The 110,000-nt window shown below is 38.7% G+C and overlaps 4 protein-coding genes and 2 pseudogenes across 6 annotated transcripts; all 6 read left to right on the top strand.

Moving 5' to 3' along the window:
* The first annotated feature begins 2,681 nt into the window (after positions 1 to 2,681).
* LOC145496051 (uncharacterized) lies at positions 2,682 to 7,589 on the top strand (annotated as a pseudogene). Its single transcript, XR_014050512.1, has 2 exons — positions 2,682 to 4,609; positions 5,957 to 7,589. The product of XR_014050512.1 is annotated as an uncharacterized LOC145496051 (transcript).
* An 11,170-nt stretch (positions 7,590 to 18,759) lies between these two features.
* LOC145495979 (uncharacterized) lies at positions 18,760 to 66,373 on the top strand. 2 transcript variants are annotated; one of them, XM_081475576.1, is made up of 17 exons: positions 18,760 to 18,911; positions 22,645 to 22,994; positions 23,525 to 23,689; positions 23,911 to 24,024; positions 24,483 to 24,605; positions 24,850 to 24,946; positions 25,487 to 25,705; positions 25,984 to 26,360; positions 26,508 to 26,675; positions 27,104 to 27,214; positions 27,319 to 27,435; positions 27,725 to 27,815; positions 28,141 to 28,521; positions 28,925 to 29,050; positions 29,581 to 29,706; positions 30,179 to 30,535; positions 65,187 to 66,373. In XM_081475576.1, exons 1-17 carry the CDS (start codon positions 18,842 to 18,844, stop codon positions 65,831 to 65,833), a joined length of 3,639 nt encoding a protein of 1,212 aa, XP_081331702.1. In that variant the 5' UTR covers positions 18,760 to 18,841; the 3' UTR covers positions 65,834 to 66,373. The 2 variants fall into 2 exon arrangements, with proteins under 2 accessions (XP_081331702.1, XP_081331701.1); XM_081475575.1 differs by lacking the exon at positions 65,187 to 66,373 and adding an exon at positions 31,442 to 32,201.
* On the top strand, positions 52,977 to 60,748 carry LOC145495610 (uncharacterized). The gene is made up of 10 exons (XM_081475239.1): positions 52,977 to 53,073; positions 56,237 to 56,467; positions 57,081 to 57,223; positions 57,381 to 57,494; positions 57,898 to 58,020; positions 58,265 to 58,361; positions 59,092 to 59,310; positions 59,581 to 59,957; positions 60,106 to 60,273; positions 60,596 to 60,748. The coding sequence occupies exons 1-10, from the start codon at positions 52,977 to 52,979 to the stop codon at positions 60,746 to 60,748; spliced, it is 1,722 nt and encodes a 573-aa protein (XP_081331365.1).
* LOC145495609 (uncharacterized) lies at positions 60,803 to 64,625 on the top strand (the record flags this gene model as incomplete). Its single annotated transcript, XM_081475237.1, has 6 exons — positions 60,803 to 60,931; positions 61,223 to 61,313; positions 61,742 to 62,122; positions 62,519 to 62,644; positions 63,609 to 63,734; positions 64,234 to 64,625. Coding segments are annotated over 6 exons (1,245 nt in total), but the record flags the coding sequence as incomplete, so codon positions are not given.
* A 4,405-nt stretch (positions 66,374 to 70,778) lies between the features above and the next one.
* LOC145495976 (uncharacterized) lies at positions 70,779 to 107,952 on the top strand. The gene is made up of 20 exons (XM_081475574.1): positions 70,779 to 70,875; positions 77,481 to 77,836; positions 78,756 to 78,920; positions 81,263 to 81,373; positions 81,754 to 81,879; positions 82,235 to 82,331; positions 82,810 to 83,028; positions 84,026 to 84,402; positions 84,681 to 84,848; positions 85,116 to 85,226; positions 85,582 to 85,698; positions 86,335 to 86,425; positions 86,636 to 87,010; positions 88,236 to 88,358; positions 88,844 to 88,966; positions 93,852 to 93,974; positions 98,646 to 98,768; positions 99,566 to 99,688; positions 102,020 to 102,370; positions 107,150 to 107,952. Exons 1-20 carry the CDS (start codon positions 70,806 to 70,808, stop codon positions 107,479 to 107,481), a joined length of 3,681 nt encoding a protein of 1,226 aa, XP_081331700.1. The 5' UTR covers positions 70,779 to 70,805; the 3' UTR covers positions 107,482 to 107,952.
* LOC145495608 (uncharacterized) lies at positions 89,068 to 89,817 on the top strand (annotated as a pseudogene).
* Positions 107,953 to 110,000: the final 2,048 nt, after the last annotated feature.

Raw genomic sequence — 110,000 nt, 5'->3', positions numbered from 1 at the left:
TGAACGCTGTCACGCGACAACATTTCCAAGATTCAACTCTCCTTAGCAGATGGTAATTTCGAGCTATTTTCTTTTTCTGCCTATCTTTCATCTTCCTTTTTCTTTTAATTCTATATTCTTCTATTTAGGATGGATTTGAGCGCCTAGCGAGGTTTAAAGTGGCGTTTACCACGCTATCCACGGCCGTATTGGCAACAGAGAAGTGTTCCGCCGAAGGAGCAGGATAACGGTAAACACGGTAACTTTGAACGCTTTGTACAAGGTCAATATACTTTGGCCGAAAAATGTTTTTCCAGAAACGTGATGTATATCCCTCCAATGTCTGATTCATCACTGTGATTACTTTCAACAGCGTTGGACTTTTGAGAAATAATTATTTTAAAATCAGCTCCAACGCTCCATCTAATTTAGTATGCAATATTTGAAACTTTATTTTTTATTCGCTTCGGCAGTTTTTCGATGTTTATCGAATGATATTGCATTAAAAGGTCTTTTTCTTCATCACTGTGTAGTTCTCTTATTATTTTGCGTTGCGATAGTGATTTCTGAACCGTTTTTTGCGGGGGCTTATTTTCGGCCTGATTTTGCTGCTATCAGACGGAAAAAGTTTGCGGCTCGATATTTTTGGTTTAAAGCGAAACGGAAACAAAAGAAATTCATTTTTAAATAGTATTCGGTAACCACTATTTGAGAGATAAAAATCGGCCGATTTTATTTTTTAGCCGGAAATCATCGGTCGTTTCTTAGGCGCAGGGCCTCTTAAACCTGAAAATGAAACGCGTATTGCAAAGACTACAAACACTTGCTTCTACTTGTAGCTTGCTATCTGTAAGAAATTTTATAGTAGCTAAGGGTTCTGATAACCTCGGGAGGGTCTAGAAATCGGCAAGTCCTGAGTAGTGACGTGAATTTTACGCACGTGACGATACACAGTGTACAGGTGTTTATCCTCCATGAAAACATCCACGCAACGCGTATGGCAACATTATGCGCAAACCTGGGGGTACCCCGCAATGATGGCCTAGACGGGGAGGCCTCGCCTGAAAGGGGTTCCTTTTTCAGGTTTCTGGTATACAAAAGGGTAGGGATTTCAAAAGTTGAGGTATATGATAGGGTCAGGAAATCTGTCTTTTAGTTATTTTAAGGGGTCCTTAGTTAAAATATTTTGAACAGACGTACCTTATGACCGTATCATTTCCTTTATTAGGCGCTACAAGAAAAATGACAAGACGACTTCTTTTTTCAACAATTCTTTCATAATGCGACCCAGTTATGAAGGTGTGTGAAAGGGACACCTTTTTTCAATGAAAGGTATACAAAAGGGACTACCTTTTCCGCCAAAATGGTAAACAAAAGGGTAAGGGGTTAAACCTCGGGGCGAAGCCTCCCCATACAGAACTTCGCAGAATATCCTCTCCCCTCCAACAGGTGTGCATACAAGTGAGTACCATGTTACATGGATTATTAGCTAAAATGATTATTACCATATTTTTCCTTCGACTGAATACCTTTTTCATTTTACATTTTCTTTATGATTCCAAAGAGTCTGACCAAACTAATACAACGAGAGCAATATAAGAATGCATGATTCGTACAGAATTGAATTAAAATATACTTTAAACAAAAGAAAAACTCAAATAAAGATTGTTGTGCAACTGCTATCAAACAACAACAACAACTTAAGCTTACTTATTGAAGAAGAAAGGCGGCCCTACGGGTTACGCCTTATTCATATTTTATAATATTTTTAAATATTTTTTTACTTAAAAGTAATCAGTAGTTTTAATAACAGAAATCAATTCACATAAGTTTTTAGTGTACGTGTTGCAAAGTTCTTTTGAATGAAACCGACTTCTAACCAATTTCCGCGAATAACACCTTTTCCTTTTAATTAGAGTGTTATTAGGAGATATTTGGTATAAGCTAAAATTGTCCATCTGAAATCTTCACTTCAGAAGTAATTTAAGGTCTGCTCTCTTTTTACATCGAAGAAAATATAACTCCATATTAAGAACAGAACATACCTACAATCGATAACCATAAATTATTTCAGAAAAATCGTCAGGTAAAATGTATTATAGTATTTCACCTGCCAGAACAGTACGGCTAAATCGAGATAAGCATCCAGGTTAAAATAACACTTCGCTTTGAGGTAATCTTATTCTAAGCACATGCAAATTTTTAACTGTTTACAGAGTTTTTCCACCAAGAGTTTCCAGCAACAGTTTTTTCCAAAAAACATTCAATTTTTGTTCTTTAACAATATACTTGTAAAATTTTGAGTTTTTAAACCCGCGTCGCGCAAAAAGTATTCAATACATCGGGTTAAAAGAGCAGAAATAGTGCATAGCCTTCGGTTGCAAACATCTCTCCTCAGCGACCAGTTTTCCAAAATACCAAAAGTTTCCAAGTCAAATCACTATTTTTGGAACCTCTTGTAAGCGACCACCTCTCATAAGCGACCGCGACAACTTTTAGAGCTTAAAGCTTGAAATTTTCTTTTGCGTGTAACCTCCCGTAAGCGACCACTTGAGAGTTAATAGAGCGGAAATTGGATAACAAGGCGTCGTAGTTTACAAGAAGTGAACCGTGATACTCTGAATAAATACCTTTGGAAAGCTTAAATACTTTTGTGGCTACTAAAAGTTTTTATATGGGTCTGAATAGGCACTGACGCATGGGGTAAGTCTATAGTTACCATATACTTAGCATATGGCAACTGTAGAGGCTTTTCACCCAGAATCTTATATGGTCTAAGCTCTCGTCCTTAAGCGATCACACTCCGTGAGCGACCTCCTAGACTTGAAATTTGGGGTGGTCGCTTACGGAAGGATCGACTGCAGTTATTTTTCCGATTTCAGAACTTCTGCTGCCGTGAAGTAGAACAGACATGGTTGTCAAACAACTGCTCAACATTACCATTCTCCTCGTCTTTTGCCCAATGTTCTGTGGAGCAACCGCTCTGCAGTGCAGCCAAGCGGAATCTTCCATATATGGCATGAAGCTAAAGGGACACGTCATCAAAACGATCAAAAGGATATCGCTGGGTGGTTTGTGCTTACAGGAATGTTATCGTGAGGTCAGGTGTCAAAGTTACAATTACCTTATTTCCCGAGCAACGTGTGAATTAAACGACCGCACCAAGGAGGCCAAACCTGAAGATTTTGTTCCTGATTCTGGAAGATATTATTTTAGACGAAACATGAATAGAGGCAAGTTTGTATAACAAAACAGCACAAAAATAGATAGAAATAATTGCCTGGTCACCAAATCGGGGTCTGCTTAATGTAGGTTTTACTTTCAGAGCAAAAAACGTACTGCGCAGCTTTCTGCGCTACCGTACTTGCGGGCTTATGCAACCAATATGCATGGGGTGCAAAGGCGGAGAGAATGGCGGACTAAAATCAGGGACCGCGATTATGTCGCTCGGTTGATTTTTTTACGCTTCAGCATTGCACTGTTAAGGAAACAAGACTTCCCCTGCCTGCTTAGAGGCTCTCTTGCTTATATATGAAGTGTTTCGCTTATATGGATGCAATATGCAAAGAGGGTTTGTGAAAAATGTTCTCGCACCGAATTTTCCTGTACGTCGTGGGGAAATAGTGTTCGGAAACCTTCCTAATGCTAATTTTTTAGTCCGAAAAAATTTGATTCTCCGCGGAATAATTATAACAGCTATCCATTTGTGACGAGAAAATGTTGGAAAAATTGGGAAAGAACCTAAAGTTCGTAAAACGATGAGAAGTCAGACTAATCCAAGGCTGATACAACGTCGTATATTCAATACAATATTTCGGCCAGCCAGACTAGCCTTCTTCAGGTTTAGATGTTACTAAATTATACAATCGGGGATGTCGTAACGCATATTTCCAAACTAATGGAGCGGCAGAAACGACGAACAAAACAAACCAACTAAAGTAAAGATAAAACGGGTGTACATAGGTTACAACTTTTACGATTCATCGCGTCTATTCAAAATGTGAGGCTTCAGTGTCCCTGTTAAATCTATTTAACAACAACAACAACTTTTATTATGACTCGCATATTTGCAATTTTACAGAAATATATACACATTAAGTTAAAAAAGCTTGACAATAGCAACAGCGCGAACCCACAGGTAGCCTGGGCTAATCAAGGCGGGCCACATCTATATTTATATTAGACCATTAATTAACTGTTAACAGACTGACTTTTCTGATGGAATCACGTGAGGAGTGGATAAGTTCAAGCGGGATTAGTTGCATGTCAGTATAACACTGACTAGGATGAGAAAGAAAATGTTCGGCAACAGTGCTGGCTTTGGATTTAATGTTAGTTTTGTCGACAGAGCGTCTAGGTTCGTACCCTTTTCCGTTTATTTGATCGGCAATATTTCCGCTATTTTTCAGACCTGGAGCCTGGCGCGCAGCCAAAACTGACGCATACTTATTACGTTTTTCCGCTCTGAAGTTTTCGCTCTATATCTTTTTGTGCTCCAGTACCCCTCGGTTCCATTCCTGAACTGCCCGCTGAAACTTGCAAAGAAATCAAGGCCAGTGAAGGAGGACAAGCGGTCAGCGGCAAATACTGGCTGAATCCCAAGGGGTCAATGGGCTCGAACACGTTTCCGGTAAGCTTTTAATTTAGTTGTCTGTCTCTTCTTTTTTAACCCTGTGTTGTACAATTTCAAAACCCTTCCCTCGCGATCGTCCACATATTAAATAGACTAGAAAAACACATAAAGAGTTAATTTCGACTCTTTCTTCATTACCTATAAGTTTGAGTGTCAAAGCAGTAATTGGTAAACTTTGAGATGTTATCAATATTTTCGGGGAGTATTTTGGTGTACCAATTGTTTGCTCGCATGACCAGTCTTTTCTATAGCAGCTATGATTTCAAATGGTATTTGAGTGAAAAAGTAAACTTAATTTTCTGGCTAGTTGAACCTTTGGTGTGACAACAAAACTGGCATCTGATTAACAATGAAATGAAACGGTCTTTACACCTCGTATAAGTTCGATTACCAAAGCATAAATACTTTTGAAGACGAATAGCCCTATTTCCCCCCCCCCCCCCCCCCCCGCTCCCGCGGTTCTCCTCAGGTTCTCAGGAACAAAAGAAAAGCCCAGGCTTAGTGGGGTTAATGAAAATACTTTGTAAAACAGCCTCCATTTGGAGCGAAAATATGCACGGATATTTGTCAGTGAACATTATCTGTTCCGAGAAGCGAACAGTTATCCAAGAGCGTAGCCCGAGGAAAACTGCGAGCTTTGAGGGACAGATAATATCCAAGACAAATATCCGAGCATATTTTCGCGCCAAGTAGAGGCTATTGTGTTCATTATCCTTCAAATATTTTTCGCAACACGCGCATTTTTGAAAATTGGGCAGTATCACTCACATGTTCCCCAGTTCCAGCTAAGAAATATTTGGTCACGTGACGTGTTTAGACCAATCGCGCGAGCGAAAATATTCCATGGATTATAATCAAATTTATTCGCATCAGCCTTGGGCTGTCACTTATTTTCACACTCTCGGTTGACTATATATCTTTTGGGTTTTTTCGCAACAAGAAGATGATATGTTCTAAGTCAGTGACACAGTCACAGGCGGAAAAAAAAAAGTGTTCTCCAGGTTAGAGTCAAACCTGACATGTTCCGGTTTCTAATTCAGATGCTCCACTACTGAGCAAAGGAGACTTTTGGGCGCTATGGCCATTACACTATCATAGAGAAAAGTCTTAAGAAAAGTTCTCCTGAGCTTTAACATTGTGTTGGGTGGAGCAGGGAGAAACAGCAATGCATTTTGAAAATGATAGCATTGCTTTTTCAAACCCATAACACAGATAATTTATGGCATTGCATAAGTGTCCCAAGGACTTTTGTCCATCACTGCAATTTCCAGCGACAAACATGTGCTGCAAGCTACAAATTACTGTAAGACTCGGCATTTTATTACTGACGTTATTTCGCATCAGGTGTATTGCGACATGACATCAGACAACCAGAGTTGGACCCTCATCGCTCGGTTCTCAAACAATGATACTAAACACTGGATGAATGACACTGGTTACTGGTGATATGACAGGGTTGAAGCTGCTGGAAAAACCGCTGATCCATCGAATAACAGTGACATGATATCGCCAGCATTTTGGCTGGTCAGCGGCAACGAATTCAAGATCACACGCAGTGACGACTCTCAGCACACTCCCTTGCTGCAAACCACGGGTAACTGTCTGAGTAGGCAGACATTCCGATCTGAAGTCACAAGCTATGGTGACTTCAGGAATGGCGCAGTTTGGACCAGTGACCGGTGTCTGGGGAATTGCACAATACTATATGGAGGACATGGCCTATCGACGAACGGGTTCCAGCAGTCGGGATGCAGCGGAGAGATACAAAGCTCTCAAGCGATCGGCTTCTGGTGTGACTGGGACGCTGGAGATGGTGCAGTACTCATGATTGGTGGAGGAGGAGCCAGCTGTGCACGTGCTGATCACGGGATTGGGATAACTGAAACTAATTCAGCTTCTTTTGTCGATCTCGCAGACACCCAAACAGAATACGACTTTGGCAGTGACGCTCGAACAACCACTCCGCAATCCAACACTTACTCCTTAAATCTGTGGATACGTTAGTCAGTTTCATCATCATCTCCTCTCGACACGCAAGTTGGAGCTTAAGGCTATCACGTTCTCAAACCAACAATAGGGAGTTTAAGAAAACCACAACGGCAACGGCAACGTCGCTAAACAAAAGATTCAATGAGCAGTACGGGTTGTGCGCGTGCGTTATAATTCTTGGTACATTTCTTTGCCCTCCTCTGCAAAACAATAATGTGCAATAGCCAAATTCTGCCTTGTCTGGAGACCGTCAACCCCGACGGCTAATTTTTTAAATGGCAGTTTCGAATTGAACGCTGTTTTCCATAATTAGTTTCGAGATAGTTTTGACAAAGATAAACAAAGTGAATGACTTCAGAGTAACTCGATATTCGTACGTAGAATATAAACTCCTTTTTCAATCGAAATTGTTCTCGGCGTCGCCATCGTGGTTTCTTAAACTTCAGACTCTCTTCTCCGCTCCGCCGCCATGGCTGCCTTCCATTTCTTCCTCTTTGCCTTATTTCTCTCTTTCTCCACAGTCTTTCTCCAAGTGGTCTTCGGTCTCCCGCTGGCCCTTGGACCTCCTAGTGTCCACCCCAATGCTGTGACACGGTTCATAACACCCTCTCTCTTGTGCGAGTCGTGTTAGCCAGTTTAGTGAAATTTATTTACCAAACAAGATCCATCATATAGCGACTTTAAGGGTGCTCCATTCGGAAGGCCATGATGGGGTGCTGTAATCTTAATGATCTATTAAATTTTCAGAGATTTGTCAGCTATCGGTTAAAAATCTCATCTAATTCCTCAGCTATCAGCAAATTGTGCAGTTCTGAGACCATTTCACAGCTGACAGTTAAAACTGGCCCTATCCAGACCCTCTGCTCCAGACCCCCTGTTCCAGACCCCCTGTTCCAGACACTATGTTTAAGATCCCCTGTTCCAGACCCCCTGTTTCTTACACTCTGTTCCAGACCCCCTGTCCAGACTCTGATTGGATTTGACGGAGTGGATTTATTATGAGATTTAAAGTTTGGATCTTGAACGAATCCCACTGTTTTGAAGACCAATTTATGTCTTCATAAATTCTAGTCAATGGGACAGCCGTGAGAATTACGTATGGATTGCGTGACATGCGGTAACATAGGGTAGGGTTTCACAAGCCAAAGTTCAATTCTGATCGTGTACGTCCATAGTGCAATCTGCAGGCTGAACCAATCAGACTGGTTTTATTTCACTTTCAATCAACTTCTATTGCATTAAACATAGGCCTTGTGTTTATTCATTCCATTGCTCTAGGAGACAAACATTATCTTGCCTGCTTTAGTTTGCTTTGTTCTAGTACAATTATTTTTCCACCCTCCCCCTCCCTATGTCATAAGCATGTAATGCACTATAGTACACACACAATATACTTTACTTCTTATCCAGACTTATGATACATGATGTTACATATAAGATGTATTGACTATAAAAATGTTATATAGAAGATGATATACAAGTTAAATTGAGATACATGATATATATAAGATGCTACAGTAAACAGCCAACGCTATTCAGACTTGCTGTATATTTGCATGATAGACACTTAATGAATAGAGTAGCCCTGTCTACTTTCATAGATTAGGTATATACCTGTATTATATACCTGTATTATGGAGTTAAGATTCAGTTCCACTCGTGTTTTATGAGTGGTAAAACACGAGTGGAAGGAAGGAAGGAAGAGAAGGAAGAAGGTTCCACCCTCCCCCTCCCTATGTCATAAGCATGTAATGCACTATAGTACACACACAATATACTTTACTTCTTATCCAGACTTATGATACATGATGTTACATATAAGATGTATTGACTATAAAAATGTTATATAGAAGATGATATACAAGTTAAATTGAGATACATGATATATATAAGATGCTACAGTAAACAGCCAACGCTATTCAGACTTGCTGTATATTTGCATGGTAGACACTTAATGAATAGAGTAGCCCTGTCTACTTTCAGAGATTAGGTATATACCTGTATTATATACCTGTATTATGGAGTTAAGATTCAGTTCCACTCGTGTTTTATCGCATATTTTCTTGAAATGAATTGTTAACGAATCCTCGGTTTGGCCTGTGGTTCAACATATTGTTACTCTCTAGTGTCTCACAATGTCATTGCGCTCTTATATAAGTTGTTACAGTTTGCAGTTATGTTATGTTCCGGTTTAACTTCAGCAGTTTCCCTGTACCCAAGACGCGTAACGAACCGATTAGCTATGCCTACTATTGAGATCTACTCAATTGGACTCTAGAGTAAATCTTAGGTGTAGATCTTTCCTGCGTCCTGTAATCCTGAATTGATATAGAGAAATAAACTTTGGGTTGGGATGAAGTGCTCCCATACAGGTCACTCTTTGCCCGATAGACTTAAGGAATGGATTGGTTGCCATGGTAACTATGAATCTAAACTCCTTTACCTGACTAAGGACCTCTTTCAGGGTATTGCGATCTGCAGCCTTGAGGAGGATTAAGGACCTCTTTTAGGGTATTGTGACCTGCAGCCCTGGAGAGGATTAAGGACCTCTGTTAGGGTATTGTTGCCGGCAGCCCTAAAGAGGAGTAAGGAACTCTTTCAGGGTATTGTGATCTGCAGCCCTCGAGAGGAGGAGGACCCCTCTTAGGGGATTGTGACCTGCACCCTTAGAGAAAAAAGGGGGTGAGGGGGGGTTTTGAGGCTCCCATCTTACCAAACTAGACTAGTATTCTGTTAGTGACACTGGCCTGTTGGAGTACTTCATTGCCAAACCCTTTCCCCGCATTTATTGCTGTCTGTGTTTTTGTTTCTCATGGGTTGGGAGCATTAAAGAGTGGAAACAAAGAATGTGATTTTGTTAAATTTCTTTCTTCAATAATGGGAGGAACCTTCACAGATTATAACTATTTTTATGCTTTGATTGACAGTCACAAATGCGCAACACACGCCTGTGTAGAAAACAATGCTAAATCTCCACTTACACTGTTTTTTTTTTAAATAAGAATACTATTTTTGCGCCCGAGGCCGAATATTCTTATTTTTCTGCAGAATTTGGGCTGAAAATATTCTTTTGAATAGCGTGACATTTCTGCTTTCGAATGCATTTGGTGTCTGGACGATGTTGAAGTAATTTTGGAGCCGGGCTGCAAGCATAACGTCTTACAGAAATGTTTTTAGCATCGAACATACGGCTAGTGCTGTTTTCGTTGCTCTTTGGCCAGTTTTGTCATTTAGAGAATGAAAGAATTTTATACGGTTTAGTGGAAAAAAAAAAAAAACAAAACAAAAAAAAAACAACAACAACAACAACAACAAAGAAACATATAATCGTATTGTCTTCACAAATTTTTGACCCGCAAATTATGTCCTTTTCAAAATCTCAGCCTTGGGTTTATCCTTACAATAGTCTTAAAATTTCGCAAATTTCAGCCCCGATATTCTTGTAAAACATATTCTTATAAAAAAAGAAAGAGTGTATGTAGTTTTGGCGGCAAATAGCACAATGACACAACACAAATTAAGGGTCTTGTAATTGGTTAGCAAATGTACATTAGAATGCCTTTACATAGTACAAACTGACATCTGCAAACGCTACATTCTTAGTCCCTCACTCTCCTCAGCTACCGGCATGAAGTGAATGGATTTTTGTGCGAGGTAGAGATTTAAAACTCCACGTCAAAGTAATAAACACTCTTTACTACATATTTAAACTTGACAAAATGCCACTGGGTGGGACATTCGTTTGAAATGTGAAGTCCATATTCAATCTTTCGAGGTCTGCTCCCAGGCAGTGTTGCAATATTGGGCGAATAGTGCTAGGGACAGGGACAAAAAAGATAACGTTGATGTTCAAGGTTCTCTAAGTTTTTTTTTTTTTTTTTTTTTAATTTTATTGTTATCCTTGTTATTCGCTAACTATATCAGTGAGATCAGGATAAGCATAGCTTGGGTCGTTTTGGTAGTTTCCCCTTTAGGCTAAATGAATTATATGCTTGTGTTTTAATTGTTTTAAGTAACTCGAGTTACCTTTAAGTGCAGAAGTTTATTATTTCCATGTGATCTCGTCGCTTACTTGTAGTCTGGGCTTGGCTTGCACGCAATCCTCTTCCTCTACTGTGATTATAAGTTAGTGGGATAGGAACGTTAGCTAACGCATCAAGTAACGGCTGAATAGGAGACTTAGTTAAGGACGGGCCATTATATTATTTCATTTATTTTTTTTATTTATTGATTTATTATTTTTTTTTGAGGGCGTGGGGGGCGGGGGGAGGAGGCAGTGCTTTTTACTACCCTTATTTTGACTTTTGATGTTTGAAAATTCTTGCACATTCAAGCTCTTTTCCCACCAAGAAAATTCCTGCACAACCTAAAAAATATTTCATGCCCAGGAAAATTGCCTAAATCCCCGCCTCTAAAAACAATGGTCCGTCCCTGACCTAAGATGATTTTTTATAATTTCGCCGTTTTTTTTTCCTCGTGTAGCAGAGATGCATGATGTTAATATATAAGCAATATTTGGTAAATTTACATGTAATTGAAATGCTGTAAATGAAAGGAACTTAATGCTGGGGGTAACCCTGCGATGGACTAGCATCCCATCCAGGGGGGAGTAGAAGTACTCCTGGTCGCTTCATGCTATGCAAACCAGGATAAGCGCTGGCCTGATGGGCCACTTGGCTGGTATGCAGACTTTATCTACCACTCCAACATGCAATGAGCGCCTTTTGAACCACAGGCTCTTGAGCCTAAGCTGTTCACACGCACATTAACAATAATCTATTTTTTGTTTATTTCGGTCTATTAGTTTTGGTTTTCACTGATAAATTTAACTGATAAAAAGAATCAGTTATTGTCAAATTCTAAAGCTAAATTACTTTACTTAATTATAGGGTGCACTTTGAAAGACATATTTTTTTTTTAAAGATAGACCTTCTTTTGCTCGATCCTCGGTGAACGGGGGAATGGCTACACATTTGCACCGAAGAAATTGCTGAGTTGATTTTTCCGAAAAACGCATCAAAGGAGATATTTCTTCCACGTAAAATAGTTCCAAATACGGACCAGCAGGAGTTTTTAGACAGAATTATCACCAAGTTAGCAATTAAAGCAAGCTTAAGAAATTTATTTTCGAGCCTTGTGGCCCACCGGGCCTGCACTTATCTCCAGTTTCCATAACCTGAAGTGACTAGGTGTATTTCTATACTGCCCACTGGATGGCGCGCTTCCCTTCTCCTCCTCCCTCCCCCACCATCCCAAGATTTCATCAGCCGGTTCCCATTTATACTCCTGGGTAGAGAGAGCATTGGGAGTAAAGTCCAAGAACACGTACAACACGTGATCCTAGTCAGGGCCGAACCCAGAACATTAACCATCAGGCTGCTTCCAAGAGAGCAGTATTACGTGCGTTGCTCACTGAAGTCCGAACCTATTTTAACTTTGAATGTCACTATTCAAATCAAAACTTTATTTAGGGTGACACGTAATAGTAAATCAACTAATAAGTTTGTGGCCCTCTTAAATGTACTAAAAGTTAAAAATCTACTATAAACAATAATCAAAGATTATCACTTAAATATCGCAATCTAAAAATTATTATTTAAAAAAGGAGTAAAAATCTAAAAATCTATTCAAACTGAGTTTAGAATGTAACGCAACCAGGACGCAAGCAATGCCAAAGCTTGGAGGAAGTCGCCACTCAGACTTAAACCGAATCACAAGGAGTGACCCCAGTTTATTGGAGAATAACAAATAAAAGCCCTTCTCCACGCCAGGAAGGGTGGGAAATTTTAAAGTTAAATTGTTACACACATGTGTACTCTCGTGCAAGTTTGTATCGGAATGTAACGATCGTTTTTAACAGTTCGAAATATGAAAAAGACATTCAATGAGAACAACTCACGTGGACTCTTCTGTGCACTACTTATATGTTTTCCTGACATTTAGAGGCCGTTTCAAAGCGATTCCAGCGAGTTTTAGTATAACTATTTCGCTCTCTTTGTTCCAGCGAATTTATTTACCGAACATAATCAAATCCCGTCCATTGAATTGTGCTTCCACTCTTCAACGGAAAACTACGAACTGGGCTGCCAAATTGTCGTGAATTCTTTGGTAATAAGTTTCATCTTCTTATGACATTATCATGGCAATAGCTGCTCTGTTGATCTAGATGCATTTATTTATCTTAATTCGTCGGTGCAATGATTTTCTTCTACATGTACCAGCCAGGGTATACATTATTTTCTTTAGCAAAAAGTAAATAGATATCAATTTTAAATTCCTGAAAACAGTTGTTTCCCGTAACCCAAATAACTGTTAACCGCTTAGTGACCCTCTGAATAACCTATTTCTTCATGCCAAGGCAAATCACTTAAAATGGCATTTCTTTCTATACAAACAATCAAAAACAATTCTTTAACCGTTTGATTTTTTGTATACTGATTTAGTCGTTCTGTGTCACTTGTATATAAGTTCTCAACATTGTAGTGCACATGTACACTGCATGCAACGTGTATGGTGTGTCTGAGTCAAAATATCGGCGGCAAGACTTGGCTAGCTGTTATATTTCACTTATCCTACAAAAACTAGAAAAACAATGGAAAAGCTGCAAGTTAAAACCGGTTTTACTACCTTTTGTTCTTTATAAGAGCCGAGTATTTTGTTCTGAGACAGGGTTAATCTTGAACAATTAACTTATTTGACCTGACCAGAATTCTTAAAATCACGTTAGTAGGCGTCTCCTTAATTTTGTAAGGCATCCACTGAAGACGGAAATAGTCCCATTATTCTGGAATAGCTTTGACGAGAAGGCTTCTGATTAGCTCAGAAACAGACACAGAAGATGAAATCAGCTTCTGATAGCGAACACTGTGAGTTTAGGCTTGAAAACATTCTCACAGGGTTAACCAAGGGTTGTGGGAAGTAATAGTGGAGGGGGATGGGCGGGGGCGGAGGGGTCAAGGGCATGCTATGTATTGAATCGAACTACCCATCGAAAGGATGAATATATCAAAAAAGAAACCTTCCTTGTATGCATATTTATTTTCCCAATTCGTGCAAAAGCCATTCGGTTAAAAGAAATCCAAACATATTCTTTGCGCCAGCATTAAAAGAGAAGCAAAATGAAATAAACATATTTCAGCTTTAAGATACCGTATATCGCAATTAACCCCCGCATCCCTGTATACACCCACTATAGCTGAGACCCCAGGCACTCAAAAAGTAGACGATTTGAACTTCTGAGAGGCTTCAGAAGATCCGCCTCCAGCTTAAAGTTTGTCCATCGCCGAGGGATCACATTCTTACCACAAAATCAAAAAATTGTATAGAGAAGTTTGCCACGAACGAACAAACAAAGAAACAAAAAAATTTCTCAGGAATCGAATCGAGGGAAGATCCATCTATTATTCGGTTTGATCAGTTTAAAATGCCTGACATTTTCATCTGTCTTTTTCATTTTTTATCAATTACAATTGATTTAAAGATTATTGGTGACTATTTACTTTGTCAAGAGTCCATTGTCTTTTTGCGCCTGACTTACGCTGAAACAGCTGAAACGCTTTTTATTTCCAAAAATACGCTCTGACACCAGACTATAAACAAAATCTTAAATAATGTAAAATAAAACCCCTCGTCCAACAACAATATTCTTGACGAAAGAAACTTAAAATGAAACAGCCTAAGAAAATTTAAACTTTGGTCTGTTTCTTCTTCAGTTAGAAACTTCAAGTTCCCTTGCGCCATATGCCAAGTACTCTTGTTTCGCTGATTTTTATGATGAAACAATTAATTTAGTCATCAAATCTTCGGTCCTTTTCCCTTAGAGCAAAATTGGGAAAGGCTGCAGATTTGACGTTTCAAAATAAGGAGACTCCCCTTTCATTTTTGGTCCTTATTGCAATCAGAAGCAATTTATTTTATGAGTGAGCTTTTGCACCGAAATCCGGGGCTTACCTGTAAACCATAACGAAACGATGTAGCAAGTACTGGAAATATGACTCGACATAAAGAAACGAAATATACATATTTTACTGGAAAGTTACCGCATATAGAAGATCCTAGACTTAGGACACAGTACAATGCTATGAAGTAGCAGATGAGAACTTCTGACAACTTTCAGAAGATCCTCTCTTAGCTCAAATTTGCTAAAAGGATACTAGAACGATAAGTCACAAATTTTGCCAACAGATGGCACCTCCTTGACTGAATATCTTTTGAATTTGAAGTTGAAGACTTCAACTCATAACACATGACGATACTCCGTAAAAAAAAAAAAAAAAACAAGCATGCTTCGGTGATCCTGAACCATCTTGATGGCCAGTTCACAGGTTAATTTACTCAAGACTCTGGAGATCATTTCGATTTTCGTGAGACACGGAATGACTTTGATTTGAGGTCATCTACCCTGTCGTGCTGAGTAACATGCCAGATTTAAATCACTTGTCAGCACAAAAGGAAAATAAGCATGAGGCTGATCATGAGTTGATGCACATCCTCGCGCTAAAGTGACATCAGTCGCATTTCTTTGATCACCTGCCAGCTATTGTACATCCTGGAGCACTTGGTGCATGACCACTTTATACTGCGCGACACGCTTTCGAGTGGATTGCATGGCTCTTGCTTCAGTAAAGGAATGAAACCCGCTAACGCTTCCCTCAAATCAAACCTTTGCCTCAATCAAAGGAATTTTAAGCTGTGACTTTGATATCCATGTTTTATTTTTTATTACGAGTGAAATTCAGCTGATCTAAGTTTTTATTTTATTTTACACCATTTTATTTTACACCATTGTACACCATTTACTTTTCACCTCTCTCAGTTCTTCTCCGTAACAGCGGAATAAGGAACATGTAAAATAAACCGGTTTAGTGAGACAGTATTTTGTTTAAGTTTAGTGAGAAATCTGAAAAACATAGTGGAGATTATGCAAAGACTGCACTATGGGCCCACAGTTCCAGCCAGAATTACAGCGTATAGACATCAATACTCTCTGAGATCTTTATCTTTAAAGGCAAAGGTTAAGAAAATGTAGTCATGAGGCGAAAAAATGAAGGACTGTCCTCTCATTTCTCTTGTGCAATCCAGCTAATGAGCCTTTTGTACCTATGAGAAAAAAAATAAAAAAATCGATACATTTATTGAAAGTCATCGTGAAAAACTGATTTAAAATTGAATTAAAAGCAGCCACTAGTTATTATTGTATTTATATGGAGCGTTTTTACATCACGTCACGCAAGCCATATTGGTGTTCCAAAGCAATGAAACGGCGGAAAGGTTGGTTAATGTACCAAAGCAATTGCGGGGGAGTTGAACTCTTTTCTTGTGCAAAATCTTCTTTTGTTCTAACAGATTTGCATGGTTGCTGGTCTCGTGAGTGAAAACGCTTTATACATGTTGCTAAGCTTACATCAACAACCATAAGGGACAAGTTGGCGCAGTGGTGAGAGCGCTCGCCTCCCACCAATGTGGCCCGGGTTCGATTCCTGCGCCGTGCCATATGTGGGTTGAATTTGTTTTTGGTTTCCACCTTGCTCCGATAATTTTTCTCCGGGTACTCCGGTTTTCCTCCCTCCACAAAAACCGACATCTCCAAATTCCGGTTCCATCAGGATCAAAAACCCGCATGAAAACCAGCAAAGGCCGCTGTGGCTTCCCCTCTGAATATTGTAATTTATTATTTATTTATTTATTTATTTATTTATTGATTGATTTATTGATTTATTGATTTATTTATTTTATTTATGTATTTATTTATTTATCTAAGCGTTATAATCAACGCCTGCATCCTCGCCATGTTTACAGTTGTGCTTTTCCCAGCCATTCTGCCGGACAACATTCGAGTAGCGAGGCTTCTTCTCCTTGACAGTGAACGTTGTTCATGCAGATGGCTAGGATGTAATCCATGACCCTACGCCGCTCCGTGCAGGGCAGAGGATGCGCTGAAAGCGCAGAGTTGACGACACACCACATTTGCATCATTTGTATCCCTCTCATCATCACACTCTGTTTCCCATTGTCCGTTCGAATAAACTTCATCGCGGACATATTCCTGGGGTGGAGGACTCTCACCATATAAAAAGGACGAGGTGCTCCTCGCACCTTTTTGGGATTAAAAATGTTTTTCGGGACTTCTTAGATTTCTTAGCCTTAAAAGATCCACAGCGGGAACTTTTGCTGTACTTTTCAGAGTACTGAACCGAAAAAATATGATGGGAAGTAATGTGTTATTTTAGAATTGGTATTTCACTTATCCCACCAAAGACTAGAAAAACAGTGGAAAAGCTGCAAGTTTAAACCGGTTCTATTACCTTTTGTCCTTTATAAGAGCCGAGTATTTTGTTCTGAGACAGGTTTTATCTTGGACACTTAACTTATTGACCTGATCAGAATTAACAGATCACGTTAGTAGGCACTCCTTGATTCCGTAATGCATCCACCAAAGACGGAAATAGTCCCATTATTCTGGAATAGCTTTGACGAGAAGGCTTTTGATTAGCTCAGAAACAGACACAAAATTAAATCAGCTTGTGATAACAAACATTGTGAGTTTAAGCTGGAAGACATTCCCACAGGGTTAACCAAGGGTTTGGGGAAGTAATAGTGGAGGGGGATATGAGGGGCGGAGAGGTCAAGGGTGTGCGATGTTCTGAATCAAATTACCCGTCAGCACGAAAAAAAAAAAAGCAAACTCTGTATGAATAAATTGTTCCCAAATATGTTCAGTAGTTGTTTGGAGAAAAGAAATCTAAACTTTTTACCAGCATTAAAATAGTTGTAAAACGAACTAAACATATTTCAGCGTTAAAGATACCGTATACTGCAATTAACCCCCACATCCCTCTATATCTAATATGTCTAAAATCCAGGGTGACCCTGTCCCTGGAATCAAGAAGAGCAGACACTCAAAAGGCAGGTTTAAACTTCTGAGAATTTGCAGAAGATCCGCCTCCAGCTTAAAACTCGTCCAACCCTATACGGATCACTTTCTTATAGCCAAATTAAAAAATATACATATAGCAGTTTATTTGCCACAAAGGAATGAACTGGAAAAGAAACCAAACAGTTTCTCAAGAATCAAATCAAGGAGAGCTCATCTGATATTCACGCTCAATTCGAAATGTCTCTGTTTTGATCTTCCTTTTCTTATTTTTCGTCTATGAAATTTGATTTAACATTATCAGTTACTATTTACTTTGCAAATAGAGTCTGTTGTCTTTGTCTTTGTAAATAGAGTTTATTGTCTTTGTGGGCACGACTTACGCTGAAACAGCTGAAACTCTTTTCATTTCCAAAAATACGCTCTGACACCAGATTGTCAACACAGTCTTAAGTAATGTAATATAAAACACTTCGTCCAACAATAATATTCTTGACGAAAGAAACCTAAAATGAAACAGCCTAAGAAATTTAAACTTTGGTCTGTGTCGTCTTCAGTTGGAAACTTCAAGTTCTCTTTCTTCAAATGCCAAGTACTCTTGCTTGGCTGACGTTTTTGATGAAACAATTGATTTAGAAATCAAACCTTTAGCCGCTTTCGTTTGGAACGAAATTGGGGAGAGCTACAGACTCTACATTTCAAAATAATGAAGACTCGCTTCTCATTTTTGGTTCTTATCGCACGCAGATGAGATTTATGAGTGAGCTTTTGCACCGAAATGCGGGGCTTTCCTGTCAACCAGAAAGAAACGAAATATAAGACTTTATCGCAAAGTTACCGCATATCCATGCGCTGAGAAGATCCTAGACTTAAGGACACAATACAGTGCTATGAGGTAGCAGATGAGACCGTCTGACGACTTTCAGAAGATCCTCCCCTGGCTCAAATTCGTACATTTCACATGGATCACATTTTCATAACGGAATTAAAGAAGATATGGCAGTTTCCACCAAAATTTAAACACACCACATATGCATGCTCAGCCCTTTTTGTCTGTATGTTTTTAATTTTTCTTTTCAATTTTCGTCGATCAGTCGAAATTAATTTAAAGATTACCTGTGACTATTTATTTTGTCAAGAATCTATTGTAATTCTCGGTCAGGCTTAAACTCAAAACAGCTGAGACACGTTTAATATTTTAAAAAAAAAAAAAAAATGACACCTGTAATTCTATATCTGGCTGTATTCTCTCCAATCACATAACTGTCTTTCACGTGATCTTGAGGTGGTGTGTCTTTCTAAAAGAGTGGTACCGTGTGGCAGTCCTCCTTTATCTAGAACGAGTTACCCCTTTAGAAACTCAAGTCATGGCATTTACAGCGAAAGAAGGCGCGCTTCTGTTGGTTTGTTGCTGTTTGGCGTTTTCAGGCGTTAAAGGTATTTTAGTATTACGTATTTTAGTATTTTGCTCGTTTGTACTGTTATAACCTCGCGTTCATTTATCAGCGATCCAGTGCTATGGGATTGCAGATTGCAGACGCTACTAAAAAAATATTAAAAACACATTGAAGACAATGAGTTTCAGAACTTTGCTTTTTCATCTCTGGATTTTTTTTTTTCATATTACACGTTTTACAGGTCTGTAACAATATCGTGAAAACATTTCAAACCGAACTGATTAAAGTGCAGGGTCATCCAAAACCACAGGTTAAATTCGTGCTCACAGTTGCCTCGCAAGAGATTGAATGATTGGAAAAAGATAGGAGCATAAATTAAGTGAAAAATTAAGTTTGCAGCCAGGGTTACTCTTGAAAAAAGTCTACAGAAGAAATTTGTATCAAAGTCTGTGTCTAAATGGGCTTTTCAACCCAAGTTCGCCTTACTCAGACCAACCTAGAACCTTGGGGATGTAGGTCGCTACCATCTGAACTAACTCAGGTTATCCAGGGACAACGACTTGTGTATGATCTCTGTCAGCTATTTTCACTTTTTACGAGTATATTCTGGACTAGCATTTGAACCATTCGAAATAATCAAGTAAAAATGACGCCACCCGGCGGAAAGCCATTAGAGAGCTTCAAATACAAACATTCGAGATGCATTTATAATACTAGACAAATGATTTAATGTGCTTGTATTTGCGTAAACCTAACTGGCATTTAAAAATCAACAGTCACTTCTGTTGCAAGGTAAATGAGACTGAACCACACCCCAGTTTTACCTCGGTGTTTCTTGGTTTGCGTCAAATCGTCATCAACCCGCTCGCCAAAGTTCTTATAATTTGTCAAAAGTAGACGTCGCTAATAATTACTGCAATAGTATACGTTGGCAAAGAAAATATTGCCATATATTCTGGCCTCGCCTGAACCTGACCTATTTGGTTGGATTTTTGCAAAGCACTTATCTTTATTCCTTTTCGCACGCAAGAAGTACGCCTAGTTTAGCCTTTAGTTCCAGATGCTGCTACCTCAGAAACACTTTTAACCTTTTGCATTGGCTAAATCATACTCGGAGGCAAACATCTGATGAAAGGAAAAGTAACAAATGAAACGGAATGAAAAATGATGTTGCGGAAATTCCTTTGTTTTAAGACATTGGGGAAACCCGAGATAATCCCGAGATAATTGCTGTAAATTTTGCATCTGTAAGAATGCCGTCTTTGGGTTAAGAGCACATTTTAGTGAGTGTTTTACCCAGCTACGCAGTTCTTCTGGATTTCAGAAACATGTAAATTGAAAATTCTCTCTCCGCGACTCGTAACTCTTGCTTCAACCAGAATGACTGTTGGCAAAACAATGCAATTCCAGTTGGAAGCATTGGCACAAGTGTGCTTTAAAATGAAAGGAAAGAAAAAGTCTTCCATCCCTTTAGCTGAGGGAGACGGATTAGTTTACTTCTTTTGTTCTGAGATATCGAGGGCACCCGAGGTTATTTATGTCGAGAAAATCACGCGGTAACCAGATATTGTTGTAGCTTTAACAAGAAGTAGTACTAGTGAACTGAAATTCTGGTTTGTTTTAGCAATTTCCACACTAATCAGTGACATTAAGACTTGAAACTCGCCGCTAGAGACTAAAACGTAATTTAAAAAGAGTCTCAAGCCCTAAGTCCGTGTGAAACAGATTGGCAAACTTCTTTTGTTCTCGGGAATTTTAAAGGTTACCGAGGTTATTTCGGCCAAATTGATATTTGCAAGGATAATGCTTTGAAGCTTAACACAAGTACAATTATTGCGGTGTTCAGAAAGACTATCAGCGCACGTCTTGGAAAGGAGAAAACTGCTATTTAATTAATTTACTGAACTCGCACAATTCAACTATATATATTGAAAATAATCGGAAATTAACCAAATCGTGTAAGAATTTGGTATGGCAGCAGATTTCAAAACAAATTCCTATGTAGGATTGTCAGCAGAATCTACAAAATATTGTGGCATGTTTTTTCAGACAGAACACACCCCCAGAGTCGTCGGACCCCAACTGAATTTTTACCGAACCGAGAGTGTTTCATAACAACAAAACTTGTGTGCATGGTTTATTGAGTTCTATGGCAAATATGTTGACAAATGTTTTTAATTGAACTTGGTTTTGTAGAGTGTCTGACTTCCAAATTCCAGTTGCACTTGCATTTGAGAGCCACACCTACTGCTCGGTCGCGAAAAGATCGTGCGTCAAAAATTTGGAATACAAAGTAGAGTCAAGAACGATTCTGAATAATTCCTCAGTTTCGGATAGGGTGCCATCAATCAGAAATATCTTGACTACCGCGTATTCATTTCACATAAAACCTTATATTCCATTGAATTAACCCTTCCAAATGTTGGATGAACGCGAGGGCCTTATTGCCAACGTAAATACTTTATCTTGCACAGTTATAGAACTCTCACGATAATAATGTTATGGCTAAGTAACCTCAAGTACCTTCGAGTCGCTGAAGTTAACGGTGAGTCCAACGAGAAGCGAATATTTGATTTAGTAATCAAACCTCGAGTCCTTTTTATTTTGAATGGAAATTGGGGAAAACAAGGCACCTCTTTGTTTTTAAAACCAGAAAGTCTCTATTTTTGCTCTCGACACATTGAGATGCGATTTGTTTGGTGAGTGAAGGAGGAGCTTGATAAACCATAAAGAAAAGCGCTAAAAAGGGAAGCTTTGCCAGATAAAGGTGAGTTTTACACCGATTGAGCTTATGCGTTCTCAGGATCATGATTTAGTTTAAGTCAAGAGGAACAATTTTCCAAGCCACTCGATTGCAAACAAGTTTTCATTATTCTCCGCATCTTTCCTTAGAAGTAAGTCATTTGGTAAATGAAGTCATTTGTTGCTAAAAGGATACTAGAACGATAAGTCACAAATTTTGCCAAGAGAGGGGAACCTCCTTGACTGAATATCTTTTGAATTTGAAGCTGAAGACGTCAACTCACAACACATGACGACACTCCGTAAAAAAACAAGCATGGTTCGGGTGATCCTAAACCATCTTAATAACCAGTTCACAAGTAAATTTACTTAGCACGCTGGGGATCATTTCGATTTTCGTGAGACACGGAATGACTTTGATCTGAGGTCATCTACCCTGTCGCACTGTGTAACATGCCAGATTTAAATCACTTGTCAGCACAAAAGGAAAATAAGCATGAGACTGATCATGAGTTGATGCACGTCCTCGCACTAAAGTGACATCAGTCGCATTTCTTTGATCACCTGGCAGCTATTGTACATCCTGGAGCACTTGGTGCATGACCACGTTATACTGTGCGACACGCTTTCGAGTGGATTGCATGGCTTTAGCTATAATAGAGGAATAAAACCCGCTAACGCTTCCCTTAAATCAAACCTCTTCCTCAATCAAAAGAATTTTAAGCTGTGACTTTGATATCATGTTTTTTTTGTTACGAGTGAAATTCAGCTGATCTAAGTTTTTATTTTATTTTACTTGCTGTTTTGAATCTTGGACTACTTCGGATGTTGACCATTCGGATCAGAATTATTTTTGAGCAGTTTATGGAAATATTTTGACACTCCCGAAGTAGCGCAACTTTTCTGCGAATCAAACGCATTTTGAAGTTTGAACTTTTAATCTCCACAATGAAGATCAGTCTAATTTCATCATAAATGATTTCTCATTGGTTTGAGTGATTAAACCCGGTTTATTTAAACTGTTTTCTCAGGTGCCCAGTGGGGTAAAGTTCATATTCCACAGAAGGGAAACAGTGGCCTCTATTGCGAAGATGTGTCTTTCAGCAAGAGTTTCACCAAAGGATCACCTGTGCGAGTGTACATCTCAGCCAATCACGGAGAAATTCCGTCGAAAGTCCACGATACGTCTTTTATTTGGGTGGAAGACGTGACAACAAGCGGATTCAAGGCCTGTCTGGTGCTCGGTGGCCAAGGTAACGGAGGTAACACCAGCATCGATTGGTTTGCTTTCCAAGGTTCCCAATCAGGAGTTTACGATGGATCGGCTAGTTTTAGCTTATTTACCACTGGAACGCAATGCAAAAAAGTGAAATTTCCCAAGGTAAGATTAAAAAAGAAAAGAAAAGAAAAAAAAAAAAACTTGGCTGCTTCGTAATTTATTAATGCACAGGAAAAGTAAAAAAAAAAACAAAGAGTTGTTTTCGCCTGGCTGCATGTATCCAAACTAAAATTAACGGGTTACCAAAGTTTTAAAGGCCGCATCGGTTTGGGCAAAATAGAATACCTTAGCTCTCTTGTTTTTATTGGACTTCGACGCATTTGTGATATTGGAACCAGTCATCATTTTTTTACATCGTATTGTCAAGTTTTCTCTGGCATCGAAGACATGCTTAACACGAATATCCCAAACTAGGACAGTGGGAGCAATTTCCTAACAGGTTCCTTGTTACAGGTGCAATTGTGAATTTTGCCAATAACAGTTCGGCTAAATATTTCTGGCAATTCATTTCCATTCCCTGCAGGATTACTACTTATACTTTGTTCAGTGATCATGAAGCTGTTTCCAGGAGAGGAAGTGCTAATTGGTTTTCATATTGTATTTAGAAGCATACTTTTTCGTTTCACCATTAGGCCTTTTCGACGATTCCTACAGTTCAGGTCACTGTCCAACATGGAACCAAAAAGCAAAAGCAGGATGCCATGCATGTTTGGATGGAAAATGTTACCATCAACCAGTTCGAGGTTTGCTTGCGAGAATCAAGGGCATTAGATGGCGGGCACAACAAAATTGTAGTGGTAAGTGATGAATTCATGAAAATGATTTCATTACTAATGTTTAAACAAAGGAAAGGGTGATTACAGACATCTAAAGTACCCAGCCTTAGATATCTACCTTTGCTCTCACTTATTGAATAGACACTTGCCCGTTAAGACCCATTTGATTTGATTTTTCATCTAATCATATACGAGAAATGATTTTAAAGTTATTGAGGTCTTTATTTTATTTAATCCTTCAGAACTGGTTGGCGTACGAGAATTATTCATCCTCGTGGGAAGCTAAAGAGTCACATAAGCTAGTATTTCTCAAGAGTGAGGTACCAGCTGCAGAAAATAATTATGCTTTGTGCATGGTAAGTATATTTTGTTTAATATCAATAACTTTGGAGTTCATGTTGAACATCAGAGTGAGACAACAAAGCTATAAAAAGGCGACAATCAAGGGCATTGTATGATTATTACAAGTTGATCACATTACAGATAATGATAACTACTGATTATCGTTTACGAGGGAGATAAAATTATAGTTCCAAGTAAACACAATATATACAGGCTTCACTACTGGAAAGATCTTCAATGTTTCAGAAACCTAAACGTGAATTTATGGCACCAGTTTCTGTCGCGAATGGCGGAGCACAATCGCTTTATGTTTGTAGTGAGTTGTCCATTTCATTTCCATATGCTTTTAATAATGAATACAACAGCAAGCCGTATTTACATGGCCATAAATCTTTAACATTCTGAAGCATCGGGGTATATATCAGGCAGAATCAGAGCGTATCTTGATGTTAAATTTCAACTTCTTTTGTAGACTATCAAGTTTAAAGAGCCATTTTTTAAGCCGCCCGTGGTACTTGCAACAGTCCTCAATGGAAACAGTAACAATGCCAACATAGCTTGCTCTCACAAGGGTCCTTTGGCAAATTGGCTGGAGGTACAGTTTCTTCATACACTTAACAGAAACAGTAGAAAACAATTTTAACACATTTCACGGACAACTAGATTAACACCTCATTAATAATTTCAATTTTTACACAACATTGTCGATGGTTGCATGGTTTGTTCATAAATATTGATGGACTTTGAAATCTTATTTTCCCCCTCGCATATTGATATTTGTTCAAAGATCATTATGGCGTATCTACTGTATGTCTTAAAATTTTTTTGTTCTCTCGCAGGTAGTGAACAAAACCCACAGCCGAGTTTGCATCAAAGACAGCGCGGGATACAATGGCCAGAGAACAGATGTAATCGTCAACTTTCTAGTTATCGGAGGTAACTATGGAAACGTGCATCTTCCTTCTTGGTGGTAAAAGTGTTATTCTCTGAACCACCCTCAACCCGTGTTATTATCTGAACCACCCTTACCCAGTATTGTTATCCGAACCACCCTCACCCCATACCAACGTATGTTGATGTGTAGAAAATTAAAATAATACAGAGCACTGTTGCCACAGTACCACAACGTGTAATCTCTCCACTTACGTCAGAATACCTAACACTACTTTTGTCCATCCCTCCGTTAATCTATTCAGCATTTTCTTACATCAATATATTGGGTGTTTCTACAAGTCAACATTGATCAGTTTAACATTTCCCACCTGGCGAAAGGAACAAAAACACAGTTCTGTTCTGTTTTGATCCTGCTAATATATAGCTATAAAGGTTTTTTAAGGCACCAACAACAACAACAACAAGAAAAACAAACTGTGCATCCATTCACATATGTACTCATTCATGTAGTCAATCCTTTCCTAGTCTATGAAAGAACCGTAATCCCTTAAGCTAATTATTTTATTTCTTCTGTACTTTCAGACCTTGATCCATGTAGGGATATTATCTGCACATACCACAGTTTCTGCAAAGCCTACACTCCTACCGAGCATAAATGCATTTGTGAAGAAAATTGCCCGTCATACGAAGAGCAAGTATGCGGCTCTAACGGTCTCACTTTTGACAACCTGTGTTTGCTGCAAAAAGACATATGTAAACGACGTGCAAATTACACCAAGTACCATCCTGGAAGCTGCACAGGTAATGGGAAGTATTTAGTTTCTTTTCTTTTTGCTTTTTGTTTTGGAAGCTTGTTTAGTTCATGGAATGGTATAAGTATAAGTTTAGTATAAGAGGTGTGAAACTTTATTGTTTACTTGAACTATTGTTTACACAAATTAAGTGCAGTCTACAGTGGGAAGAATGGATAGGCAGAAGAACTGACTGCATGGTTAACAGGGAGACTCGAATTATAAATTGAATGTACACGTGGAAGCACATGTCGTATTTTTTTGCTATTCCGTTCTGTTCTCTCGTAGGTTTTCCAGTTCAGAGAGGAAGACACAATTTCAAAAACACTCCCTCTTGGGCAGAAGATCAGTGCGAAGTTATTAAATTTGATCCTTTTATATTTTATCCTCTGAAGAAGATATACGTGCAGCTCTCTGTGAACCATTTTAATTACTCTGATGCGAGCGTGGTGCACGAGGCCGCCACACCTTGGGTTGAAAGTGTTAACAGCACTCAGTTTACAGCCTGTGTTACTCGAGCTGGCAGGAATGACTACCCCTCAGATAGCTTTGCCACAATTGACTGGGTCGCCTACCAAGGTGCGCCCCCTGGAGGAATAGCAGGGGAAGAAATGTTCTCTAGATGGTGGACTGGAACTAGCTGTCAAACGGTCGCCTTTTCTAAGGTAACTGGCCTGTTTTGGTTGTTAGCTTTCTGAAACATATTGAAAACATTCAAACCCAGCATTTCCAACTCTTAAGTGATTTCCCAGTCCAAGAAGCCAATGTTCTAAGACTAGTCAACCTACTTTGTTTTCTTTTCTTTTTCTTAGGGAAAGTTTTCCAGGTCACCGACGGTATTAGTAACAGCTGAACACTACAGGTCAAGTCTAATGCACGATGCTACCAGTGTGTGGCTCGAAGACGTGTCAGCGAGTTCCTTTAAGATCTGTCTCCGGGAACTACAAAACTTTGCTGGAGTTCATGACGATATCTCAGTGGTATGTATTGTTAAATTTGGCATAATTCATTGTCATGTAATGCAATACTTTAACTTAGTCTGGTCTGGTCTTATCATTCATTCATTCATTCATTCATTCATTCATTCATTCATTCATTCAGTCAGTCAGTCAGTCAGTCAGTCAGTCATTCAGTCAGTCAGTCAGTCAGCAGTCAGTCAGTCAGTCAGTCGGTCATTCATTCATTCATTCATTCATTCATTCTTTCATTCATTCATTCATTCATTCGTACGTTCGTTTGTTCGTTCGTTCGTTCATTCATTCATTCGGTCGGTCGGTCGGTCAGTCAGTCAGTCAATCAATCATTGAGCACTAACACTACCAAGAAACAGTACTGTATAAGCATCATTTAATATTTACTTCCACACGTGGTAACGCTTTTCCATTAATTTGTACTTGCATTGTTGCAGAACTGGTTGGCCTTCGAAAACCTTCATCGGCCATTGTTTAAAGAACACCAAGAGGTCGACTTTCCAAACGACGTTCCACCTTTAGAGAGGTACAACTACGCCTTTTGCAAGGTAAGCATTATATATTGGTTAAACTTGGAGTTGGGGAGGTAGGCGCGAGTGGCTTTCATTAAGGATTAATTAACTTTCTTTGCTCTTTTTGAAATGATAAACAGGATTTAAAGTTTGCTTGGACATACCCCAAGCCCCCGACAGTGCTGGTGACAGCCAAACATTCTACCAGTGGTGGAAACTCAGCCGCAGAGTGTAACGGAATCGTAAGCTGGATTGAGGTACAAAAAAGAACTGAATATGCCTAAGGGAAAAAAAAAATAAATTGGACATTTCCAAGATTATTGATAAGTACAATAACAAGTTTAATATTTCTCCAAGGTCCTGTGTCTGGGCAATAATCTGACTTAAATAACTAATAAAAACACCACCGGCAGACAGCGGCTTGGATGAAACATGCCCCTCCATTTTGTCAGTTTGCTTAGATAAGGGCATTACATAACTAACGGGCAATCATTTATAACAGCTCGTGTATCAGAATTCTTCTTGTTTGTTTCCTCTTTCTTCAAGTTTATCACCAAATCTGGATTTCGCATTTGTGCCAAAGAACTCTTTGTTAAACGCTTCGATCCCATCACAGTGTCATATGCAGTGGTATCAGGTAAGCGCCCATCTATTTCCTGCAGTTTAAAGTTCTGTGAGAATAATTTGCACCTGCAGGTGCTTAAATTGACGTATTTGAGGTGGTATGCAAAAATGTTAGTTTTACATAGATTGTTGTTTTGAAAACAACAATTGAAAAAAAGCAAGCAAATCCGGATTTTCAAAATTCGAAATATATAGCGACTCAATAACTCAATGCTGGACTGAATAAATGTACAGCGAAACAAACGAACATGAGCATGTGGTATTGGTGGAGTTCATTGATAAATGATGAATATATCAATGTATGAGCTAAATTTATCATGCATTTTGTTCTATAACAGACATTTGCGAAAAAGACTGGTTTTACTTTAGAGGATACTGCTACAGAAAAGTTGCTCCCTGCAGTTCATGGAGCCTCAGTCAGGGAACATGCGCTATTCAAGGAGCTAATCTTCCTAGTATCCACAGTCAAGAAGAAAATGTGTTTGTTCAAAGTTTACACGGCGGAGAAAAGTCTTGGTTGGGCCTGTCTGATATCAACACAGAAGGAAAGTTTGTGTGGACCGACGGAACAAATACTGACTTCCATCACTGGGCAAAATATCAACCAAACAACTTTGCCAATCAGGATTGCGTGCATACTCTGGGTTTTCTTAAAGGTCATGACTATGAATGGAATGATGTCAATTGCACGGACTGCCACAGATTTACTTGTAAGAAAGGTAAGTTTAAAAATACCTTTCTTGTTTTCTTGCAATTGTCTTCATTGTTTTCTCAGAAGGTGTGTGGTGATGCTGCAGCAACGTATGATGAGCCATCGGCATCTTGAAGCGTCCTTAAGGAGGAAACGGTTTGCTTCAAAATCGAGGATTGATTAGTGAGTTAACGTTTTTAATCGAGTCCATCAGATGAGATAATAGGTTGGAAGCAATGATTACTGCTGTGTACCCATTTAACCGGATTATCGCACGAAAGCCCAGACTGAACAACTTCTCATCATAAATGCCTGTTTCAACATTGCGCGTTTGTTTACAATAGTGATGATTTTTAACACTAAAAATAACCCCTTTTTCATCTCCACCATATAAAAGGAAATACGTATTAGTATTTTTCTTTTCATTACAGATTACGATGAATGCAAACTCTTCGGCTACAACTGTCCACAAGGTTCATCTTGTGTGAACAATGATGGTTCTTACACTTGTCTGTGTGATAGTGGATATCTGCAGAATGCAGCTGGCAATTGTTCGGGTTCGTACAGCTTTCCTTTAACATAAGAAAATACTTGTTTTGGACAGTTAAGTAGTGTAGAAATCACTTAACAAGCTGGGAAATTGTGTGATAAATAGCGTCAAGCCAAATTTAACAAATTAACTAGCAACCACTATCACAACTGATCTTCTTATCCCAACTAGGATTTGACTGGTGGCTGAAATAATTATGAACAATATAACAGTTTTCTTAGAAACAGAAATGCTGCAAAACCATGATGAAACTGACACTTGTTGTTTTTTTTTTTTACATTGTCTTCTCTTAGCGGGAAAACCACGCTTCTAAAATCCAATTCGATCTGAAAACATTTGACGAAGAGCTTCTCCGTGGGATGTGCCATTGCAAAATCCTATTTATTTTATTTATTTCAGTTATGAATTGACATCATATATATGGAAGTCGTTGGAATTCCTAATAAATAGAATCATTCATTTTCATTATAATTTGTAGCAAACGTATTATTTTAGCACAATGAAGAACTTTTTTTTAAAATTTCTCTATCGAAACAGATATAGACGAGTGTAAGTTGGGTCTTTATTCGTGCCACAAATTAGCCCAGTGTGTGAATATTCCTGGCTACTACGATTGCAGATGTAACGCAAGCTACGGAGGCGACGGCAAACAATATTGTGGCGGTGAGTGCCCAAAGCAGTTGTATTACATTGGTGAAATCATCGTTATCATCATCATCATCAACAAACAAACAAGCAAATTGAGGGGGATTATAAAATTGTAGATTAAAGTAAATGTATGTCCAAACAAAAAAAGGAAAATGTTTTGGCCAATTCTAATCGTTGTGTAATTGGAAACTCGCTGATTAGACCAAGCCGGGAACTCTTGTAATTTTCTCACCATGTGGACGATTTAAGAGAAAATGTGTTTAACCTTGAAGTTAAATGACGAGTTTATAGGTCTAGACAATGCAAAAATGCTATCTGAACTGTTCTAAGCCTTTTTTTTTATATGAATATCATAGATTGTGTTTTACTTTTAATCTTTGTGCATGCCGTACAAGCGATTGTATGTGTTTGTGAAACTATAAACAACGGATTTTGATAATAGTAACTGTTTGAAGTAAATTGTTCTTATTTGTCATTAATTTAACAGCACCCGTGGTGAACTCTACCAGCACCTGTCCAAATAAGACGGTTGAGTTAACTACAATAGATGGCATTATACAGTCAAATAAGCGTGGACAGTGGTACGAAAACAGTATGGATTGTCAGTGGAAAATAACTTCAAATGCATGGGTGGAACTTACATTCGATCGTTTTGACACCGAGTTATATGACGATTACCTAACTGTATATGATGGCACATCACTTTCCTCTCCGGAGATTGGAAAATTTAGTGGATCCAAGCGACCTCTTCCTGTCATCAGCTCATCAAAGAACCTTTACGTGAGGTTTACAACCGATGCCGCCCAAAATAAACAATACAAGGGCTTTCGTGCAAAATACCGAGGTAGGATGCGTTGCAATTTAATGGAAAAATATATATGTCTAAAACAACTAAGCACTTTTTATGATGACTAGTGTGCTGCGCCTATTTTTTCAATAATTATGACCGATAATTGGGTACGCGCATAAAAAGAAAAAAAAAAAAAAAAAAAGAAAAAAGAAAAAACACTCCTGTTTGAACGTTGGGACATTTTATTTGAGAACTCTTTCGTATTGTCTTAGAGAATAAAGGCTGTTGTCGATTTGGTACGCGAGACAAAATTAAGATTTGAGCTTACGTGTGTGTTTATTTTCATCACTTGAGCATTGCTGTACTCTGTTTGATACTGTTTGTGTACATCATTTACTTAGACCGGTTTTCATAAGGTTGTTAAAATTTGCCTTTCGCCCTACATCTCCACGCTAACATACATACATAAACATATTCAAGACTTTATTCAGGGGTTAAAAGAATAAAATATAAAAGACACCCTCAAAGGGAGTTTAAGGAGGCGGACCCTATGTAAAATACTCCCTAAAATAAAATATATATTAAAAGTTAATACTAAGACTCCATTGCAAATAATTTACAAATACAATTAACTGCTAAAAATCTAAAAAAATGGATTATAAAATAATTATGTAAAAACAATTTTAGGGCTTTCTCAAAAAGAGTTAGGTTGCCGGCCTCTACAAGTGATTGAAAATTAATTCGCGCTTTTTTTGTCAGCCCAGGCAGAGGTTAAACAAAAGCCAATAGTGAACTCGCTCGTATTTTACGGTGCCTTGAGTCATCTGGGTTCATTTGCTCCCATTTCTGATTGGTTGACCTAAATTTCGGTATAATATCTGACTGGCTAGAGTGAGTACTGTGGTTTTGGTTTAACGACACTCAATGGAAATCCGGTCTATTTTTGTCTTTTATGATTAGTCATTACAGGAGGATCTATCCGTTTAAACAACAGTTCACCAATACCGTCACCTGAGGGAAGAGTTGAAATCTTTTACGATGGTAAGTGGGGCACAATCTGCGATGACGCATGGGATATAAATGATGCTAACGTCTTCTGCAGGCAACTTGGCTTCGCTCGCGGCGCTCGACATGCATACAGCGGTGCCCACCATGGTCAAGGAGCTGATCCAATTTGGATGGATGACGTTGGATGCTCAGGGAGTGAGGCCCATATGCATGAATGCAGGCACCGTGGATGGGGCAGCGAAGACTGCACTCACAGCCAAGATGCCAGTGTGGAGTGCTCTTATGGATCTTCTGGCGTTCGTCTGGCGGACGGAGGTCTCCACTTTGGTCGTGTTGAAGTGTACGTCTACGGACAGTGGGGAACGGTGTGTGACAACGGCTGGGATATGAAAGAGGCGGACGTGGTTTGTCGTCAGTTGGGCTTTACCGGTGCAAGCTACCCTACTTACGACGCAGTATTTGGTCATACTTCTTCTGGCCGTATCTGGATGAATCATGTCCACTGTGGGGGAGGAGAGTCGTCGCTACTTAACTGTCCTCATGATGGATGGGGAAATAACCACTGCAACCATAAGGACGATGCAGGAGTGGTCTGTAGCATCTAGGTGACTTGGAACGAAGCGGAAACTTTCTTTTCATATTCCTTTCTTTTTTTTCATGGGAATTTTCAAAAATTAGAAAATTAGATTTCGTTATGAGTGATGAAATTATAATTTCGTCACACTTAACCTGAGATGGCTCAACTTGAATCGCTGATTAAACATTTTCAACTCTATGATTTACAGGATAGAGACACATAATTTGCGTTAATATATTGATGACTTTACTTTTGTTTTATATCACAATTATTGGCGATTCCTCAGTCGTTGACTCTGTAGATGGCTTGATAACAGTAAAAGACTATCCAATGAGATGGTGGAGTAGTGGATTTCCTACAGTTTCTACTTTCTAACAGGTTTTTCATGTTTTAACTCCTTTTTTTTGTTTTTGGAAAATAATGAGATTTATCCATTTTTAAAAGAACATGATAGGGAAATAAGCGAAGTAGGCGAAACTTTAAATTGAAAATTGCCCCCGGAAAACAAAACCGTGCCGTGAGAATATCCTAAAATTACAGATTGCTAATGTCAATATTTCGGGGATTTACCGTAATTCTTAGCTCTTGTTTGTATCGTTGTTTGTTTTTTCCGTCTGTTTTGTTTCTTTTTGTCGTCCTCGTTGTTGTTTTATTATCATTTTTAAGTTCGGGATAATCAACTACTGTCTGATCCCGTCAGTTTTGTCTTGTAAGAATAGGAACTTCCAAATAATATTGGCTAGACAGTGTTTCTTTCTTTCTTTTTTTTTTTTTAATTCCTACCGGAAATAATAAATAATAAAATAAGAAATACTTGTTATAACTAACTAATAATATCGCTACGATAGCTTCAGATAAATTATCTTAAGAAGCACTTAAGCTTAAAACCGTCAGACGGCTTGATTTCCATGTGCATTAATTATATTTGTTGATTTACGTATACCATTCAGTTTTTACCAAGCTTCTACTTACACTTAGCAATTAGGTATGTCATTAGTAGCTTTCCGCTAAATGGCCATAGTGAAATCAATATATCTTACGTTTCCCTTTTCAAAAGTTTAAAGCTACAGTAGCCTACATCACATATGCAACAATTTTTTGTTTATCACCGATTATGAAAGTAAAAGCCGTTGTTTCAAGGAATTGACTTCGCGTTGTACAAGTCAATGAAACAAATCCGGAGTAAAAGGGTTTCAAGGTTACCATGGCAACGACAAAGACGACATCGATCACTTGTAAGTGTCGTTCTGCGAACCAATCTTCCCAATTTCCCGAGATCTGTTTAGTCTGCTTAGCTGACTAAGAACTGCTTTCAGCTGAATATGTTAAGTCAGTAAACCCCTTACAGATGTGGTGCACGCATGATTTCACCAGGTTCGCATCAGCAGCACCACCAATAAATTTTGAAGAGAACAACTAAGAATGTAACCAACTTTCAGGGCTTTTGCTCGTTGCTGTTGCCGTTGAAGTTGCCATTCGGTGGCTTGCTTAATATCTTAATACCGTGTTAATACAACTAACTTGGGAATAACCGCTGTAAAAAAAGTAGTTACTTAGCCGTAAAGTAATAAAGAAAGCGGTTGGTGTGTTTATTATTTCTTGGTACGTGTCTTGTTTACTCGAACTCCTTACTGCAACAAATGAACCCGCAAGACCGAAAATTAAATACACCTTCGATTTTCTGCTTTAGCCTCGCGTTTCGTGCTTTGCTTTGCTAATCCCTTGTTTTGAGTGTCACACATGGCTGGCAGTTAACGAACACCAGTGTAGAAATAACTTTAATCTCAGTCGTTGTCGCAAACAGAGGATTGTCATCCTTTAGCGAAAAGTTTGATTTCGACCTCGCGGATTTAAAGTACTACTATTAAGTGAGTCAAAATGGCACACACTGAATGATAATCAGTAACAATTGACTTTATTTGATTGCTAAAAAGTGCGACTGACTCACAAAACAATCAATCAAATCCTTGAGTACGCGTGGCCCTTTTCACTTCAAACCGTGTCCGTTTGTCACTCCTGCGACGTTTCGCCGAAAAGACCCCTTCAAAGCCGATTGCCAATATTAAGAATTAATACGATTATCACAGTTTTATTTTCAGTAGTTGCTCATGCAACAATTCAGTCATTAAAAAAAAAAAAAAAAAAGAAGAAGAAGAAGAAGAAGACGAAGAAGAAGAAGAAGAAGAAGAAGAAGAGGAAGAAGAAGCACAACCTGGATACTCGCTGTAAGAAAATAATCACTTTACTCAAGACCACCAGAGGCTACTGTGACTATAAATTGCGGCTCTCTATAAATCTATGCCTGTTTTGTCCTATTAGATGAAGCATCATTTTGCCCGTGTCAAATTAAGCTGATCTGTCTGAGCGGTTAAAAAACAAGCTACAAGGTCAAACATGCTTCCATTCCGATTGTCCTATGTCAGAACAACGTAGCAAAATAGATCTAACCGATTTTCCAAAAACATGCCCGCTATTTTGGTGCAGTCTTTAACACGGTTTTCATAAATTCAGACATATATTGGCACAGAATGTCCTAAACTGCTCAGGGAATTACCTAGTTTGACTCTAAATGGTTTGGAAAGATCGACAGAAATTAGACACGCTCGTTTTTCGACCTTTCTGGGTCATGCAGTCTTGTTCCCTTGAAATGTATGTCTGGATTTATGAAAACGGTGTTAAAGACTGAATCAAGTGTTTTTTGATTTATTTCTTTTTCTCATTTTTTTTTTTCTGCTTTCGTTATGACAGCAGCTTGCAAATCTTACTTAGCATGAATTGTAGAAACTTCTTGCCGCATGTTTCATTTATTTAGGTATTTTTTTCATTATTTATCGACCACCCCCCCCCCCCCCCCAAACCCCTTTTCAATTTGCGTGAAGTTTAGCCCAGGCTACACTCGTCTGAATTCAGTTCGCGCGGTGACTCTGACAAGGAGCGACCGATTAGCGTTCTGTATTTGCTGTCTAAAGGAAGTCTGCCCGAGGACATCACTAAGTCCAATGAAGGCCCAAGTCTAACGATTTGCTAGTAAGCGTCGTCCATTATCGTATGTGAGGCGGGCCTGAGGAGATGTGTAAACTGTACGGGTCACATTTAGTCCCGTAACAGTAGGCCGTTTGCCCTGTGGCGATAATGTTGTGCTTGCTTTAGACAGCAAAAATCTTCAGCCCCATCGATTTAGGGCTTAGACGTTCAATGGACTAGACATTTCTAGCTGCTGTTGGCGTCATTTGCTCTGAGCTTTGATGTAGCTACAGAAAAAAAAAAAGTCTGTTGAAATCTGGATGTGCCATTCCGCGCTCGACAAAATTGAAGTACATCCGAGACATTGCTATTTGCGAGCAAAACATGGCCACGAGGAGATAGAAGAACATGAGTTCAAACGCTGATCGTGAGTAGAATTTCCTTGTTTTATCAATTTTAGGCGTTCTCGGCTTAGCTAACAATCAGAATTGTCTGTGATTCGCTAGCGCGGAAGAAATTTATTTGCGTGGCTTCCGCGCGATAATCGACGTAGCGACATGTTGAGTGTTCGCTTACTGCTAACTATGGCCTAGTTTGTTTGCAGTTCGATCGATTCTCGATGTAGGAAGCTCTTGTTCAGTCCATTTAGGACGATGCAGGCCCTTAGAAAGCGATAGATTAGCTCTCCGCCGCGGTTTTGATATCTGTACGTTCATGTTGATCTAGACTCCAATTTCATGTTGAAAGCACTCTTAATTAAATTGTACAATTAATGATTCAACGAAAAGACGGTGAATTTAGTCTTCCTGGCCTCAAAAGGCATACAGGAGAGTTATTTGCTGTTATTTGAGCTACGATAAGCCTCGTGGAAAGCTAGCTCTAGGACAGAATTGTATCAAGGTTATCAGTGACAAGTTTGGCTATGTTTTTGCGAATCCGGTCAAATATTGAAATGAAACGTCACGTAACGGCTACGTTTTGGCTGAAATATAGAGGTAAATAACCGATTCCACTGCTTACCATGCTCTTGTTAGCATGATTGGCTAATTTAACCCACAGTAAAGACATAGTGAAGTCATTTAGGTGAAATCGCAGAGGTTAAGCCTCTCTAAATTAGTGCCGCCGCGGCGAATCAAATGATCAATTTAAGCTCTAATTTAGCTTTGTTTGGCTCGTTCGACTCATTTGCAGCGACTTCAAAGGCTTGTATAGGCATGGTATGGACTCTATTAAGAGTACACGAGGTAGATAGCACTCTCGGTACGACATGGCCATATTTATGTACATTTATTATAATCAATTATTATATGGCTTTGGCTTGTGGCCGATATAACGGGCGCTCTGATTGGCTAAGAGCGAGATCTGAGCGGTCATTATGTAGCCGTAATGCCCACGGGTCGATTACGGATTATGCAAATTAGGAAGAGCCCGGTTCTGAAAATTCAAGCGCATTGAAACGATGAAAGCCTATTAAAAACGGTGAAAGAAAGTAAATTTAATTCCGATTAGCTAAAAGTTTAGAGATTTTTCCTTTATAAAATTTATATAGAAGTCGTTTTTGACTTATCAGCCGGTAACCTTGCCGGGCACTAGTGAAAAACAATCAAAGTTTGCCGAAATCGCTCAGGGAAAAACACCATCGGCAGATCTGCTATGCATCCTGAGCAGAACACCACGAAGAAACTTATAAGTTATCATCTTAGTCACAACAATTACCGAAGTATTGAACTCCGTCGTCACAGTTCTCATCAAATAGATTCCCTCGCTTTAACACAAGCAAGTGTAAATCAGCTTCCAGGATCATCAGATGTACGCAATCGGGCGGTTTCTGTCGGTAGCAGTGTTTCTGATAACTGCAGGAAGTTTTAGACATTCAGAAGGCTTGAAAAGTTCATCTGTAAATCCCAGAATGAAGAAGGCGAAGATATGTTGTCGAAAGCGAATATGAAGATCGAGTTATTCTGAGCAGTGCATTCTGTAGCATTAGTATTTTCTTTCACCGAAAGACCTTTTGTTTCGACTATTTTGAAGCACTTTCTGTCTTTTCTTATGCGTTGACGTTTCGCCACTAAAGTCGGAAAAACTCCCCCATCAAGTTGTGGCACCACGATACTAAAATACCTTTTTGAGGCTGGGACAATCATTTTTCCCGTAAAAAAATGCGTACTTGTAACGGAAGACGTAATACAGTGGTGAAGTTCACTAACTGCATAGTTTTGCCCTGGGTTTGAGACGATGAACGAAACGGTAAACGCGCGCATCGCCGGATGTAAATTGACGACTTCCACTCAAATAATATTTTTCTTTTCTTTAATTCATAAGCCATATAATAAACAACTTAATAACCTCGACTGTTCGGTCGTTACGGGAAAATCTCAAACCTCGGCCTACCGTATTGACCTCACTATCGCTCGGTCAATACGGCAAGGCCTCAGTTTGAGATTTTCCCGTAACGACCTCACTCTCGGTTATTAAGTAGTTAGTAATTTCTTGCCCCCGGGAAAGCCCCCATAAATATCACAGGAGTGGTCGTCGTCAGAAATTTCGATGAAGAACCCCAATAATCGCGTTTTGCGTGCGTAAGCTCAATCGATTAATCTCTAGAAATTGGAAACAGACAGCAACTACAACTGCAACAAAAGCGAAAGCAACAACAGAAGCAGAAACAGGAACAGCAACCTCAACAACCAAAACAATAAGAACAACAGCAACAATAGTGACAAGAAGAACAACCACAAGGGCAACAGCAACAAACAAGACAACTGAAGAAAATTCTCAAGAGATTTTTTTTTTTTCATCGTCAGTTTTAAATTTTAACATTATGTTCGGCACAATCTATAAACGAACCTAACAAGTACATTAACAATAACAATAAAACAACAACAGCAACAACAAAAACAACAACAACAAAGCATCTCAAACGACAACAACAAGCAAAGAACAACAACAAAATAAACTCTTTTATATCCAACTAAACTACACTGCACCCCACAAAGATGTCTGATTCCCTTTTAAAAAATGTTTCTCCTGAAATATTTTTTGTAGGTTAAAGCAGCTTTTACACGGACTTACAACAAGGAAAGTTACAAGACACCTTACGCCATTCGCGCTGCAGCGAAGAAAGGAAGGAGAGGCAGGGTGGGCAGAGGACAGCCAGATGATGGTGAATCTTCTACATACCGATGTGCTTGATCTCAGAAACCCCGAGTCAAACTAACAAATAGAGACCGTTTTGTCTTGACAACAAAGTGATAAACGGCTAAGTTGCACTTTGCAGGCATCAGTGAGTTTCTCTGACAGAACATAACTAAGAACTAAACGCTGGTAAAGGAAAAAAGACAAACGCATTCATTATAAAAAGTTTGTGTCACAGTAGTTAAACAAAATGAGAATAATTCTGAAGTAACATGTGCATCAGCACAGTTATTATTTTGGATATTTATCTGCTGTTGTGTTCGTTTTGGTATGGGAACTGGGTGTGGTGGCTAATACGGAAATGAGCTACACTAAAAAAAGGTCTTGCCAATAACAAATGACCCTCACTCGCTCATCTTCTTTGTCCCAGCTTGGAGGTACATGTAAGGGCATAAAAAACCAACAAATTAATACGGGTGATAACCACCCTAACTGCCCACAAATCAGTAAGAGAAATTTTTGACACCAAAACATAAATAATGGGTAATCTACAGGTGTTTCCACCAAAGGAACAAAACAAAAAATATTTAGAATTGCTGCCACAGAAAACTTTGTCACCAGCAAAACATTAAGAGTAATTTTTGATGCCTAAAAATAAATGCGGGTAACCTATCTCCGCCAAAGTATCAAAATGGGTAATCTTACCGCCAAACTCTCAATAATGGTAATCTTTATTCCCAAACAATCAATAATCATAATCTTAACTACCAACAAATGGTAGCCTTTACCAACAACAGATCCATAAGTGTAATCTTCAAAATCAGCAAATAAATAATGGTAATCTTCACCACCAAAACGTAAATAAAGGTACTCTTAACCACCAACCAATCAATAAGGGTAATCTTTACCATCAACCGATCAATAAGGGTAATCTTTACCACCAACCGATCAATAAGAGTGCTCTTTACCACCAACTGATCAATAAGGGTAACCTTTACCACCGACTGATCGTAAAGGGTAATCATAACCACCAGCCGATCAATAAGGGTAATCTTTATGACCAACCTACCAATAAGGGTAATATTTACCACCAACCGATCAATAAGAGTAATCTTTACCAGCAAGAGACCAATAAGGGTAATTTTTACTACCAACAGATCAATAAAGGTCATCTTTACAACCAACAGATCAATAAGGGTAATCTTTACCATTGACTGATGAAGAAGGGTAATCTTTACCACCGACCGATCAATAAGGGTAATATTTACCACCAACCTATCTATAAGGGTAATATTTACCACCTACCGATCGATAAGGGTAACCTTTTCCAGTAACAGATCAATAAGGGTCATCTTTATCACCAGCTGATCAGTAAGGGTAATCCTTACCACTAACAGATCAATAAGGGTAATCTTTACCACCGACCGATGAATAAGGATAATCTTTACCACCAAGAGATCAATTAGGGTAATCTCTACCACCAAGACATCAATAAAGATAATCTTTACCGCCGAATGATTAATAAGGGTAATCTTTACCACCGACCTATCAATAAGGGTAATTTTTACCAGCAACCGATGTGGAAGGGTAATCTTTACCAGCAAGCGATCTATAAGGGTAATCTTTCTCAGCAACTGATCAATAAGGGTAATTTTTATCAGCAACCGATCTATAAGGGTAATCTTTACCAGAAACCGATCAATAAGGGTACTCTTTAGCACCAACCGATCAATAAAGGTAATCTTTAACAGCAAACGATCAATAAGGGTAATCTCTTCAGTAAATGGATAGCTGACTGCGAATATTACGAAAACTTGATAATATAAGATAAGTCATATTCTGTCTTTCTATTACACGAAAAAAACTAAACTTCAGACCGTCCAAGTTAAGCTTCTTCACAGAAAAATTGCAAGGAATGATTATCTCTATAAAATAGGCATCTCTTTAACAGACGTATACTTTCTGTCAACAAAACACAGAAAGCCTGATCCATCTCTTCTGGGACTGTGAAGTCGTTCAAACCTTCTGGCAAAACATCCAACATTGGTTGATACAGCATCAGATAAAGCCACAGAACTTTTCTTTGACCCTACCAACCTGCCTGGGACTAGTTGATAGTACAGAGGATATACTTCTACACCATGCACTTCTAATTGGGAGATATCACATTTATTCATGGAAAATAAAGAAAATTCTCCCGAATTTACAAGTATTTTCACATACTTTCCTTAAGTGCCTAGAAATCGAAAAATGTTATGCTTGGAAGACAAATACTGTTAAGAGGGACAAATTGAAATGGAATCTATTCAAATGAACTGTGACTTCAATACACCCTTTTTAGCAGCTCCCCTTTTGCTAGTCAATTTTCTTTCTGAATTTAATCTTTATTTTTCCAAAACCTTACACCAGGACTAGCGGCCTCCTTTGTAGTTTTTGTCCTTTTTTTCTTTTCCCTTTTCTCTGTTGTTTCTTATCTTGTACGCGCTTTTTATAATGAGGATGCTTCCCCAATTATAGACATAACATTTCAAATCAACTAAAAACAAACTCATTAAGTAGTTAAGAAATATAGGGAAGTGTGCACTAGTATTATGTAGTAACGTGTGGTACTTAGTAGGAAAAAAAAAAAAACAATGGTAATAAATAGTATTATCTTTTGGTAGAAATATAAGCAACGTGAAATTATGAACGTTTTTTTTTTAGGCAAAGCGAAGGCGTTATTGTAAAAACTATAAAAGGGATTACTCCTGCCTAAATAATATCATATACAATAGGGGGAGGGGAAAAAGTACCGGAATGTAAGTGGTGTAAGCATAACCAAGTAAGCAGTAGATAAATATTGTACTGTAACTGCGGTGTAAGCACTGTAAAGTAAGGAATGTAACACAATTGTATGAAGGATGTTTCGTGTAACTATTACATGTGTAGGGAATGTAAGCATTGTATTGTAAGTATTTTGCATTGTAGGTTTTTCTTTTCGGCCGGGGGTGGGGGGGGGGGGTCTGGTAGTGTGGAAATAAATTTTAAAAAAAAATCTTTACCATCAGCCGATCAATAAGGCTATCCTTTACCACCAACTGATCAGTAAGGGTAATCTTTACCTCCGACCGATCAATAAGCGTACTCTTTACCACCAACCGATCTTAAGGGTAATCTTTATTACCAACCAAACAGTAAGGGTAATCTTCACCACCAACCGATAAATAACGATAATCTTTACCACTCACCGATCAATAGGGGTAATCTCTACCACCAACCGATCTTAAGGGTAATCTTTACCAACAACTGATCAGTAAGGGTAATCTTTACCACCATTTTCCGAGCTGATACCAGTTTATTTTTGTTGAATTTAATTTGTGAAAATTTAATTTTACATATTTTTCATATAATTATTATACTTTTTCGATGTTGCGGGATGTTACGGAATATTCCATGTTCCTGGTTTTATCGACTCCGTAGGCAAGTGACATTTGAGCCAACTATTGTAAAAGAGAAAGGGCTAATTGATTTAAGTTGTCTACACATGTATCAGTTATTACAGTCAACGCGCTTCGAAATGTATTTACTTGTGATACTTCACTTTGACTCTGCCCTAGGGGAGAGGGGGGGGGGGGGGCGGATGTTGCTCCCTTATATCGGCTATATAGGTATGTCCAGCGTCAGACACAACGGGGACATGTTTTTAAGACACTTTAGTCAGAAGTAGAGTATCGATTTTGGTCATTTGGTCTCAAACTAGGTATGGTTTTTGCACTCTAGTCTTGAATTAGGTATGTTTCTAAGAGGAAGCTACTTGTTTCATCAATATCGATAAGACCAGCAAATAAAGCCATTCACAATACCTTTAACATGATTCTGAACTACAGAACTACGGCAGGTCTGAAACAGGGTATTAATTTAGGGGTCAGGCCATGAATAGGTTAGAAAAATCGCAGACTTTGGTCTTAAATGGGGTAAGTGCTTTGGGAAGCGGGCCGCACAGCCCCGCCAAATTTTTCAGAAATTCAAAGTATTAAGTGTGAGGCTAAATAAAGCTAATAGGCCAAAGCATTTGACGCATAATTTTTCCATTTCTGTGCCGGGTAGTCCTTGATTCGCATGGATGCGGCACTCTACGTTTCGTTGTCAGTGACGCAGTATATTTTTCTTTTCAAAAAGGACGCCTCATGTGTGACGACAGTTGTGCAATTATACCTCCACTTTCGCTTGAATATTATGAAGCTAAAATATCGGTGTTTTCATGGAAACCAGCTCTTGAAATGCCGCGGTATGTCGAAATACAGATTTTCTTATTTTTAAAAGCGCGCTCTACTGAAGAAGTAAAGGTACTGGAATTGTGGCGGAAACTTCGAGAAATACAACTTAATCTGGAAAATGTCGACACCTACAATATGAAGAAAAACCTCATAAAAAGCCATATTGTGCCTATTTTGCAATATGCCCACGTTAATTAAATTACAATATGATGAATTAGTTACTTTCCACAATATATCGTACCTGTAGTATCGTCCAAACGCACCAAGTGCGTGTTCTTTTCCCGTAAACAGCCACAGAATAGGGGCGGGATTGTTATTCCTGACAAGTGTTCTGATTGACCAAAATAATGTCGCCGTAGTTGTGATCTTTATCACGTTTAAATCAAGCACGGAAACAGATATCTTCGTTTTTCTAGAATACATCGTTTCAGTAAGACTTAGGAACATTTAAGTCGCCAATCATTTCTACCTGCATGACACTTTAATTTCCTTTTCTTTCCGTGTCACGAAATAAAATTTAGTTTCAAGAAGTTATTTTTGCTGAACATGTTTACCTTGTGAATTACAAGCGTTTACCCTGATAACATTCATACTCAGTATGTCAATAAATCACTCTGAAACGAAAAACAGTACCGTTTCTTTGTTGAACTAAACAAAACTAACTGCTTCCATCGGTTTAAAATAACCCATTGGTTAAAAAAAATAAATATATTTCTTTTTCACTATCACTATCAAGTCCAGTTCGCAGTTTTCTTGTCTAAGATAATACCGAGAAACGAGAGTTTCACTGAAATGTTGCAAATGACACATTTTGTTTTTGGCTGAAATTTTGCCGCCGTATTTACATTACCAATTACGAACTTTACTCTGATTGGATATTACAAACCACTATGTAAATAGTTCACCCCTGAACTGAAAACAATACCTTTTCGCTTCTGAGAAAACGAAACAAAACGCTAGGTACAGTGGAACCTCGATATAACGAAGGGCCAAGAGACTGGCAAAATATATTGGTAGTAGAAAACGAGTTACTTTATAGACCCTAATCATAAATGGCTGCCAATTTAAAATTCTTTTGTATGTATTTAAATTAGTCCAACTAGCCTCGTTTAAAAGTAAAAATTCTTTTGAATTATCAACTCAAAAACGAGGTTAGTTGGGCTAATTTTAATACTTACAAAATAATTTTTAATTGGGAGCCATTTATGAATAGGTTCTATTCGATTTCAGCATTTGTACGTGGCATAAAATGAAATTCAAGGCAATAAAGCTTTAGGTAAACGACTTACGTAAAAACCTACCTCTTGCCGTTCAAAACGCGAGTCAAAAAGCTCAATCCTGACTTCTGGATCCGGTCACGTGACCCCTAGCGGTTCACCGCTCGCGGGAAACGTGGATCTAAAGTCTCTTATGTCTTCGGACAAATATTCGAGCACATCTTTGCGCCAAACAGAGGCTATTCTTTGTATATGCAAATGGTCCTGCCTATATAACATGACGTGTGCAGTTGCATTTTTTTTCTTCGAGTCTAACTGTGAGTTTGTTAAAATTTCTGGCAGTCAAGGGTAGAAACTAGCCAGGAACTTCCAAAATTGTCCCTTCGCATTGACCTTCGAGCCAGAAAGCCAGCAAGCAAAGTGTAACTGAACTCGGATGAAATAACGCGCGTGATTAGTACCAGTACAGGCATAAATGAGATAAGACTGGCCCATCATACCCCTTTTGACAGCACGGTGTGTTTTTCAAACATTGCTTGGTAGGGAAAATTCAGAGAAACTTTCAAAAGATATTCCGACAAGTATTATTTATAAGGAATTACCTTAAACAGTTTGCATTATTTTAGCATCCAAGCGATGAAGCACTTTATTTCCTCAATTGCGCACACTTATAACTCGACACCTAGTATTTAATATTCTGCTACACGTATGTAGCTGTATAATATTATTAATGACATCTATAACAAAATTCTCGATCGTGATTGGTTCTTCGCGCGCCTATTTGTCATGTAATCGGCGCGCGATCACGTGGGTGTCCAATTACAGGTATCAAATTTGAACCTCGTGTTGTCCAATTCAGGGAGTAATCGTGCTCATAATTTCAAATCGGCCTCGCTCTTCGCCCTCGTCCGATTTTGACATTACTCGCGCGATTACTCCCTGGATTGTACTCCACTCGGTCAAATTGCTATTACTTATAATCCTTCACGTGTTTTCACTCGCGCGCGATTTGTCTAAATCCGTCTCGTTATCGAATACTCTCCAACTAAAACTGAGGAATCTCCCACTGATATTCACCAATTTTCAAAACCGCGCGCGTTGTGAAAATATTTGAAGGAAAATAAAGACAATAGCCTCCACTTGACTTTGAAAATATGCTCGGATACTTGTCCTTGGACGTCATTATCTTTTTCTCCCAGCTCACAGTTTTCCTTGAGCTACACTCTCGGAAAACTGTTCGCTTCTCGGAACCGGAACAGACAATGTCCGCGGAAAAGTTTCCTAGCATATTTTGGCGCCAGATGGAGGCTATTGTTTATATAGCTGTACAAATTTGAAACGGATTGTATTTCCTTAGCGAGAACCGAATATTAAGAAGCGATAAAACTAAAACTGAGTGATCTGTTAGAGTCGTTTCACGGGGTGCTAACACTGTGTTATTTATATTCATGCTACGCATTTTTACTTCTTATGAATGGAGTTAGATGATAAAAACTGTATATTAGCGCCACTAAAGGAATTGAACATTTCTCCTGAGAGACAATATTCATTGAAGAAGGAGGACAGACAAAGCTGTTAGAAATATCTTAACGTACTATTGAAAGACAAAACAGTTCTACGTGTTTGGTATGAGTAGTTGTTCAATAAATTACTGAAATATCCTCCAGAAAGTATTGAACATGTTCTTTTCAAGCTGAAGCGCTGCTTTTTTCCTCGTAGAATCTTGCGTGCGCACTTAAGGAACATGTTGCTATTGCATCGTATGGTTATCGATAGATACGTTCAACGATCCGCCAGGGAAAATTGGGCATGTTCTTTTCGAGCTGAAGCGCTGTTTTTTTTCCTTGAAGAATCTTGCGTGCGCACTTAAGGAACATGTTGCTATCGTATTGTATGGTTATAGACAAATACTTTCTATGTTCCCCCAGAGAGAATCGAGCATGTTCTTTTCGAGCTGAAGCGCTGTTTTCTTCCTTGTAGAATCTTGCGTGCGCACTCAAGGAACATGTTGCTATCGTATCGTATGGTTATAGACAGATACTTTCAACGATCCCCTAGAGAGAATTGAGCATGCTCTTTTCGAGCTGACGCGCTGTTTTCTTCCTTGTAGAATCTTGCGTGCGCACTTAAGGAACATGCTGCTATCGTATCGTATGGTTATAGACAGATACTTTCAACGATCCGCCAGGGAGAATTGAAGGGGTGGCGAATGGTTCTTTAAAAGCCCATGATCTCGCAAAATTTTCGCCGAATTTCGCGGGTCTCGCAGTCTCGTTTTTTAGCGGTTATCTGCGTCTCGCAGTCTCAATTTTTCTCACAAAACTGTCTCGCAGTCTCGATTTTTTTCAAGGCTAAGAAAGTCGTTAAATACCGATTTGTTTATTTTTTATTTATAAAGTTAAATGACATCACAACATCTTAGAACCTGAACGTCTTGAGTTTGCATTTAAAACCCTTTAAAGTCTCGATCTCGCAATTGAAGAATTCAAAAGGTCTCGGGCTCGCAAAGAAAAACGCTAATCTCGTCGTCTCGCAGTCTCGCATTTACCATTCGTCACCCCTAATTGAGCATGTTCTTTCCGAGCTGAAGCGCTGTTTTCTTCCTTATAGAACCTTACGTGCGCACTTAAGGAACATGTTGCTATGGTATCGTATCGTTATAGATAGATACGTTCAACGATCTAGCAGTCGTCTTTCTATTTAACAGTTAGCTCGAGATTTCCATCACGTGATAGTTGATGAGGAGCAGCTCGGGTCAACTATCAATCGTACCAATCGAGAGTGAGTAATCTAATTGTTTCAGTATAAATCTACTAGTTAACTGATGAATTATCTAAATCCTTTTCGCAGACATTTCTAAAAAGCGAAGAAGTAACTGCCATTTTGTTGACAAGCGCACACTGCTGGGCTACTCACTATATAGATCATCTATCTATCTCGATCATCCTCTCTTGTTACAACAGAATGGATGGTGAGTAAAGTAGCCAAAGCAAACGGCGTTCGCGATATAATTATAGAACCTAGTAGATTTATACGAAACTGTAGGTATTGAAAATATCAAACCGTGCTATTTTTAACAGGTTACTTAAAGAAAAGAAAAAAAATTTTCTTCGTGTTTGGCTTGCTAGATGTTCTATCTAATTGTCTAAAGATCTTTCATGAAGTATTGATCATTTTCTTCTTTCGGTTGTGCGCAGAAGCGACCCTGAAGCGCGTTTACTTTCCAATAGATCCTTATACGCGCGCGCATAAGGAACAGGTTGCTATCGCACTCTTATAAATACGTTCGACAGTTATGAGTCTTATTTCTGTATTAAACTGATGACAATATTAAACAGTGCTATTTCTAACTTGTTATGTAAAGCAAAAAAGATGGTCTACGTTATTTGTTTGCACAGTTGTTCTGTCTAATTAATCAAGAATCTGCTAAGGAGTATTGATCGTGTTCTTTTGAAGCTGAAGTGCTATTTCCTCTCAGGCGCTTGCGCACGCCCATATAAGGAACGGGTTACTATCGTATCGTTACAGATACGTTTAACAGTCTAGAAAGATTTTGTACGTGTTTGGTTTGCATAGTTTCTCTATCCAATTATTGAAAGATCTTCAAGGAAGCATCGATCATGTTCTTCTGCGGTTTGCACGCAGAAGCGCTTTTATTTTTCTAAAGACCGTTGTGCACCCATAAAACAACAGGTTATTATCGTAACCCTACTTGTAACTAGATGCGTTCAAAAGTCTAGCGGTCTTTTTTTCCACTCGATATCAAAACATATTAAGTAAAATCTCAAACATTGCTGTTTCTAACGAAGCAAGGCTGGTTTCTGCATTGTTGATTGTTCACGTTTACTTAGTACGCAATTAATTTGTCGTTTTAGCTATGTTTGTTATTGCAGAGTCGCTCTTTGACCTCGAAAAAGTCCGGTACATGTATTTAGTTTGTTTTTTTTTATCGCTGAAACACTAAGCAATATGATTTCCTTGTACGAGCACACGCAGTGTTCGACGGCGGGTGTTTGATATCCTGCTATCGTATTTCTACCACTATAAATATATCAGGTTTAAACGTTCCACGTTAGATTATTCACTCCAAGGAATAGTGATCACTTAGAACTGAACATCAAGCCGAAATGTTCTCTGCAAGGAATAACGTGTTTCTGCTGGTTTGTTGCCTGATGCTCAGTGGTGTCGGAGGTAAGATAAATTTCTTTTTTTCTCTTGAAGAAAAGAAGTAGCGCCTCTTTTGCCTTAACGTTTTACTTGAGGACGAGTTGGAAAGAAATGCGCAAACAATTTGCAGTCTGTATCAGTTATCACTGCTATCCTCGATTTTAATCTTCCTTGTTCGGAACCATTAATTTGGAAAGTGTTGGGTGATCAGTAAAACTAACTCTACCGTTCGAACGATCTAGTATGATGTACATTTGACTATGTTCATCAAACGAAAGTGTTTGTTGGTATCACGCGACATCGCCTTTTCTATAACGTCACAAAATGTATTTTGTAAACTGGGAAGGTTGAGGAACACATTTAAAAACGTTTGTCTATCGAAATTTTTTAACAGTTTCTGTGTTCCCTCTCTGTCTGTTATGATGGTATCTGTGATTAAGAAGTTATTAAACTCCTTCTTAAGTCACGTGACCTATTCCACTAATAGCGCGAGGGCTAGTAATCTCCGGCATGGTATCGATGCTTCAAAAGTAACAAGTTGCGGTAACCAAGTAAATTTTCACATGCCTTGAGGACGTTCAGTTTCGTTCGGATTCCAGGATATCAGAAGAATAAAGAAGCAAAAAAAGACAAGATGTTGTTCCTGCCTTTATCAAAGAAAATATTCGCTATACGAGATTAGGGAAAGTTAAATAAGTTGGAGTTATTAGCCCTCGCCTGTACTATTTCCACGCGAGAAGAAGTCAATAACGAGAATTTTAGCAACAAAAGAGGTCATGTTATATAGACAAGTTGAGGGCCGCCTTTTTAAGTACCCACGCTTGCCTAAAGTGGACTGGCTATACAGACTAAGTCTGTAGCGATAGTCGGCGCGAAAAACTCTGTTAACAGCGTTTACTGTTAAAGCCTTTCAGTAAACAAATAGCTTGAGTAAGTGTTCAATTCTGACAGTAAATCAACTTTGTGTTAATTACTAGGTATTATCCGTAGTGCAATCTCCTGCGATGAGAGGTACTGATGAGTTATTAACTGTTTATTACAGAAATTGTATTTATGGAAGTAATAGCTTTGCCCGACATTTTCTGCGACGATATTAAAACAAAGAGTTAATTAAAAGGACTCCAGCTTCAACATGTTACATGCACGACAAAGGGCGCAGATTATTACATCGCTCGTTTCCGAAAACAGTGGGGAGTGATATGAAGCTCATTTAGCAGGTGTGCTTCCCAAAAGTACACAAGACTTTACAAGGACAGATCTACCTCAATTTGGTTTTATTTACAATCGCCCAAAGGACTTCTGCGAAAATAAAATTGATTCTCACTAAATGCAATTTTAAAATTAATTTTCGAAATCGAAATTAAGTCAAATTTGCTGTCATTTTGGTACACCATTTACTTTTCACCTCTCTCAGTCCTTGTCCGTAACAGAGGAATTCTGACTTAGAATAAGGAACATGTACATGTAAAATAAACTAGTTTAGTCAGACAGAATTTTCTTCGATTTTAGTAACAAATCTGAAAAAAAAAAAAAAAAAAAGCGAGATAATGCAAGGACTGCACTATGGAAACACTTCTTTTCTCCGGAGTTATTCCAGCGATGTGTTGATCTAGTCGTGAGGGTAAAGAAAGAAAACAAATTTATTTTAAAAAATGATTAAAAATATAGCAAAATAAATCATAGGCACTGTTATTATCTTCTAAGCAAATTTCATAAAAAGAAGTTATTTGGTGAGGAGAGTAACAATACATTTATCGTCCTTAGATTAAAGAGACATAAACCGAGTCAAAATTAAATTACACAACTGCAGTGTATAAATGTTACTAAAGGTAAATAAACAACCGAAAGAGAGAAGATACTACAGAATATATATATATATTTTTTTTTCGTATAGTTTTTGGGAAGCAGGGCCAGGGATGGAGCAGTGGTGGGAGCGACCGCCTCTCACCAATGTGGCCCGAATTCGATTCCGTCCCGGGCCATATGTGGGTTGAGTTTGTTGTTTGGTTCTCTCCTTACTCCGAGGGTTTTTCTCCGCGTCGGGTTCTCCAGTTTTCCACCCTTTACAAAAACCAACATCTCCAAATTCCAATTTGACTAGGATAAAGGACCCGCATGAAAACCGGGTAGGGCTGATGTGGCTTCCTCTCTAAATATTGTAATCTTGCACCATCACGCAGAACTGTATTCAAGGTAAATATCTCACTAAAGACAGCATGATCAGACATAGTAGCAAATGAGTTGCGATGTTGCCTTAAATAAGATTACACTGGTTCTCGAATGGCTGCCATATCAATTTCTGAAGAATATAAATTTGCTAACTCAAAACATGCCTCAAGTAGGATTTCAAAAACATTCGCTTCGTTTAACATGTCTCACAAAATCTTTAAAGATTGCATAGTTAAGTTCAAGAAAACAGTCTACTGGACAAGAACACTTTCCTGGGTAAGTTAAGCAATAGGTTATGAAATGCTGACTTCGGTAGTTTGTGCCCGGTTGTGGCAGTCCACCTCTAGCGGTGACATTATTTGTTTCTTTGGTACGAAGTGGTATATTCCAACTGATAATATGTGCTTGTTTATTAAAGATTAAAGCTTCCATGAGGAGTATGAGGAATTCTTCCTTTAAAAAATTAAATATTTCCCTTTGTATCTATAAATATCAACTGCGGAACATTGAAAATAAAATAAGCATCGCGGACTGGAATAAGCCTCCTCGCAAACACTATTTACACTATGTCTCTTCTGGTAAACAGGAAAGCTCAATGTCAGCAAGAATGCACCAAGTCTTAAACATACACATAGCATAATTGTCGACTCATGGATTGAACTGTGAAAGTGTCGATAGAGTAAAAACTCTCGACGCTTAAAATATATTCAATTGCAAACCAACAAATATTTGAGGCAATTTTTGAAATGGCTAGTCTCGATGTTGTTTCCGTTATGGACGCCTTGAGTTGTGAATACACTGATTCAATGAATATCGTGTGTCAAAGTTGCTTTAAACTTTTTGTTTGGACTAAGCGTTAGACACGCAGGTTCAAATTGCTAAACTCGTTGGTTCATTTGGCACGTAGACCGAGTGAAAGTGGACTCGTTGCATGGTTCGATGCGACACACCGAACGATGATCAGCGAGCTCTATGCAATTTTCACAGTTCAATTCAATACACAAAGTCGAAACAACGAACAATTAAGGCTAATGCAACAAAACGACCTTCTGAAATGTCTCACCTTCTGTTCTTTTACTGAACACGTTGCTATGGTCGATCTAGAATCTAGAAAGCGAGTGATCCGAGTAAAATTACAGTAATATTACTCCTGTCAAACTTAGGTCATCACGCTTCCAAAATAGCTCCAGCAGTGACGTTTCGAGCATAAATAAAGGTTATTGATTAATTGATTGATTGATTGATTGATTGTCATTTTTGTCGATTTGCGTCGACGATGAAAAGGAACGCTGGGCAAACCTCACCGTGGCCTGCCACAGGCATCCCACGGAATTAGGGAACCTCTCGCCAGGTTGAGTCTTTTAAGGGACGTCAATGAGCCTCCCATTTTTCCTTGGGGTGTGGCTGCGGTAACACGAAGGCTATAAACTTTAATTCCTGTATGTCGAGACTGAGTTTTCATCGTGGATGATTTTTCACCTGAACTAAAAGCAAGGCTGAGCTTTCAGCATGAGGTTGAGTTTTCACCGGGATTTAGACCCTTGTAAAAGCGAAACTGAGGTTATATAGCATGGGTGGCGTTCCACAGGGATATGGATATAGGTGCTTGTAAAAGCGAGGTTGAGGTTTCAGGGAGGGAAAATTTCACCGTTTTTACTAAAAGCGAGGCTGTGGTTTTAGCGTGAGTGAGTCAGTTTTCACTGGAATTTAGTAGCTTGTGAAAGCGAGGCAGGGGTTTCAGGGTAGGCGAGTTTCTTTAGCCAAATTTAGACGACTGTAAAAGCGAAGCTGAGTTTCAGCGTGGGTGAGTTGGTTTTCACTGGAAGACGCCTGTAACTGAGGGAGGTTGAGGTTTAAGCCCGGCTGAATTTTCACCAAATATCCATATGAAAATGATCCCCGTTCAGCGAGGCGTGTTTCGTCTGTCGGATGACTAATGATGGAATTTATACGATTGTAAATCGAACATGAGTTTTCACAGGTTACCTGTTAGAATGATTAGTTTAGCGATCCTCATTTGGTAGATGTTTTCAGAGGTCTGCCAATCCCTTTGGGAGCCGTGAACATGTCAATGAATTACACTCAGTTGTGTTACACTGTGCAAATATAAGGGTTTGCATCGTGAATGTAACGATCGTTTATAACAGTCCGAATATGGAAAACACATTCAATGAGAACAACTTACGTGGACTCTTCTGTGCACTACTTATGTTTCCCTGACGTCTGAAGGCCCTTTCAAAGCTATTCCAGTGAGTTTTTGCATAACTATTTTCCTCTCTTTGTTCAAGCGAATCTATTCACTGAACATAATTGCATCTCCTCCATTGGATTGTGCTTCCACTCTTCAACGGAAAACTACGTTGAACTAGATTGTCAAATTGTCGTGAATTCTTTGGTAACATGTTTCGTCTTCTTGTGCGACATTGTCAAACAAAATGAAACCACGGATCATTTGAACTATGTTGTCATTACTAAGGCTGTAAAACAGCGATAAAATAAATGTTCGTTGTTTTTAAGAATTTCGTGGCACTATGGCAACAGCTGCTCTGTTGATCTAGATGCATTTATTTATCTTAATTCTTTTGTGCAATGATTTTCTTCTACATGTACCAGGGTATACATTATTTTCTTTAGCAAAAAGTAAAATTGTTTCCGGTAACCAAAATAACTGTTAACCACTTAGTGACTCTGAAAAACCTTTTTCTTCATGCCAAGGCAAATCACTTGAAATGGCACAATCGAAAACAATACTTTAACCGTTTGACTTTTTGCAAGCTGTTTTAGTCGCCTTACATCAAAGTTGTATAAGAATTCAGAGCTGAGTATTTTGTTCTGAGACAGGTTTTATCTTGAACAATTAACTTATTTGACCTGAGCAGAATTCACAAATCACGTTAGTAGGCGTCTCCTTGATTTTGTAACGCATCCACAAGAGACGTGCCATTATGCTGGACTAGCTTTGACGAGAAGGCTTCTGATTAGCTCAGAAACATTGACACAAGATGAAATCAGCTTGTGTTTGCGAACATTATGAGTTTAAGCTGGAAGACATTCCAACAGTGTTGTGGGAAGTAATTGGCGAAGGCGGAGAGGTCAACCGTATGATATGCATTGAATTAAATTACCCGTCAAAAAAGTGAATAAATTAGAAAAAAAAATGTGCGCTATACGAAGAAGTTATTCCCAAATATGCTAAATAGTCGTTCGGTGAAAAGAAACCTAAACTTTTTACAAGCGTTAACAGAGATGTAAAACGAACTAAACATATTTCAGCGTTAAAGATACCGTATACTGGAATTAACCCCCACATCCCTGTATACCTAGTATATCTAAAACCCAGGCTGACCCTGTCTCTGGAATTAAGAGTAACAGGCACTAAAAAGTAGACGATTTAAACTTCTGAGAATTTGCAGAAGATCCGCCTCCAGCTTAAAACTCGCTCCTCCCTTACGGAACACATTCTAACAACCAAATTAAAAAATATATACAGCAGTTTATTTGCCACAAACGAATAAACTGAACAAACAGACAAAAAAAGAATCTCAGTAATCGAATCGAGAGAACCTCATCTGATATTCATGCTAAATTCGAAATGCGTCAATTTTTATCCTTCTTTTTTTATTATTATTACTTTTTTTATTACTATTACTGTCAAAGTTGATTTAAAGATTATCGGTGACTATTTACTTTGTCAATAGTTCATTGTCTTTGTGCGTCTGACTTACGCTGAAACACTTGAAACGCTGTATTTCCAAAAACACGCTCTGACACAATATTATCACCTCGTCCAACAACAACATTCTTGACTGAAGAAACTCAAAATGAAACAGCCTAAAAAAAAATAAACTTTGGTCTGTTTCTTCTTCAGTTGGAAACTTCAAGTTCCCTTGCCTCAAATGCCAAGTACTCTTGCTTCGCGGATGTTTATGTTGAAACAATTGATTTAGTAATCAAAACTTTAGCCGCTTTCGTTTCGAACGAAATTGGGGAAAGCTACAGACTACATTTCAAAATAAGGAGGACTCGCTTTTCATTTTTGGTCCGTGTCACACTCAGATGCAATTTATTTTATGAGTGAGCTTTTGCACCGAAATGCGGGACTTCGCTATTAACCATAAAGAGACGAAATATACATACTTTATCTCATACTCATGCCGGCGGCTGAGAGGATCCTAGACTTAGGACACAATGCAATGCTATGAAGTAGCAAATGAGAACCTTCTGACAACTTCCAGAAGATCCTCCCTTGGCTCAAATTCGTGCATTCCACATTACATTTCCATAACCGAATTACCTATACTGATGCCTTGAAGCTTAATACAAGTCTAGTTAGTGCGGTGCTCAGAAAGACTATCAGCGCACATGCCTTGATCATGAAATGGTGGAAACTGCTGTTTAATTAATTTAACGGAACTCATCATACAATTCAATTCATCACACATTTATTGAAAATAATCGGGAAGTAACCAAACCGTGTAAGAATTTCGTATGGCAGCAGATTTTCAAAATAAATTTTCCATTTCCTCCGTGGGATTGTCAGCAGAATCTACAAAATACTGTGGCATTTTTTTCCGAGACAGAACACACCCCCAGAGTCGTCGGATACTAAGTGAATTTTTACCGAACTGATAACAATACAACTTATTTATATTATTTTATTGATTTCTATGGCAAATAAGAGGACTAATGTTTTAAATTTTAACTCAGTTATTTAGAGTTTCTGACTTGCAAATTGCAATTGCATTGGTATTTGAAAGCCACACCTATTGCTCGATCGCGAAAAGTTCGTGCGTCAAAAGTTTGGAATACAAAGTAGAGTGAAGAAGGATTCTGAATAATTTATCAGTTTGGGGTTTTAGGGCGCCCTCTATCAGAAATATCTTGACTACCACGTATACATTTCATATAAAACCTTATATTCCATTCACTTAACTCTTTCAAAATGTTGGATGAACGCGAGGGTCTTATTGCCAACGTAAATCCTTTATCTTGCACAATTATGGACTCTCACTATAACAATGTTATGGCTAAGTAACCTCAAGTACCTTCGATTCGCTGAAGTTTATGGTGAATCCAACGATAAGCGAATATTTGATTTAGTAATCAAACCCTGAGTCCCTTTTATTTTGAATGAAAATTGGGGAAAACTGGAGACCTCACTGATTTTAAAACAAGAAAGTCTCTCTATTTTTGCCCTCGACACATTGAGGGGCGATTTGTTTTGTCAGTGAATGAGAGCAAGATAAGCCATAAAGAAAAGCGCTAAGAAGCGATTGAGCTCATGCGTTCCCAGGATCATGAGTTAGTTTAGTCAAGAGGAGCTCTTTTCTAAGCCACCCAATTGCAAGAAAGTTTTCATTTTTCTGTACTACTTTCCGTGGAAGTAAGTAATTTGGTGAATGAATTCATTTGTTGCAAAAAGGATTAACGATTAGTCACAAATTTTGCCAACAGAGGAAATCTCATTTCCTTGACTGAATATCCTTTGAATTTGAAGTTGAAGATTTCAACTCACAACAAGACACTTCGTAAAGCTTCGGTGATCCTAAACCATCTTGATAGCCAGTTCACAAGTAAATTTACTCAGCACAGTGGAGATCATTCCGATTTCCGCGAGACAAGAAATGACTTTGATTTGAGGTCATCTACCCTGTCGCACTGTGTAACATGCCAGATTTAAATCACTTGTCAGCACAAAAGGAAAATAAGCATGAGACAGATCATGAGTTGATGCACGACCTTGCGCGAAAGTGACATCAGTCGCATTTCTTTGCTCACTTGCCCGTTATTGTACATCCTGAAGCAATTGTTGCACATAACTACGTTAAACTGTGTGAGATGCTTTCGAGTATACTGCATGGCTCTTGCTTAGAGAAATAAAACTCGCTTACGCTTTCCTCAAATCAAACCTTTGTCCCCATCAAAAGAATTTTAAGCTGTGACTTTGATATCCCATGTTTTTCTTTGTTCCGAGTGAAATTCAGGTGATCTAAGTTTTATTAATTTTATTTTACTTGCTGTTCTGAACGGCTTAGACCGCTTAGATGTTAACCATTCGATCACAATTGTTTTTGAGCGGATTATGAGGAAGACATATTTTGACACTCCCGAAGTAAATGTAGCGCAATTTTTCTGCGAAATCAAACGCAGTTTAATTTGAAGCTTGAACTTTTAATCGCCACAATGAAGATCAGTCTAATTTCATAAATGATTTCCCATTGGTTTGACTGATTAAATCCCGTTTTTTAAAACTGTTTCTCAGGTGCCCAGTGGGGTAAAGTTCATATTCCACAGAAGGGAAACAGTGGCCTCTATTGCGAAGATGTGTCCTTCAGCAAGAGTTTTACCAAAGGATCACCTGTGCGAGTGTATATCTCAGCCAATCACGGAGAAATTCCGTCGAAAGTCCACGATACGTCTTTTATTTGGGTGGAAGACGTGACAACAAGCGGTTTCAAGGCCTGTCTGGTGCTCGGTGGCCAAGGTAACGGAGGTAACACCAGCATCGATTGGTTTGCTTTCCAAGGTTCCCAATCAGGAGTTTACGATGGATCGGCTAGTTTTAGCTTATTTACGACTGGAACGCAATGCAAAAAAGTGATTTTTCCCAAGGTAAGAGTAAAAAAACTTGGCTGCTTCGTAAAGAAAAAGAGTTGTTTTCGTCTGACTGCATGTATCCAAACTAAAATTAAAGGGTTGCCAAAATTGTAAAGGCCGCATCGGTTTGGGCAAAATAGAATACCTTAGCTCTCTTGCTTTTATTGGACTTCGACGCATTTGTGATATTGAGACCACTCATCATTTTTTACATCATATTGTCAAGTTTTCTCAGGCATCGAAGATATGCTCGACACGAATATCCCAAACTAGGACAGTGGGAGCAATTTCCTAACAGCACCTTGTTACGAATGCAATTGTTAATTTCGCCAATAACGGTTCGGTTAAATATTTCTGGCAATTCATTTCCATTCCCTGCAAGGTTACTACTTAAATTTTGTTGATTATCAAGCTGTTTCCAGGAGAACAAGTGCTAACTGGTTTTCATATTGTATTTAGATGCATAATTTTTCATTTCACCCATTAGGCCTTTTCGACGATTCCTACAGTTCAGGTCACTGTCCAACATGGAACCAAAAAACAAAAACAGGATGCCATGCATGTTTGGATGGAAAATGTTACCATGAGCCAGTTCGAGGTTTGCTTGCGAGAGTCAAGGGCATTAGATGGTGGGCACAACAAAATTGTAGTGGTAAGTGATTAATTCATGAAAATGATTTCATTACTAATGTTCATTGAATAGGAACTTGCGCGTTAAGACCCATTTCATTTGATTTTTCAACTAATCATATGCGAGAAATTTCAGAGACGTTATTGAGGTACGGTCTTTATCTTAATTTAATCCTTAGAACTGGTTGGCGTACGAGAATTATTCATCCTCGTGGGCAGCTAAAGAGTCACATAAGCTTGTGTTTCTCAAGAGCGAGGTACCAGCTGCAGAAAATAATTATGCTTTGTGTATGGTAAGTGTATTTTGTTTAATATCAGTAGCTTTGGAGTTCATGTTGAAAATTAGAGTGGACTAACAAAGCTATAAAAAGGCGACAAGTCGATAACATTACAGATAATAATTATCGTTTAAGAAGAAGATAAAATTATAGTTCCAGGTAATCACAATATATACAGCCTTTACTACTGGAAAGATCTTCAATGTTTCAGAAGCCTCAACGTGAATTTATGGCACCAGTTTCTTTTGCAAATGGCGGAGCACAATCGCTTTATGTTTGTAATTAGTTGTCCATTTCATTTCCATATGCTTTTAATAATGAATACAACAACAAGCCTTATTTACATTCTGAGACATCTGGGTATACATCAGGCAGAATCAGAACACATCTTAATCGTAAATTTCAACTTCTTTTGTAGACTATCAAGTTTAAAGAGCCATTTTTTAAGCCGCCCGTAGTACTTGCAACAGTCCTCAATGGAGACAGTAACAGTGCCAACATAGCTTGCTCTCACAAAGGTCCTCTAGCAAATTGGCTGGAGGTACAGTTTCTTCATACACTTAAAAGAAACAGTAGAAAACCATTTTAACGCATGTCACGGACAACTAGATTAACACCTCATTGAAGTTTCAACTTTTATACAATATTGTAGATAGTTGCATGGTTTGTTCCTAAATACTGATGGAATATGAAATCTCATTTTCCCCCACGCATATTCATATTTGTCCAAACATCATTCTGGCGTCTCTGCTGTATCTTTTAAAAATTTCTTTGTTCCTTCGCAGGTAGTGAACAAAACCCACAGCCGAGTTTGCATCAAGGACAGCGCGGGGCACAATGGCCAGAGAACGGATGTTATCGTCAACTTTCTGGTAATCGGAGGTAACTATGGAAACGTGCATTTTCCTTCTTGGAGTAAAAAGTGTTATTATCTGAACCACCCTCACCCCGTGTTATTATATCTGAACCACCCTCGCCCCATACCAACGGATGTTGATGTGTAGAAACTTAAATAATACCAGTGGTGGATCCAGACCTTGAACTAAGGGGCAGGGGGGGGGGGGGGGTATTTTGCTTCTCATGCCGGCTTTTCTTCCTTCTGTGATTTCTTCTTTTCTACCCAAGTTAAGGGGAGAGGGGCACCCGGGCCCTTCCCTTAGATCCGCCACTGAATACATAGCACTGTTGTCATATTACCACAATCTGTAATCTCTCCGCATACGTCAGAAAACCTTTTTTGTTTTGTTTTGTTTTTGTTTCTTGTTCTTTCAGAAAACCTAACACTATTTTTGTCCATCCCGAGGTTAATCTATTCAGCATTCTTTTACATCATTATATTAGATGTTTCTACAAGTCAGCATTGATCAGTTTAGCACCTCCCACCTGGCGACAGGAACAAAGACACAGTTCTGTTCTGTTTTGATCCAATATATAGCTCTATATAATTTTTTTTTTTTTTTTTTTTTTTAAGGCACCAACAACAGCAACCAAAAGGAAAAACAAATTGTGCATCCATTCATCGTTGTACTCATTCATGTCGTCAATCCTTTCCTAGTCTATGAAAGAACCGTAATCCCTTGAGCTAATTATTTTATTTCTTCTGTATTTTCAGACCTTGATCCATGTAGGGATATTATCTGCACATACCACAGTTTCTGCAAAGCCTATACTCCTACCAAGCATGACTGCATTTGTGAAGAAAATTGCCCGTCATACGAAGAGCAAGTATGCGGCTCTAACGGCCTCACTTTTGATAACCTGTGTTTGCTGCAAAAAGACATATGTACACGACGTGCAAATTACACCAAGTACCATCCTGGAAGCTGCACAGGTAATGGAAACTATTTTGTTTTCTTGTTATGTGTTTGGAAGCTTGTTTAGTTCATGGAATAGTGCAACTATAATTTTAGTAGAAGAAGTGTTTAACTCTATTGTTTACTTGAACTATTGTTTACACAAATTAAGTGCAATCTACAGCGGGAAGAATGGATAGACAGAAGAACTGACTGCATGGTTAACAGGGAGACTCGAATTATAAATTGAATGTACATGTGGAAGCATATGCAGTATTTTTTTGCTATTCCGTTCTGTTCCCTGGTAGGTTTTCCAGTTCAGAGAGGAAGACACAATTTCAAAAACACTCCCTCTTGGGCAGAAGATCAGTGCGAAGTTATCAAATTTGATCCTTTTATATTTTATCCTCTGAAGAAGATATACGTGCAGCTCTCTGTGAATCATTTTAATTACTCTGATGCGAGCGTGGTGCACGAGGCCGCCACACCTTGGGTTGAAAGTGTTAACAGCACTCAGTTTACAGCCTGTGTTACTCGAGCTGGCAGGAATGACTACCCCTCAGATAGCTTTGCCACAATTGACTGGGTCGCCTACCAAGGTGCACCCCCTGGAGGAATATCAGGGGAGGAAACGTTCTCTAGATGGTGGACTGGAACTAGTTGTCAAACGGTCGCCTTTTCTAAGGTAACTGACCTGTTTTGGTTGTTAGCTTTCTGAAATATATTGAAAACATTCAAACGCAGCGTTTCCAACTCTGAAGTGATCTCCTAGTCCAAGAAGCCAATGTTTCTATGACTAGTCAACCTACTTTGTTTTCTTTTCTTTTTCTTAGGGAAAGTTTTCCAGGTCACCGACGGTATTAGTAACAGCTGAACACTACAGGTCAAGTCTAATGCACGATGCTACCAGTGTGTGGCTCGAAGACGTGTCAGCGAGTTCCTTTAAGATCTGTCTCCGGGAACTACAAAACTTTGCTGGAGTTCATGACGATATCTCAGTGGTATGTATTATTAAAATTTGACATAATTCATTGTCATGTAATGCAATACTTTAACTTAGTCTGGTCTGGTCTCATCATTCATTGATTCATTGATTCATTGATTCATTGATTCATTGATTCATTGATTCATTGATTCATTGATTCATTGATTCATTGATTCATTGATTCATTGATTCATTGATTCATTGATTCAGTCAGTCAGTCAGTCAGTCATTCATTTAGTACTAACTCTTCCGAGAAACGGTACTGTAGAAGCATCATTCAATATTTACTTCCACACATGGTAAGCCTTTTTCATTGACTTGTACTTGTATTGTTGCAGAACTGGCTGGCCTTCGAAAATCTTCATCGGCCATTGTTTAAAGAACACCAAGAGGTCGACTTTCCAAACGACGTTTCACCTTCACAGAGGTACAACTACGCCTTTTGCAAGGTAAGCATCATATATTGGTTAAACTTGGAGTTGGGGAGGTAGGCGAGAGTGGCTTTCATTAAGGATGGATTAATTAATTTTCTGTCCTTTTTTTAAAATGATAAACAGGATTTAAAGTTTGGTTGGACATACTCCAAGCCCCCAACGGTGCTGGTAACAGCCAAACATTCTACCAGTGGTGCAAACTCAGCCGCAGAGTGTAACGGAATCGTAAGCTGGATTGAGGTACAAGAAAGCGCTGAATATACCTGAAGAAAAAAATCCCAGATATTTCCAAGATTGCAGATTAATACAATAACAAGTTTAATATTTTTCCAAGGTCGAGTCTCTGGACAATAATTTTGACTTAAATGACTGATGAAAGCACCACTAGCATTAAGAAAACAGCGGTTTGGATGAAACATGCCCCTCCATTTTGTCAGATTGTTTAGACGAGGGCACTACATAACTAAGCGGCAATCATTTATTACAACTTGTGCATCAGAATTCTTATTGTTTGTTTTCTCTTTTTTCAAGTTTATCACCAAATATGGATTTCGCATTTGTGCCAAAGAACTCTTTGTTAAACGTTTCGATCCCATCACAGTGTCATATGCAGTGCTATCAGGTAAGCGCCCATATCGTTCCCACATGTTAAAGTTCCTGTGGGAATATGCACCTGTTGGTGCTTAAATTGACTTATTTGAAGTAGCGTGCAAAAAGGCGAAGCTCGTTTTACATAAATTGTTGTTTTAAGAGCAACTGAAAAAGCGAGAAAATCTATATTTTCAAAATGCGAAATATATTGTGACTCAATAAATCAATGAATGAATATAATGAACGACTGAACTACCAAACGGTGATGAATTAAGGAGTTTACTCCTTTTTATCCTTTATTTATTTATTTATTTATTTATTTATTTGCTATTTTTTTTTTGCGAAAAGGAATGAGGCTGTTTCATTTAGGTCATGTGGCACTCATGGAGCTTATTGAAAAATGATGAATATATTCATTTATGACCTAAACTAATCATGAATTTTTGTCTTATAAAACAGACATTTGCGAAAAAGACTGGTTCTACTTCAGGGGATATTGCTACAGAAAAGTAGCTCCCTGCAGTTCATGGAGCCTCAGTCAGGGAGCATGCGCCATACAAGGAGCTAATCTTCCCAGTATCCACAGCCAAGAAGAGAATGTGTTCGTTCAAAGTTTGCACGGAGGAGAAAAGTCTTGGTTGGGCCTGTCTGATATCAACACAGAAGGAAAGTTTGTATGGACCGACGGAACAAATACTGACTTCCATCACTGGGCAAAATATCAACCAAATAATTTTGCCAATCAGGATTGTGTGCATACTCTGGGTTTTCTTCAAAATCATGACTACGAATGGAATGATGTCAATTGCACGGACTGTCACAGATTTACTTGTAAGAAAGGTAAGTTTAAAATACCTTTCTTGTTTTCTTACAATTGTCTTCGTTGTTTTCTGGGAAGAGGTGTCAGTGATGCTGAAGAAGATATGATGAGCCACCTTCATCTTGAAGCGTCCTTAAGGAGAGATGGTTTTATTTCAAAAACGAGGATTGATTAGCGAGTTTTCAATTGAGTCCATTAGATGAGATAATAAGTTAGAAGCGATGATAACTGCAGTGTACCCAATTAACCACTATTGCACGAAAGTGCAGACTGAACAAATTCTCATCACAAATGCCTCTTTCAACATTGCCGCGTTTGTTTACTATGGTGATGACTTCTAACACTTCAAATAACCCCCTTTTTCATCTCTAATACATAAAAGGAAATAAGTACCAGTATTTTTCTTTTCACTACAGATTACGATGAATGCAAACACTTCGGCTACAACTGTCCACAAGGTTCGTCTTGTGTGAACAATGATGGTTCTTACACGTGTCAATGTGATGGTGGATATCGGCGGAATGCAGCTGGCAACTGTTCGGGTTCGTACAGCTTTCCTCACATTAGGAATCTTATTTACGCTCATTTAAGTACAATCTGAGGCGGCAAGAATATGTTTTATCTTTACCTAAAGTTAACAATACCAAATATGGACTAAAGTCATGGAGATATTTTGCAGCCAAGAAATGGAATGAACTATCAAATTATCGTGATTAGAGTAAAAGTAGGCACCAATGAAATAGTAAACAGAATTAGATCGCTAAATTTCGGGGATTAGTAAATTTGTGACATTAGTTTTAATAGTATTTTGACTGCGGCGGTAATATTGTAATGATAGTTTTGAATAGTTTTAATCAGTATTTAATTTGTGATTTTTACCTGATGAATTGTCATATTAGCGTTGTTTAGTTGTTAGGTTCTCATTAGTTATCAGGTGGAATACCTGTAAACTAGCTCTCAAACTAAGCGTATATCCACGTTAAATAAAGCATTCATTCATTCATTCATTCATTCATTCATTCATTTATAAGAAAATGATTTTTATGAACGGTTAAGTAGTATAGAAATCACTTAAAAAGCTGGGGAATTGCGTAATAAATAGTGTCAAGCCAAAATTATTAAATTCTATCACAGCTCTTGTTATCCCAATTAGGACGACAGTTTTCTTAGAAACAGAAATGCTGTAAAACCCGGCTGAGAATGACATTTTTTTTTACATTGTCTTCTCTTAGCGGGAAAACCACACTTCTAAAATCCTGTTCGATCTGAAAACAGTGGACCAAGAGTTTCTCCATGGGATGCGCCCCAGCAAATTCCTATTTATTTTACTTATTTATTTAATTTCGGAATTACGGTCGTTCGCTTTAACTTCAGTTATGAATTGACATCATATGGAAGTCGTTGGCATTCCTAATCAATCTAATTATACATTTTCCTTTGTTATTTGTAGCAAACGTATTATTTTAGCACAATGAGGAACTTTTTTAAAATTCTCTATCGAAACAGATATAGACGAGTGCAAGCTGAGTCTATATTCGTGCCACAAATTAGCCCAGTGTGTGAATATTCCTGGTTACTACGATTGCAGATGTAACACAGGCTACGGAGGCGACGGCCAACAATATTGTGGTGGTGAGTGCCCGAGGCAATTATATTACAGTGGTAAAATCATTATCATTATCGTCATCGTCATAATCAGGAAGAACAACAAACAAAAAAATGGAGGGGGATGATAAAATTGTTTGTTCAACGAAATTTATGTCCAAACGAAGAAAATAACGTTTTGGCCAGTTCCATTCGCTTAAAAAATTGGAAACCTAAATAGAACAAGCCATGCAGGAACTCATGTAATTTTCTCACCTTGCGGGAGATTGAAGTAATAGCTGTTTCAGAGACAGTGTGTTTAAATCTTGAGATTATAATGACAGGTTTTTTTCGGAATGCAAAATTGCTATCTGAACTGTTCTAAGCCTTTTTATATGAATATCATATATCATGTCTTCCTCTTTATTTTTCTTTGTGCATACAATACAAGCGATTGTAAGTGATTGTGAAACTATAAACAACGGAGTTTGAAGATATATAGTAACTGTTTGAAGTAAAGTGTTCTTATTTGTCATCAATTTAACAGCACCTGTGGTGAACTCTACCAGCACCTGTACAAATAAGACGGTTGAGCTAACTACAGTAGATGGTTTTATACAGTCAAATAAGCGTGGAGAGTGGTACGAAAACCGAATGGATTGTCAGTGGAATATAACTTCAAATGCATGGGTGGAACTCACCTTTGATCGTTTTGACACCGAGTTATATGACGATTACGTAACTGTATATGATGGCACATCACTCTCCTCTCCGGTGATTGGACGATTTAGTGGGTCCAAGCGACCTCTTCCGCTCATCAGCTCATCAAACAACCTTTATGTGAGATTTACAACCGATGCCGCCCAAAATAAACAGTACAAGGGATTTCGTGCAAATTACCGAGGTAAGATGCGTTTACTGGAAAAAAAAATGTTTTAAAAAACTAAGCACTTTTATGATGATTAGTGTACCGCGTCTATTTTTTTCAATAATTATGATCGATAATTGTGCACGCGCACAAAAAGAAACACATTTGTGTTTTAACTTTGGAACACTTTCGTATTGTCTTAGAGAATAAAGGCTTTCATCTATTTGGTACGCGAGACAAAATTAAGATTTGAGCTTACGTACGTGTTTGTTCATTTTGATCATTTGAGCATCGTTGTACTCAACCTCATATTGTTTTCATCATTCACTTAAACCGGTTTTCATAAGGTTATTGAAATCTTTCTTCGCCTTACATCTCAGCTCCACGCTAAGCGATTGGCCCAAAAATTAAAGTCGCGCCTTTTTTGTCAGTCCAGTCAGAAGTTTAAAAAGAGCCAATACTAACTCGTTCACAGTTTACCGCGCTTTGAGTCAACTGGATACATCTGCTCCCTTTTCTGATTGGTTTACCTGAATCTTGGTGTAATTTCTGACTGACTAGGGTGATTTCTGTGGTTTTGGGTTTACGACACTCAAATGAAAATCCGGTCTATTTTTGTCTCTTATGATTAGTCATTACAGGAGGATCCATCCGTATAAACAACAGTTCCCCAATACCGTCACCTGAGGGAAGAGTTGAAATCTTCTACGATGGTAAGTGGGGTACAATCTGTGATGACGGATGGGATATGAATGATGCTAACGTCTTTTGCAGGCAACTTGGCTTTACTCGCGCTCTACGAGCATACAGCAGTGCCACCCATGGTCAAGGAACTGGTCCAATTTGGATGGATGACGTGGCATGCTCAGGAAGTGAGGCCCATTTGCATGAATGCAGACACCGTGGATGGGGCAACCATGACTGCACTCACAGCCGAGATGCCAGTGTGAGGTGCTCTTATGGATCTTCTGTCGTTCGTCTGGCGGACGGAGGTCTTCACTTTGGTCGTGTTGAAGTGTACGTCTACGGACAGTGGGGAACGGTGTGTGATCACTACTGGGATATGAGAGAAGCGCATGTGGTGTGTCGCCAGCTGGGATTTACCGGTGCAGCTTCGGTAACTTACTGGGCAACATTCGGCCCTGGTTCTGGCCGTATCTGGATGAATCATGTCCACTGTGGAGGAGGAGAGTCGTCGCTACTTAACTGTCGTCATGATGGATGGGGAAATCACCACTGTAGCCATTGGGAGGATGCAGGGGTGGTCTGTAGCATCTAGATGGCTTGGAACGACGCCGAAACTTGACCTGAGATAGCTCTAACATTCGCTGATTAAGAGTCTCAGACAGTGTGGTCTGTAGAATAGCAACATTAATTCGCTTTACTACATTATTGAATTTACTTTTGTTTTATGTCACAATTACCAGCGACTTCTGTTGGATTTCGCTACATCTCTGACACTCAGTAACAGAAAAATACTGTCCAAAACCGCTCTAGTAGACAAGTGTATTTCCTACAGTAATCCGTTTCTAACTGACTTCTCACCAAGTTCTCTTCTTTTAAGAAGAAAATCGTGGGATGTATCCCTTTCTTTAGGGAGTACCGTAAGGAGCGAAGCAAAGTAGCCTAACATTAAAAGTGAAAATTGGCCTCGAAAAACAAACCGTGCCGTGAGACTACGGTTAAATTACAATTGCTTAGTTCCAGCCTATACAGACTGATCTTAATTCTTGGCACTTTTTTTCGTTTGTTGTTTCTTCCTGATTGTTTTGGTTGTTGTTTTTTCTTTTTAGTTTTAGTTTCGCGATGATCCCTTTGCTTCTGAATATACAGTTTTTGTTGGTTAGACATTTGCTATCAAAACAAAAAGCAAACAAACAAACAAACAAACCCCAAAACATAAACATAAAATCAAGTTAATGAAATCGTCAATATCTGGAACTGCTAATATCGAAAGGATCGCTTCGGATAAAATATGTAGCATGGCCAAACTTCAGGTCTTAGGAATTAAGCACTTTATAACCGAAGACCACCGGGAAACAGATTGTGACATGAAACTGAGTGATACTGTGTTCACGAAGCTTTTAGGTGGCTTATAAGTAGCTTTCCGCTAATCAGCGCTAGCAAATCTAATATATGAAATGTATCCCATTTAAAAGGTTTAGATCTAGAACAATAGCCTACATTACATATGTAATCATTTTTGTTTTGTTTTGTTTATCAATGGTTACGAAACTAAAAGCTGTTGTTTTAACGAATTGACTTCACGTCATATTAGTCAAACAAGTTTTCAAGCAACTACCATGGCAACGTCAAGGACGACATTTGTCACTTGTAAATGCCGCTCTGCTAACAAATCGAATTTTTTTGAGAACTGTTCAGCGTACTTATCTGACTTAAGAACTGCCCTCGGCTGAATATGTAAAGCAACCGCGTTAAACTTGCCGTCGTTGCTCTGGAATCCCGAAAAACCCTCAGAGATTTGTTGAATGATTTCACCAGCTATAATTTTGCAGAGAACAACTAAGGATGCAACAAACACTCAGGGCATTTGCTCGTTGTCGTTGCCGTTTCCATTCGGTGGCTTTCTTAATGCCGTACAAATCCAAGCAACTTAGGAATAACCGCTGTAAAAAAGTAGTTTCTTAGCCGTAAAGTAATAAAGAAAGCAGTTGGTGTGTTATTATTTCTTGGTATGTGTCTGGTTTACTCAAACTTCTCACTGCCAACAATGAATCCGCAAGATTGAAAATTAAATATACCTTCGAATTTCTGCTTTAGCTCCCCTTTCGTGGTTTGCCCCGCTAACGCACACGCTTTGCTGGTCACACCTGGCTGGCAGTTAGGGTTACGTTTGCAAACCATAAAGGATTGAAGGATTCTCATTTCAAGTTGCAAAAACATTTTACCCTTTCGCAAAATGTTTGATTACTGTCTATTAAGTGAGTCAAAATGGCCTACATCGAATGATAATCACGGCAAACGGACTTCATTTCATGGCTGAAAAGTGTGATTGCCTCACAAAACAATCAATAAAATCTTTGAATACGTGTTACCTTTTTCACTTCAAAGTCTGCTAGTTACACCTGTGACGCGTCGCTGAAAAGCCCCAGTTAAAGCCGATTACTAATATTAAGAATTAATACCATTATTACAGTTTATCGTCAGTAGTTACCCATGCTTTAATTCATTCACTGAAAAAAAGTACTACCTGGATAGTCGCTGTAAGAAAATAATCACTTTACTCAAGACCACCAGAAGCTACTGTGATAGTAACGTAACGTACTTACGGCTCTCTATAAATCTATGTCCGTTTTGTTCCCTAACATAAAGCACCATTTTTTCCGTGCCAAATTAAGCTGGTCTGTTTGAGAAAAAAAAAAAAAAAAAAAAAAAAAAAACAAGCCACAAGGTCAAACACATTTCCGTTCCGATTGCCACATGTCAGAAAAACGTACCAAAATATAGAATCAAGTGATTAAGCCGCCATAAATATATCGCAAGAGTGCTCGTCGTCGGAAGTTTTGAAAATAACACCAAAAATCTAGCTCTGTGTGAGTATGCTGAATCGCTTTGTCTCCAGTAAGCACCAGTTCTCAAAGACATAATTAACTGACACTAAAAGTTAGCTAACTTTAACGACTGTCACACCCGACTGTCATATTGACAATCAAGTGTCTCTCGGCTCCTAAAACTACCGCGAGGGTATCTTTTGGGAAGAGTTACCTTCCGACGCTAATCTAACATAAAAATCATTTCTTGTTGGCTTTGTTTGCGTTACAGCTAAGCTTCATAGGAGAAGGTTCAAAGGAATTATCGGTCATCAATAGCATCTCATCAGCAGTTGTTATAACAAAAAATAATTAATTACAGATAGTCTGTTCACTGACCTTCTATGTTCGCGTAACGACGTCCAGAGACCGCAAGCAAATGTCTTCTATTATCTTAACACATCTGCAAGAATTGTGCATCGATGAGGAAGCGGGCGAAATAAAAACCTTTGAAGTTTAAACGCAAGAGTTTGCGTGAGTGGAAAAAGGGAGGAGGGAGGAGGAGGAGGAGTGGTTTCGCATTTGTTTATGCACGCCGTACCTCGACTGTGCGCTCCCTCATAATAATGATGTTCACCTTAGTCAGAGCGATAGTTTAAAGTTACTAGCAGCCTAGAAACCGAAAGACGAGCCTCCTTAGGCTCTTAAAACTCGCATTGATTAGAAGAGACGAGCGCTTTGCAAAATGACTTCCGGCTTGACTATATTTATGGCTCTGTGACACTTGCTCCGAGAAGCGAGGTTTTAATAACTGCATCTTGGAGCTGTTGTGCTTGATGCTAGTCCCACCGAAGTTTAGCACGTTTGTTACACTGGACAGCGAGACACCATTTTGTGCTGGGATGTTATTTCCATAGCATTGGGCACATAAATTACGACGAGGCTCCTGCAATCTCGATGGATTGAGAGTTTTTTTTTAATAAGATACATAAACATTTGCTTCTAAATGCCTACTGTAGATGTGTGACCAGTCTTTAACCAAGTGATTAGGAATTGGGCAAAGCATTGAACTGAACTTTTTTAAGGTGGCTCAATCAGATTTTGGAGCGACGATACTGTTCAACTTTGAGCGACTAGAGCACCGCAGTTATCAGAAAATCGAACGTTACTGGCGTTCTAGAGATGGATGAAAGTTTAAAATAGAATACGTTTTACCATGATCTGAGTTACCATGGCAACGTAATGAATGTCGTACCCACAGTTTTACCTTTTCATTACGGGATAATTAAATAAACAATAATCTTCATTTGGCGCGAAAATATGCTCGAATATTTGTCCGCGGACATTATCTATTCAAAGAAGCGAGCGAGCGAAGCTCAAGGAATTTGTGAACTTCGATTAACTGATAATGTTCAAGGAAAAATATTCGAGCATATTTTTTAAATCAAATGGAGGGTATTGTGTTTATTATCCTTTAAAAATTTTCGCCAACACACAGGATTTGAAATTTGGGGAATATCCATTCTGATATTTCCCAGTTTTTAGACTAATCGCGTGTAAGAAAAAAATATTTGATGGATTATAATTGTGGATATCAGGTGGATATACGACGTCGGGTTTTACGACTTAACATAGCTGTCTAAATGGTGGAAAAACTTTAAATATTTCAATGAGATCGCTTTTAAGAAAATTGCTGGTGAAGTTTCAAGGTGTCAAAATACTATATAATCAAACCTGTTTTAAAATGTAGTGCAAACTGTGGTCATAATACTTGACTAAGTGGCTTAGAAAAAAAAGAAAAGAAAACTAAACCAAAATTAAGGAATTACAGATACTGAAGCTAAACAGGCAAATAGTGTGTATATATCCAATCTTATAAGCGTTATAGTGATACATGTCCAGTATACCATAGTGGGTTCTTGGTCTTATGTCTCGTTAAAAGAAAAAAAAAATAGATTCTTTACTCGTGCTTTAAACGGTCAAACAATACGTTTGTGTGATACGATACCAACAGATGCATTTTAAAATTAAATTTTCACGAGGCTAAGAGCTTAAACCTTTATTTCCTTCCGGATACAAGTTTTGGTATCTTGCTAATAGACACACATTCGGGGGAAAATCATAGTTGCCATAGCAATGTCAAGTCAGGTGATGAAACAGTTGAGAGGCCAAAATATTTCCTTATAACGTTTGTAGGAAAAGTTATACTTTGATTGCTCTTAGATTGAATGCTGTTGATCACAAATTGAGATGAAATCACCGCGGAGAATTCAAGTCAGACTACATGTAGACAGGGTTAACTTGACTCATTCTGTTAACCCAAAGCGTTCATGTTAAAAAAAAAAAAAATGTATATTAAAAAGAAAATGCTTTAAAGATCGTAGCTGATATTATTTGACCTTGTCAGGAAACCATTTTCCCTGGATTTGATATATGCTGCAACAGTTGATAGCGTTATTTCCCTATGGAAAGGTGATTTATACGAACACGTAACACCTGCCAATCAATATATTCAATACACGTTATACTATTTCCATATATGACCATATAAATGTGGTTCACTTTGTTGTGTTGGGCAGAAACTATTTTAATAGCCTTTTACTCAACTAGGTGGATAACGTTATTTCCTTGCGGAAACACTGTTTGACATTTGTTACTCGATATTTCTTGTACTTTCTCCACTGATATAACTGCATTTCATTTAGCTGTGTTCCAGTGTATATCTCTGCAACAGGGGTATTTACTTCAGATTTTCAAGTCATGGCATTTCCAACGAAAAAAAGCGTGCTTCTGTTGATTTCTTGTTGCCTGGTGTTAGAAGGCGTCAAAGGTAACTCCGCACTCTTGCATATATTTTAACCTCGTGTAGATCTGTCAACAGTACCATTTTTACAATGCAAGAAACTACTGACGAAGAGTCGTGATAGGAACTGATTTTGTAATTTAGAATTTATACCCTTATTTGCTTCCTTTCATTACGAATTGGGAGAACTGTTTGTAGAGTATAGCGGTCTCAATTTCAGACAAATTTAAACGTTCAAAATATTTTACGATCATGATGCGGATGATTTCCTTTCGTACTTTGCACCTTTCGTAATTTGTAGATAGTCTCAGCATTACAAGACGGCAGACTTTGCATTTACTGTATAGAATATTCGACATTGCTGGAGCTTATACGTTAAAACTTATATTCCTTTAAGTCAAAATGAAGAATGGTAGCCGCACTGGACATTTTAATTTCTTTTGTCGGTACCTGAGAAAACTCTTCGCAAATGAGTAGATGCGAGCGAAAAAGGCATGGCCGCGAGTGCATTGCTCAAGCAGGCCAATCGGCGCAATCAAAAGCATTTTATATACCGTCCAAAAGAGACGTCCAGAATAAAACTTCTTCCCATGGTTACTCGGGAAGCTTGAATAATATTTGATAGTTTAATCATGGTAACTTCAGAAAAGCAAAAATTGTTATCGATTGAGAGAAATCCCATTAAATAATTAAATGCAAGAGTCCAAAACAATTGCACAGATCCAGTTGTGTTTCATCTTCACGGTTCAAGCAAACAAGGAGCATGCCTAAGTTTACTTTTATTCTATTTTAATTTGGTAAAATTGTTTTATTTCTGGTTTCTGACAGAACTGAAGTAAATGCGATGAAGTACATGTACATGCAGGCTAAACATTCTGAGCAATTGAACTCGTTTATCAAGATCATGGCTTAGATAACGTTGCCCAGTTGGTAGCATAATCCTTCTACATCTACGAATTTTCGAATTATGTCTCTAACCTTTTTAGTCCGGCTAACGCAAATCACTTCAAGTGTTAATTCCTCCTACATTCATGATACTTGGCAACACTTCAACGAATTATATCTTTTCCCGACCCTTAGCAAAATAGCTTAAAGGACATCCAAATTTCCTTGAGGAAAGACCAGCCATTGAAAGAGCCATTGGGTTTTCGCTGTTCTATAACTTTGCCGTTTAGCAGATCCCACTGCTGCATTCAGGTTTAGGAATTTTGTGCTGTAACGTCCCAGGCATGAATTTTAGATCACCTAATTTATTTGCTGTTTTTCACTATAATCACCCATTCTATCCGGCTGACACATATTCAATTCCATGCCGGATGATCACTTGGTCCGGTTATCTCGACAGATCGCTCGGTGCACTCGATCCGCTTTGCGGGTTGTAAACCAAGTTATTGAACTATTTGTTAATCTATATCGGCCACAAAGCTTCCAGCGACACATGCATGTTCAATCGAAGCAAATTGAAGAAAAATTACGACCGACGACAGAGGATACAAAGAGGACAACTTTATCCAAAAGTCCGTTGTTGCTTTCGGTTTTGGTTGCTCCGTTACCAACCGTGTTTAATGAACGACCATTGCACAACTGAAGCGGTTTTGTAGATAATTGTCAAGAAGGGGTAAAGGACCTATTTTGCTGGGCTTATGTTGCAACTGCTGGTGCGGCAGGCTATGTCCTTGCGGAAAGACCATTTGGTACTCGCTATTCAACACTCGCTACACCACTTCCACATACGTGTTGTTCATCTTGCAGTTTTGTTGATACTTTGATACTCTAAGCTATTTTCTAGTGGAAAAACAATTTGATACCTGCTAAAAATAATACTTGGTACATATTTTTTCCATATATGTGTTGTTCATCTTGCCAAGTTGGAAAAACTATTTCCCGGGCATTCTACTGAAATGACTGAATTATTCTTTCGTTACGGAAAGATCATTTGATACCTGCTCATCAATACTCGCAGTATTCTCATCGCCATATAACGGTACTGCAACTCGACTGGCTGCAGTCAATTCCTACAACAGGGTTGATTTATCTCATAATTTAAAGTCCTGATGTTTTCAACGAAAGTAGAGGTGTTTGTTCTGGCCTTTATCTTCTCAGTGCTTGAGGGAGTTAAAGGTAATCCTGTTTCTTTGCAGTTATGTAACAGCCACGAATTATCGATTTTTATTATTCGATCATAGTGCAGGAAACTGCCAAAAGATCATTGGCTTGTTGTTGCTGTTTTTGTTGTTGAAAATGGCATTTAAGAGTGAATGTAAGTAAAAATCAAAGAAAGCTCTGAAAATGTTGCCACGGTCGAAAAATCAATTTTGCTTATGCTTTGCCAGTTTGAAGGCCTAGGTAAGTAACTGAAGGAAACCAAGTTAGTTTTTTGAAATATAACGGCGGAAATTCACGAAAAACGGTCATCGTACTGAAAGCTCAGATTTCACTTTACGATAAGCCGAAATTTTGCACTTTTCAGCTTCTTGCTACACAGACGTTTACATCGCTGTGAAACGCGCTCAACTTTAAATGTATACATGGATTCTTCCTAAATCAAGATAAAGCTGAAAAGCTGTCATACGGATGTCTGTACTGAAAGGTTCAGTGCGTGGAAAGAAGTCATGTTTCCCTTTCATAAAGTTAAAAATCGATGAAGCCGATAGCAGATATACCCAATGCGTACAGGAACTTCTACATTTGTGATGTCAACTCATTTATTCATGAGCTGACGATCATTAATGACAGGAAGCCCAAAAAAGGGAGGTGTTAAAACGATATCTTCACTATTCAGAACACGTACAAGGCATGGCGTGATTTTCACTTTCTTATTGAATCACATGTAGACCAGCAATCACGGGCTTTAACTTGCCGAGGCATAATGACTGATGCCGAAATCGCACGAAAGATGTCACCAGGTTTAGAACCGAGATTTAGATTTTAGCATTGAACATTAGCAGTTTAGCAGTAATCATTCGGCCTAAAGGCCTGGAAAAACTAGGAAACATGTTTTCAGAAACATGTTTCCATAAATGTTTCCCAGGTGGCAAAACTGGTAGGAAACACGAGAAAACATGTCGCTCACCGAACTGACTATAAAAACGAGGAAACATTTATCTGGAAACACCGCGGGTGCATGCGCACTTTCGAATTGGCCCTGACCTTAAAGGGTGGGGACGGAACCCGGGGGGTACTCCCCTATATGGGCTATATAGGTATGTGCGGCCTCAAAGGGTATGGTTTTTCAGCCGTTTTGGTCATAAATAGGGTATCGAGTTTAGTCATTTTGATCATTAATAGGGTCTGGTTTTTGCACTCTAGCTTTAAATCGGACATGGTTTTTAGAAGAAGCTACTTTTTCATCATTATCGATCAACAAAAGCCCTTCATGATGCCTTCAAGGGCCCATTAACTGATCTTTTCGAGCCGTTGCTAAGGAAAAATTATTTTGATATAACCTCATCATTTTTAGTTAGTTCAGTGTTATTTCACGTGTTTTAGAGCGGTTTTCAATGGAGTGTCGAAAGTAATTAGACAATTACTTTGGTTTTGGTTTTAGTTTTACTACAGTTTGAGATTAGCTGAGAAGTCTGATTGGTAAGTAATTAGTTTCGTTTTGGTTTTACGACACTCAATTGAAAACCGCTCTAACTTTTTCATGACCAATAACACCAGTGATGACGTTATCAGGCCACGCTCTTGGTCATGTGACTAATACCGAAAAAAATGCAAAGACTCCCTGGCATATTACTTTGTCGGGATTTTTTTCATTGATTTAATATCTTAATTTTAATCCTCATTATGCTATACATACATTTTGTTTTATTTCTAAAAGGTCAGATTTTGAGAGAATTTCAAAATATTGAAAAATTCGTAATTTCTGAAAAAAGCATGATTTTGACAAAGGAATAGCATTAATGCAAAAACGGTGCGCGCGATTAATACTTGATGCTAAGTTTTCTGATAACTTTGTGAAGCTATTTACTAAATTAGGATGGCTCCCCATAGACGATATCATACGTAGCAGAAAACTTGATCTATTACATAAGATCAGGTTTGGACACTGTCCAGATTACTTTATTCCATATATACATTATCTAAAGGACACTCATAGCTACAACACTAAAGCTACAACCAAGTATAACCTAGTTATTCCTAAGTGCAAGAGAGTTTCAGGTTGCAGGACTTTCCATACAAGCGCAACTCGCCTTTGGAATAATGTTGATGTTTCCATTCGTGATACTACATTGCACAAACAATTCACAGCAAAAGTACGCCAGAAGCTACTGAAACAAAATGCTACACTAGAACACTTTGTAATTAGTAGCACTTTCTAGATCTTATTTGTATTAAGTTAATTTGAATTTTAATCATTATTCATAAGTATATAATATGTAAATGATTTTATGTAAAATTAGCGAGGGCCATATTGTAAACTACTGGGCAACCAGTAAATTATGTTGCCCTCGTTAAATAAAGTCTTTTTGTTTCTGTTTTTTGTTTGAATGCATAGCTATGTTTCCAACGTTGGCTTTAATGGAAACTCGCCGAAAAAGGCTCGATTTAATAAAAAACCGCGTTTCCTTTAGCATTTAAAGAAACCGGAAGTGCGCCCGATATATATTGGAAGTTACCCTATCAGCGCGTGCGCAATTTACACTACCAGCACACTTCGGTAAGATCAAACAAAGTCACGCGGAGTTAGTTTTTCTCTTTCTTTTGCTCTTGTTTCTCTGTTTTTTTCTCTTACTTTGTCTTTGCTTGTACTTTTTTTTTGTTTTGCACCATGTGAAACACACACACACAAAAAAACATCTAAAATGTAAGTGAATTTGCAAGCTATTGAGTTGTTTTTATTTTCCGCACGCAGTGTGACGTAAGTAACCGGAAGTGAAATTTCACCTCCTTAGCAACGCGCGCGAGCGCGGGCATGAATCGGTTAATGGGCCCTTCACGTTGGTCTGAATTAGGGAACTAAGCATAAGGCAGGTCTGAAACAGGGTATTGATTTAGGCCAGGTCATAAATAGGGTATTGAAAATCGCAGATTTTGGTCATAAATGGGGTAAGGGTTTTGGACAGTGGGCCGCACACCTCCACAAATTTTTCTCGGGACGGAACTTATTAATACCAACGGCTCTTGATCTCGGTCGCTGTATTCCTTGCTGGTGAAGTCCCATAAAATTTCTTTTCTTCGTAGCTAGTAATTAGCTGCCCTATTTGCTCGTCTGTGCATTATATTACCTTTCGTATCCCTTATTTTTCTTACTCGTAGCGGAAGTTTCGCTCGAGTTTTTCCTTGAGTCAGCCATGTTGTCTTTCTCTCGGGCGGGAAACCCTATGAACGAGCGAGCGATGGTTGATAAGGAACAAATGGAAAACAAATGGAAAAACTGGGAAACATCAATAAACATGGTTCAATTAATGCCGCGAGAAAACACAGAATGTTTCTGCCGTGTAGCAGAAACATATTTTGGTTCTCGAAAACAAAAATTGACGCTGGAAACTGGGAAGCACTCACTAATTCGTCAACGATTGTTTTATAAACAATTGAATCAAACGGGCTAGCTGGCGCAAAGACTTGCATATGCACTAAACAATGGTACTATCCTTCTAACATTCCTTACGCTTACTCAACATCCATCATACAAATCGTCATAGGAGCTCATTTCTGTCGCTATCGTTGTCGGAGTACTGTCTGAGTTACAAACAAGTCGAGGAAATTAACAGAAATGTGTCATGTGACATGTCATGACCTTGATATTTTAAAAACGAAAGAAAGGCATGCCACTTAAACTGAAAGAAACAAATATATCAACTAAACATAGTAGGCTTAAAAATCCAAACTGGCGGGAGGCAGACCAGATGGCTATTTACAAGCATGACCGAGGAGTTGAACTAGGGTCTACCGAGAAACAACTCCAGCTTAGTGGCCAGAGCGGGAATTGAACCCGCGACCTCCGGATTTCAAGTCCGGCGCCTCTGGTCTTAAAAAGTAATTTTGACAACACAAGACAGATATGAAGTTGTACAGAATTTTGCATTTGCTACAGATATCACTTGCTATTTTGTCAAAGATCTGCACAAATTCTCACTTGCGATGGAGAAATTAGGTCAATATCCAAATATGCTATAATTTAATAGCCCAACAAGCAGTAATTATAACCATCAGTCTGCGGACCAACCATCTCACCCCACCTCCCCACCAAAAAGCAAGCGTCTCCATAATAGAACAGTAAAACAGATTTTTTGCCATCGTTGTCATTATGATAATCTTATAAATCGACTTGTCCCAACACGTAGGTGACAGTCGGCACGTATGCATAGAAAGCTCTTGTAGTCATTTTAATGTACATCACAGCAAAGTTCCCTTTCAATCGGAGCAACATGTCGTCTGCGCACCTACACCCGATCTACTTCGTTCCAGTTTTCTTGTTCATTTTTGCACTTGATCCAGCCACCGAAGGTACGATAGTTTTTATCTTAAAGTTCCGATATCGTAATTGTCATCTGAAGTTTATTTTATGTCTTGTCGAAAAGATTTGAACAGTGGACGGAAATTGGGGGAGGGGCGCACCGATTGAGGAAGTTATTGTTTAGTAGAGCTTCTACTATGATAACAAATTGTTCTTAATTCCTCCACAGCACTCGGTTTCAAGACTGGGAAAGACAACATAACTACCATCACACCGGGACTGTTTGCTTGCAAGGTGATCTACTATCCAAGTCCCTTCTACGGCGGACAGCAAGTAACGGTTCTCGCGTCAGTTGGCCATACCGCACAGAACCAAGCGCCTCGGAACGGCGCTGTAGTCTGGGTTGAAGCTGTTACAGCAAGTGAATTCACAGCTTGTGTCCTTGAATTCGGAAATGGGTCCAACAAGACGGTGGAGGTAAATTGGTTATCCTTCCAGGCTTCACTGCGTGGATCTCAGATTGGTACTACATCTTTAAATTCCTGGACAACTGGGACGAAATGCGAGAGGATCGATTTTCAGCAGGTAAGCATTGCAATTTCCTTCTGTTTTCAGCTGATTATTTTTTCTCAACAAAATAAATGTTAGCTTAAGCAGAATCTGTGATTAGAAAGGTTGCAGAACATTTATATTTTCGTAACGTTTCCTCACCTATTCAATCTTACGCTCCCTCGCTACCTCGTTCCTTCGTTCCTTCGCTCCGTCGTTCCCTCGTCTACTCGCTACCTCGCTCCTTCACTTTGTGGCTCCGTCGCTTCCTAGCGTCCTCGCACCATCGCTCCCACACTAATTCGCTCCCTCGCTCTCTCGCACCCTCGCACTCTCGCTCCCTCGTACCCTCGCACTCTCGCTTCCTCGACCCCTCGTTCCCTTGTTCCCTTGCAACCTGGTCCTTTCGCTCCTCGCTCCCTCGTTCTCTCGTTCTCTCGTTCTCTCGTTCTCTCGTTCTCTCGTTCTCTCGTTCTCTCGTTCTCTCGTTCTCTCGTTCTCTCGTTCTCTCGTTCTCTCGTTCTCTCGTTCTCTCGTTCTCTCGTTCTCTCGTTCTCTCGTTCTCTCGTTCTCTCGTTCTCTCGTTCTCTCGTTCTCTCGTTCTCTCGTTCTCTCGTTCTCTAGTTGCCTCTTTGCCACGTTGCCTCGTTGCCTTGTTGCCAAGTTGCCTCGTTGCCTCGTTCTATTGATCCCTTGCTCCCTCGCTTCACCTTTTTCGCACTTTCTCGATTTTTTGTCCTCACCTCATTACTCCTTTACACGTCTTGCTTGGTAAATCTGTTCTGCTTTTACTTTTTATACAATCGCTCCTCAATCAAATTCTATCTGATTATTTTTGAAATTTTTTCAGTTGACTACTGTAATTGCTTTCATCTAACCACTTTCTCTTCTACCTTTCCTTTCTTTCCTTTTTCTCGTTTATCTTTAACTAATTTTATTTTTCTATTTATTCCAGCGTTTCTCAATTCCTCCGAACATATTTGTAACTGCTGGTCACCAAATTCCCAAGAGACCCCAGGACGCCATGACTGTGTGGGTGGAGGAGATGAGGGTAGACAATTTCAAAATTTGTCTCCGAGAAGCCAAGATTTTCGATGGACCTCATAAAAACATCAAAATAGTGAGTAAACTTGATATTAATTTTCTGCCACTGGATAATTCGTAATTCCTGTCAATCCACAAGATCACTTTTATACTCCCAAATTACAAATCTAAATTAAAATGAAAACTATGAGTAGTTGTCTTCAAATACATGTGTTCACGTCCGTTAGGATGTTGTCAAGTTTAACAGAGGTCAACCCAGTCATTTACTATACATCACAAAAATTCAGCCCGCTTTTTGTCGATTTTTATGCTATTTAAGATGTAATCTAATTTCTTTTTTGTTGGTAATGTTGCTGTTGTTGTTGTTGTTTTACCAAATTTTTTAGACAACATTTTTCAAAACAAAAACAGCAAAAGAACAAACAAACAAAACAAAAAAGCAACTATTTATATTCAGTTATATTGAAATTCCCTGTGTTTATAAATCCTTGCAAATCCATGTCTGGAAATCATTTGGTTGGCCTTTTTAACCCAACCCCTCTGAAGTTTAGCAAAATCCCCACTTAAAGTGCACCTAACCCCCCAATTTTTTTTTCGCTAAAACAAATCTAGACTTTATTTGAAGCATTTGGGCGAAGAAATTTTTGAATTTGGTTGAATCTTCGATTTTCTATGCCCTTTCAAAGTCGCGATTAAGTGTTTCACGACCGCGTTTTAGGGAGTCTGGGGCGGCGGTACCTGATGACGTCTACCCAGGAACCAAACACAATAGCGCCTCAGTCAACTCTCTATATTTGCTCGAGAAAATAGAACGCAAAAATAATCGTTCCGATGTATTTTGGGACTAAAACGTCCAAGTTTTGTCTTAGAATCATTTCTTTTTCGTCACTGGAGTCAGAGTTAAGTTTCGATTCGGAAGGCTCCGAAATAAACTTCGATCGAGCACGTTCGACAACTGTGAACTCACTGCTTAGAGCTTTTAGAGCAATTTACAATATTTCAAGCGACGATGGGGAAGACGTCTTTGCGGACGAGCTGCCTGTATATTAGGAATGGAAAGCTAGATACGAAGTGGAGGAGCAGGCAAACGAAAAGCAGGAAAGAAAACTCAAGGACTGCTTTGGATGGTAATTTCGTCAACTAAACATAAGATTCCCACGCGTGTTTATAGCCCGTTTACATTTGTCCTTACCGAGAATGTATTTTGTCAGGTTCTGTTAAATCCAGTTTGTATTTTACTTTCAGTTGAATGCTTCATGTTTATAAGAGCGACGTACGTGTTGCAGTTTTCGAGACTTGATGAACTGCAAAACATTGGCTTCGATCGATTGAAAATCGTACTGTTTGGACCTGTATTTTTGAAGCTGTGGGAAGCAAGGCGGAAGGAAACATTTCATACAATTACCGATTTCACATTGTCACACGTTTTAAGTCGTAACTCCAAATAACCAATGCAAATTGTTCTCAAAGTTTGCAGTGAAATTCGTCGGATAAGCGAAAAGGATGTGTTCCCTAAGCGGTCCGCAGATAATGTTACGCGGTCATATTTTCGACGCTATTGCACAGAATCTTTGTCGCACTGCTGATTTCCAAACCTTCGAAAAACTCTGTGAGTCTAACAATTTTGTTATCATGTAATTCTAGAGGACTAATCTTCGACTTTCATCTAAATCGAAAGAGAAATAAGTGTTGGTTAGCGGCGTACAGTTGCGATCTATTTACATATCAGTATAACGCTTCTTGATCCTGACCGGATCACACAACTTTGCCGGTTATGTTATAAATACTGCGGGATTGGAAGATATAGGTTGTAGGTAGTATTTCTACAAATTTCTGGTTAGCTTTAAGCAGAACATTTATGAAAATAGCGTTCGAAAGTCTGCGGAACAAATTCTAGTGACAGTTCTTCAATGGTTCTCACAGATTCAGTTCGCTTGTTTCGGTTCGACAAAATCAACCATCGTTTACGTCTTTATTGCACCATTAGCCGATCATCGTCAGTAAATTGTACAGTATATCTTTCTTTAAATCTGGAATATTGCTGCAACAGCCGATAGCACCTCTGGAAGGCGTTTCTGCGCACTTTTCGAATGTGTATTGCACCATCCTGAAGGAAATGAGAGGAAATGAGATATCCAACCTTCCTGGGTAGACGTCACAAGAGCCGCTGGACCCATTCTCCTCAAACTCGGTCGTGAAACAAAATGGCGGTGTTTTGGAGCTATTTTCGAGATTTCGTCGTGGCACAGAAAATCGAGGATTTAACGGAATTCAAAATTTTTTTCGCAGAACTATTTCAAATAATAAGTAGATTCGTTCTAGCGAAAAACAATTTTTGGGGTTAGGTGCACTTTAATAATTTGTTATTTAACAATTACTGGTTTATTTCTCATTACTTGTTTTCAAATTCTGCTGCAGAGTTGGATGGCATTCACGAATCTGAGAGTTGACAATCTTACCATAACCGACAGCCTTGTGTTTATCAATACAAACTCACCGTCTCCTCAAGATAACTACGCCTTCTGTCAAGTAAGGATTATCTACATAATGTTACGGATACTCTACAAGAGTTTGCTTTCATGAAAAGTGGCCAGTTTTAACAATTTATTTGCATTTTTCCCTTTTCAAGTCAAACTTGTGCTGATTGGCAAACAAAACAGTTTTATCTATTATTACAACTGAATCGAGTTACATAGTTCCCAAAAGCCCCAGTCTCCCTTGGGACTTTTCCCCCTTTCGTAGATCAAGTAGTTTTTGGGGAGGTTTCTCTGATAGAATTTAAAGTCGACAGTGATAGAAAGATCATCACTTGTCAGACATATATTCACAGTGTGTCTTTTTATCCCTTCAAAGACTCCCTTTCTTGTTTAACAACCGTACTTATTATACTATTTCATTTAACTTTGCAGACAATAAACTTCACAGAGACATTTTATGCTCCTCCTGTTGTGTTAGTGACGCCAAAGCGCAGTGACAACAACAACAATTCTAATCAATCTGGGTCACGTTGTAATGCAGTTACTGCTTGGGTTGAGGTAAGCAGTACGAGATAATTAGGTACAGCAAGCTAGAGTACTGGTGAGGACTTCACACTGTATATATTTTGTCTGGTCTATGGCAAGAGGAGTGCGCGTTTTTTTGTTTGTTTGTTTGTTCGTTTGTTTGTTTTTTGCTTTGTTTTAGCAGACCCTTAATCGACCCGCGGGCATTACGGGTCTTAACTAGAATCAGCCAATCAGAGTGCGTGTTATAACAACCACAGGCACAAGCCATATAATACAATTCTGTAATATCGTTTTTTAACCTGCTTTTCCATTGTTCGAGAGTCTTGGTCTCTTGGTGAAATAAAAAGCACGAGAAAGAAGTAACGCATTTTATTTCATTACTCAGCATACGTCTACAACTGATGCACAGGTGTGTGTGAAAAATTACAACAGTGACGCCAACAATAAAGATGTTATCACTGTCGACTACATGATCACTGGAGGTAGGCAGAGAGCTTCCATCTGTATACAGGAAATAAAACTGCAGAGTATTTTGAACTTTGAAAATGAAACATTTTTAACAAGCGAAGAAAAATGGTGCTCAAACTACGTAATAAAAGGTTGAAATAAACCATTTGAGATACATTGGGATCCATTCCATACATTTTGTTTTTATGTGGGGTTTAGAACTCTTTACAGATTATCCTTTGGCCTTTTAGCCGTAGATTGTGATAAATAAATAAATAAATAAATAAACAAATGAAATGAATAAATAAATACATAAATAAATACACTTGCTATGCAATGGTCTTGATGCGTAAACTGTAAATTATCTTGAAAAGAACCTTTTAATAGACTTCTCTTTAAGTGTAATTTAACCTGAAAACTTGAAACAACCCAGAAACGTCATCTTCTTAGATCCATTTTTTATTGTCTTTATTCATAATTACTTACGTTTTTTATTTCACATTTTTTGGCCAGACTTGGATCCCTGTATCGACGTGACATGTCATTATCACTGTCTGTGTAAAGCGTTTGGACCCCACGATGCTCGCTGTGTTGCTGTGGACAGATGTCCTTCCTATCGAGAACCCGTCTGCTCATCAAATGGCACAACACACGACAATGAGTGTTTGTTTCGACAGGAAATGTGTCTTCTGCAATTGAACTTTTCTGTTCAACACCCTGGTAGTTGTGAAGGTCATAATATAATACTTTGATTTGCTTTAAAATGAATTTTTTGAAGACATCGATGATCAAAACGATAATGACGATGATAGTTGGTATAGTGTGATCGTCCGAGTGGGTGTAGTTCTGAAAAGAACTGTTGTTGGTGACTAACGTTTCCACAACTTGAGCGGAAGTCATCTTCAGAGTCAAGTGAATAGTGCTTGTCAGTCGATGATGCTATAAGTCTGGTCCGTTGAACGTGATTGGTCAGTATAGCCATGATGGTATTGGCTGAAAGACTCGTGTAAAGGTTGTCATCAGTCATTGGTAGGTTTCGATCCGTCTATTGTTAGTCAAATAGGTCGCTTTTTGGTCCGTGCATTGTCAAGTCGGTCTGTTAGAAGTACGTTTGTCGGTTTCGTTTCCGTCATGGATAAGTCGTTTGTAGGGCGCCGGTAGTTGTTGACATCTGTTAAGAGGCGTTTGCTCTAGGTTAGTGTACCAGCTTTCCAAAGTCAGTCGTTGAAAATAGTTTGTACCGTAGGTTAAGCACTGAGCAGAGTCCCAGTCAGTGTTGTGGTTTGCAAGTTGATGATGTACAGCAATGTGATTGTTGGCATCACCATTTCTCGTGGCTCGTTTGTGTTCAGTCAGTCTCGTGTTAAGGTTTCTGCCAGTCTCACCAATGTAGGAAGCCTGACTGATGACAAACTTTACACGAGTCTTTCAGCCAATACCATCATGGCTATACTGACCAATCACGTTCAACGGACCAGACTTATGATATCATCGACTGACAAACACTATTCACTTGACTCTGAAGATGACTTCCGCTCAGGTTGTCGAAACGTCAGTCACCAACAACAGTTCTTTTCAGAACTGCACTCACCCGGACGATCACACTATACCAACTACTGATACTCCTGGGTTCAAACCATTTACAATGACGATGATGCCATCCACTTGTGTACAACTAGTGAAACCAATCATTCCTTTTGAATAATCTTTTCTCTTCTTATCTTTTTAGGATTTCCTTTCCAGCGAGGTCGCCGCCACATGCCTCATATTCCTTCACTGGGATATTCTCATTGTGAAGTAATTCGCCTCAAGCCTTACATGTTTTATCCTGACAAACCACTGGAAGTTCAGATAACTGTCAATCATATTGACACTAGTGACAAGTCATATGTACATGACGCTGCTGTGTCGTGGATAGAAAATGTCAGTTACGATCGATTCACCACGTGTGTGATGGCGGCTGGCTACAATGAGCGGAAATCTAATGCTAACGTGACAGTTGATTGGATGGCGTACCAAGGGGGTCCAGTGGGTGGTGTTGCCGGGGAAGTACGAATATCACAATGGTGGACCGGGACGACTTGTAAAGCTGTCAATTTTCCTTCGGTAAGTCTTTTCTGTTTTAACTTCAATTTTACTAACTTCACTTTTCCCTAAGATGTCACTGGACCACTGAATAATACTTTCATTAACTCAATCTAGCCTTTAGACAGTCTGTATTATTGGCTAGGAATCTTGGTTTCTCCTGTTTCTAGATATATATAGGTTGCTGAACCACTAATTATGTTGTTATCTTTAACTTTTTAAACGCAAAACAACTTTTTTCCTGACTATTTTTGTTGACTGGCGTAATTATTATTATTTTTTGTTTGTTTTCCATGCAGGGGAAGTTTTCAGTGGTACCCTCAGTGTTTGTAACTGCTGCTCACCGTCATGCCGGTCTAAAGCGTGACGCTGCCAGCTTGTGGATTGAAGACGTCACGCAATCGTCATTTAAAGTTTGTTTGAGAGAGCTGCAGAACTACGCAGGATCGCACGAAGACGTTCATGTTGTAAGTGTCACAGCTTCCACAAAACAGGACCTATATAGAACAAGCTCACTCTAATATACCTTATATTAGCAAAACAGTAGGGCTGGTTGAGTAGTAATCGGTGGTAAGGTTTACTTTATAATAAGCTTTTTCATCAAAATGTATATTTTAGTTAGGAACAAATGAAACAGCTAGAACTAAAAAAAAAAAATGATAGCAATGCAGTTATTCACCCATTCTTTTTGGATTTGCTCATAGATGTAAACTTTTTTGTTTTCTCATTAATAGAAATGGCTAGCGTTTTCGTCTCTCCACAAGCCTCTTTTCACAGAGCATAGTTCAGTCTATTTTGCTAACTCCCAGCATCCTCCTGCAGATTACAACAATGCTTTCTGCAAGGTCAGTATCAAAGTCGTTTTTAATGAGGAACATCTGAATTTCGTTGATTAAATTGGTTATAATAAATCTAAGAGTTTGCTTGAAACTTTATACCAGTGAACCTGCACTGCCAACTAACTCCAGAAGATTCTTATTGGATGCAGTGGCAAACGTATTGAGGAGCGTGCGTATTCCTGGACTATAATCTGCAAAACGTACAAATCGACAGATTTTCTTAAAATTATGTATCAGTTTACACTGTATTGCTAGTTTCCTGTTGCATAGCTAACTAACACCAGGGGGATTTTATTGGATGCTGTAAACTTTATGCAAACTGTAGATGCCAAAGTTAATGAAAGCATTTAATGTTTCTTAGGATATCCGCTTTGCTAGGAAGTATAACAGCACCCCAAACGTGTTTGTATCGGCGAACCATTCATCTAGCGGTGGAAATCAACAACCAGTACACAATGGAATAACTGCTTGGGTGGAGGTAGAATGGAAGCTCTATATTTACACTCCGCTGTTTAAGTTAAAAGTTTTATAGCAAAATTAGAGTGCAATTTAACAATGAAAAATCCGGGGGGGGTTTCAAATTTTTGAAATGACCATTCACTCTGAGGGGCTAAAAACTTTCGGGAGCTGTTCATTCACCCTCTGCGAAATCATAATATGTCAATTGTGTGTCTATTATTTTTGACGTTGCCATGGCAACCGCAAATTTCACATAGGTTTGGCCAAAACTCAACTTTTTTGACATAATTCTGTATTTATCCCCAGTTCCATTCATCAAATTGCAGAAATTCACCAATTTATACATTTCATAAGCATTATGGCTTCAACGTGTATTAATTTCCGTTATTTCTTTAGCTTTAAAAACACAGTGAAATCCAAGATGGTGGATCTAAGTTGGAGTGTCAAGTGACGTCATACCCAACAAAATTGTACCATAGCTCAGGGCTATCTAATCAATGTAAATTTAATTCCCTATGAAAACCTAGGGGAGTGGTTCCATCAACCCCCCCCCCCCCTCCGCCAACTTTTACCACGGTGGGGGTATGAGTTAGCTTATACGTACCCAATATAATTTCATTCTTGGAGACTGATTTTGTTTTATTCTTTATTGTAGTATATCAATATGACCGGTGTCCGGGTTTGTTTAAAGGAATTGTATGGGACAAAGTATGATCCACTCTCTATCTCATACACTGTCCTGTCAGGTAGGGACAAAAAATTGCCCTCTTAGGTTTGAGTTTTCCTCTAACAGTAAGATATGCATTTTAGACTCACGTTGTTTTAACGTCAGAGATTTATATGAAATAAAACCTGAAATCAAACATTTGAGGTTGTCTCTAAAAACACAACTAAAGAGCAACTCAAATCACTTTATTGGCTTTCTTTACTTATGGTGTATTTCTTTGTGTCTACAGACGTTTGTCAGCCAGGATGGACTTACTTTGGTGGTTATTGCTACTTCACAAGTCCCGCATGCACTTCATGGTTGACCGCGGAGTCAAACTGTTCTGTGATGGACTCTGATCTGGTGACTATACACAACCAGGAGGAGAATGTGTTTATTCAGCACCGTCATAGTGGAGATAAGTCTTGGATAGGGCTGAATGACCGCAGTGTTGAAGGCTCTTTTGTTTGGACAAACAAAGAAATTAGCAGTTTTAGGTTCTGGGCTCCAAAGCAACCAAACGACTGGAACAACGAGGATTGTGTGCACACTCTAGGAACGAGGCATGGATACACTTGGAATGACGTACCCTGCAATAATTGCTTCAACTTTACTTGTTTTACAGGTGACAAATCAATTGCTAATGTGTAATTGTTCCATCATGATTTATCACTTGATTGACCAGTAGGCTGATTGACTGAGGCTGGTAAGTTTATCGAGTAAGCTTTGCGGGGAAAAGGCAATGCAAACAGCGCGGAACAACAGTTGCAAAAGAATAATTTCGAAAAATATAGCACGTTAAGATCAGGGCCATTATTGATTTAGACTACACACAAATTGCTAAATATGTATATAAATGAACACATGATTGATCATCGCAGTTATACACAGTTTAAGCAGTTGTGAAACTAAAGCCTGAAAAAGAAATCCAGGCCTGAACGGGATTCGAACCCATGACGTCTGCGATACCGGTGCAGTGCTCTACCAACTGAGCTATCAAGCCAACTGAGAGCTGGTCACGTTGTGAGTTCGTAATATAACCATATAGATGATGATGAAGAAAGCAAGTGAATATAATTGAAAGATCATATATTTGAACTACAGATAAAGGTATGAAGACATGATTGATCATCCCAGATATACACAACTTAAGCAGTTGTGAAATTAAAGGATGAAAGAAATTCAGGCCAGAATGGGATTGGAACCCTGACCTATGCGATACCGATGCAGTGCTCTACCAACTGAGCTATCAAACCAACTGAGAGCTGGTCACATTGTGAGTTCGTAATATAACTATAGATGATGAAAAAAGCAAGTGAATATATTAAAAAACATATATTTGAACTGCGGAGAAAGATATGAAGACATGATTGATCATCGCAGTTATACACACAACTTTAGCAGTTGTGAAATTAAAGGCTGAAAAAATTCAGGCCTGAACGGGATTCGAACCAATGACCTCTGCGATACCGGTGCAGTATTTTACCAACTGAGCTATCAAGCCAACAGAGAGCTGGCTATTTACGTTGTGAGTTCGTAATATACCCGTAGATTTGATCTTTCGTATATTCACTTGCATTCTTCATCATCTACGGTTACTGTACGAGATCACAACGTGACCAGCTCTCAGTTGACTTGATAGCTCAGTTGGTAGAGCACTGCACCGGTATCGCAGACGTCATGGGTTCGAATCCCGTTCAGGCCTGGATTTCTTTTTTTTTCAGGCTTTAATTTCATGACTGCTTAAGTTGAGTATAACTGCGATGATCAATCATGTCTTCCTATTTTTTTCCGCAGTTCAAAATATATGATCTTTGATATATTCACATGTATGTATATAAATGTTGCAGACCTGGACGAGTGTAATACTAACACACACAACTGTGACGTCAATGCGGATTGTGTGAATACCGTGGGCTCATATTCCTGTATGTGTAAAGCTGGATATACCGGTGATGGACAAACTTGCAATGGTAAGAAACAATTAAACACACGAACCGATAATAATCTTACCACTACTACGACTTCTACCACTACGACTGCCACTGCCACTGCCGTTGCCACTGTCGCTGCCGCTGCTGCTGCTGCTGCTACTGCTACTACTACGACTACTTCTACAAATAAACAAACCAACTAAGCAACCAAACAGCCAACAAAGAAATAAATCAATGGAAAAGAAAAAAAAAAATTAATGCATATAATTACCTAGGAGAGCCACAGTTTTTTAATCCGGTATAAAAAGTAGTTATAGCAGGAAATGTGGATGTTAATGTGGGCATGGTAGCCCTAAAAAAATAAAGCATTGGTTAACTCGCTGTGTTCTTAAATATGATGATGATGAAGATTACAACAGTGGTATCACTTTAAAATCGTAGTTGGGCATGATTTTTTAGACATTGTTTACGCCGACGACTTTCCCCACTTTAGTACGATATTTATTCCTTTAACTCTGTTTTAGACGTCGACGAATGCTCTACAAGCTCTCACAGCTGTGACGTGAATGCTGTCTGTAATAACACGCCTGCATCGCACAACTGCACATGTAAAGCTGGATATTCTGGAGATGGCAATACTTGCAGTGGTACGTTTCTCCTAAAGTTTTGGCATGCTTTAGTTGTCAGATTAACTGAGTCATCGTAATTAATACTATGACATGAATCACTGAACTAAACTTATATCTTTATGTACCATAACTTCTCGTATTAGTACCCAGGGCGCTTGTTTCAAATTTAGGGGGGCGCTTATTCGAGGATTTACGATATTTATCTTAAATTATAACTAAGTTTCCCTATAACGCGCTCTCTGATTGGCTGAAACAGCGGCCCTATCAGAGAACACACGCCAGGTAAGCTGAATTTCAAACTTGTGCCTCGGCATTTTGACAATTTTTTTTAAAGATATATATACCGACGACCGAAAAGTCTACGAAACAGACTTGTGCGTTCAAGATTTGTAAGTGAAACAGCTCAAAATCTGATACCAAAGGGGTGTAGAGCATGTGAAAGAACGAAGCGTAGTTGGTGCAATAAGATCAACCAGACCACAACTTTCACCAGTCCCAAAAACAAGAAGACTTTTACCATATTTCATGCAGTGGACTGCCATTCGTCATAGATCATTTACATAATCGAGTGCAACATTTGCAAACTTCAATACATTGGCAAAAGTGAAACAACATTTAACCTACGGTTAAACAATCACAGAAACCATATCAAAAAGGGAGTGAGTAGCTGCGAACTCACTGAACACTTTTTACATAACACACGAACTCACGACTTTGACAATAATGTTACCATTACTATCATAGAGCAAATCAAAAAAGATCATTTAGAGACTGACAAAAAGAAAGAAGTCCCTCGAGAAAGCGAGATTTTCTGGCAAAGAACATTAAACTCCATTCAGCCGAATGGACTTAACAAAAGAACTGGATAAGTTTTGGGTACATAAATTGTTTAAAGCATACGTTATAAAGGTTGTAAAACTCTTAACCTATTAGAAATACTAATTGTTTACAAAACATTCTACCCAACATCTAATTAAGCAACACGCATTGTACTACGTCACACAATTAACCAATTACGACTCTGTAACAATTGCATGTGAAGACCCCCGAGGAAGGCAAACGCCGAAACGCGTCGGGTCTTGAATAAAGCTTTGAAAACGGAAGCCCATTCTCCATTGTGCGAGCTATCTCTCTCTCTATCTATCTATCTATCTATCTATCTATCTATCTATCTATCTATCTATCTATCTATCTATCTATCTATCTATCTATCTATATATCTATATATCTATATCTAACCGAATTCGCAAAAACATGCCCGCAGTGACTCAAAGACAGTCCCAGCGGCCAGAAGTCCTCTGACCACCCCTCCGGCTAGGAGATTGGCCAATCACGCATGCACTTGGCATGGACCACTCTAGCAGAGTGCCATGGCAACACAGAAGCCTCAAACAAGGTCAAACAACTGAGTAAAATACCCAGAAACACAGTCAACATCAAACTTATTTAATACTGAAAACTCAAATTCTAGCTAGTTGCAGGTGTAAGTAAAAGACACCCTCCCCTCCCTCTTGCTTTTGACAGCTGGTCCCCAGCAAGCCACCAGCAGATAGGCCAGGCATTGGGCCATGTGCCCAGCCTAGCCTTGACGGAGTCCCCCCTTGGTTTAAGGTGGCTGGCTTAGCCTGGCAAAAACCTAGCGGGCATGTTTTTGCGAATTCGCTTAGATATATATATATCTAATATATGTAACTGCAGACAGTACTGTTTCGGCCTTCTGGGCCTCATCAGTGCAGTGCTGAAGACTAGGATGGAGGCTAAGCTTAAAAAGCCGCCCCAAATACTACACATGTGGTAGTATCTAAGCCATTACCAGAGTGCTCAAACTAGCAAGCTAGTGAGCACGCGCAATTGCAACAGTAACGACTCATCCCAGTAGAATGCTCAAACTGGACATGAAAGCAGAGCTTTGTATGCCAGCTAACTATATCTAACTGCAGACAGTACTGTTTCGGCCTTCTGGGCCTCATCAGTGCAGTGCTGAAGACTAGGGTGGAGGCTAAACTTAAAAACCGCCCCACATACTACACATGTGGTAGTATCTAAGCCGTTACCAGAGTGCTCAAACTAGCGAGCTAGTTATATATATGTATATCTATCTGTCTATCTATCTATCTATCTATCTATCTATCTATCTATCTATCTATCTGTCTATCTATCTATTTATCTATCTATCTATTTATCTATCTATATCTTTATCTATATAGATTTTCAGAGTTGGATTATTTGGTCGAAGACAATTATTGCTACTCAGAGTTTCATGCTCCTTGCGAAGCAATCATCAGGCAACTGCCAAAAATAACGGATACATAAGAAGATATACAAAATTTGAAAAAACAGAACAATGGCCAGTGGCGTGACATGCAGAGATATGATTGGTTAAGCTAAGCGAGCACGGTCTTTAACAGGAATTTCTTAGAATGTCTACAATTAGATATCAGTTCGTTTCTGTTGTTCAGTGTTGCCATTTCGGGTTTACAGATAATAAAATATTTTTCCCATAAACATAAATTACATCGCTTGCTTACATTGGAATATGATCGGGCCTGTTTTACCTTCCGCCATTTGATGTTGTACAAAATACTCTATCTGTCTATCTATCTATCTATCTATCTATCTATCTATCTAGCTAGCTATCTATCTATTTCTATCTATCTAACTATATATATATATATATATAGTTAAGTGTAAGATGAGGCGTCATGAAGCAAACTTCTAACTGTTCCGGCTTTTAATGCGACGTTTCGGCCTTCGGCCTTCTTCAGATTGGAACAATATTTACAAGTTAAAAAATAAAACGTTAAAAATCCTAGTAAGTTTACAGATTTGCATGTATATATATAAGATCAGAAAAATGTAAATATAATTACGTAATGCTATACAACCTGAAATAATAGATTACATAACAAGCTAATGTCAACTTACAAGAACGCGCCGGGTGATAAGATTACAACAATGTATCTGCGAGCGCCTTAATTACTAAGTGTATAATAGTCAGTCTAATTCTGTATTGTAACAAGCTAATGGCAACTTACAAGAACGCGCAAGTGATGAGATTACAACAATGTATCTGCGAGCGCCTTAATTACTAAGTGTATAAGTGTATAATAGTCAGTCTAATTATGTATTGTAACGGACGCGATTTTTGGATCTAAATTCCCGTCTTTTATTAAGACCATGAGGGCTGAGTGTAAATAGCTGGGAGGTCCAATAGGTCTCTCTGGTCAATAACAACTTATCAATATACGCAGCAACCCCCTGGCTAGTAATTTGTTCGATGACGATAAAATTAATTTCGGAAATTTCGTGCCTAGTACAATTAAAATGGACTGCAAGCTCACACGTCTTTTTGTTGGTGAGCATGGATGATTTGTGATTGCGAAAACGTACTTTAAATTCTGTTGTGGTGGAACCTACATACTGCAATTTGCATTTATTGCACGAGGCCAAGTAAACAACGTTTTTGGAAGAGCAAGACAATTTTTGCTTTATCTTGTAGACTCGGCCTGTGGAAAAGCTTTTAAATTTGGAATCTTGAATTAAAAAATTTTTGCAAAGATCACAACGAGTACAACATTTGAAGCACCCTCCCATTTCGTTCTCTGCCTGGTTTGCCCCGTTGTCGCCACGAAATTTAGATGGTGCTAAAATATCTTTGAGATTTTTGGTACGGCGATATGCTCGAAAAATCGATTTAGATGGAAAAATTTCAAGTAATTCGGGCGACGATCTCAGAAGATGAGCATGTTTCTTGATAACTCTCTGAATATCAGGCAGGATAGGATTGTAGTCAACAACTAACGGGAAAACTCTCTTGACAGGCTCGGCTTTTTTCTTAAGCAATTCTGATCTCTCAATACTAAGCGCTTTGTCGAATTCTTTGTCTACTAAAGCTGCATTCTAGCCCTGGGACTTAAGATACCCTTTATTTACCTTTTTCAAGTTCTCGTCCGGCACATTGTAAAAGGGCTATTCCCTATGGGGTTGCTCTACGAATTAGACGTAATTGTTCCTCTGACGATTTTCTTAACAAGGGGTGTGCTGAATACAAAGGGTATCTTAAGTCCCAGGGCTAATTACTAGCCAGGGGGTTGCTGCGTATATTGATAAGTTGTTATTGACCAGAGAGGCCTATTGGACCTCCCAGCTATTTACACTCAGCCCTCATGGTCTTAATAAAAGACGGGAATTTAGATCCAAAAATCGCGTCCGTTACAATACATAATTAGACTGACTATTATACACTTATACACTTAGTAATTAAGGCGCTCGCAGATACATTGTTGTAATCTCATCACTTGCGCGTTCTTGTAAGTTGCCATTAGCTTGTTACAATACAGAATTAGACTGACTATTATACACTTAGTAATTAAGGCGCTCGCAGATACATTGTTGTAATCTTATCACCCGGCGCGTTCTTGTAAGTTGACATTAGCTTGTTATGTAATCTATTATTTCAGGTTGTATAGCATTACGTAATTATATTTACATTTTTCTGATCTTATATATATACATGCAAATCTGTAAACTTACTAGGATTTTTAACGTTTTATTTTTTAACTTGTAAATATTGTTCCAATCTGAAGAAGGCCGAAGACCGAAACGTCGCATTAAAAGCCGGAACAGTTAGAAGTTTGCTTCATGACGCCTCATCTTACACTTAACTAAAATTCACATTGAAGCACGGTATCTTTTGATCCTTCTACTGGAAGTCACCGTTTGGAAAACCATATTATTCTGCCTATATATATATATGTATATATTGACCAAAATTAAACGTTGGCTGTAACTGCGGTAAACAAACTTGCCTGGAGCCCATTGTTAACAACAGAACAACAGAAGTGTTAAAACTGTATTGAAATATCACTTTAGTTCGATGTTTAGTCTTTTAACTCTTTTTTAGACGTCGACGAATGCTCTACAAACTCTCACGGTTGTGACGTGAATGCTGTGTGCAATAACACGCATGGATCTCACAATTGCATATGTAAAACTGGGTATTCTGGAGATGGCAATACTTGCAGTGGTACGTTTCTCCTAAAGTTTTGGCATGCTTTAGTTGTCAGATTAACTGAGTCATCGTAATTAATACTATGACATGAATCACTGAACTAGACTTATATCTTTATGTACCGTAACTTCTCGTATTAGCACCCAGGGCGCTTGTTTCAAATTTAGGAGAAGACGGGGGCACTTATTCGAAGGGCGCTTAATCGACAGGGGGGAGGGGGGACGCTTATTTAGTTTTTCCCAAATAGTGGCCTGACATATTTTTTAATTCATCATCTGCGCGTAAACAACATCGGGTAGAATGCCTGGACATTATTAATTATTCATGACCGGCGAAGCGGCAAATTTGAATGTTTGCGTGTCGTGAAATGCCCTGATTAAGAGAAGAAAGGGTCCAAATTGGCCCAATAGCGTTGATAAAACTTACTGTTCTGGTTTCCAGGAATTAAAACTTCAACTTTCACGCGCGGCTTTTTGAAGAAGAAGGTTGAATCTTCAATTTAAGCCGTTAAGTAAGTTGATATATGAGGTATAAGGAGTAGCTTTTTGCTCTTGAAAATGGGCAAAAATTGGCCATTTTTTGTATGGGGACCGTTTTCAGAAGCAATTTTCAGACCATCTAAACCGGCCTTCCTAATTTTCACGCACGGCAAATGAAAGATGGCTTTTTACTGAAACAAAACCCGTTTCAAATTTGAAAATCGGTCCACAGGAACCTGTAGCTTTTTGAGTTTGAAAACTTCTTGTTGGAGTTGCATTTGAAAATGGCGCGTCTTCGATGGAAAAGCTATTGTCTTAAGCACACGTCTGTATAACAATGGCTGTCAAAACTAAACAATACCCATTCAAGAAAACCACTTGACTGTAACTGAAATATTCATTACCGCGAATTTCAAAAGTATGCTGTCGGCGCAGCTGATTCATTCGAAAACCTGTTGCTCAATGAACATGGAAAGCGAAATCGTAAGTGATCGGGAGCTCTTTTCAGAGCTCTTCGAAACCCCGATCCATCCCCTGCTGATCAACATAGTACCTCCGTTCGTCAATGAAAGCAATGGCATATTTCAATTTCAACTGAATGGCGAAGCTCTTTGGAGATGGAGAGAAGTTTGTGGACAGCCGAACACAGTGTTTGCGCTTCTGCAATTAAGTATTCTGCCTCTTGGCTATCGATTGACAGAATCTGCTGGAGAGCGCGTAGGAAAAGCGTTGGCCGAAAGCATCAGGCGGTTTTGGAGAAAGACGCAACACGTCAAAAGCACGACGAAACGCCTTTAAAGCGACAAAATGCCCTTTGGGGTAAAAAGCTTCTGGAAGCTTTGAACCCCAAAGGACATGTTGACTAACATTTTAGTCGACATTTTCGGGAGGCTTTTCGGCCTCCCTCATGACTAACCAATGAGAATTTTACCTTTGGCCTACTAAAGAAATGCAAAGGCATATAAAGCGCGAGGACAGAGGTAGACAATGTATAGCGTAAGACAATATTTTTTGTAATCCTGCGTAGCAGACGTCTTCTCTTCAAGGAAGAAAGGCGAACGAAAAGCTTGTGATACGCAGACAAAGAGAACAGCACGGGAACCGACCAGCGCGCAGTTGTTTTGCTTAAACGAAAGAACCAATTATTTTTATTCCTATCAAAGTTTTAGGGGATTTCAAGGCGAATAAAGTAAAGTAAACATCGCCAATTACTTTAAAAAAAAACTTCAAAGAGGCCAGCGAGTTATTGTGTGACAACAACAGCGCGAAGACTCGTGTCAATCGGTCAGATTTTTTTGAGAAACTCGGCTTTCAAGACCAGATCTTTAGCAAAGAAACAATTATTTTTATTCCTAGCAAAGTTTTAGGGGATTTCAAGACGAATAAAGTAAGGTAAACATCGCCAATTACTGAAAAACTTCAAAGAGGCGAGCAAGTTATTGTGTGACAACAACAGCGTGAAGACTCGTGTCAATCGGTCAGATTTTTTTGAGAAACTCGGCTTTCAAGCCCAGATCTTTAGCAAAGAAACAGTTATTTTTATTCCTAGCAAAGTTTTAGGGGATTTCAAGGCGAATAAAGCAAGGTAAACATCGCCAATTACTGAAAAACTTCAAAGAGGCCAGCGAGTTATTGTGTGACAACAACAGCGTGAAGACTCGTGTCAATCGGTCAGATTTTTTTGAGAAACTCGGCTTTCAAGCCCAGATCTTTAGCAAAGAAACAATTATTTTTATTCCTAGCAAAGTTTTAGGGGATTTCAAGGCGAATAAAGTAAGGTAAACATCGCCAATTACTGAAAAACTTCAAAGAGGCGAGCAAGTTATTGTCAACAACAGCGTGAAGACTCGTGTCAATCGGTCAGATTTTTTTGAGAAACTCGGCTTTCAAGCCCAGATCTTTAGCAAAGAAACAATTTTTTTTATTCCTTGCAAAGTTTTAGGGGATTTCAAGGCGAATAAAGTAAGGTAAACATCGCCAATTACTGAAAAACTTCAAAGAGGCCAGCGAGTTATTATGTGACAACAACAGCGTGAAGACTGGTGTCATCAGTCAGATATTTTTGAGAAGCTCGGCTTTCAAGACCAGATCTTTAGCAAAGAAACAATTCTTTTTATTCCTTGCAAAGTTTTAGGGGATTTCAAGGCGAATAAAGTAAGGGAAACATCGCCAATTACTGAAAAATTTCGAAGAGGCGAACGAGTTATTGTGTGACAACAATCTTCGAAGTTTTTGTCACAGAATAATTCGCTCGCGTGAAGATAAGAGTGTTATTCCGTGGATAATTATTCTCCGGAACTTCTTCTGTGATATCCTTTACGTAAAGAAATCACACCAAAACCATGCTATACATCTAAAATCTCATTTAGACTATCAGATAGTCTAAATCTGTGCTATTTGGAATGTATGTTTATGTGGTACGAACATGTACGAACGTGTATGTAGGTGGTACGAAAATGGGTGGTACGAAAAGACGTTGGTACGAAAAACCCGGATACATGTAATGGCCTATGGTAAAAATCGGATGCAAATATCCATTACAAGTGCAACGCTTGAAATAGCCAGCTTGAAATACGCGATATCGGAAACAATAGAATAAAGAATAACTTTCGAGGCCTTTGTTTCTTAGCCCCGCCTTGACAAGTTAATGAGCTAAGGCAGTATTCCCTTCGGAGGAAAGCGTACGTGATCTTTGACCAATCAGAGCGTCCCTGTTTACGCTTCGCTGCTAATATTACAGACCTATAATTTTTATTCGACTGCAAGTAAATGTCCCGAGAACAATAGGCATTCTACGCGATGATAACATAAGCTGTTTACCGACCTAAAAAGCTGATCCTAAACTTTAAATCGCCGCACCGTTAGTGCTTGTAAGTTTTTTTTTCCAGACTTAACGTGCTCAAAAACTGAAACAATGCACAAATCTAACACTACACGACGAAAGCTACACATCCTTTGCTGTCTCATTAGTCGTTTACAAAATGGGGGGAGTGTAGGGGGCGCTCTTTTGAGGCGGGGGACGCTTATTTTAAATTTTGGCCGATAGGAGGGGCGCTTATTCGAAGGGGGCTCTTATTCGAGGATTTACGATATTTGTCTTGAATTATAATAAAGTTTACATATAACGCGCTCTCTGATTGGCTGAAACAGCGGCTCTATCAGAGAACACACGCCAGGTAAGCTGAATTTCAAATTTGTGCTTAGGCATTTTGCCAATTGTTTTTTTTTAGATACATATATTTTGACCAAAATTAAACGGTGGCTGTGACTCAGACAAACGCAATGGAAACGAGTTATTTGTCTGCGGTAAACATAGCTGCCTGGAGGCCATTGGTTAGCTCGCTGTGCACTTAAATATGATGATGAGGTGGTTAAAGCAGTGGTATCACCCAAAACAATGCCCAATCATCGGTAAAGAAGGTGCGGAGTAGTAATCAGCGTGATGACGTGCACCTTTTTGCACAATTTTAAAAATCCTGGCGACGTGTAGGCGGTGGTTAGTTTTGGAAAATTGACATGGCTTCGAAGAGTCTGAACCCGTTTCACATAAATGATTCAAAATTTCGCAAAATATTGTTTTCTAGCATGCTCATTAGAATTGGATGAAAAAAATATCGCTTGTTATTGAGTTATAACAGCAAAATTCTTGTACGTCCTAGTAAAAAGCAAAATTAACGGGATGCATTATTGCCCATTATGCCATAAGAAAAACCAAACCTTTTTCATCAATGATTTTACAATAACTGCAGAAATTCTCTCTAGCTCATGGGCTAATTTTCATTGTCAATAAATAGACGGACACATAAATGCGATAATTTATGCGATAATTTCTTTCAAAGAGAAAATTGACGTCCGCTTTTCATGTGTCTGCTATGTTATTGACAATGAATTTCGTCATTACATTGTCAAAGTAGTCTGGGGATCCAGCAACTTTTACGGGGTTGTGACAAAATTCATGACCAGTAACAGGACAGACGCATGAAAAACGGACGTCAAATTAGACATTCTTGTGACACCAGTACCGTAACATCACTTGATAAAGAGTGGTGGTATTGGCCCGTCAAAAAGTGTTGCTGCACTGTAATGGAAACTGTTGTAACGTAAGTAGTTAGTTTAAATCGTAGTTGGGCATGGTCTTTTAAACATTGTTTACGCCGACGACTTTCCCCACTTTAGCACGATATTTATTCCTTTAACTCTGTTTTAGACGTCGACGAATGCTCTACAAACTCTCACGGCTGTGACGTGGATGCTGTGTGCAGTAACACGCGTGGATCTCACACTTGTGCTTGTAAAGCTGGATATTCCGGAGATGGCAGAACTTGCAGTGGTACGTTTGTCCAAAAGTTTTGGCATGCTTCAGTTGTCAGCTTAACTGAGTCATCAAATTAAGACAATGACATGAACCATTAAACTAAACTTATATCTTTATGTATTTATCTTAAATGAAAATAAAGTTTCCATATAACGCGCGGTCTGATTGGCTGAAACAACTGCTTTATCAGAGAAACGATGCTAGGTAAGCTGAATTTGAAATTTCTTCCTCGTAATTTTGACAAATTTGACCAAAATTAACATTGCCTGTGACTCAGACAAACGCAGTGGAAACGGGCTATTTGTCTGAGGTAAATATAGCTGCCTTGAGGCCTTGTTAACAACAGGGTTAAAACTGTACTAAAATAACAAGTTTTGCTAGATTGGGACCAAACGGTAAGTTTAATTACGTAGCACAATAAACAAATTCTCAACCTAACGAATGCTTCGATAAAAAAACTTACTACGAATGCATTATTTATTCGTTAGAATAAAGTCTGTCTTAAGCGTCTATACACTTTTGGTATCATATACTAGGTTTCTTTTCCTCGCCACCTATTGACCTGATAAATTAGTTCATATGCGTAAGAAAATGACGGAATTAGCATCACGACCCTCCGTGATTTAGCCGGATGCTCTAACTACTGAGCCACTGGTAAGCAAGGGTGAAATGTTGGTCTTTGACTGGAACCGCATTGCGCGGTCACACAGCCAAATAATGACTTGGCACATATAGTGAACTAATAACTTAGTCTCCAGTAGCTTAGTTTAGGTTAATGCTGATATTTGATTTTTCTTTTGATTTATTCTAAGATGTCAACGAGTGCAGTGATCCTCTATCTGTCTGTGACGTGAATGCCCGCTGTCAGAATACCCAGGGCTCTTATCGTTGTTCTTGTAAAGCTGGATTTACCGGAGATGGAAAAAGTTGCACTTGTAAGAATATAGTAAATGGTAACCCTGTTTGATTTGACTGGGGAAGGGGTGATAGAGGAGCTAGGGAGTGCAAAAAGAGTGCACGAGGCGTCCAAACCTTAAAGTCGTCTTTACAATGGGATGGGGATATTTATTTTTAATCAAGGGTTTGCGCTCTGAGAAGTAAAAACTACCAGCAGCCATTTATTCGCGCCCTCTGAAACATTTTGCTTTGAGAGCTGTTACAATAACAATAAACAATAGCTTCATTTTTAAAAATTTTATTTATTTATTATTTTTTTTAAATTCGTTTACATAGCGCTATCCCTGCGTTCATGGCGCTCTCAAAGAAATGTATAAAACTATTTATAATAAAGTTTCCATATAACGCGCGCTCTGATTGGCTGAAACAGCGTGCTTTATCAGAGAACAGAGCACGGGTTGATGACGGTAAGTTGGCTTCCAAATTTTTGCTTCGGAATTTTGACAAATTTGACCCAAATTAAACATCCCCTGTGACTCAGACAAACGCACTGGAAGCGAGCTATTTTTCTGCAGTAAATATGGCTCACAGAGACCATTGTTAGCAACAGTAGTGTTAAAACTGTACTAAAATAACAAGTTTTGCTAGATTCCCGCCGACAAAACATGTACAGCTGTAGCGAAATTCACAAATTCTTAACCTAAACAGTGCTTCAATAAAGACATTAATTTTGTTACGAAGGCAGAAATTATACTAAGAAGTAAAACAACGACAGAAAACAATTGAACTGTCTCTGTTTATGATGAGAAGCTTTATTTTTGTAAATTTACAATTAAAAATGCTCATTTGCTCAAACAACACTTACATGCAGTGTAGTAACGCTCGTTCTCCGGTCATCTCAGCGAAGTAAACCGACGAGTGGTCAGTGCAAAACTTGCTCTGATATTCTCTTCTGTGTTCGAAGTAGAACCAGTGGGAGCCGTTAAGTCTTTCTAACTTTTACGCTAGTTCGGGCAATCTTGCTGCATGCGGCTACAAGCCGTAAATAACTGTAGCTCCTTTCAAATTCAACCCGGCATTTCGCATTTACATCCACAAGCTTTGAGCTCCGCGTTTCGTAGTTTCCACTGGAAAAGTGCTCGTTTTCATGGGCCACAATACGGCCGGATTCCTCTGGACTATAAACCTTTACCTGCCTTGAGATCCGTATTTAAAAATTAACTTAAAAGCGAACTTTGAAGGCATCGTTCTTCTCTCGAGTGCCGCTCAAACTTCTCGAAACTGAAAGCTTAGCTGAAGTCCAGTTTGTGATTGACAGCTGTCGCTTCGTTAGCCAATCAAATTATTTGAACAATTCTAACAAGGATTGTGATTGGCTTATTTTAGCGTGCTTTATCAGAGAACAGTGAATGGCTGACGCGACTTTTGCTCGTTTGGAAAATAAAGTTTGGTTTGAAAATTCAGCCGAATGCGTGGGGAAATTATCTGATTCTTCATCATAAAACAAATAAAGAAGCCTGGACTGTGCTCTGTTCTGTTGTAAAGCACTTAGGAAGCGGTAGAGCACTCAAGAAGTAGGGAAAAACACTCGACTACGTCTCGTGTTTTCCCCTACACTTCTTTCGTGCTCTACCGCTTCCTGCGTGCTTTACAACAGAACAGAGCACAGTCGGGGCTTCTTTATTTGTTAAATAATCAGAAATAAAACCTATAACAAAAATAGTAAGTACAGTTCGAATAAAATTAACAATATCTACAAAAACAATGAGTAACTGTCTACAAATAGTTTAAAAGGTATGTTTTAAGGCTCCTTTTAAAACTCTAAGTAGAGTTCTACTTGCGCAAGGCAAGTGGCAGATTGTTCCATGATTCGGTTCTGGGCATACACTAAATGCCATGTCGCCATAACTTTTTGTGAAAACAGTTCATTGGTGACAGATCTCAAAGTTCCAGAGTGAGAATGACAGTAACGCCTATCAACCAAATAGCTAAGAGATAAAACATTAAGCGAGTTATGAAGTAAGCGACTTATAGCCGTTCGTCCAAAATTCTCGATGATAACATTTCAATTGTTTTATTGATATTCATGTTTCCAAATTTCCTCTTTTGGCAGGATAATTATTCGTTTCTCATAATTATTATCATGTCTACATTCTCTTGCTGTTTTAGAATACCCTTCTTTTATTATCAGCTTCCTCTGCAATGCAGTTTACCTTCATCATAGAGCTCTTATACAAAATAACATGGGACCTTAAAACGTTGCAAGTTTAGAAATCTAACACAGTTTTTTATTTCAATAGGCAGCATATATTGGTTGAGTATTTCTTCCTGATTGTTATTATTACCACCGTGTTGCATTGTTTCAACAGCGCAGTTGTATGTGACGACGTCAAGTTCATGTTCTAATCTTTTAACCACCCGGTCCAGTACGAGTGGAATAATATATTCAAACAAACATGGATCCTACAGTAATTCCATGACATGCCATTGGTCTCTATCTTCGAACAGCAACTTGGAACTCATTTTCTTCAGACTAAGTACCGAATCAGGTTACGATTTCGTTAATGTGTATGATGGCGGGTCTTCCTCCGATCCTCTAATTGGACGGTATCAAGGAACGTCCATGCCTGGAACCATTACAAGTTCGTCCAACCAGCTTTATATCACTTTCACAAGCGATGGCTCAAGCACGCGCTCTGGATTTGCAGCAAGTTATCACGGTAAATAGAAAAAAAAATAATGTCACTGTAACAGTGAGGTTTGCTGTTACCGTCACTGGATAGAGTTTTACTAAGAGAGTACGAAGGGTAAGACAGTGAATCCCTCAGATAGGCCTTATTCACATGGTAATCCCTCCCAGAATTTTTAGCGGAGATTGTGCGCACCGAAGGTGAGCGGGTGGCGCCCAATACTTAAGGGAATTTGGTAACCTACCGAACTAAAATATTTTAGTTATCCCTTGATTGTTCGGACATTCCTCCGTACGTACGTACGTAAGCTACCTGCGCTGCCTTCGCTTGCGAAAATTTACGCGCTTTGAAAGTCGTGTTATCGTCCATAAAGCAGAAAATTAGCTCTTTTTACATTTCTATGGAAAGTAGACATTCCAAATAATGTTTAAGAGGCACCAAAGAAGAAAACCATGGGGTGGAGAGTCATAAATACCTTGCTGGAGAAAATACCAGGATAATTTCTCTTTCCTTCGATAGCCGCAAACACATGACAATCAAAGTGCTTTCGGGTGTGCTTTGAATACAGATATAGATCGTGAATTTAATGCAGCTTTAGGACGTCAAACAACAACAACAACAACAACAATGATAGTAATGCGAAGTATTGCTTCGAAGTAACAGTCGATAAAAATGACTGCCAAACCATCGCACAAAACTAATATTCAAATTAAGCTTTAGCGTGAATAATCAACTTGAACACGCAAAACTGAACTGAATCATGCAAAACCGCAAGTCTTAAACTTTGAACGTTTTCTGCTTTTAAATGCTTTTCTTGACTTTAACTATAATAATAATAATAATGATAATAATAATAATATATCTTTGAGCATTTCTTTCATTTTGCCATCTATTGTTGAGCATTTTATACTTTAAAAGCAAACAAGATTGCCTATTTGACACTCCAATTCAGATTTTTATTGTTTTGCACTATTTAGAAAAATTTAACAGTACTTACAGAAATTACATTAATTAAAAAGAGAAAAGAAATCTAACAGTAACCAACCAAAATGAAATGTGTTCAGTGACCAAAATAGCATAGGTTTTCGTGTTGGTCACGTACTTCATGTACTTTTTCTCGGCAATTTTTTTCATCGATGTTACTATTTTTTACAACACGATTGCATCATCATCATCATCATTCATCATCATTTTATTTCTTAATAAAACTTACATTTTACGGTTGGACTGGCCCGCGGATAGCTATGCTAATCTAGGCGGCCAGTCTATCAATAGTTACAAATGATTTATTATTATTATTACTTTTATTACTCTTATTATTACTATGATAAACAGAGAAAAATAGAAAGTTCGAAAAAAAAAGTTGCTATTTTTTCTCGTAAAATATAGAAAAAATCTAATAATTCTTCTGAAGATGATTTTATAATTCCTTTAAGCTACTAAATTTCGATCTCAAGTGTAATCTCACTTGGAACCCAAAAAGCTAGAGTCGCACTCGCCTATCGTCTCGTGCGACTCTTACGATTCTTTCGTGATTAGCAACCTCCCGCGTGCATCCATAACTCGATAGTTGCACGTTGCACCTTTACCATTTCTTAAATATTGGATATGGTTTCCAGTTCTCCCGTGGATAATGTTACAACGCGCGTTGTTTGAATGTTTCCATGGAGGATAAAAATGCTTTTAAGCCGCCTTGTCAGTCCACCGGAGTATAGTTTCCGTCAGAGGATTTGCTGTATATTTCTAGACCTTCTTCGGGTTTCTGAAACTGGGATACGTCTAAAAATAATTTGAAAGAGATTACCTTTGGAATAAGGCTTATATAATTGCATACTTCTTACTAACCGGGTTACCGACCGCGTTTTTTCCCTTTCGATCCAAAACCCACGTGATTCGCGCTTGCGCCATAAATGGAAGAGGAAAAAGGAAGATCCATGACCTACAGTGCGAAGCGAGAGGAAAAGCTTGGTACGATATATATGTGTTTCCTGCGGGCTCGGGGAATCATTAAAGTCAAACAGAAAGGATTGAAAAGACTGACTTAGGAGAGGGTTCCCAATAGGTTTGGCGGGATGCGGGATTTGGCTTTTTTTCGCCGTGATATTTGGGATTTGAGCTGAAAACAGGGGCGGGAAGCGAGCGGGAGCGGGATTTCGTGTTTTTGTGGGGTTGGGATGCGGGATTCGCAAGGGGAACAGAGCGGGATACGGGATTTCAATTCTTACGTGACTTCATAAATTGTTATTGACCAGCGCAAAAACCACAAGCTGGCAGAAACGAACCGTATAGCTGCGTCAGGTTTCAAGTAATGAATAGCAACCGCTCTGTACCCTGTCAGGTTCTGTTAAACGTATCGTCCATTTCCGACATTTTCGATGCTTGCGTCTGTAACCTTGACCTCCAGATCCTTTCTAGTTTTTCTAGTCTTTCGACCTTTGCCAAAGCGCTTAGCTTGTTTTGGCCAGGATGGCCACATCGGATGGTGGTGATAGGGATTTACCGTACGAAGTATGCGACATTACGAATTGCATCATAATTAAATTAATCAATAATTTAAAAAAATAATAATTAACGCAGAAACGTCCTTGAAAAGTTGGCGGGATCGGGATTTCCAGGCAAAAAAGGGCGGGATGGTGGGACTAACAGGAAAAAATGGGCGGGAAAGCGGGATCTGAGAACCCTATTGTGGACCCTCTGAGGATGGCTATTCCAATAGCCATCGCAACAAGTTGTTGGGAGCGGGGCTAAGGGGGGTGGGGGCATTTAGAAGAATAGGAGTGCTCAACGGGAAAATGAAGCAAAATCAAATCATTACGATATTTTATTATATGGCTTTGGCTTGTGGCCGATATAACGCGCGCTCTGATTAGCTAAGAGCGAGATCTGAGCGGTCATTATGTAGCCGTAATGCCCACGGGCCGATTACGGATTATGCCGAATTAGGAAGAACCCGGCTCTGAAAATTCAAGCGCATTGAAACGATGAAAGCCGATTAAAAACAGTAAGAGAGAGTAGATTTAATTCCGAGTAGCTAAAAGTTTAGCGATTTTATATAGAAGTCGTTTTTGACTTACCAGCCGATAACCTTGGCGGGCACTAGTGAAAAACAATCAAAGTTTGCCGAAATCGCTAATAAGTGAAAAACACCATCGGCAGATCTGTCATGCAACCTGAGCAGAACACCACGAAGAAACTTATAAGTTATCATCTTAGACACAACAATTACTGAAATATTGAACACCGTCACAGTTCTCATCAAATAGATGCCCTCGCTTTGACACAAGCAAGTGTAAATCAGCTTCCAGGATCATTAGATGTAAACAATCGGGCAGCTTCTGTCGGTAGCCGTGTTTCTGATAACTGCAGCAAGTTTTAGACGTTCACAAGGCTTGAAAAGTTCATCCATAAATCCCAAAATGAAGAAGGCGAAGAAATGTTGTCGAAAGCGAAAGTGAAGATCGAGTTAAGTTTATTCTGAGCAGTGGATTCTGAAGCATTAGTATTTTCTTTCATCGAAAGACCATTTGTTTGCACATTTGAAGCACTTTCTGTCTCTTCTATACGCGTTGACGTTTCGCCACAATACTAAAATACCTTTTTGCTGCTGAGACAATCATTTTTCCCGTAAAGAAATGTCTACTTTTAACGGAATACGTAATGCAGTGGTGAAGTTCACTGACTTTGTAGTTCTGCTCTGGTTTTGAGACGATGAATGAATCGGTAAATGCACGCATCGCCGACTTCCGCTGGAATATATATATTTTTTCTTTTCTTTAATTCATGAACCATATAATAAACAACTTAATAACCTCGACCATTCGGTCGTTACGGGAAAATCTCAAACCTCGGCCTACCGTATTGACCTCGCTATCGCTCGGTCAATACGGCAAGGCCTCAGTTTGAGATTTTCCCGTGACGACCTCACTCTCGGTTATTAAGTAGTTAAAACTATAAGCTTCTAAATAGAAGCTTCATTTTGCCTACCTATCGCTTTTAAGGTCATTCCTCACATTTGCACTGCGCATCCTTACTGCCCATAATTTATGGCGTCATTAGCGCGCGCTCGTGCACGCGCATATTGAAAACATGACGGATTTGCCTTGATATTGAGCTCTGTAAGTTAAAAATGGCTCTAGCGCACCAACGAGCACGGGCACCCCAATTTTTTTCCCAGTCAATGTAATCAATTAATCATAAGCTTTGCGCGAGAAAAGATTGATCTATTGCTGAAAATTGAGTAAATAAGAAAAATAGCAGATACACTGTGGTCTTTACTATTTTTTTGTCTGTAACCACGTCAAGAAATTTGGTTCAAAAGTTTAATCAAGGGTTTAGCTTTCTGTCTGAACCAAACTTAAAATGTTTATTTGTGTCCGACACAATGTATTGACTGTAGTTTAATGCGTGCTCTTATTGGGCTCACAAAGATTTTACGATTACTGGGAATGCGTTCTTATAATAAGCATTAAATAATGCCAAAATGGGGTATTCTCAATGTCTCACTGCTCCTTAATGAGCATATGTACCCCAATTTTTTATTTCAAAATTGAAGCTATCATATGACAAATATTCAGTGGACAAAGTTTGAACAAAAATCTATTGTCACTTTTATTTCAGGGGAATTACCTTAACTCCAGCTAAACTTATGACCGGCATTTCCATATAACAAGCTGAGTCCACCCTACATTTGACATGATGTCAACATCGGTATTGTCTAAGCCATAGCTATTACCATTGGATACAGCCTTTGCATCTTTCTTACTCACTTACTAACTGATCGACTGTTTTTCTTATTTTATTTTATTTCAGTCGTTGACTCAATTCGTCTTATTGGTGGTAGTACACCATTAATTGGGAGGGTGGAGGTTTTTGCTGGCGGAGAATGGGGTACAGTCTGTGATGATGGTTGGGATATAAATGACGCTAACGTGGTGTGCAGACAGCTTGGCTTCCCACAAGCTTCCCAAGCTTACCGAGGCGCTAATCATGGTCAAGGAACAGGCCGGATATGGCTTGATGATTTGACATGTTCAGGTGGTGAGTCGTATATCTCCGACTGTGGTAATCGCGGCGGATGGGGAAGTCACGACTGTTCTCACAGCCAAGACGCCAGTGTGAGGTGCTCCTCATCGATACCTTGATCAAATACAATACCTTGATATTAAGAGTGAAAAAAAGGAAAAGCCTTTGAACATTAGATGATGATCGGTTTATTAACCCTTATTGGGAGACTGCGATCAATGGTCGCTAATACTATTAAAATTAATATCGCTTTATTTTTTATTGCTTCTAATGTGCTTGCAGAACATTTTCAATATCAGTATTTGGCAATCAGCCATCTGCCTGTTTAATCGTTCCTAGAGATCTCTACCGTGTTCAACTTTAATATATACAACCTAGAAAATTGTCGTAGCAGGCGAGCAAGCTCTTATGTCGACTCTTTGGAGCACCCTCCTTTTCAGGAGAGCTTCCACACAGGCTCCTCATGCCATTATGACATTACTTCTTCCAACGTTGATGTTACTGTCATTTTATATACATACGACTTTTTTATTCGTTTGTTTATTGTTGGCATCGAAGAGTTCTTAATTGTCTAGTTCGTAACCTAAGCTAAGAGCTGACAACTGATAAGAATGGTTTAGCCATAGCGATAGCAAATTCAGTTCAAACAGGATTTACAGCAGACAGCTATGACATAAAGCCTTTTCTTGAGAGAAAATTGTCATAATTGAACGTCTTAGTTTCTTTAGAAACAGCAAATAAAATTAACTCGACAACGCTGACTTTTTTCTTCAGTTTTAAGAAATAACGTTTTAGCGTGCCGTTTTAAGCATTTCATTACATAAAAAAAGCCCACACAAAAAGAAAAACGGTCTGTTGCTTGTTAAAGCATTTAACAAGGAATATAAGGAGTAACGTAATTCGACGTTGGTAATGATGTCCGATAGTGGTGATAATAATGCGTTGATAATGATGTTAGTAGATGCATTGAGACGTCGAATTACGCTACTTCTTATATGTCTCGTAAAAAGAACAACAGCAAAAAAATATATACTGGTAACTGAAAGGTCGTATCGACCAACGTGAGATAACGATTAGACAGCAATTAAAATAATAATCTCCACTAATAATGCAGTAAAAATTGTTTTGAAAAAAATGATGTATTGTTTACTTCCAGATTACTCTTGTGAAAGGCGATTGCTTAGATCTGTAAGTATCACTTCGCGATTTGAATTGTCTGAATTGTCCAATCAAATATATCTTTATAAATGGCGCAGATCAATTGGGTTGCACGTTAAGTTTTAGCTGACACCAACTTTGACATGAGCACTCGCTTTCCATTTTAATTTTATGAATTAAATGGCAGCATCGGTGAGAATTTTCCAGATCCACAAGATGACATCACCTCTTTTATTGACGAAACCAAAACTGCAAAATACCGAGCCAAACAAATCAAAACATTTCAAGGCATATTTAAGGCAAAGAATAAGTTAGAGAAGCTTCAAAAACAGTAGGCATAAGAACTGAATGCGTGGTTTCAAAGTTTATTTTGTCGGTGCGAAATAACGTTGAACTTGTTGTCAACGATCATTTCCACTTGCCGCAACTATCAAAATAAATTACCTTGCGCCTAATTGCCTAGTTCTTGATAGTCTTCGCCCTGCTTTGGATAATGCATTATTTTTGGTTGGTCACGTCGCCAAGTGAATTCACTATCTTGGATATCACTTTTTCCAAAAATGATAGTGGAATGTACAAAGGTGCAAATTCTGACATACTGCTCAAGAAAAACGTGCCTTAATCGTTAGAATTTCCTTTTAGAAACCATAAACTAAACAAACCTGGCTATGCGTCGAACATCATCCTCGATTCTGATGTAACGGAGCTTTCCCTATTCAGATTCTTTCAGCAGAAGACAGCTTGTTTGAGTTTGCTTTAATAGTTTGCATCGTCTTAGCATCCAAGTGCCAAAGCACTTTTGAGCACAAACTCATAAGGCAACAAGTTACGATAACTTCATGACGTCATGGCTGATATTATGTTTGAACCTTTTTAAGTCACGGCCAAACAATCGCAACATTTCAACGCAAGACGTCGCAACATTGATGACCCACGTTTAGCCTACCTGAAGTCTCAAGGTTGAACGTTATTTTTCAAACATCCAACATGTTGCAACGCGTCACAACAGGGTGGCACGCAATAACCGCCCCATTGCAGATGTAAATATTTCGATTTTTGATACATATGCTATATTGTAAACCTAAAAGATGATGGTGTTTCAATGTTTTCTAAGAAAAGAACGCATTTTTGAGGTCTAGAAGAAATGCCGAAAGCACTCACGTTTGTGCATCCACTAGCAATTTTTCTAGTCCCCAAGCACTATTTTCTTAGAAAACATCGAACACCATCTTCTATTTTGGAGAGAAAATATCCTCCTTCTAAACCCATTTAAGTTTTTGAATTTAATGATTAATTTTGAATTGGAACTTTTGTTCTTAGTTTCAACATATCAAGTTGCCGTTTTAATGCCGTCGGTAACCTAAAAGACACACCTATGCGCCAGACTAAATAATTGATTAGAAAAGATAACACTCTTGCATTCCGGTCAACATATCATGCTGCTAATGGGGAAGGAGGAATCTTAATTAAACAAGACAGT

The sequence above is a fragment of the Orbicella franksi genome, chromosome 8, assembly GCF_964199315.1.
Source record: "Orbicella franksi chromosome 8, jaOrbFran1.1, whole genome shotgun sequence".
Taxonomy (NCBI): Eukaryota; Metazoa; Cnidaria; class Anthozoa; order Scleractinia; family Merulinidae; genus Orbicella; species Orbicella franksi.
The sequence above is the reverse complement of the archived record's forward strand: the minus strand, read 5'-3'. Positions and strand labels throughout refer to the sequence as shown.

Coding starts and splice junctions, on each gene's coding strand:
- LOC145495979 (XM_081475575.1), top strand. CDS start 18,842: ATGGCATTTACAGCGAAAGAAGGCGCGCTTCTGTTGGTTTGTTGCTGT. Junction 23,690..23,910: donor GGCACAACAAAATTGTAGTG/GTAAGTGATGAA, acceptor TTAATCCTTCAG/AACTGGTTGGCGTACGAGAA. Junction 29,707..30,178: donor CGGCAAACAATATTGTGGCG/GTGAGTGCCCAA, acceptor TTAATTTAACAG/CACCCGTGGTGAACTCTACC.
- LOC145495976 (XM_081475574.1), top strand. CDS start 70,806: ATGGCATTTCCAACGAAAAAAAGCGTGCTTCTGTTGATTTCTTGTTGC. Junction 85,227..85,581: donor ACAACAATGCTTTCTGCAAG/GTCAGTATCAAA, acceptor AATGTTTCTTAG/GATATCCGCTTTGCTAGGAA. Junction 98,769..99,565: donor AGATGGCAGAACTTGCAGTG/GTACGTTTGTCC, acceptor ATTTATTCTAAG/ATGTCAACGAGTGCAGTGAT.
- LOC145495610 (XM_081475239.1), top strand. CDS start 52,977: ATGAAATCAGCTTGTGTTTGCGAACATTATGAGTTTAAGCTGGAAGAC. Junction 57,224..57,380: donor GGCACAACAAAATTGTAGTG/GTAAGTGATTAA, acceptor TTTAATCCTTAG/AACTGGTTGGCGTACGAGAA. Junction 60,274..60,595: donor TTCATGACGATATCTCAGTG/GTATGTATTATT, acceptor GTATTGTTGCAG/AACTGGCTGGCCTTCGAAAA.